The sequence below is a fragment of the Urocitellus parryii genome, chromosome 9 (assembly GCF_045843805.1).
Source record: "Urocitellus parryii isolate mUroPar1 chromosome 9, mUroPar1.hap1, whole genome shotgun sequence".
In the NCBI taxonomy this organism is placed as follows: domain Eukaryota; kingdom Metazoa; phylum Chordata; class Mammalia; order Rodentia; family Sciuridae; genus Urocitellus; species Urocitellus parryii.
The window spans coordinates 44,580,989-44,725,167 of NC_135539.1; the positions used below are offsets into that span (position 1 = coordinate 44,580,989).

A 144,179-nucleotide genomic window follows, 5' to 3' on the forward strand; every position below is an offset into this window, starting at 1 on the left:
CACATGGTGATTGTGGTTGGGAGAACATGTTTCCTTGGTTAGACTCCTAGAGATGGAGAGCTACTCCAGCCTCTGGTCACAGCGATTGCTCAGTCAGAGAGCATCAGGGCTCAAATTGGCAGAAAAGCCAATTTAATCTGGCCAACCAAAAACAAAGAACTCTTTTGCCTATATAACTACAAAGTACAGGGGAAAGCTAGCTTTAGGCAGGGCTCCTTGAGGAGCTCAGACGACACCATTAGGATTCAATATCCTTCGCTCCATCTCTCAGAACAGTTTCCTTTTCTCCTGGCCTGTTTTTGGCAGTTCTTGCCTCATGATGACAAGGTGGCTGCCAGCAATACCAGGCTCACATCCTACTGCCTCAGCACCTCCAACAGAAATAGGGATTCATTGTTCCCAATAGTTTCAACCACATTCCCCAATCCAAGACTCATTGGCTCTCATTGAGACATGTGTCAGTTCTTTGGCCAATCACCAGGACCAAGGGTTCTGATAGGTCAGACCACTCAGAGTGGGACCCTCTGAGGTGACCTAGCCCATGCTCTGGTTGGGGTCCAGTTTGTAGCTTTCCCAGCCTTAAGACTCACCAGGATCCAAAAGGAATAGCCCAAAAATTTGCAAAGAGGCTGATTGGTCAGTACGTGGTGACAGCTGATATTGGTGTCATTCTAACTCTGCTCAGCCTCTGTTACCCTGTACGGAATAGGTGCTCGGGACTGTTTAGCACACAGTGGGTCCTCAAGGCCTCCCTTTTGGTTGGCTGATTTTTTTTTTTTTTTAACCGATGCCACATGTGTGCCAAGTCAGTCATCTCCCGGCCAACCTGGGCAGCCCAAGGCGTGCAGACAGAGTGAGACGCAGAAGAGATTTTAATTTTGCTTTGTTTTCATAACTTAAATGAAACTACAGTCAAGGGCTCCTGGGGAAATCACTGGACTGTCCAGGGACTGGCACTAGCTTGGCTAAGAGGACGTAGTCAGGAAGACACGAGGAGGAGTCCACGAAGAGGCTGGCAGGGGAGGGCACCGGCTTCAGACCAACTGGCCCCTGCTCAGGGCAGTCAGGACGGGCCTCCCAGACTGATCGAGACCTTAGTTGAATTGCTTCACCCTCTGGACCTCAATTCCTCTCCTCTGTGCGTAGGACTTGATGATAGTTCCAATGTTCCCAGGAAGTTGCAAGGTGGAAAGATCCAGCACAGTCTGGACACACAGGAGACTGTCAATCAATGGGGATCCCCCTCCCTCTTCAGCTCTTCCTTATCTCTCAAACAGCTCAAGCTCTTTGGGGAGGGTAAATGCCACACGGCTCTGTGGTAGCAGCACAGAGCTCTAAATCATGGGCCAGAAGGGCACAGCAGTTAAGAGTCCCGGCCTTGGAGCTAGGTTACTTGGGTTCCCATCTCAGCTTACTAGCATTGTAATCTGAACTTCAGCTTCTATCTGTAGTGTAGTCATGATGATACCAGCCTTGATCTCCTAAGACTTTATAAATGAAAAAGTGGAAAGCACCCGTTGGGGGTAAAGGTCAATGGTAGAGTGTGTGCTTAGACTGCATGAGGCCCTGGGTTCCATCCCCAGCACCAAAATAAATCAGAGCTCCCAATAGATAGGAAGCTCTCAAGAAACCAGAATGCAAGCCAGCTCTTGTGTTCAAGAGGTCTCCTGCTATACTTGGTCTGGTCAGCCTCGTAGCTGCCCCGTGACAGGACCTGCCACCATGACGTGAGGTCTGCAAGGACTAGAATCTCTGGATTACCATTCCTGGCTGACCCTCACTCCACTCCTGGCCTGGAGGTGAGGAGAAACCTGACTGCAGAGGTGGCTCAGTGTACTGGGTACCATGGTTTAAATAAGCCTCCAATGTTCTGGAAATTTCATCTCCAGAAATCTTGATAATGGTAATTAGAGGTGGAGATCAATAGACGGAGATCCCTTGACTTGCAGTGATTAGAATTAGATGAGGTCACAAGGGTGGGGCCCCTAGGATGGCAGTAGTGGCTTTATTAAAAGAGGAACAGAGACCGGAGTTAGCCTGCTTGCTCTGCCTTACTGTGTAAGGCACTCCACCATGTTCTCCTGCAGCAGGAGGCCCTCACCAGATGCCGGTGCCAGGCTCTTGGACTATAAGAAACACATTTATTTTTCTTATAAATTACCCAGTTGGTGGCACTCAGTTGCAGCAACAGAAAATGGACCAGGACAGTGGACTGTGAGGTCAGACTCAAAGTAGGTCTGAATCTGTTCCACCACTTCCTGGCTCCTTTGCCCTCCAGATCCCAGTTTCCCACTAGGAATGACAATGTCCCTCTCACAGAGCTGATTTGAGGATTACAGAGGATCCCACATGCAAAGCCCTGACAAAGGAGCCAGGCCCCCCCAGAGTGGAGGCTCAGGGGAGAGTGGTTCCCTGCCCCACCTTCTGGGCTGGCGCTCTGCCCCTTCCTGGCTCTGGCACTGCCCACTGAGTTCAAAAGTGGCTGCTGCAGCTGTCGTTTCTGAAAATACATTCCCTGGCTGCTTTCTGTCTTTTCATCCAAGTCTTTCCCAAATCCTTCAACAGTCTCAAATTGGGGGTTTCAAAACACACACACACACACAAAACAAAAAACAAAACAAAACAAAAAAAAACAACTCAAACTCTGACCTCTGTGTCCCACCAAGTTGGCAAATGTCCCAGAGGATCTTGACCACTAGTCACTGAGTTAGACATTCGGTTCCCTCAGTCAAATTCACTCATATCTGACAAGATCAATAAGGGAAACAGGCAGCAATGATCAAAAGGGCCCACACTGGCTCTGGAGGCTCCTCTCGCAGCAGGATCTCACACCACACAAAAGTGCATGCAGGGGGTGTTCCATAAAAGCTCCTCTACTCACAGGCAGCCCTCATGCCCAGAGACACTAAAAAAAAATGGTTCCCATGACAACGGGCTGCAAATGTTCTATATAAATGAGTCTGTGCGCTCCTGTGTGTGTACAGAGCCACACAGAGAGGCACGGAAATAAACTCTTGGCATGATTTTTTCCTATTCCAATCACAAAATAACTCGCAAGGATTGATGGCTGGAAGGGAGAACAAAGCTTTTTGAACCAACATTTTTCCAATGGACTGGCTCTCAGTGATGCCCAACCATTTTAATGTGGGTCTGTTTTGGTTCCTGCACCTGGAATATAGTAGATTGTCAATAAATAATTGTTGAAGGAATGAATAAATGATGGATAAATGGAAGAAAAGAAAAGGAACGAGGGAGGGAGGGAGAAGAAAAGCCTGGAATATCAGGGCTGGACAGGCTCCTACTGAGTATCCAATCCCATCTTAATCCCTGTGTCTCTGTTGGAGAAACTGAGGCTCAGAAAAGAAGGATTCTTCCTCTCTTCTGCCCCAACAGAATTATTGGCAGAGGATAGTAGCATAGACCCAGGCCTAGAAATTCATGAAATACTTAATAAATATGAGTTAAATTTCTATAATAATACACATGTATTGAACAATTATTATCTGTCAGCCCTGCATTAACTACATGCAGACAGTATCTCATTTAAAATTTGCACCCACGCAAGGGATAGGTTAAAATTCCCATTGAAGCCAGGGGTGGTGGTGCATGCCTATAATCGCAACAGCTCAGGAGGCTGTGGCAAAGGGATCAGGAGTTCAAAGCCAGTCTTAGCAACTTAGCAAGGCCCTAAGCAACTTAGCAGACTCTTTCTCTAAATAAAATACAAAGGGGCTGGGGATGTGGCTCAATAGTAAAAGTGCCCTTGGGTCCAATCCCTGGCACACACACACACACAAAAAAAATGCATTTAACAGAGATGCAAACTGTTTATCCAAGAGGTGACATCACTTGACCTAAATTATAGAGTCAGTATGCAGTCGAAGGGGGAAATTAAACTCAGGACCTCTCTCTAAATCCACTGACAAAGATAATTAGCTGCCTTCTTGCAGATGTTGAGGGCTCCAGGGGTAAAATAACTCGCCTAAAACTGGAAGCTGTGGAGGAAGGACTTGAACTCACATTTTCGAACACACAGTCCAGGATTCCTTCCAGTTTCCTTCCTGCTTTCGAGAGTCAGCCATCTAACTGGGCAAAGGAAGGGGACCCCCTTCTGGCTGTCTTTGCCTCCCAGGACTCAGTTCCCCCAAGGACTCTGCTGATTCTAAGCGTCTCTTTGGGTTCTTGCGCCGCCTAGTGGTAATAGCTTAAACTTCACGAGACCTAACTAATGAACCAGCCCAAGCCCTCTTTGGAACCAGATGTTTGCCCTAATTCTCTGGAAGGAAATAGAACTGGTGCTTAGGTCCAAGTGTAGGCTCCTTGCTGTCCTGGACGGACGTGCCACACTCTCCTTTTTTCTCAGCTTCCTGACTGGCCTCCCTGACTCCATTCCAGCCTCTTCCAGTTTGTTCTCTGCATAACCAGCCAGAGAACCCAAAATGAACCATGTTATTCACTCCACTCCCTGCTGCTTATACTCCCCATAGTGTTTTCTTTTTTCTTTTTCTTTTTTTTTTTTTTTGGTGGTGGTGCTGGGGATTGAACTCAAGGCCTAGTGCATGCAAGGCAAGTGCTTTACCAACCAGCTATATCCTCAGCCACTACACTCTCTCTAGAGTCCATTTTCTGAGGATGAAGACCATCCTCCTTATGGCCTGCAGGACACAGTCAATGGTCCCCACCTCTCTCTCTCCCTGCCTCCACCCTGTCTCTCTCTGATCTTCAGCCTCCTCGTCTTCTTCCAATTGCTTGTATCTGTCCGAGCCACTTCCTAAGTCAGCCTTTACACACACAGCCCCACACCTAGCCAATTCCCTACCCTGTACCTGGAAAATTGCTAAGTTCCTGCTTGTGAAGCTGAAAGACGACTGCCTCAGAGAGATGCACTGTTTTGAACCTCTGCCTGACCCTTGCTAGGCAAGTACTCTATCCTGAGCTGCACCCCCAGCCCAAGAACGCACTTTTATATTCCCCTGCAATGCCACTCCCAGAGTGCTCTTTGGACTTGCACTTACTTATGCAATGACTGCCTTTATTGTAGTTATCAAGAACCCCATCTCACTCAATCTCACTCAATAGGGCACTCCCAGCACCAGGCACAATTCCTAGACATGTAGCTTCTCAATATTTGTTAAATGAATGAATGGATTAAAATGAAGCAAAGGAAAAACCTGATACTTAGTAAGCTCTATATGCCACAAATTACTCTAAATTATGTGTGCGTGTGTGTGTGTGTGTGTGTGTGCGCGCGTGCGCGCGCACACACACACAACTGGGGAATGAACCCAGGGGTGCTCTACCACTGACCTGCATCCCCAGAACGCCCCTCTTTTTTTGAGTCAGGGTCTCTATAAGTTGCCCAGGCTGGCTTTGAACAAGTGGTCCTTCTGCCTCAGCCTCCTGAGTCACTGGAATTACAGGCACAAGCCACTGTGCCAAAAGAAAAGCCCTTATAACCATTACCTCACATGAGCTATGACATGGCCATTATTAGCTTCATCTTACAGGTGCAGAAACAGACTCTGAAAATTTAAACTGGTGGGGCATAATGACACGTTCCTGTAGTTCTAACCAATCAGAGGATTGAGGCAGGAGGATCATTTGAGCCTGACCAGGCACTGTGGCACACGCCTGTATTCACAGCAATTTGGGAAGTTGAGGCAGGAGGATTGCAAGTTCAAAGCCAGCCTTGGCAATTTATTGAGGCCTTAAGCAATTTAGTGAGACCCTGTCTCAACATAAAACATAAAAAAGGTTGGGGATATGACTCAGTGGTTAAGCGCCCCTTGGTTCAATCCAAACCCTGGTACGAAAACAAACCAACCAACAACAACAAAAATCGTAATGCATCCATTGCTGGGCATGGTGGATCATGCATGTAATCCCAGTGTCATGAGAGGCTGAGGTAGGAGGATCAAAAGTTCAAAGCCAGCCTCAGCAATTTAACAGGTCCCTAAGCCACTTAGCAAGACCCTGTCTCAAAATAAAAAATGAAAAAAGGGCTGAGGATGTTGCTTAGTGGTTAAGTGTTCCTGGGTTCAATTCCTAGTACTTAACAAAACAAATAAATAAAAACAAAAACCTTACTATAAGGCTATTAAAAAAAAGAATGCATACAAAAACTAGTGACATCTGAATAATGTCTGTATTCTGCTTAACAGTATTATACTGGTACAGTTTTTTGAGGTGATTATATCCGGTTTTGACATTGGCTATATTTATGCAGGATAGGTAAAGGGTACATAGGAATCTTTATGCAAGTTTCTGCAACTTCCTGTGAGTCTATAATTATTTTATTTTTTTAAATTTGTTTATTGGTGCATTATAATCATACATAATAGTGGGATTCATTGTTACACGTTCATACATGCACACTATAATTATTTTAAAATAAGGATTCTTTAAAATGAAAGCACAATTTTTCTGTATCCTGATTGTGGTTACATGATTCTATACACGTCTCAAAACTCATTAAACTGTACATACAAAAAGTCAATATTATCATACATAAATTTCTAAAAATGTGGTCAAACAAAGACTTCTTCAGATTAACAAAAGCTGAGAGAATTCATTACTACCAGACCTGTACTCTATGAAATCTTCTTTTAAAAAAGTTTTTAATTGTAGATGGACACAATACCTTTGTTTTATTTATTTTTATGTGGTGCTGAGGATTGAACCCAGTGCCTTACTCAAGCCACTAGGACACCTCTACCTTAAAAATTCATAAACCAAAAGCACACTGCATTTCCAGAGGGATTTCAGAGGTCACTGTCACCGTCAGGACTTGAAAGACGCAGGAGTGGTGATTCCCACCACATCCCATTCCCCCCATCTGTTTGGTCTGTGCAGAGGGCTCAGGGGGATGAGTGTGGGTTATTATAAGGTCAGTGACTCTATTGCAGCCACCATCTAGATACGGTGTCATGATCTGGTCCCACGGTCCCAAACCATCATGTGACACACTCACACCCATCATAAGCCACCATGTGACATGCTCACCTCCATCCCACACCATCAAATGACACACTCCAATCCCCAATTCTGGCACGCAGCTACTGATCTGCAACTTGCCTTCCTTCCCCTTCCCTGTCCATCATGGCCATCACAAGGGACTTTCTTAGATCTGGAAAGGACAGCAAGACACCTTCACTGTCCTGCCTCAGGAGTGTGTCAACTCTCTAGGCCAACATCCCAACTTAGTTCACAGAGATCTCGATGACCTTCCTCTTCCACGAGGTACCACCTGGCCCATTACATGGACGTCGTCACACTGAAGTGGTGACTGTCCTACACTCGGTGATCCATGTGCATGTGAGGGTTAGGGGGAGGAAGTCCAGCTGGAATTCAGAGCCTTCTATCTCAGCAAAATATCTAGGGGTCCAGCAGTGTGGGTATGCTGAGATACCCTTCTACAGTTGCTCCATCTGGTACCCCTACATCCAAGAAAGCAGCATGGTGCCTAGTGGGCACCTCTGCACTTGAAAGATATTGTATTCTTCATTTGGATGTGTTGCTCTGACCCATTTACTGGGTGATCAAAAAAAAACCTGCGCGCGCGCGCGCTCTCTCTCTCTCTCTCTCTATATATATATATATATATATATATATATATTTCAGTACCAGGGATTGAAACTAGGGGTGATCTACCACTGAGCCACATCTCCAGCACATTTTTATTTATTTTGAGACAGTCTTGCTAAATTACTAAAGCTGGCCATGAACTTGTGATGCTTCTGCCTCAGCCTCTTCAGGTGTGTACCATCAGGCCTTGTTGAAAAACTGCTAGCTTTTTTTTTTTTTTTTTTTAGTACTGAGGATTAAACTCAGGGGCACTCAACCGCCGGGCCCCATCCCCAGCCCTATTTTGTATTTTATTTAGAGACAGGGTTTCACTGAGTGGCTTAGTGCCTTGCTTTTGCTGAGGTTGGCTTTGAACTCACAATCCTCCTGCCTCAGCCTCCCATGATACTGTGATTACTGGCGTGTACCCCTGTGTCTGGCCAAACTTATATGTCACTTTTTCTATATAGCAGGAAGAGAATGTAGAATGTTGGCAATTTTGAGGGCATATAAATGATTATTTGGTTAATGAATAGTTCCAGAATTGTGTGTGTGTGTGTGTGTGTGTGTGTGTGTGTGTGTGTACATGTGCTGGGGATGGAACCCAGTAGGTCTGACTACTGGGCTACATCCTCTTTAGAATCTGAATGAGCCCCAGGGACAAATACTATCTTGTAAGGGACATCTGTCCAGGGGCAGTGACCTCCAGCCTTCTTTCCTGAGATAGATAAGGGGATTTCAAGGTGGGGGTGGAGGAGGCCCCAATCCCTTTTGCAGCCTCCTCTTCGCATAGATCAGGGAACTCCGGGGGCTCCCGGTGCTTGGCTGGGCAGAAGCCACCAGCTTTCTCCTAGGTCATGATCCCGACACACCCCAAACCCCACTGTGTTTTGGAGGCACCTTCTCTGAGCCCAGCAAGCCCCAGAGGTAAGCCCTCCTGCAGGACTGTTTCTGTGACTCTTGCAGAAAGCCACGCCTCATCCTGGGGCGGACGTCACATCTGGGATGTGACCATGCCTGGGCCACCCTGGCCATCAGCTGCCCTGGGTGACAGGTGTGTGCTGTTGGTGGCTTCTTTTCCTTCTGTTCAGAGGCTGACCACAGCTGATATGACATCTGACACTAGAGCCCTGCGTCTTGCTGAGGTGGACATTAGGGTCTTGATTGATGTTGCCTAATGCAGACTGCAGAGTGGCCAGGGGGCTCTGCACTCTCCAGGTGCTTTGAGCAGAGGAGCACCCCAAAGAGGAAACCCATGACCTCCACAAGAGGCTTTGCAGAGATCCAGGAAATCCAACGGTCTTCCTCTTTGCTCAACCCTTTCAAATCTCCCTCTGCAAGCTTTGGTTTTGACCGACCTCTAGACTCCTGCATCCAGCCACCACTCATCGATCCACTCTCAACCATGCAGACTGCCTCAAATAGTCATTTGCCTACACTCATAAAAATCAGTCTGTCTCCTTGTGTTTTAGAATTAAAATGTGGCCACTCCCTGGATCCTGAATTTGACCTTAATATAAACTACAATTTGGGACCACATGTTCCTCCAGCAGGACACTCAAGAGAACGCGGCATTCTGATTTTGAGGATGCCGATCACTTGGTTCACAATTTACATTTGTTGGAAAAAATCTGCAAGTTTGTGCATTCCCATTACCACTTAATATGAGTGTTAAGTTCAGGTTTACTCCATTCTGTGTACCCTATTCACCCAAAGGGGAAAACCTCTCCCGTAATGGCGACAATTTATTTTGAAGGTTACAGGGACTGTGATTTACCACTTCAACTGCATTTTTTCTGAAGCTTCTCTCTCCAACAAATCCATTTCAGTCAAAACAGCCATCAGCAGTTATGCAGTAAATGAGGGCAGAGGCAAGACGTGAACCCAGGACTTCTGAACCCAGGACTTCCGTCTCCAGAGCCCATGTGCTGATTCCCTAGAACATTTCAATTCTTTTTTCCTTTTGGAGATGTACTGAGGACTAAATCCTGGGGTGCCACATTAAGCCACATCCCCAATCCTTTTTACTTTTATATTTTTGAGACAGGGGCTCACCAAGTTGCTGAGGCTAGCCTCGAACTTGCGATACTCCTGCCTCAGCCTCCTGAGTGGCTGGGATTACAGGCGTGTGCCACATCAGACTAGAGCACTTCTAATAGTGAGAAGATGTGCTTCCTGCCATGGAGAGGCCCATCTGTGTCCCATCTCACTCCTGATTAGTCAATGACATAACCTTCTGCTGTTCAGCTATGTATAACCAAGGACGGATTGGCGCTGCCGTCCTGGCTCCCGCTGCCTCACGCCAGCCCTGTGATCCTTCATTTTTCACAGAACCCGCAGCCAAGCCTAGGCCAGGCCCGGCCCCAGGCACTGCCCAGTGTGTCCGTTCCCAAGCAGGTCCCAACAGAACGAACGGGCAGATGTTCACTACTGGAAAACACGAAAACAGCAGACAGATGTAGCTCCACTCGCAAGGCCCTGGGGTCATTCCAGCCCCCCCCCCCCCAGTTTAAAAATAAATAAAAGCAGAAGAGAGCAAATGCCAAGGAGCTTGCATTGTTCAGCCTGGAAATGGAAACTAGGACCAGGGGTGTGGCCTAGGGGCAGAGTTCCCACCCAGCAGGTGTGAGGCCTTGGATCTGAGCCCCAGCCCTTCAAAAGGAAACCAACATTGACACAGACAAATTAGAATAGAACCAGCAAATAGCAGAGGAGGGCTCTGGGCTGCAGGTGTAGCTCAGGTCCAGACCTGCCTCGCATGCAGGAGGGCGGGATCCATCTCCAGCACCTCCCCCTGCTGGCCCACAAGGTGGTGCAGGTTGAGTCTGAGTATTTCTAACCATTGGAAGTGAGTGGGGGAGGGAGGGACTGGCCTCCAATGATCAGCAATGAGCTTGCGTTCTGTAAGAGCACCCTTAGCCTTGGGTGGCAAGGCAGCAGGGTCCCTGGGCCCAGAGTTAGAAGTCCACCTGGACTGGGGGCAGAGACCTGGACTCTGCACTCGGGTCACCCAGATTGCTTTGAACCCTGGGCTTCTTCAGAGAAATTGACTACAGATGTGTCCTGGGGTGTTCCCAGCCTTGGAGAGGATGGAGAGTCAGGCTCCTGATGACCTGGTGACCCAGTGAGCTCCTAGCACGTGCCAAGTCCTTTCCATACAGTTTTCAAATCTCCATGCCAGACTGGACCAACTAGTCATACTTTGCTCAGAGACACTGGTGTTCACAAGAGAAGCCATGTGCCCAGTGAGACCCAGACTAAGAGCTCTGGGTGGTACGGGCAGGAAGATTGTCAGCGGTCCCCTGGTATCCACAGGATATTAATTTTTTTTTTCTTTTTTGGTACTGGGGATTGAACCCAGGGAGTCTCTACCACTGAGCCACATCCCTAGCCCTTTTGCTTTTATTGGGAGACTGGGTCTGACTAATTGCTGAGGCTGTCCTTGAACTTGAGATACTCCTGTGTCGGCCTCCTGGGTCACTGGGATTACAGGCGTGTGCCACCACACTCAGCCCTCCTTTTATCTTTTAATTTTGAGCCTGATATAAGAGGTTGAGCCTGGTATAAGGGACTGAGCCGGGCACTTTACCACTGAGCTACAGCCCTGCTCCGAGGAATAGAATACGCAGGAGGATGTCAACCTGGGCCCTGGGGAGGAGCCTAACACACTGGCAGGCTGGGCTTCCTGCCCCGTGGGAGCCACTGTCATGTAGGAAGCTCAGCCCTCCTGAGACCACCAGGCTGAGAAGGAGGCCCTGGTGGGCATCAGGCCACATACAGAAGAGGACCAGAGGGCGCTGAGGTACATACCAGCCACTCAGGAGGCTGAGGCAGGAGGAACACAGGTTGGAGGTCAGCCTTAGCAACTTAGCAAAACCCTGTCTCAAAAAATAAATAAATAAACAAGGACTGGGGATGCAGCTCAGTCATAAAGCACCCCTGAGTTCACCTCATACCAAAAAGAGACCTCCTGAGGGGAGGTCCTACTCGTGGGAGCAGAGACGTTGTTCCTGATGTGCCTCTCAAATTCCCGAGCCAGGAACACTGAGCAACGGTTCCAGATCTACACGGCCCAGCTCAGGTGTGTCCTATGGCCCTGGACAGCTGGAACATCCCAAGTCCTAATCTAAGCCAAAGTCCCATCTTGGCCTCAAAGAACTGGTGGGGCTGGGCGGTGTCTAGGAGGTACAGATGCAGAGTGCTCACCCAGCCCTGCGAGGCCCTGGGCTTTGGTCCCAGTTCTACAAAAATCCATAAAACAAAACCAGGCGCCAGGTGGATCTTAACAACTGGATCCCACACTTCCTGCTGAGAAGCCTCCAATCCCTCTAGGTGTTTCCGTTACTCTTGGAACAAATCCGAGCCCTTTCCCATGGCCTCTGAGGCCTTGCAAAGAGACCTGTCACCTCTCAATGCACCGCCCAGGGACAAAAGTAGCTCCAGAATATGCCAGGCCTTTCTTGCCCGGGGCTCCTCTCCTTCCCTCCAGCCTTGCCTGGAGAGGGCGGGTCAATTACCAGGCTGAGATGACTTCCTAGGTCCACTAGGGCCTCCTGCCTGACCCTGGGCTTTTCTTTTTTCTGTCCTAGTTCCTGAGCCGGTTTTGACCACCTCTGGTCCCAGCTCTGGGAACACGGCAGGTGCCGAAATCCAGGTGCCTGGGCCTCAGCAGATGCTCGCTGAGGGAATGCAGCTGCGCTGATAGGGATTCTTGGTGTGCTCCTGACAGGCAGGGGCTGGTGTGGGTGGAGGGGAGACAAGGTAAAGGGTATTTCCAGGGGATCCGCTCAGCAAACTGGCTTAAGAAGATTGTTAACAAATATGAGCTGGGGTCTGAAGCCAGAGAGCAGCTTTGACCACCAGCCCTCGGAAGGCCGATTTTTCATGTCTGAAGCCGCAGAGGGTGAAAGGAGATTTGGGAGCAAGAAATGGGGGCCAAAGCATGGATACCTATCATCATGGCTGCCACCACCTAGAGTCTTTCAGTGTCAGGGTTCTTCCTACAGGGGCATTTCCCAGGCAACGCTGAGCCCCAGACAGCACCAGGGCCCTTTATCCTAAAAAAGCATCGTCTAAGGAACAATGACATTTTAAAGAATGTTAGATAACAGTCAGGCATGGTGGTACATGCCTGTAATCCTAGAAACTGGGGAGGGTGAAGCAGGAGGATTGCAAGTTGGAGGCCGGCCTCAACACTTGAATTTAGCAAGACCAGAGCAACATGTTAAGACCTTGTTTAAAAATAAAAAATAAAAAGGACTGGGGATAAAGCTCAGTGGTAAAGGGCTTCTGAGTTAAATCCTCCATACAAATAAAAGTGGGTCAGATAACAGTTTTAAGTGGTGGCTCTTTTGGACTAATTTATGCTCTAGGCCCTAACACACTAGACTGAAAATCAAAATGTAGTAACCCATACTATACTCAAACAAAAATTAAGCTTATATAGGATCTTTGTAGGAATCAGGATAGAAAGAAGACAAAACTTGAATTCCCAAAGAGTCTGTTTCAATGGCATGACACTTTTTTTTTTTTTTTTAAGATGGACACAACACAATGCCTTTATTTATTTATTTATTTATTTATTTTATGTGGTGCTGAGAATCGAACCCCGGTCCTACTGGTGCAAAGCGGGCGCTCTACCTCTGAGACACAATCCTAGCCCCACATGACAAGTTTTAATCCTTATCTTTTTTGTGCAATCAAAAATTTAATAAGAGGGATGTGGATGTTGCTTTGTGGAACAGTGCTTGCCTGGCATGCATGAAACGGTGGGTTCAATCCCTGCTTAAAAAAGAAAAATTACTAGCAAAAATACTATTTTTTTAAATGTGTACTGTAGATGGATCCCAGCGGTGCTTTACCACTGAGCCACATCCCCAGATCTTTTTATTTATAATTTATTTATTAAAATAAATGACACAGGCTTTGTGCCACCTGAGTCTTTTGTTTTAATATTTATTTTTTAGTTTTTTGGCGGACACAACATCTTTGTTTGTATGTGGTGCTGAGGATCAAACCGCACCCATGCCAGGGGAGCGCGCTACCACTTAAGCCACATCCCCAGCCCTCTTTTTATTTTTTATTTTGAGACAGGGTCTCACTAACTTGCCCAGGCTGGCCTTGAACCTGCTATCCTCCTGCCTCAGCCTCCCAAATTGCTGGGATTATAGGCTTGTGCCACTGTGCCAGAGCAGCAAACTACTCTTTTTACTATTTACTTATTTTAACTAGATTAACTTCTTGCTTCATTAAGCCCCATAGGATGGAAGAAAACTAAGTCCAGTATTTAAAATGTTTCTCTTGATTCTAGATGTAAAGATAATTTAAAATTAAAAAGAATTTCTGAAAAATCAGTCTGTTTAGAATCATAAAAAATTGAACACATGTATATGGAACACATTTAAATGAGCATGTAAATAATTAAATTATTATTAAGTTTAATTTTTTTTTTCTTTTGGGTACTAGGGATTGAACTCAGGGGCACTCGACCACTGAGCCACATCCCCAGTCCTGTTTTGTATTTTATTAGAGACAGGGTCTTACTGAGTTGTTTAGTGCTAAATTGCTGAGGCTGGCTCTGAACTTGCGTTCTTCCAGAATGCTAGGCAAGCATTCTAGAACTGAGCCACACCCCGGGTCCACCTCCCTGTCTGTACCTATGTTTTGGGGACTGTGATTGGCCCTCTCCCAGCCCATTTCTTGAGGAGAATTCCCATTTTAAGCTGCCCTCCTTTGTGAATGGTGGTCAGAGAATAGGGGAAAATTTTTTATTTCTCATTTATTTCTGGATTTCTCTTTTTCTTTCTTTTTTTTGGTGATTCTGGGGGTTGAATCCAGCACCTTCATCATGCTAGGCAGGCGCTCTACTGCTGAGCTGCACCCCGTGCCCCATGGTACCTTGGTTTATAAAAGAACGAAATTTCGGTACTGCCAAATGTGTTTATCTTCTTTATGTTTTTCTTTTTGTGGTTTTTAAAAGGTGGCTTTGCTGGTATGAGGTTGTGGCTCAGTGGTACAGTGCTTGCCTAGCTCATGTGAGGCTCTGGGTTCCATCCTCAGCACCACATGAAAGAAATAAAGGGGAACTGGGGTTGTGGCTCAGGGGTGGGGCACTCGCCTAGCATGTGCAAGGCCCGGGTTCAATTCTCAGCACCATATAAAAATAAAAAAATTAAAAATAAAGGTATTTTAATTAAAAAAAGAAAAAGAAATACAGGTATTGTGTGTCCAATTACAGTAAAAATAAATGCTAAAAAAAGGTGGCTTTGCTAATCCAAAGTTATAAACAGATTGTTATATTTTATCTAATACATTTATAATTTTAGTCTGTTTAGGTTTCTAATGCATAGAGAACTTACTGATGTACACAGTAGGAAGGAATTCCATCTAAATTCAGTTTTTCTCAAATGGATCCCCCAACACCATTTATTAAATGGTTCATTTCTCCACTCACGAAGTGCTTCCTCTATCTTACACTAATTCCTATATATGTGCAGGGTTGTCTCTGGCTTCTGGTCTATTCCAGTTTGGTACCTGTTCCTAACCTATAGCAGCTCTCATTTACCATTGCTTTATAAATATTTACATATGGAATATAGCTCCTTCATTGTTTCAATTTTTTTTTTTTTTCAGAATTGTCCTGATTGTGCTTTTTCCCTTTCATGTGAAGCAGCTCGTCAAATTCTATGCAAAATGATCTTGGGGTTTTGGCTGAGAGTACGCTGAAATCACACATGAATTTGGGGAGAGCTGGCATTGAATATTACATTGGACTTTTCCGCCCACCAGCAGGGTGCTCAAGGGCATTCTCTGATGGTCTTTGGTAAAGTTTCTCAGTTTTCTCTTCTGAGGTTTTCCAAGTTCTGGTTGGGCTCTTCAGTGGACCAAACTCTTTACAAGTTTAAAGTCTGTCCTAACCCCCTGCTCCCTCACCCTTTCAGAGGCCTCTGCAGGCCCTTCTGCTTACACGATTGTTACAGATTGCTTACTTTTTCCAGCTGTTCCCAAGTTACATCCTGTGTGTTTCCACATGTGTCGGGTGAAGTCTGAAGGGCCAGGCTGGGGTTTCAAGTCCTGTTTGGGGGGAGAACAAGGTTGGGCGAGGATCTAGGAAGATGAGGACGGCAAGGGGCCCTGGGACCCCAGCCCAGGGAGGAAGGAGCCTGTCCTTAGTCCCTGGGAGGTGGCCTGTCTGGAGGGAGGGCATCTGCAGGCCCAGGGCTGGGGGAAGGGTGGCTAAAAGCTCCCTTCTTGGGAAAAGGGTGGGCAGCAGCCAGCTCCTCCATCCTGTGCCTTCATATGTGTGTGTGTGTGTGTGTGTGTGTGTGTGTACACGCGCATGCGTGTTCTGCACACGTGGCATCCCTGGGGCATTGTTTCTAGCGGCTTCTCACGTTTTCCAAGCAAGCGGCCTGGGTTCAGAACCCAGCTCAGCCACTTCCTGCCCTGCAACCCAGTGTCCCTGAATGACACCTCCTCTGAGCATCAGGGCTGAGAAATTCTCTGTCCCACAGACTGTGAGCTCCAGGGGAGGCGGGTGAGAACTCTTGCACATGGCTGCACTCCAATAGGCACATGACTCATGGCGGGTCTAAACAGAATTCACGCATCCATCCTGCTGGGGAGGGGTGTGCCCTCTGTGCAGAGAACATTCCAGCCTGAAGGACAAAAGGGACCCAGAGCCTCAGTGGGAAAGGGCTTGGCCTGTTTGGGCTCCAGAAAGAAGCTGGAGGCCTGGGGTGTGGCTCTGTGGGGCGCTTGCAGCCTGAGGCCTGGTTAACCCCAGCACTGCCCCAGACAAAACAAACAGGACACAACAGGGTCAAACACAAGAGGTAGGAGCCAGTGACAGAGAGGGGCCTGCTCTTTTAACAGGCTGCTCTCCTGAGGACAAGAGGTGGAGGGGAGGGGGCTCTCCCAGCTGCCCCGAAGAGAGACACTGGGGCCTATTGGCCTCGCAGGCCCCTTCACACCTCATGGGGACAATCTGAGCTCAAAGCATATCACTCTCTCTGGCATCCTCAGTCGCCCATGCCTGATGGTTACCAAGACAGAAGAAGAGAGTACATTGTAGGTCTTATAGCCAGAGAAACGACCTACTCCTTTTAAAGACAGGTAGAGTCAGGCCGGGCTTGGTGACCCACACCCGTAACCCCAGAGACTTGGGAGGCCAACACCTCAATCTGTCGTGTAGGCCACTGTGTTTGTGGTACCCAGTTACAACAGTCCTAGTAAACTAATACCCTCTGGAAGGAGAGGAAAGCCTGTGTGAGCCCCCCCATGCAGACCTGAAGCTTCCTAGAGGAGGTGATGGTGAGTGGGGCACTGAAGGATGGTAGGAGTTCACCAGGTGGGGAAGTCAGAACATTCCAGGCAGCAGGAAGAACACATGTAAAAGCCAGGGGAGGCTGTTTTTTGGACCTCTTTGAATTTCCTGCCTGCCCTGCCCAAGCATCTGAGATCCAGAAACTCTTTTGCTCTGAGATAATGGAAAGATGACATTGACCAGGGAGCCCCTTGGGCCCAGGCCATGAGATGCATCATTCTCACGGGTAAGGGGTGCACACAAGCCTGCCCATGAAGCCCGGCTGGCTGGGGGGGTGCCGGCTAGGTGGGTGCAGGCAGGAAGAAGCTCCAGCTGTTCCTCAGGGTCCAAAGCCTCTTCCTAGTGAGGCTAGGGTGGGCCGCTCTGGGCTGGCTGGGGCTTTCTTGTGGTTCCAAAGGATGCACAGCACCCTGGAAGGACACTCACACACAAGTGGCTCTCGATACAAGTACTTAATTTAAATTACAATAGTGCCACACAAAACTACAGTAGCACGAAACATAATACAAAAAATAGATTCCCACCTCCAAACCCCACACCCATGTGCCCACAGAGAAGCAAGCCCGAGGCTCCCCTGGTCTTGGGAGTGCAGCTGCCCATCTCCCCTTGGCCTTGACACTGTGGAGGGGCAATGGGAGTGGGGACGCTGCCTCTGCGTGGGCCTGGACTTCTCCCCCTGCCCCCGCACATCCTGACGGGGAGTGCCATCTCCATTCCCTCTGGCTAGACTCCAGCCCAAGACACTTGTGTCTGTCTGGTAGTGCTGACAGTTTCCTGGACCACCCTTCCCTGGGGAAGGCAGGAGGGTGGGGCAGCGAAGGAAAAGGCCCACCTCCCAGGTGGCTGGCTCTAGATCCTTCCCTGGTTCCTCCTTCTCTTTCTCCCAAAGAGCTCCCAGGCCTTGAACTTGTGAGGAAGAGGGGCCTCGCCTGGAGCCCACTCACAAGCCTCCTGCTGACCTGAGCTGTCTGTGCCTCTTGGACAAGGCTTCCTCGGTAAGGGGCGCGCCATGGGGCAGGGCCTGGTCTCTCACAGGAGCTTCTGTGCAGCTGCAGTCGGGCCCACCTACCTGGTGGAGCCTGAGCATCTGCTGTTGGCAGGAGCTGTGGCCTCTAGGAAGGGGTGACCTTCTTGGTCTCTTGACTCCACGGGCCAGACTACGCTGAGGAACCCTTCCCTTAGCCTAAGGAGGGGAGCCTGTCCAGCTGCAGGGGCCGTCCTGATCTAAACCAGGAGGCCTTGATGGCTGGAGCCCAGGGTGAGGGCAGTGGCATCTACCTTCTACTACCCAGAGCCACAGCCCTGCAGGCCAGAGCTCCTGGGGGCTGAGGGGTGGCCCTGTGAGCATCAGGAGTGGGAGTATGGCCTTGGGTTCCAATCAGGACACTTGGGGGCTCCACTGAGGAGGCCAGGGGCCGCTGGGGCAGGGGTCATCTCCTCAGCACGGCCCAGGCCGCAGCCTCAGATAAGGCACTAGAGAACTGGTCTGGAAGCTGACCAGGCTGGGGGATGAGGATGGAGCTCAGGGGAGGATCTGGACCCTTCTGCAGACAAGAATGGCAGTCTCTTTCCTCCTTCCCTTGGGGGAGAGGGATCCTGCAAGGCAGAACCAAGAATGGCTGGGGTGGGGGGTTGCTACAGAGAAGCAACAGGTCCCACGGGGTGACCCGAAGAGGAAGGGCCAAAAGAGAAGGTCTAAGGGCAGCTGCATGCATCTGGTGCTGGAGGGCCCTGTGCTCCAGATCCAGGGCGCTTGGGTGTCCTCAGACTATGCTGGGGACCCTGACCTGGCTTCATCTGCCATAGCCATCAGTCCCCTGCTGTGACTGTGGGGATGAGATCTTCCTTGCTGGGGTTTCCATGGTTGAACTCTGGGGGCAGGGGCAGCAAGCTGAGAGCAGCTGGCCATGAACTGGGCCTCTGCCTGGCTCCCACATTTTCTGTCTGTGGGTGGCCATGCAGTAGTCACCACAGTCAGAGGATTTGCTTAGTGGCCTGGGGCAGGTGTGTGTGTGTGTGTCCCTGCCTCAGCCCAGCCTTGCAGTGAGGGGGTAAATCAGTGGGGCTTCCTTATCCACAGGTTATTTAGGAAAAAAAAGAAAACATAATAAATATAACAATCCTTCCCGCAAAAAAAAGTGTTTTAAATGCATTTTTCCCTGAAGATTTCCAGTGTATTCCACAATGTTTAAAAAATAGTTTCCCCAAAAAACATATCTTAAAGCATTTGACACAGTGGTAATTGTGGTCTATGTGGTGCTGGATGTGGGCGAGGGGGCTGTGTCCCCCGGCCCTTGTCGCTGTGGGGCCCAGGCCTGGTGAGCCACCAGCCTGATACCCGAATGCCCGCTGGAGCTGGTGCACGCTGGGACGCCGGGGAGCAACTCGGGTATGTGGAGGACCCCACCTGGCCCAGTGCTGGCTGCAAACCCTCCAGTTCGGGGAAGGGGCCCTGGGCGGCCAAGGGCTGGAAGGAGGGGCAGACTCGGCAGCCTCCCCTCGGGGCTCATCCTTAGCCCCTTCCTCTCCTCCGTCTTGGCTCTCTGTGCTCTGCCCTTTACCAGACTTCACATTTGTGATGAGGGTTCATGGGTGACCCAAGGGGGCAGTGGAAGTGTTCTGAGAACTCTTTGGAATTGGAGAGGGAGCCCATGACCCTGAAGCAGGAGGGGCTGTGGGGGTCGGTGATGATGCCTTCGTGGGAGCTCTCGGGCATACGGACAGAGTACCAGACCTTTGAGGGAACAAGGGGGAGAAGCTGGGGTCACTGTGCAGGGGTGGAATGAGCCCTCGCCTGGTGCTCACACCCCAAGGAGTCAGGAAGGCCCGTGGGTGGGTCGGAGGGGAGGCTGGTGTGCGCCTGTGCCCCTCTCTGACGCAGGTGTCACCGAGCTGTGTCTCTTCAGCCAGAGCCGGGTCTCTGTCTGATGCCAACGTACCAGGCTGGGATTCTGCCCAAACTCTACAAATCTTGGATTTAGTCCAGATCTCATCTTTACTGGGCAGGACACTCTTTCGTGAAGCAGCTCTGGGAATCAACTGAAGGCCAACTCAAGTGCCGACCTGGTGGGTCTTGATTTCTTTCTCCCCCGGTTCTGGGGACTGAACCCAGGGCTGCTCTCTCACTGAGCTACATCCCAACCCTTTTCATTTTCTATTTTGAGACAGGGTCTTGCTAAGTTGCTAAGGCTGACCTCGAACTTGTGATCCTCCTGTCTCAGCTTCCCAAGGAGCTGGGATTACAGGCGTGCATTACCATGTCTGGCTATGTTAAGAAGTTTCTAGAACCCCAGAACCAGGAGGGGCCTACTCCACCACATACAGGATACTAGTATTCTTTCTTGGCCCTTTCTTGAATCTCTCTAATGACAGGAAGCTCACCTCCTCACAGGGTAATGACCTGAAGATGGTCTGATGAGTTAGGGAGCTGGTGATCGGAGGGGACCTGTACCTGTTCCCCTAAAGAACTCACCTGTGCAAACCCCAGGAAGAAGAGCTGGTCATTGGTGAGACCCAGCGTGGGCAAGGTCTGCTCCTCCCCATTCTTCTTTACCCAGTTCTGGTAAGCCTGGGAGGAGAGAAGGCCAGAGGTTGAGGGCAGCCAAGACATAGGGGCGAGGGGCTAGTGTGCAGGCCGGGGCTGGTTTCTGGGGTCTGGGCCTCGGCTCAGCCTGGAGGATCCCTCTTCTTTCTCTGCTCCCTCCCTAAAGGGGAGTGCAATCAACCCCAAGGCCTAAAACGCCATACAATGCCAATGGCTCTCTAATGTGCACTTTGGCGCCAGCCTCTTCCCTGATCTGGATATTCAACTGCCTTAGCTGGACACCCAAGGTCACATCCAACTCAGCATGGCACAGAGGAATAAGTCACACACACACGTACCCTCACCAAACCTGCCACCATACGATGGCACCACCACCTTCCTAGTTACTCAGGCTCAAATCCCAGAGTGCCCCCCAACTCTTCCAGCCAAGCCAAACACCCCAAATCTGACCCTCCTCACCCTTCCCCCTGTTCCACACGGCCTCTTGCCTGGATAACCACACAACAGCTTCCAACGGGTCGCCCTGACTCAGAGGAACGGAGGACACAAGCCTGGTCCCCTCCTCATGTGGCAAACTGTCTAGGGCGGGTGTTGGCAGACCTCCTCTGTGAGGGCCGGAGTAGATGTTCCAGCTTTGGGGCTACCGGTCCCTGTTGAACTATCCTCCTCTGTATTCAGAGTGCAAAAGTAGCCACAGGCAACCTGTGGACACAGTGTGGCCAGGTCCCCCAAACCTACAGGGACAGGCTGGGGCTGGATTTGCCCACGGGCTGTGGGCTTGCAGACCTGCCTTAAAGAAGGATTTAGATAATGTCTCCTGTTTGACCCTGTAGTGGCTCCCACTGTCACCAGAATAGAACCAAGCTCCTTTCTCAGTGACAGAGGCCCTTGCTTCCCACTCCTTCCACCACCCCCTGCCCCTGGCCCTTTTTCCTTGGTGAGTTGCCAGGCTGCCTCTCAGGCCGGGACCTGTGTCTGAGTCACTTGCTTTCACCTCTGGCCACCTGAGGGTGTAGGTCAGGGGCTCAGAGCCAAGCCAATGAGCTCAGATGGTAGCCACTTACTCTAGACTAGGATCAGAACCCAGAACTGGCTCTGTGCTCAGTGTCCTCCTGGGCCCTGCTGCCCTACCTGGCAGTGGGTTCCCCCTCAAAGGTAAGAAGGGGCCGGCTCTGCAGGTGGACCCCACCCTGGCTCTCTCCCGGGTCTCTCAGGCAGGTGGTCTCTGAGCACAGGGCCTTGGGCACCCGGCTCAGGCTCTGCATCCACAGTCAGTGCTCATGTCCTCCCCACCCCCACCGACAGATGAGGAAACTGAGGCACAGCACTCCTGCAGTTTGCCAGGCGTCTCTACGCTGACCTACTGATGAGGCATCTGGACAGATGTGGACCTGGACAGGTGCACAGGGGGAGCAGACCCACCCGATAGGCCGCCTTGAGGCCCCCATTGTCTGCGATGTTCTCCCCAAGGGTGTGGCGGCCGTTCACGGGCTCCCCATTCACGCTGTAGCTGCTATACTGCTCCACCATGGACTCCCTCTGCTGCTTGAGGAGTTCTTCCACCAGGGCTGGAGGTTCCTGTCCTTGTCATACTCCCGCCCTGTGGTCGGAGCGCAGGAGTGGCACCGTGGGACCTGTCCCTGCTATCGCTCTTCTCTCCCAGTGACAAGTGGGTTCCTCTGTCTGACCCCCACCCTCCAGCCTGCACAGGGACAGGATGCCCATCAGAGGGCCAGAGGACGGGCCAGACCGAGTGGGAGAGGGTGGGGGAAAGTGGCCAGGCAGGCGGGCGAGCGGCTGTACAAAGGCTCGAGGCGTGGGGTGGATCTCCACTGGCCAAGGGCCTCGGATCCCAAGGAATGGAGGCCAGCAAGGGGCCAGTGGAGTTGACAGAATCAGGAGCACATGACAGGCCTGGTCTCCAGGGTCTCTGCCACTTCCTTCTTGTCCCCAAGCAGGGGGCAGTTGAGGAAGACCCTGGACATTAGCTGCTGAGGAGGGTGTGACTTCCACGTCTCTGATTCCCACTGAGCACCGAGCACCCAGCACCCTCTAGAAGGTGCTAGCTATAGTCTTCACATGATCCTCTCCACCCCCACCTGGATCTGTTGCACCCATTTTGCAGATAAGGAGGCTTGGGGAATGACCTACCTTGCCGAGTTGTGAGCATTTGGCAAGCAGCTGAGCCAGGGTTTAGACTCTGGTCCTTCTCTCCAAAGCTAAGTCCCAGGGAGCAGAGGCAGCGGGGCTAAGAAGCTGATGGGCTCTGTCTGGAGGGACCCCAAGGAACCTGTACCTTGATCATCAAAAGCGTGAGTCAGCTCATGGCCCACGACGACACCAATGCCACCAAAGTTTAAGGCCCTGGAGGGAGAAACGCAAAGTGAGAGCAAGGCCTCTGGCTCCTACCCTGTCATGTGGCCCTCACTTCTTGGGCCTGAGATTTAGCAGAGTCTCTCGGGGCTCTGTGGGACACAGCCCTAGAGACAGTGGGAGGCTGGGCAGTCTAAGGGAGCCAGCTGTGCCCTGTGGGTGACATGCTCGTGCTGGACACTCTAGAGGATCACTGTCCCCTCCCACAGACTAGCAGTTAAGCTTTAAAGCAAACGGAGCCTGGGAATGGGCCAGCACCTCTTCCCAAGCTCCACACGGTCATCCCAGGAGTCCAGCTTCTAGTACACTGCCCTCACCCACCAACTCCCTGGCTGTGACTGCTCTAAGCCACCGGCACAGCAGTATTTCCCACATGGGGCTCTTGACTGCACAACTGTGCCACGTTCCCCGGTTGCAGGAGCTTTCGGCCCCAGAGACCCCTGGAGGGAAGGCAGGAGACAGGGGCTGCTGCCCTCTGCACCCACGACGCTGCAATCCTAGGCCACCTGGCCACCGGGGCGCAGATGGCTCAGTAAGATGGCTGTCAGGGTCAGCTGCAGACACAGGGCTGGCTGAGGGGCAGGGGACCCATCGGGGCACCAGCACCAGAGATGGCCTACTTGGGCGAGGAGCGGGTGTAGAAGGGTGCCTGCAGGATCCCAGCCAGAAACACGATCTCATTCTTGGTGGGCGAGTAGTAAGCATTCACCATGGGCGGGGTCATGCTCCACCTGCAAGCAACAGGTGCAAGAGAGCCCAGGCGGTGGGCGGAGTGGAACTCCAGTGGGTTCTCCTTGACCCGGGCCCAAGTCAGCACAAGGACATCGGGCAGCACTGTTTCTGAGGGGGAAACTAGAAAACACCTGAATGTCTATAAATCAGAGATGTCACCTCAGAGGGTGCCACACCAAGGCACTCACAGACAGCAAGAGGGACCATCAGATATTGAATTGAGGTTATTTTTGAGGCTTGAAATGTGTCTAGAAACTGTTCTAAGGTGTGGTCTGTGGACAGTCCCCAAGATCCTCTGGTTTATGATGTCAAAACTATCTTCATCATAACATTGAGACACTTTGCCTCTGCCACTTGTTGAGATGTGCATCAAGGTACAAAAGCAACCGTGGATGACACTGCTGCCGCCTGGGCAGGGAGCCAGGCAAGTCCTAGCAGCCACCTCTCCTTCCCCAGAAGGTGCTCCAACCAAAACAAACCAGCCAGTCATTTTCATTGACAACACCCAGGAAAAAGTAGCCTAACTATTAATTCCATTAAATCTCGGCCCCCAAGTACCAGTCTTTAATATCCCGTGTGACCAATGGGGAAATACCCACGTGGTGCTTCAGGCCTCTCTCATCCTCTTCGGATGACTGACCAGCCATGGAATTTTGGACTTGGGCAACTAGGCAGACATGTTCTTGAAAATGAAAAGGGAAGCTTAGCACCTCAGGGTAAATAATTCACATTTTGTCATTTATTACCAATGATAAAAATGTGAGGTTTCAAAAAAAACTAAAGTTTTAAAGAAAAATTAAAATTTTGGAAAACTTGTATTGACCATCATGAATTTGATAGTACTTTAAGACTTTTCTCAGGAGGTCAACTATGATGTTAACTAATGTGAAAAAAAATTTTTTTTGGCTGCAGTATATGAAAGTGGAAAATCTGTAAATCTTAGTGGAACCACAATTTTTTTTCTTTTCTGTTTTTTTTTTTTTCATACTGGGGACTGAACCCAGGGTGTGTAACCAATGAGCCACATCCTCAGCCCTTTTTAATATAGTATTTAGAGACAGGGTCTTGCTGAGTTGCTTAGGGCCTTGCTAAGTTGCTGAGGCTGGCTTTGGACTCATGATCCCTCTGACTCAGCCTCCTTAGCTGCTGTGATTGCAGGCATGTGCTACCATGCCTGGCAAAACGCTATTTTCCAAAGGACCAATGCATGAGGCCATGATTATGTAAAAAATCCAAAAAGTGCAAGACAGATCAATGATTTTAGTGTACAGGGTATGAAAAGTTCATGGATAAGTTTTCAGATTTTTCATATTGTATTTTTTGGGGGGCGCAAGGAGGCTAATGGGGATTGAACTCAGGGCACATGACCACTGAGCCCCAGCCCAGCTCTATATTGTATTGTATTTAGAGACAGGGTCTCACTGAGTTGCTTAGTACCTCACTTTTGCTGAGGCTGGCTTTGAACTTCTGCCCATGCCTCCTGAGCCACTGGGATTACAGGTGTGCACCACCACGACTGGTTCAGATTTTCCACACTGCATTAATCTTTCCTTCCTTGGGGACTGAACCCAGGGGTGCTCTATCACTGGGCTTCATCCCTTGCCCTTATTTTTCACTTTGCTAAATTGCCTAGGTTGGCCTTGAACTTTGGCTCCTTCTGCCTCAGCCACCTGCGTAGCTTGGGTTGTAGATGAATACTGCTGTGTCTGGCTAGAAGACAAGTTTAAGTGAAAAATTTTAATCTAAAATTTAAAAAGCCAGGTAAATTGGCAGTAGTGTCTGTGCCATATTCTGAAGGTGAAGGCCCACCTACCTTCTTGTTTATTAGGGGGACCCTGGTTGACAATGGAAAACTTGGAGGAAAAGGATGTTTGAACCTCCATTGCCCACAAGAGGGCGCCAGAGGCAAAGAGGACTCGTTCTGACTTTTGGTAAGATTTATCCTGTTTCAGGAGTGGAGGGACTAGTACTGGGCTGACTACATCTAAATTTCCTGGGGAGACCATTTTAAAAAGAAGGGTCTTTCTCCAGATTATTCTGACTTAAGATCTGGGGTAGAAGTTAGGCTATGGCCAGGTGCAGTGGTGCCCAACTGTAATCCCAGCAATTTGGGAGGTAGAGGCAGGAGGATCACATGTTCAAGGCCAGCTTCAGCAACCTAGTGAGGCTCTCAGCAACTTAGTCAAACCCTGTCTTAAGATAAAAAATAAAAAAGGGCTGGGAATTTAGCCCAGTGATAAAGCACTCCTGGGTTCAATCCCCAGGAACTCCCTACCCCCGCTGCAAAAGCCCCCACAACCAAACACCACCATAACAACAACAACAAAAAAACTTCAGGAGGCAACCCCCACACCCTCACCCACATTTTTGGCAGTGCTGGGGAGGGAACCCAGGGTCTCAAGTACTAGGCTGTACTCTACCACTGAGCTACACCCTCATCCTAGGGAAATATCTTTGAAACTGCTCCCTAAGGGACACTGATGCACAGTGGGATTTGCAGTGTTTTCATGTGCTTGGTTATCAGCGCCCATCTAGAACCTTCCCCAGCTCTCAGGGAGACAGTGGGAGAAACCACCGCTCCTGTTTGTGAGGAGTTATGGGACATTCACCCATGCGGAGGGCCTCCTCTCAGGGCCTGGCTCTCCCCAGTTCCCACACTGGATTGCTTCAATGACCCCACAACCAGTTCCCTTCCCTTCTACTTCGAAGATAATGAAATGAAGGCTCTGAATGCGAAGGCCATGAAGCTGGGATGTGGCGCCAGGCCTCCTCGGCCTCAGAGGCCAGGTTCACTCTGCCAACAGGCTGGGTACTGCGGCACACAGACTGGGGCCAGGATGGGCTCTACTCTGGCTTTTTTTGCAGAGGGTTCTGGGGATTGAACTCAGGGGCACTCGACCACTGGGCCACATCCCCAGTCCTCTTTTGTATTTTATTTAGAAACAGGGTCTCACTGAGTTGCTTAGCGCCTCGCCGTTGCTGAGGCTGGCTTTGAACTTGCGATCCCCTTGCCTCAGCCTCTTGAGCTGCTGGGATTACAGACATGTGCCACCGCACCCAGTGGCTTTTGATTTCTTAATTTGAAAAGAGGGCCAATGTGACAGTCACACCTGGCACCTGACAGTGGGTGGGGAAGGCAAGCTCAGCGGGGTGCATCCCCATGGTGGGGAACCAAGGCCTTCCTGGCTGGGCCTGGGGGACTCACTCGTCTCTGTTGGGGGCTTTCCTGAGCTGGTCAGCGGTGACCCTCCATGAGAAGTTGAAAAATCGCATGGCGTTCTCGAAGTAGAGGTCTGGAACTGCCGTGTATTGAAGAAAGAAGCAGAGACACAGGATGAGAGCACGCCCAGAGGAAACTCAGAAACTCAGACCCCTTGAGGTGAAGGGATGGGTCGGCAGGACCAGGGCCAGAGTGTGGGCTGGAGCTGCAGGCTCCACCCCTCCGGAGGCCTCTAACCTGCTGGGCCCAGCAACAACTGTCTCCTTCAGGCGCCTGACAGTGTCACAGTGCTGCAGGATGCCCCGGCAGTGGTTCCCTTGGGCAAGAAGTATCTCCATCACTGTCCTGCAGGACTGTGACGATGGGTGTGTTCTCCCTGTGTTCTATACCCACACTGGCCAATATGGTAGACTATGGTGACAGGTGGCTACCGAGCACCTCAAATGTGCTAGTGTAATTAAATTTTAATTAACTTAAGTTTTGATGAATTAAATAGCCCCCCATGGCTGGTAGCTAACAAATTGGACAGCACAGATTTAATGAACCATGCTGGAGTCTAGCTCTGAAATGTCAGGGGACAGGTGTTATCACACCCCCACCCCTGGGCAAGGCCTCTCAGCTCCTGACAGGTGCAAAGCCCTCCCCCAGGTCCACTCCAGATCTTTACGGTGTACCCAAGGGCTGCTATAAAACACTGGGCCCTTAGGGGCAGGTCCCTGTCCTGTGGGCCCTTCCTGAGCTATCTCCAGGAGACTCTGGGTCTCGCATCATGATGACCCTGGGGTGTCTGAAATTATTCTTAAGAAACATGGCTGCGGAATGAGTCTCCTATTCTCAGAAGTAATTTTAATAGTCTTAGGTTTTAAATAGAACCATGATGAGAGGTTATTATAATTTCAAAAATGCCTGAATTTCAGAAATTTCACTCATGAGAAGATAGGAAACTATTATTTGGGGCAAAATCACAACCCACTTAAAGGGGTGATGTGCCGAAGGTTCTGGCAGCAAGCAGGGAGGTAGCAATACCCCTCCACCTCAGCGGAGCGTCACCGTGCATTTGGGATGGCTGCCTCCTCGTTCCCATTCCCATCTCAAGGTCAAAATTTGAGGTCCGAGTTTTCTCTGAGGAGGTCGGGGTACAACCCTGAAGACAGGTGGCCGCTCTGGGGCAGGAGCGGGGGTGTGAGGGGCTTCACTTTCTACCCACCCCATGGTGTTTTAGGGCCGCGATGCTGGCCAGCTGACCCCAGCCCTGTGGGCTCTGGGCTCAGGGTCAGGTGGTGCTGCACCTTTTAGGATCTGCTTCCCCAAGACCTTTTTTTTTTTTTAAATTTTTTAGTTGTAGATGGACATAATATCTTTATTTTTTTTATTTATTTAATGTGGTTCTGAGGATCGAACCCAGGCCTCACGTGTGTGAGGCAAGCACTCTGCCACTGAGCCAGCCCCAGCCCCCCTGCCCCCCATTTTATGTAGTGCTTGGGTTGAACCAGTTGGAGTCATGATGCGAGGCCAGCGTTCTCCCACTGAGCTAATCCCCTGATGGCTGTCATGATGCCAGGTCAGCCTCCCTGCCTCCAGAAGCCCTGGGTGTCCCGCCCACCTTGGCCCCTCCCCAAGTGGGCACTTGGGATGGCAGGGCGTAAACCACTCACGTCGTTGAACACTTTGTCCAGTTCCTTGGGGTCCATAATGAAGTTGGGGTAGCCTATCACATTGTAGATGGCGTCCGCCTAGATGGGAGGGACACAGAACTGAGCACCCGCGATGCTGGCCAGCTGGCCCCAGCTCTGTGGGCTCTGGGCTCAGGGTCAGGTCAAGGGGCGGGGGATCAGGCACCTCCCCACTTAGGACTTTCACATCTCTTTTTGGAAACATTCCCTCCTTGCCTAACTTATCTTTTTTAAAAAAATATTTATTTTTTAGTTATAGGTGGATACAGTATCTTTTTTTTCTTTACTTTTATGTGGTGCTGAGGATCGAACCCAGTGCCTGACACAGGTGAGGCAAGTGCTCTACCGCTGAGCCACCACCCCAGCCCCCAGTTAATCTTTTGGGTTTCTGATTAAATGTTGCTTCCCCAAGGGAAGCTGCTATGGTCCAAATGTGTCCCCAAAGTTCAAGTGTTGGAACCTTTGGCAGGTGATGAGGTTCTGAGGCTCCGTCCCCCACCACTGGGGAACTGGGAGCTGTGGAGGGAGTGGGCACCACAGTGGCTTGGTCCACCTCTCTTGCGCGTGCTCTCCTGCCTGTCCACCTTCGGCCAAAAGATGTGTGACACTGGGCTTCAGGCTGTCCCCCCAGCCTGCTAGACTGGTCACAAGGCAGGACAGCATCCATGCGTGCCCAGGGGACAGGCTGGCCTCTCCTAGCCCTGCACTCTCTCTGCTGCTCTCGCCCGGTGCAGGAAGCCTGGGTGCCCGAGCTCCCGGGCATCCTCACCTTCTCCTTGGCTGACATCCATCCACTTCAGCATGCTCAGGCTCTCCTCAAAGGCCTTCTTGATCTCCAGGATTATCTTGCTGGCCTGAGGAGACAGATGTTGCACCCTCAGCTCTGGGCACTGGCCCCCTGGATGCAACCAGTGGCCCAGGCATCATTTCAAAAGGTTAAAGACAGCAGCACAAAGTATTTATTACAAAGGAGGAATGAATATGTCATGCAGCATCGATGAGCTGGGAAAAAATTATATGAAGTGGAAGAAGCCCAATGTGAAAGTTTACGTGCGGTACGGTTCCGCTGTGAGAGCTATGCACAGCAGGCAAGCAGCAGGAATGGAACTCAAGTGGGGGTGCCTGGCTGGGGAGGGAGGCAGAGGACAGGAGTGACTGCTGATGGGCACAGGGGTGATGAGAATCAAGTTGATTGTGATTCCTGCACAAGTGAGAACATCCTAAAACCTCTGAAATGACGTGTGCACACTTTCAATTCCCGAGTTGTACGTGAGGTGAATCACATCTCAAAAAAACTGTTTCTAAAGTGCCTGGGTATAATGTGGCTGAAGACCACTCAGCCTGCTCACAGAGAGGAAGTGGGGGAGAGCAGAGGGCGGCTTGGTGGGAGGCCTGTGTGCTCAACAGCTGGCTGGGCTGGAGGGTGTGGCAGCTCTGGTTTTAAAGGACATATAAATGGCAATAGCAAAGGTGAGACTTTCAAAAGTAGAACATGTCTCAGATTTCAAATAAAAACGTTGGCTTCTAACCCACCCACCTGACTCTCGAGGACTCAGAAGACGCGCCCGTCCACCTGACTCTCGCTGACGCAGAAGACGCGGCCGCCAGGGCTCAGGCACACGTGTGAGCCACCGCAGAAGGTGAAGGAGCAGCGCGAGGAGCTCAATGGTGCGCACGAGGGACAGCCTCCTGCCGCGCTCACGTCCCCCAGAGGCCGCCCACCGCGCATGGCTCTGCGGGGAGGCCGGGGTTCTCAGCCCTTGCACCCCGCCGCAGCCCAAGGCGCTTCCGGCCCCGCCCGCAAGCCCCGTCGCTCCCGCGCAGCCAAAGGCGCTTCCAGCCCGGCCCCGCGCGCTTCCGGCCCCGCCACCCGCCCACCTGACTCTCGCCGCGCCGCCGCCCGCCACCTGACTCTCGCCGCGCCGCCGCCTGCCCACCTGACTCCCCGACGCAGAAGACGCGGCCGCCGCGGCTCAGGAACACGTGCGCGCCGCCGGGGCCGCGCCTCAGGAACACGTGCGCACCGCCGGGCCGCCGCCCCGCAGAAGGTGAAGGAGAAGCGCGACCCGCGCAGCAGCTGCACCATGGTGCGCACGAGGGACAGCCTCCTGCCGCGCTCAGGTCCCCCAGAGGCCGCCCACCGCGCATGGCTCTGCGGGGAGGCCGGGGTTCTCGGCCCGCGTGCCCCGCCGCTCCCGCGCAGCCTAAGGCGCTTCCGGCCCCGCCCCGCGCGCTTCCGGCCCCGCCACCCGCCCACCTGACTCTCGCCGCACCGCCGCCCGCCACCTGACTCTCGCCCCGCTGCCACCCGCCCACCTGACTCTCGCCGCGCCGCCGCCGCCCGCCACCTGACTCTCGCCGCGCCGCCGCCCGCCACCTGACTCTTGCTGCGCCGCCGCCTGCCCACCTGACTCCCCGACGCAGAAGACGTGGCCGCCAGGGCTCAGGAACACGTGCGTGCCGCCGCACCGCAGAAGTTGAAGTAGCAGCGGAACGCGCGCAGCCGCTGCACCGAGGTGCGCAGGAGGAACAGCCTCCTGCCGCGCTCAGGTCCCCCATAGGCCGCCCACCGCGCATGGCTCTGCGGGGAGGCCAGGGTTCTCGGCCCGCGCGCCCCGCCGCTCCCGCGCAGCCGAAAGCGCTTCCGGCCCCGCCCCGCGCGCTTCCGGCCCCGCCACCCGCCCACCTGACTCTCGCCACACCGCCGCCCGCCACCTGACTCTCGCCCCGCTGCCACCCGCTCACCTGACTTTCGCCGCGCCGCCGCCTGCCCACCTGACTCCCCGACGCAGAAGACGCGGCCGCCGGGGCTCAGGAACACGTGCGCGCCGCCGCACCGCAGAAGGTGAAGGAGCAGCGGAACGCGCGCAGCCGCTGCACCATGGTGCGCAGGAGGAACAGCCTCCTGCCGCGCTCAGGTCCCCCAGAGGCCGCCCACCGCGCATGGCGCTGCGGGGAGGCCGGGGTTCTCGGCCCGCGCGCCCCGCCGCTCCCGCGCAGCCGAAGGCGCTTCCGGCCCCGCCCCGCGCGCTTCCGCCCCTGACTCTCGCCACTCCGCCGCTCGCCCACCTGACTCTCGCCGCTGCAGAAGACTCGCCCGCCCACCTGACTCGCCGTCGCAGAAGACGTGACGGCCAAGCCGCAGAAGGTGAAGGAGCAGCGCGACCGGGCACAGCCACGGTCCCGCCCACAGGTACAGGTAGCACACGTGATGAGCATGGCCGGCGCCCGCTGCTGGGGAGGCCCGACCGCCCCGCCCGCCGCGCTCCGCCCCGCCCGCCGCGCTCCGCCCCGCCCGCCGCGCTCCGCCCCGCCCGCCGCGCTCCGCCCCGCCCGCCGCGCTCCGCCCCGCCCGCCGCGCTCCGCCCCGCCCGCCGCGCTCCGCCCCGCCCGCCGCGCTCCGCCCCGCCCGCCGCGCTCCGCCCCCGCCCCGCCCGCCGCGCTCCGCCCCCGCCCCGCCCGCCGCGCTCCGCCCCCGCCCCGCCCGCCGCGCTCCGCCCCCGCCCGCCGTCCGGAAGAGGCCCGCCGAAGACATGCTGTGGGGGGGGAGAGCGCGGGCACCGGGAAGGGACACCGCGCTGGGCAAGCGAGGCCGCGGAGGCCTCTAGGGCGGGTACCTGAGTGCCGTGATGCAGGGAGAAGCTCCCATGTGGGAGGTGTGCAGGGGTCGGGGAGGTCAGGACCCGGAAGGTGTTGGGGTAAAGAGACTGCAGCCGGAGTGGGTCTGGGAATTGGGGAGGGCTGGCCAGCGCAGAAGGTGGGGTGGAAAGGAGGCTGTTCCAGCGATGTGGGATGACAGGCTTCTGGGAGGCTGAAGCTGCACCCGCAGAGGGATCCAGGAGGTGGTGGAGGCCATACCGTGGGTAGAGGGACAACGCAATGGAAGGGCCAGGTAGAGGCCCTGGAGGTTGGAGTAATAGAAAAGGGAGGTATTCTGGGGAGGGGAAGTGTGATAGCTAGATGGTTGGGGGGTTGTTATATTCCCAGTGGATGCTGGACCCTATGAAGCAAAGGCCAGTCTCCCTTAGGGATGGAGATAGAAAAGGAAGGTGCTCAACACATATTGCTCACAAATAGCCAAAATTTGCTAATCAGTACCATACCAGGAATCAAAGAGCTAACACAACCTCCACCCAATCCAGCTAGGGAAATGAGTGAGGCAGTTTTTATTAGATTATGTTAATCCTTCATGCATGCAAAAAGGGATATAGGGTAGATTACATGATCTGACATAATGTAATAATTTTCTCTTTTTAAAATAAGGGCAGAGAACAGAAGTTGAAGACCAGTCAGCACCAAAAAGGCTGTACAAGGTGCTCTTGCCACATGTGGGTCACCAATGTGTGACCAGCAGAAAGAGGAAATATCACTTATGATTCACAGTGTTCTTGTCCCATGAGGAATCATAATTATTACCATTACTGACAGGTTTCTCCTGTGGAACCTCACTTCCTCAAAGGCAGTCTGTCACCAGTATCCTGGACACTTTTGAAGTACAGCAAAGATCTTGATTTGTTTGCTATCTTGGCCCTCAGAAGGTGGTATAATGCAGTGAAAACAATTACGTCCACCCACTCCTAAATCTTTACTTAACTAACCTGACCATTTGTCCATCTACTTTAACACAGCAGTGTAGAATACACACTCTCAGAACCCCAGAGTTCTGGTCACATGATGTAGTAGTTCTCTCCATTGCACATAGCAATAATAGGTTTAAAAACAGAGTCCAGAAAGAAATAGCTGGGCTCAAAAACAAAATAAGCATTGCTGTGGACCAGAAGTAGAAGTCAGAGTGTTGAGCAGAGGAATGAAGCACATCCTGCACCTCCCTATGGGACATCACTGGAGAAGGAAATGAATGAGTACCTCAAGGAGGGACTCAGCCCCTTCATGATAACCCAGGCTGTAGGTCAGAAATTAGTGGTAAAAAGAGGTTTACCAGACATTGTTTCCTGTTTGTTTGTTTTAACCAGTTTTACTGTGGTAGGAGGAAAAAGTGTTTTCCCTGTGTTATATTTCTTCTTGGACTTTTCTACTAAAGAAGGAATTACAAAACAGCTAAATATTTATCATCAAGTTTAATGAAAATCTATAAAATTCTGTATTGATGATCATGTTATTTTAAACATACAATTGATAATATCTGAGACATAATACATGCTTTACTAAGGCTCAAAGTAAAAGATTTAATGACTTATTTTTAATTTTTATTGCCTTTTTTATTTCTTTTTACCTTGTCATGGGGCTGATTAAGACATATTTTATGAGGATATGTGATATTATATATCATACATACTATAATAATAATGTGTCACCCCTTACCCATTAGCAGTGGCTTCCATTTCTCCTTTCTCCCATTCCCTGTCAATCACTGATCTACTTTCTATTTCTGTGGGATTCTCTGTGCTGGGCATTTCATGTAACTGGAAACATACAATATGTGGTCTCTGTGTTGGGCTCTTTCACTTGGCAGTTGTCAGGCTGCATCTGTGCTGTATCATGTGTCAGTGCTTCATTCGTTTCTTTTCATTTTGTTTTGGTACCAGGGATTGAACCCAGGGGCACTTAACATCTGAGCTTCATCCTCAGTCCTTATTTACTTTTTATTTTGAGACAGAGTCTAAGTTGCTTAGGGCCTCAGTAAGTTGCCGAGTCTGGCCTTGACCTTGTAATCCTCCTGTCTGAGCCTCCCTTCCCCCATAAAAGCAAAGGTGTTGAGTAATTTTCCATTGTGTGGATATACCAGATTTTACTTATCCATATGTTTAGCTCTTATAAACAATACCCCCAGGATCATTTGTATGCAAGTTTTTGTGTGGACACATGTCTTCACTTCCTTTGGTAATGTACTTTCCAGTGGGATTGCCTGATCACATGGTAACTGTTTAATCAAGGAACTGCCAAACTGTTCACCACGGCAGCTGCCCTCTTGACATTCCCACCAGCACTGGGAATTCCAGCTTTCCTTATCCTTTTTTTTAAAAAAATTTTTAATTTTTATTTTTCAGTTTTTGGCGGACACAACATCTTTGTTTATATGTGGTGCTGAGGATCGAACCTGGGCCGCACGCATGCCAGGTGAGTGCGCTACCTCTTGAGCCACTTCCCCAGCCCTCCTTATCCTTAATAAGACTTTCATCACCTACATTTCTGGTGATAGCTGTCCTTGTGGGTATGACTTGGATTTGATTTGTTTTTCCCTAATAACGCATGATGTTGAGCATCTTTCATGGGCTTCTAGGTCATTTGGGTATCTTCTTTGGTATAATGTGTATTATAATCCTTTGTCCGTTTTCTAACAGGTATTTGCCCTCTCATTTTGAGTCATAACAATTCTTTACATATTTTGGATACTAGACCCTTACCAGACATATGGTTGGCAAATATTTCCTCTCATTCTGTGGTTGGACAAAACTTCTTTTGGGTGAATGTTAATTTAATGATAACTGGATAGCATATACATTTTTGATTAAAAAAACAGGGCTGGGGTTGGGGCTCAGTGGTAAAGTGCTCATCTTGCACATGTGAAGCACTGGGTTCGATCCTCAGCACCACATAAAAATAAATAAATAAAATAAAGGTATTGTGTCCATCTACAAGTAAAAAACAAACACTAAAACAAAAAGCCAGGATTTCTCATAGCCTCCATGGTCCCTTTGCACATCCCTGGGCTGGGCTGCTTGCTCTGACCGGGGAGTGCCTGAGCTAGAATAGGTGGTTACCCTCTATCTAGTATTCTGACCATGTTACATAGTTTCCAATAGTAAATAACTGTTTGTATCTTCCCATTGTCATCAATGTATGTTGCTCGGTATTTCTGTTGCCAAAAGTCTCACCCATTCACCAGAGTGATTAGGGTTGCACTGGTTTGGATGAGCCGTAGCCCCATGTGATTTACTATGCTCATTTTGCTTTAATAGTAGGATCTGGCCACAATGGTAGTAAATGTGAAAATTTATAGCCAATATATATCCGTATATTAGTAAAAATTTGGATATTTATAGTATATGGTACAATTGTAATATTAATGTAATACAATTATAGTCATAGCATTAATTTAAAAGTAGCATTCAGCCCTGATTCAACAAATTCTTGGGATTCTTTCAGAAAAATCTTGGCTGATGTCAGAAATTAGCAAAAACACATAGTTCTTGTGTTATTAACAGTGGGCCAGAAATGTGAAGGCCTGGGATGGGAAGGGCTGTGTTGCATTTGTGGAACTGATAGTGTCCCAGGTGGCCTGAAGACAAAGGAGAGGGAGAGGTAATCTGGCACTAGACCTTGTAGGCTACGTCAAGGTTATTGGCTTTTAAAAGTGTTGAGAAAAAAGTAAAGGATTTTGTAGTAAGGGGAGACAGCACCATTAGTACAATGGGGAGAATGGATTTGAGGGGGATGCAGTATGGAAGTGGGTTGGGAGTCTGTTGTAGGACTACAGGTCAGAGATGATGATGGCTTGGAGCAGGGTAATGGTAGTGGAAGTGGAAAAGTGGAAGGATTCAAGGTACTTTAGAGAGAAAGTTGACAGACGTTGTCTGTGGTTTGGTGTAGGGATTTGAAGGAGAAGGCAATGATTAGAATTGGTGTAAGGTTTTTGTCTTAATGGTTTCCGAGTCCATTCATGACATTGGTCAGTCACTGGAAGATGAATACATTTATTGGAGGTAGAATTTGATTTCAAATTAAATTGAAGTGCATGTGACACATCCATGTTAGTATATCATATAGCAGTGAGTTTTGTGGGTGTGGAACTCATGTTTGGGATAGTTGACCTAGATGATTTGAAGTTGTAGATATGGGTGAGATTGCTTTGGGAAGAAGGTCTCCATTTGAATTGCACAATGGAATTATTTGAGCTCTGAAGAAAGATTACCCAAAGATGCTAGGGTGTAGCTGATCTAGGGTCAAGTTTGGGCATTGGGCTTTTAGAATCTCCTCTGATAGTACTAATGTGTAAACAAGTTTGAGACCTGCTGGCCTTTAGCAGGTCTGAGACTAGAAGAGGAATCAGGATTGACCCTTGAGTAACACAAATAATCAGTCAAGAGAAGGACAAACCTATCTAGGAGACTATTAAGAAGTGGCTGGGGATGTAGGTAGGAAACTAAGTGTGGTGTCATAGAAGTGAGAGAGTCGCCAGGGGAGTCTGTGGCTGCTGAGAAGCCAGTTAGTTCAATGGAATTTGGGTTTAGCAAAATGAACATCATTTACTAGTAGATCTGTTAGTAGGAGTCTTGGAACAGAAGGTGGTTGGAGTGAGTTGAATAAAGTGAGAAGAAATGGAGACAGCTAGCGTAGGTAACTTGTAAACTTGCTGGGGGAGAGACTGCAGCTTAAGAGGTGTGCCATTAGATTAAGATATTTTGGGCTGCACAAAACAAACTGAGGCAAATGGTGTAAATGGTGAAAAAAACAATCTCATTCACAAGTTCAAAAAGAAGGTCTTTCTAAGATTATTGAACAGTGTAATCAGAGACCTGTTTTCTTCCAGCCTTAGAGTGTCACTTGGTCAGCGGGCTGTCCCTTCAGGATGGCAGAGTGGCCATTGTGGCTCAGACATCAAACCAGATAATGGTCTCCAACAGGAAAAAAAAGAGTTTTTCTTTGTAGGTGTTTTTTTTAAGATCTTAATACATGTTTTCAGAGACCAAACAATTGAAAACACCCACATCATAGACCCAGTACCTAAGAAGTCCCCCTTGTTTCTCCTTCCAGTCACTACCCAAGTCCTTCCCCTGTATTACTACTGTTCTGACTTCCAGAGGTTAGTTTTGCCTGTCTTTGTGCAATTATAAATTAATTGCATACTATGTGCTCTTCTGTGTTTGGCTTTCAGCATTCTTTTTGAGATCCATATTGTTGCATGTAGTTGTAAAGTGTTCATCTATTGCATGAATATACCATGTTTTATCCATTCTATTGTCGATGGGCATTTTGGTAGTTTCTAGTAGTTTCTAGTATTTGGCTTTTACAAATAGTGTTGTAAATGTATGTATCCATTTTTGTTAAAGTGTATAATCGAGGACTTGAATTGCTGGGACAAAAGGTATGCTTGTATTTAGCCTTAATGCATAGTTTTCTATGTGGTTTAATCACTTTATGGTCTTACTGGCAACATGTGAATTTCAGTTCCATGTCCTCACCAGCACTTATCATTTTGCATCTTTCATTTTAGATATTTTGGTGGGAGTATATAGCACTGTAATTTTTATTTGCATTTCTATAATTCAAGTAAGGATATTTAAGTTGAGTATTTTTCCATATGCTTATTGACTATTTGGATATTCTCATGGTATTTTGCTCGATTTTTATTTTTCCTAGGTTGAAAGTCTTATTCATTTGTGGGAGTTTTTTGTATTGTTTTGTATTCTGGATGAGTCCTTGGTCAGACTTGTGTTGCAGATGTCTTCTCAGTACGTCTTCATTCTTGATGTTTTCACTGAGAAGTTATTAATTTTATTATAGTAGATTCTATTTATTATTTCCTTTATTGTAAGTGCTTTTTGTTTGTAGTCTTTGCTTACTCCAAAGCCACCAAGGTGTACTCTGTTTCTTCTACAATTTTAACTTTGATAATTAGATCTGCAAGCCTTCTGAAGTTTATTTTTGTATTTCATGTGAGGTAGGGTTCAAAATTCATATGAATGTCCAATTGACCCAGCACCATTTCTTTAAAAAAGTATTATTTTCTCCAAGCACTGCAGTGTCACTTTGTCATAAATCAGGTGATTGTGTCAAATCCATTCCTGGTTTCTCTCTTGTTTTCTGTTGGTTAAGTTGTCTTACATACTTTTCAATTTTTTTTTCTTTTTTGTATATAGGTGCTGGGAATGCTGCCCAAGCTGGTTGCTCCTTCCAGCTCCAAAATCTTGATTTCCAAAGTGTAGGGCACGTCATGACTTAGTGAATATTATTGCCTTAAAGTATTTTTTAAAAATTTGTTTCTTATAATGAATTACTTTTATTCACAAAATACTGTTTAGTACTTTATTAGTAAAATATAACAGAAGTTGAATACTTCGCTGGGGTACCAAAATCTCTTAAGCAAAAATATTTATCTCTAGTTAATTTTTAAAAATCACTTGCCTATTCATAACATTCTACTAATTCATTAGTTTTATTTCTTGAGGTGTTAACATTTTTATTTATTTTTCATGATAGGGGCCTGATCTAACATTTCAATTAATTCATTTTCAAACAATATTTTTCCTTACCTATTATTTAATTTAAGCATATTTTTGAGGAAAAAAATAAATTTATCTTTTTGGAACAGGGTCATTATCGTTATTGTGCTGCTCTTTCTATGCTGGGGGAATATGACTGGGCCCTGGAAGCAAACATAAAAGCTCAAAAACTCTGTAAAAATGACCCTGAGGGAATCAAGGATCTAATTCATCAGCATGTAAAGTTACAAAAACACATAGAAGACCGACAAGGTATTTCACCTAAGATTCTTTTGGTTACAGTTGAATTCCCTTTAAAGTTTCAAAGGTGGGTTTCTTAGATTAACAGAGGATCATAAATCAGTTCTCAGATGATTTGTGCTTATTTTGTTATGTTATCTTCAAGTTACTTATGTTTTCTATATCTTTCAGTGTAGAGTTAGTAATATGTTCCATTAGGTTATTATACATGATTTGTATTTTTTATTTGAAACAGCCAGTAACCAAATTATTATTTATTCTTCTATAGAAAAATATTCTTTTCAGAAATTTTGAATAAAATAAATGCTTTTGAAAGGAAATTGTGTAAAACTTTTCATCATTTAAGTTATTTCTAAAAGAAAAGGCCCTTCAATAGAGTTGCTTAATTTGTTTGCACCAAGTTTGCAAATAATTCTATAGCATGTTGAACATCTATAATCAGAAATTGGCTGTGCAGGCTAGGACTTGTAAATTTCCATTCTTCAACCTTGTTTTCTGTACTTAGTCATTTTTCTTTCTCAGTGCTTGAAAAAATTTCTTTGCACTTTGAGTATCTAGGTCTTTCCTTTTTTTTTTCTTCTTTGGATATTCAGTGTCTATGGAGCTGAGCTGAGCAGTTTTGTAACTAGCGGATGTTGTCATCCAGCTGTTAACAAGATTCTTAGATTGTGAGCTCCTTGAAGACAGGTACCCTCTCTGATTCAAATCAATGTATTGCTGTCATCTTGTCAGTAATCACATGCAGTGGGATGTCACACATGGTGTACAACAGTTTGTTGACATCATTCTTAAATTACTGACATCTAGGATTGTAAAATTGTTTTGATTTATTTTTCAACTTTCTAAAGTTGTTTGATGTTCTTAACTCAGCTTAAAGGAAATTCGAAAATGTTTTGAAGTCTGTGTTGCCAATCCATTGATTACTCTGTGTGTGTGTGTGTGTGTGATTGACTTTTATAGGTCGAACACCAAATAAGAATCCAATTAAAGCTTTTTATGAAAGCAGGTGAGTTAATATCAGATCAGTAGCTACTACTTGGAATGACTTTGCCCTGTGAACTTAAGAATCACTTGTGTTTGTCATTTTAAAAACTTAATCGCAACTATAGTAAATTTAGGGAAGGAAGAATAAGAGGGTTCTTTTCTTTTTTTGGTGTGTGTGTTTGCACACAAAATATCAGGTGATCTGTGAGTTGTCAGATTTATTTTATTGAACAACTTGGATGATTAGTAGCCTAATTTAGTGAGAAAAGAGGAGTGGAATGTTAATTTGAAGTTATTGTGCTTGACGGGGAGCAGTTGGTCATGGGGTCCTGGCAGTAGAGGGCTGATACACAGCCTTTGCCTCTTGCCCTTCCTCTCTGTCCTGGAAACGTTGCCCCAGCCTCTTGATACTTTTCAAAGAGTACAAATCGATTTAGGAATGCTTATAAGAAAATAAATAGACAGGATTCTACATTTGCTTATTTGGCAACTTAAATAGATTAAGCCTTTCTCCCTTGATAAGCACACAGGATAGTGAAGCTGTTAATATGTGAAACATGAAGATTTATTTACTTTAATATTAGAACCCAGAATACTAGCCTTGAACTGGTTTTAAATACTACTTATGTATAAAGACTTACCTGAGAGGTAGAGGATCTTTTCAAAACAGTGGTACCTTGCTTTCAAGGAAGAAAATCTATAATTGCTGCAACCTGTTTCTTTGAAGGATAACTTTTAAAAATGCTTATTAATTAGTAGGAATAAAGGGGTCATTCCTTTTATCCCATTTTAGGGCCTATATACCGAGGAATTTATCAGCACCTGCTTTTAGTACTTCACTTAACTTTGTGGAGACGGAAAGAGATCTCAAAAAAACTAACTACAAGATGGCAAACGGTGGTAATCAGAATCTAAAGGTAAGGTCAGTTAAAAACTTAAAATTATTTCAGCTATTAATAGTAACATGTTGGTGATAGTGGAAACCAACTATTTTGGTGGTAAAAACTCTTACTTGTTGAGATCAAGGAAATTATTCTTTTTTTAGATTTTGTTTTGTTTTGTTTTTGGTACCAGGGAATGAACCCAAGGGTGCTTAACCACTGAACCACATCCGCAGTGCAATTATTCCTCATATTACTACAACCAATTATACCTCATACAACTACATAAAAATAATATATTTAAAGTCACAGAATTTCTTCTGAAATCACACTTACATATCTTTTTTTTTTTTTTTAAACCAGGGATTGAACCTAGAGATGCTTACCCACTGAGTTAAGCACATCCCCAGCCTTTTTATTTATTTATTTGTTTTTATTTTGGGCCTTTCTAAGTTGCTGAGGCTGGCTTTGAACTTGGAATCCTCCTGTCTTGGCCTCCTGAGTCGCTGGGATTATAGGAATGTACTGTCAAGCCTGACTATATTTACAGATATTAAAATTATTTTTTTCTAGATATAATTTTGCCATTTAGTCCATTTTTATACCCTTCTTTTAGGTCACCCAGCCAGTCTCAGGAATGAGTGACAATGGGGTCTGTTGGCCAAGTCACTTCTACCCCTCCCTGTGTTTTGGATTTGTCTTTTTCTCCCTTTTCTGATTTGTAATCTGTTTGTGACCTGGCACTGTAGCAGCTCACCAGCCAACTTGTGCTAAGCTGGGGTGCCTAGGAGGCACTCCTTCCCCACCTCTGCCAAGGTGCTCAGCAGCAATCTTGGTCTGATGGTTTTTTTCAGAGCACCACACTAAGGCTTCTAGCCTGCCTCTGAGGTCAGGTGACCCAGATAAATGTGTCTGAGTTTTCCTCTACCTGTGATATATCTCCAACACTCAGCAGCTATCACTAAGTCACATTATATTTCTCTTCAAGATTTGAGGAAAGAAAAGATTATGATGTTTTGTCATTGGGAGGGTGATGGGCATTGAAAGAAACTTTCTTAATATACCGTTAAGTCCTTTTGTTGGTAATATTGAAAATCTCCAAGAGGCTGTATTAATTTAGGGAGAAGAGCACAGGAATAATGTGGTAATATTCAGTTTAGTCATTGTTGAATAGACATCATTCTAGGCATCAGAGATAGAATTGTCATTCAAGAATTTGTCATTTGTCTTGATCTCTGGTCACTAGTTATCATTTTGTATGCTTGCTTATACTTTTAGACTTAGTAACTAGATGCATATTTTAGGCGCTTGAGTGAATTCTATCATATTCTACTACAAATTCTATTACATGGCCAGTGAATTCTTATTTTTTTAACAGTACATTATAAGTATACATCATAGTGGAATCCATTGTTACAGTCTCATGCATGCATATAACAATTTGGTCCATTTCATTCCCCAGTACTTCCTCTCCCTTCACCCTGGTCCCTTCTCCACTACTCTGTTGGTCTCTCTTCTATTTTCATGAGACCGGTCCTCTTTTTTTCTTTATTTTTTCTCTAGCTCCCAAGTGTGAGAGAACATATGACCCATGACTTTCTCAGTCTGGCTTCTTTCTCTTAACATGATGTGCTCAGGTTCCATACATTTTCCTGCAAATGGCATAGTTTTGTTCTTTTTTATAGTTGAGTATAACTCCATTGTGTGTATGTATCACATTATCTTGATCAGTTCATCCATTGATGACCACCTAGACTGGTTCCATAGTTTTGACTATTGTGAACTATGCTGCTACAAACATGGATATGCATGATCACTATAGTATGTTGACTTTAGTTCTTTTGGATAAATGCTGAGGATTGGTATAACTGAAATGGCTATATTATTTTTACAGTCTCACTAGTTTTATTTTCATGGGCAGGTGGTAGATGAAGCTTTGAAGGTAGATGATTGTGACTGTCATCTTGAATTTTTACCACCACCAAGTGAGTATTTTTTCTTATATAAATTGTTGCTGAGTTGTCGTAGTATTACCTAAACTTTATGCCCTAAAATTTGTACAAGCCTCATTTATATTTGCTCTTGTTCTCATTTTAATTTATAATGCTTCTGTATAAGTCAGCTTTCCATCACTATAATGAAATATTTGGCAAACGCTAGCTGTGACGTAAAGAGAATTATATTTTGGCTCATAGTTCTGGAGATGTGACGATATGGTGCCTGTATTGGCTCAGTGCTGGTAAGGCAGTGGATTGCAATGGCAGGGAAAATGTGGTGGAGCAAACTGCTCATATCCTGAGCCAGGAAGCAGAGAGAGAAGACAAGACCAGGCTCCCACATTCCTCTTCAAAGGCATTTCTCCAGCGATTTAACCAACTTCCTTCAAGATTCTACAGCACTTCTTAATATTGCCACTCTAGCGACTAAGCCTTTGCACGTGGACTTTTGGGGAACACTCAGCATAAACATAGCAGTTTTTATTGTTAAGAAAACATTGAGTATTTGAAATCAATGCTCGGTCTTTTCATTTAATTTTGGAACTTCAATAAGAAGAATGGAAAGGAACACTTAAGCACATAGCATTTCTTGATCTGTCCTTAATCACTTTTAGGCCACCTTTGTTTCTTGTTATTGAAAGTTTTCATTATTATCTCCCTTTCCTTAATCTCAGGAGCCTTTCTTTCTTTTTTTTTTTCTTTTTTACATTTTTCCCCCTAATCAATCTCCCTCTGAAATTTTTAATACCATACGTACTGCTTGTCTGTTTACATACAATATGTTCATCTGTGCTTTATATATAAAAAGAACTAGGCTTTTTCGTCTCCCAACAGCTTAATTTTTTCACTGTATTTGGGGTAATACTCAACTCCTGTTGAGAATGGATGTCTGTTGTCAGGTGTGGTGTAATCTCACCTGTAATCTCAGCATCTTGGAAGGCCGAGGAAGGAGGATTGCAAGTTCAAAGACAGCCTAAGCAATTTAGCAAGGCAATCAACTTGGTGAGATGCTGTCTCTAAATTTAAAAAACTTTAAAAGGGTTGGGGATGTGGCTCACTGGTTAAGTACCCCTGAGTTCAGTCCCTGGCACCAAAAAAAAAAAAAAAAGAATGGATACTTTAGTCCTTTGGAACTACTGTAGCAAAAATACTATAAACTGGGTAGCTTTAAACAACAAACATTCAATTCTCACATTTCTGTAGGCTGGGAAATCCAATATTGTGGTGCCAGCAGTTTTGGTATCTGGTGAGGCCTCTTTTCCTGGTTAATGGATGACCTTTTTTTGGATAATGGGAATTGAACCCAGGGACTTACTATTGAGCGTGATCCCCAGCCTTTGTTATTTTTTTATTTTGAGAAAGGGTCTTGCTAAGTTGCTGAGGCTGACATTGAACTTGGGATCCTCCTGCTTTAGTCTCCAGAGTTGCTAGGATTACAGGGTGTACTACTGTGCCCAACAGTAGATGGCTAACTTTTTGCTGTGTCCTCACATGATAGAAGGATGGGGGCATCTCCTGGGACCTCTTCTTATAAGGGCACTAATTCCTGTACGAGGTCTTTACTTTATGACCTAATCACCTCCTCAAAGTTCTACCTCCTAAAACCATTGGGGATTAGATTTCCAACATAACAAATCTTGGGGCAACACATTCAGCCCATAAGAATGCTTTAGGCTAATTCCTGCTTAGTTTTAATTTTGAGGAAAATCTTTCTCACGTGGATTACATGCTTCTCTGTTTTTTAAAACAAGAGTTTAAGGAAATAGACTTTTTTTAATGATTCTAAAGGTTGTTATACCCAATAGTTGTTTATCTCAAGCTTTCATATAGAGTACCTTTCAGGGTTATTGAAGTGGATTGTTGGTCTCCAGTTAGTGATACCCTGTTGCTCTCTTTACTTTCTCTCGTTTGTTTTCTTTTGAATGGCTTTGTTTCTATCCATTTTTATCTTTTACTACCTACATTCTGTCTTCTCTGGGGTCTAATTCCACATGTTGAACCCCTGAACATTTGCAGTTGGTTAGCAATTAGTGTGCTTACAGTGAGTGGGAACTTAGGTGTTTGTCTTACCTATTGTGATTCCAACACCATGTGAAACATCTTTGAGGATTAAGCTTTTTTTTTTTTTTAGAAGGTAGTTTTTAATTCATTAATATTTCTTAGGCCATTATTAGCAGACAACACATTTAAATAACTTATTTAAATACTATCTACTCATCAGTATCCACGTTCAGTAAAAGAACTTGAAATCCCAGGATTAGGGTTAAATAGTTTTGCCCAACCTCACAAAGCAGAAATCACACTAAGACTCCTGTACCTTTCCTTTCTGAGGCTACTGAAGCCAGCTTGGGCTCCACCCTTCTTATTTCATTGACCTTGATCGGCTCTGTGCTGTCCCCACAAACCTAGCACATATTCTCTGTCCTTCCGCCATGCTCACTCTTCCATGTAGCTTTGAATGTGTCACTCCCCTGCTACACAGAGGCTTGATTCCTGCCAGTGTGATAAAGGCTAGCCTGATGACTCATGGGTATCTGAAGCAAAGGGTTTGCGAACACTCACACCAGCCTGCCTTTGCAGTCATTTTCTAGCCTTCTATCTTGCTAGAGCTCTTAAGATTGTGCAGGTTTACTTAGTATTTATAAATGAACTCTACTCTTGGGTTCCAACCAGTCTGTCCAAATCATTCATCTTAAGACCAAAGAAAGGCTGCATCCTCACCAACCCTTTCCCCAACCACTCTGCCTTAGGTGGGTGATTTCTTCCTTCTGTAGTTAGGAGAGAAGTTACTGGCTGTGGAATTAATGTGTCAATATTGGCATAGTCTTGTCTTTTCTTCATTACTAAAACGATGTGTCCTTTCTTTCCATCTGATTGTAAAATGCCTGAGAATAGGAGCCCTTGCCTATATCTCTCTGTATCTGCTGCAAATCTAAATAACTATTATCATCATTATAATTTATCTTTGTAATAATTTTACATCATACATAGAATACCATCATCAGTGCCTGCCTTCCTTTCTGGCTTACCTGTTTGTAATTATGCTCTCATATAGTATTGCTTCTTTGGCTTTCTTATTCCAATTTACATATGTTTTTATTGTTTTGCTCTCAGGCTTGTGGATTTTTATGTATGGATCTCAGGAACAAATGCTTTTGTATTCACAGGTCAGCCTCCAAAACATAAATGAAAACAAAAATCCGGAAACAATGAATCAGAGAAATTCAGGTATTTTTTTTCCTCTAATTTTATAGGGACATTTTATTGAAATTACATTGGATTTAGAGAGTAATTTGGGGAAATCAGTGTCTTAGTAATATTTCTATTTAGGAACTCACATGTGACTGTCCATTTACTCTGTATTTTTCTTTATATAAACAGGACTGTTTTATTTTAAGATGATTTAAAACATGCTTTTCTCTTTAAGTTCTAGTTCACAGTTGACTTTACCAGTTGATTTGAAAAACATCTTGGAGAAACAGTTTCCTAAATCTTCCAGAGCTGCACACCAGGTAATAGAAATAGCTTTTCCAGTAGAAATAGCAAAGCTCTGGTCATGAATTAATATATGCTTGCTAAGAAACCGGACTATCATTAATTTAAATACTAATTCAAAAATTGTTACCCAGAGATTTAACCAGTGGTTAGAACTGTAGAATTTCTTGCCAAAGATTTAATAATAGTAATACTAACTTTAAATATTTTTCAAAGATTTGGATAATTTAAAAAGATTTAAACATATGCAGTTTCATTATGCCTACTTTAACAATAAACTTGGTAAATTCTTTTTATGTTATTTAGTGAGGAAAATTTATATCATGGAATAGGATAATTGCTTCAAAATTTATGGGTCATTTAAAATTCAATTAATTATTAGGTCTATAACATCTTACAAAGGACTGAAACAGATTTCTAATTATTTGAATAAAAGCAGTTTTAGAATTTGTTAACAGTTGGGAGATTTTTTAATTATATGTTTTTATATTTTTACTGACTCTAAAAACCCTGAAGGACTTTTTAAAAAGCCTGTGAAGGTAAAAAGATTATTTATGATAGTTGTTTGTGAACCCATTGTTTATTCAATGCGTTTTTATTGGGCCCCTCCCAGATGTTGCAGACAGAGGGAGTCTGCATTGACAGTGTCCAACCTGGTCTGATGAAACTTACAGTACAGATATCCTATGTTAAGTTATGTTAAGGGAAATAATTTCCAAGGCTATGTGGATCCGTTCCTAGAATAAGAAAGGAGATTAAAACAGCATATTTGGGCTGGGGTGGAAGCTCAATGGAAGAGTGCTTGCCTAGCATGTGTGAGGCACTAGGTTCAATTCTCAGCACCACATATAAATAAATAAAATAAAGATCCATCGACAACTAAAAATATTTTTTAAAAATATTTTTTAAAAAGGTGAATAACTAGTGATTGACAGGACAGCACTTCATGGTCTGTAATCTCAAATTCACATCTTAAAACAAATGTGGCTCTCATGTGTGTTTTAAATACTATAGTGGATAACCAGGTTAATATGAGAATTGTTCTTTTCCATCATATTTTGGGGGAAAGTTGTCCTATATTTTGGTTCATTGGCTAGAAACCATCAGGAATCTTTTGTTAATCTGTGACTAAACTCTACAGTTTACCTTTTGAGTCTTTATTGTTAGGAACAGTGAGGAGTATATTGTTTAGATCAGTATTTTCTGTTCTCTGAATGGTGTACACATGTATGGCAAGGATGACGAGACTTTATCTTAATGTCTTACCTCTGTCATCTTTGTGGAACTTTTGTAACTTAAGGCTATTGCCATGTAACTAAAATCTGAATTCACATTATAATGTTTGTGTACATATGTTTTCAACTTGCAAAAAGTTTATCACTTTATTTGAGTATATTATGTCAATTTTGTTTTTATTTTTTATGTTTTTCCTTTTATTTAATATTGTACTCTGTCAATAATTTTTTTCTGGTTATATTTAAGTGCATGTGAAGTAGGAGTAGTTAACGATTGAAATATGTATTTCTTGCTTAAAATTAATGTTTGTTTCAGCACAGGATGACAGTTGTTAAAATCTGATTGTTTGAGTACATAGGTCCTGTATTATTATGTGTCTAATTGTTGTAGTCCCAGACAATTTACTTATTTAGTGATGTTTAGTCTTCTTCTTACATTGTTAAAACTCCAAAATATTATTGGTATAGACTGAAAAAGTAAGCAAAGCTTTGCACTGTATAGAATAAAATGAATCAAACTTTTCTCTCATGGGCAGTGGCAGAGGAATGAAGATAATGAGGCAGTGCTGTGCTGAGAAAGGAATATGATGAATAAAGCATAGTTTGAGTATTTATTTAAATACTTATTATCATTTATAAAGTGTTAATGCGAATTTAACATCATAAGTTTTAAACTAAAAAGCTGTAGATTTGCACTAGTGAAATAAAATTTCTTTTTCTTTTTTTTCTTTTTGCAGGATTTTGCTAATATAATGAAAATGCTAAGAAGCTTAATTCAAGATGGTTACATAGCCTTATTGGAGCAGCGTTGCCGAAGTGCTGCGCAGGCCTTTACAGAGTTGCTAAATGGTTTAGAACCTCAAAAAATAAAGGTAAAATTGCCAAATCATAGCTTGTTTATCAATACCAGTGCACCTCAGATGAATTTAGAAAAAATCAAGGCTTTAACTCGAATTTATATACCTTATACCTGGGCTGGGAGCAGGTGAATCTCCTCCAGGTTGTGGGGCACAGGTGATGATCCCAATTCAGAGTTTGTGATTACATTCAATGTATGATCCATGCTTATGTTCTCTTTTTGACCATTGTTGGGGTTATCAGAACCTTCTGGCCTTTCCTTTTATGAAAAGGAGTCTTTTAATAAAGCAAGAATTTGGACTCGCTTTTAGGTTGCATTTTTTTATCCAGCAAGAAGGAATTAACTAGATAAATGAGTAGCTTAAGCAAGATTGTGAAAGCAGATATCTTACTTAATCTGTTACTAACACATGCAAAAACACATGATTTTAATTAAAAATTATTCTAATTTATTATGAACTATGCCTTAAACAACTGACACATCGATTCTGTGTTTTATTTTTTTAAATTTTTTTTTAGTTGTAGTTGGACACAATACCTTTATTTTATTTATTTATTTTATGTGGTGCTGAGGATGGAAGCCAGGGCCTCGCTCATGCTAGGCGAGCACTCTACCGCTGAGCCACAACCCCAGCACTGATTTTGTGTTTTAAATACTTGATATGAATATAACAGTTTTGTATTTGCAAAATATATTTTCTAATTCTATTTGATCATTAATTCAATCATACTGATGAATGATGTTATTACACTTGTTTAGTGATGTTATTACACTGTTGTGGCTAGAAGGTTAATGTGATGTAAACTGGCAGATTTATGTTTAGATTTTTAACTAAAGCCTTTTTATTGACAGCAATTGAACCTGGCCATGATTAAATATGTATTAGTAGTATATGGACTTGCCATTTCTCTGCTTTAAATAGGACAGCCTGAGGTAAGATTGTAACACAGAGAACAAACAATTAAAATAGGATATTGGTTTTGTAAGATATATAAAAACTGTTTTTCCATTTTGGCTCATTTCCTTCTGTGTACTTTCTTGAAAGGCTGAAATAGCTAAATTTAAATAGTTTGTGCTTTTTTTTCTTTTTTTTTAAAGAAAACTTTGTATTCCTATTAGAAAAAAGTAATGCTTGCAGTACTGGGCTTCTACATCTTACTTACATAAAAAATAAAGAGTCTAATGTATCATGGTAGGCAAATTGCAAAAACATAAAGTTGAAGGAAAAGAGCAGGTTGGAGAACACAAACATTGTGATAACACTAGTGTATAATTTAGTATAGAACAATACTAAATATTGTTTATGGATATCTCTGCATTTTGTAAAACTGAAAAAAAATCATGGACTACCCGTTTATCATATTTAAGATAATGACAACATTTATTGATAAAAGAGGGAATGGGCCTGAGGAAGTTAGAAAGGAGATCTCAACTTTGTGTTATGCTGTTTTATTAGAAAACTGAAGTAAACATGATCATGCTTAATAGCTCTTAGTTCTGGGTGATGAGTAGTTTGGTGTTTGGTTAATTCTTAAGTGGAGGATTCAGGTAATAGCATACGGTCTGCATGTAGGTGTGAGCTCTAGTGGTCCCCATTACTCATGCTCTTCTTTAACTTTCCTGGGATGCTTACTTACCTGTGCTTTTCAGTGTTATAACATTGTTTGAGGTTCTCTAGAATGATTTCAAGTATTATAACATATCCTTTCTGCCAACTTGGATGCTAAACTTCCCTGTTAAAATGAAAGTTCAACTCTAAATTGCTACCTAGTTAAGATCAAACTTGACGTTTATGTTTTACTCACTTCTGAGAATCTACAGTGCCTGAGGTTCATTTTCCTTGTTCTTGATGTGACAGATGGAATGCCTTCTATTAATTCCTGTCTAATTCTGTTTTATAATATATCAATGGAAACAGGACTTCATGATTTTAATTCTATCTTGACAGAATAATAAATTTCATGCTTTCCCTTATTGGAATTGAAGAAATAGTTTCTTATACTCATGATTTACTATAAAATAGACAAATTTTTTTAAAAAAGTATGAATATGGTAGAATTTATGCATTTAAAAGATTTTCATCAGCATAGACCCTTAAGGAAGTCATGTGTTGACCACAGTCCAGCCCTTGTTTCAGACATTCTTGGGATGCCTCTAAAGGGCTATTTTTTTTGGGGGGGGGCTATTTTTAAGATAGCTTTTGTCTAAGAGAGCAGTACTTAATAGGATGTAGATTACAATGCGTGTGCATGTGTGTATTTGTATTTGTGTGTTTTTTATCATGAATTTACATCTTATAGTATTAGCCAGCATGGGCCATCACTTTGTGTGTACAAAGAAACGTTTATATAGTTGGCTGTCTTATATTTTTGGCAAGGTTGGATTTGTTGAATTCCTGGGTTTCCATATGTTCATCTGATTAGCTACAGGAAATTTGTATAACTTCTAAGAAAATGAAATGCAGAGAATATAATTTTTCCATAAGAATTTTTTAATATACAGTTTTTTTAATATTACACGAAAGAAATCAACTTTGGGGTGAAGTCTGTTTTAACATTTTTCTTCTTGCATAAGTGATTATTGTTCTCACCTTTATTAAAGGAATTATCTGAAGCTGAAAAACCAGTTTAAAAGGATTATTGAACACTACCCCAATGAGGGACTTGATTGCTTGGCCTATTGTGAAATTGGAAAAAGTATATTTAAAAAAAACCAGGTTAGTAGAAATGACATTAATTTCCAGGCTGATAAATTTGAAGTCTTAATGTGATGATGATCCTTTTTCTGGAATTATTTTGTTACCTTATGTGTGGCACACTATTATGATTGTGATTTACTTTGAGGAGCTGACATCTTAGTATCGATATTAAGTATTAAAGCAAGATCAATCAGTGCAATTCTTGATGCTTCTTAATTTTGTAATTCATAAGAAAGTCAGTAATAGAGTATTTAACATGAAGAATTTAATATCCATTTGTACATTTCATGTATAAATGGTGACTGAATTGATATAAATTAGTACTTTAAAATATGGTTTATACATTTTGATGTTAAGCACCTATTTCCAAAACAATTGTATGAAAGTGTTTTAAATAAAAGGTACATGTTAACATGATGTTAAATACATCATAAGTTAAGCATAAAAACCTTTCTGAATTTCTATTATAGTAGAAATCCTTATTCCAAGTTCAAAATACAACTTTTCTCTAAATGTTTTATTGCTCTTAGTCTTGTCTCCCCAGATTGCCTGTATGACCCTTACAGAACAGGATTGTGTCTTGGGCTTTAAAAAAAGAAATCTGTGTTTCCAACCACTTGCATTCAATATACATAGGTTACAGTATAAAGAAATAATTGTTCACTGATTGAAATATCTCTTATAATTTTTAATTTTCCTCATATTTTCATCTAACTTTTTAGGGAAAGTTTTTTATGAGATTCTTGGGAACCCAATCTTAGAGTGTGCCTGGAACCTCTTTGTAGATTTTTAAAGATTAAAGAAAATTCTTTTACTTCATGAAGTTAATTTTGAATTGGTCTGTAAGGATCAAGTAGTTACAAGGGAAATAGGATTTAGCAATCACCTTTATAGTAATAGCAAATGAAATTAATTTCAAAGTGTAGTGTAAATTGTTAGGACATACTTGTTTAATGCAACGGTGATATGCTGGTATTCACAAGGTCCAGGAAAGAAACATAAATGTGTAAAATCATGGAAATGTGGTAAACTGAAAAGTCTTTGCCATGTTGAAAGGCATTTACATTTTAATTCCTAAGTAATATGATGTGGGTAAAAGTCTAATAGCTGCTTTTTGGCATTGTAATGTACCATTTGTATCCTGCTATTGATAATTGTCTTATGGTGGATGGTAGTCTAGCTTTTCTACATATAAATCTTTTTTTTTTTCAATTTTTTGTCAGTGAGTTATTGGCTTTTTTTTAAACTTTATTTTTATTTGTTTACTTTTATATGGTGCTGAGGATCGAACCTAGTGCCTCACGTGTGCAAGGCAAGCACTCTACTACCACTGAGCTACAACCCCAGCCCTACATATGAATCTTTACATATGTATAGGCAAAAATAAGTTTTTAAATTAGAAAATAGTTTCAAAATTGGAGAAAGCAGGGAATCTCTTTTTTTAGTCTAAAGAGAATAAAGCCCTCATTAACTTCATCATCTAATACTTCAGTATCTTTTTTTTTATTGTTGATTCCTAGGAATTGATGACTCTGGTATCTCTCTCTGTCTTTCCTTTTCAGCCTCTACACATACTTCATATGTGTGCAAATGTTTTCTTTTTTTTATTGGTTATTCACAACATTACAAAGCTCTTCACATATCATATTTCATACATTAGAATCAAGTGGGTTATGAACTCCTATTTTTACCCCAAATACAGATTGCAGAATCACATTGGTTACACATCCACATTTTTTTACATACTGCCATATTAGTGACTGTTGTATTCTGCTACCTTTCCTATCCTCTACTATCCCCCCTCCCCTCCCATCTTCTCTCTCTACCCCATCTACTGTAATTCATTTACCTCCATGTTTATTATCCCATTCCCCTCACAACCTCTTATTTTTTGAATGGAACAAAGTTGCATTTTAAAAGGAATAGAACGCACCTTACCATGATAAAGCCAAAGGCCAGGACACAGTTATATTTAGTTTATATTACTGTAATAGCAAGCAGCAATAAACCTTAGTTTTATTTAAAGGAAATTTAGTGTTCATTGAATACTTCCATCTGATGTTTTATTGAAGGTACTCCTACCAAGAAGCTCTAGGTCTTGTGAACTCTTGTAGTAAATGAAAATATCACATCACATCTTTTTCTTTTTTTTTTCCTAATTCTGATTTTAGATTCCTAGAAGCTCTCAATCACTTTGAGAAAGCAAAAACCTTGATTTATCGTCTTCCAGGAGTGTTAACTTGGCCCACCAGTAATATGATTATTGAAGAGTCTTAGCCAGAGAAAATAAAGGTAACAGTTTGTTTTTGAGAATGTTCCCTGCTAGCTATATTAAGTGATGCAGGTGTTGAAAGACAGACAGTAGTACTCTCCTCACAGTCCCTGACATGCATTCTCCCTTGAAAGAGAAACAATGACTTTTAATGCACGTTTCCTAGGTACTAGTGACACACCTTCCATTCATCATTACATTTTCCTTACAGCAGCCTTGAGAATTGTGTAGTATGATCATTTCCATTTTATAGTTTAGATAGGTGAAGTGATGAGCTCATGGTTAAGCATCAAGGAAGTGGTAGAGCTGGAACTTGAGTTCAGGCATTCTGACATTAGTGCATGTGTTATTAAGCAGGATGCTGTACTGGTTGTACTTAGAGGAAGGTACAGTATTACTGTTTTATTATATTAATGTCATTATTGAGATGGTACCTGAGTTTATGAATTGAATTATGAATTTAGTGTCATTTCTGGAGCCATATGGATGCTTTACCAATTCTAGAAAAACTAATAAATTTTGTCTCATATACCAGAACTTGCTTTTGTATGAAGCTTTTAAAAGTACAGGGGCCAACTTTTACAACTTAATAGTAAAAAGAGAAATAATCGAATTTACAAGTATATAATAGACATATCTGCAAAGAAAATAGTGATAACCCATTAGTACAATATTGTTAACCATTAAGGAAATGCAAATAAAAACACAGTGAGATACTGGTTCACACTCTGAGGATATGCATAGATATTAAGTGTTGGCAAGGGGATGGAAATATTATAACATTCATACTTTGCTGGTTGTAATGTAAAATGGTGCAGCTGCTTTGGGACAACAAGACTGGCAATTCCTCAAATAGTTAAACATAGGGTTACCATGTGACACAGCATTTCCACTACTAGATTTGTACAAAAAAAGGAAAACATGTTCTCCCCAAAACTTGTACATGAATGTTTATAGCAGCACAATTCATAATAGCCCCAAAGGGGGAACAACCCAAGTATCCACTGATGAATAGATAAACAATAAGTACTGATATATGATACAACATGCATGAATCTTGCGAACACTGTACGAAATAAAAGAAGCCAGACACAAAGGTCACATGCTGTATGATTCTGTATATATGAAATATCCAGAGTAGGCAAATCTGTATACAGAGACAGAAAATAGATTGTCTAGGTCTGGGCATTAGGGGAAAAAGATGAGGAACTGCTAATGGTATTGAGTTCCTTGTTGGACGATGAAAATATCTAAATTTAGATTGGTGATGGTTGTACAACATTTTGGATATATTAAAAGCCACTGAACTGTACTCTTATGTAAGTTTTATTATATTTATATCAACAAAGCTGTTACAGAAAAATAAAGCACAGAGATTATTAGATTTTCCTCTCATTATACCATATTGGGATGGAGATATACAAGTTATTGACAACAAAATCCAGTACTGAAAGCATGGTGTTAGTCTCTTGGGGGCTTCTAATTCTCTAGAGCATTAACAAATACATGTGACAGAGATAGGTGAATGGGAGTGTTAGGATTTTAGATCAAGTTACATTGAGAAAGAGATGAATCATAGGATTTTCAGGCTTGCCGTAAGGCTTATTTTATCTTAATTGTTCGATTTCTCTTAATTCTTTCCTTTTTTTTTTTTTCCTGCTTTCTGGGCAGTTCCTCCAAGACCTATTCTGAAACAGAAATGTTCTAGGTAAGATTTTTAACAATCAATCAGTAGTTTTTATATTGTCTCTTAGTATATAACTCTGTTAAATGCAGATTTCTAAATTGTGCTATTTTTTAAAATTGGCTGTGTAAACATATATAAATAAGTATTTTAAAAATTATTTTTATGGATATTTAAAACAGAACTAGCTTTAGAATGATTAAATACTGAAAATTTGAAAAAGTCACTATTTAGTGGTTGAACTTGTAAGTAAAATTATAACATTTCATGTTATGAAATTACTTATCAACAGATTTGGCATTTAACAAAAATTATATAGTTAGCTTTTGGCTTTCAATTTCAAAAGCATTTTTGCTTTTTTATTTTTCTCCACTTTAAACATTTTGAACCAATGACTATTTCTTACCTTGAAATACTTAGTGTATTGTCAAAATTATTCACCTCTGTATCTTTCTGTTCAGATCAAATAATTCCAATCCTTTTTTTCTTTTCTTTTCGGTCTTGCTTCTTGTTTTTCATCCTAAAAAGTGATTTTTTTCTTATAATTTGTGACCAAGAAAAACCAAAAGAAAAGATGTATAGAATTATTTGTTGAAAAGGAATCAGTGTAACCAAATCAACCAAATTCCCATGTTGTTATTGGGGTGAAAATAATATTTTATTATGGGATCTTGCTTGCAGAGTACATGTACTATTCTTATTTACCCTACACAGTAATTTATATACATTATGTACATGGAAATAACATCTATACAAATTATACATAGCTTTCTTAATTAAAAGTCACAGCCTATTGCTTGGAGAATGTTTTCTATAGTAGGCAACAGAAAGTAGTTCATTGAGCAATTAACAAAGGTAAATTATCACTAATTGTAAATGTTTATCAGCCTAGAGAAGCTAAGACTGAAAGAAGACAGAAAATTGAAAAGAAAGATCCAAAAACAAGAAGCAAAAAAATTAGCACAAGAAAGAATGGAAGAGGACTTAAGAGAAAGTAATCCACCCCAAAACGAAGAACAGAAAGGTATGCAGAAGTCCAAACATGATAAGAATAGTATGCATTTGCTTAAACGTACAAATACAGAATTATAAGGCTCATATTATTATTTAATTGAAGTATAGATTTCAATTAGTATTTTCATATTATCACTAAAATATAGAATTCAGTTAGCGCGGCGCTCCTACAGCCCTGAGTCCAGGGTCCTCTGCGGCTCACAGGAAAGGCTGAGCACGCACAGCGTGGGGCGGAGCCTCTTGCAGCCAGATGGAGGGCCCAGTGCCAGGCTTCTTAGTAGCCTTCCAGGCAAAGGGCCCACCAGAGGCGATGAGGACACGGGTGCTGGAGCAGGACTTATGGCAGTGCAGCCTGAGTGGGCTGCAGGAGAAGGGCTGCCCAGACGCGCAACCTGGTGCACACCAGCTTTTCGCAAGCCAGGTCTCAAAGGAGGTTTTCCCGGGCGGGGCTTCCCCTCCACTGGTAGGGGGTGGGTGGAGCTCGGTGCAGGGCACTTCTCGGTAGCAGGGCGGTGGTCGAGGTGGGGCGCTAAGCCGGGCACTCCAGCTGTGCGGGTGGCGCCCCTTGACACTTATAGTTTTGCCAGTTGCTTTCACATAGTATTAAATAATTTGAAATCGGTTTGGGGAAATGGAATTTTTCTTACATTCTGAATCAAAAAGCCCTAAATTAATTTTGAATTCATAATCTGAGTTTCATGATCTTATTTTTTTGATGGTAATCCTGATGGAATAGATATAGGAATACAAACAGGAATTGTGTCCTTGATGATAAAGAGATTAATGTCTTTATGGAAGGAAAGGTCACCCTTATGTAGAAAGCACTTAGTAAGTGCTTTGTACTATATGGGTCCATAAAAGAAGTGTTAGGTATGACCCTTGAGTATCAGGAGATCATTTCTCCAGTGTGTGTCTTACCTCTCTCTTAAAGCCAATAATAAGATACAATCAGATTCCTTTGGTCCAGTCTCTAACCAGGTCATATACCACACCCTGTCATTCAGTCCCATTGTCTCATGATTAGTCTTTGGGGAAGCTCAAAGGATCTGGTCAAAGGCATGGTCAGTGTTGGGAGAGAAATTCCATTTATGTGTTTAAGATTTCTTTTTTTTTTTTTTTTTAGAGGAAGAGAGAGAATTTATTTTTAATATTTATTTTTTAGTTATCGGCGGACACAACATTGTTGTTTGTATGTGGTGCTGAGGATCGAACCCCATGCCAGGCAAGCGCGCTACTGCTTAAGCCACATCCCCAGCCCCGTGTTTAAGATTTTATTTTTCATATTTAGAGAGCAAATAATGTTTGAAACATCTAAAATTAGTTAATCTCCTTGGAGGCCTCAGAGTAGATTATCTAGGAGCTGAAGCAGTCCTGGACATTAGCCTTTTTCATACACTGTCATACGTGCCATCATGTTGTAGCTATAGCTGTGCCATATTTTCATTTAATGTTTCCTTCCAGCTTTCCACGAGGTTGTTACCACATATTGCCTGCAGATGGCAGCAATAGTTTAGGAATATGTCCCAAACAACTAAATGCAGCTTAAAATATCATCTTTGGTGAAGAAGGGCTGCACTAGCCACTATTAACTCAAGAGAAAGATAATTCTCTTTTTTTTTAACTTTTTTTAGTGATGACAAAGCAACTTTATCATTATTATTATTTATTTATTTTTTTTTGGAGAGAGAGAGAATTATTTATTTTTTAGTTTTCGGCGAGCACAACATCTTTGTTTGTATGTGGTGCTGAGGATCGAACCCGGGCCGCACGCATGCCAGGCGAGCATGCTACTGCTTGAGCCACATCCCCAGCCCAAGAAAGATAATTCTTATGGAACACAAACACATTTTCAAATGAGATGACTGCCTCGATAATTAGCATACAGTGGATAAAAACGTTGTGGAGCCTGGCACAGTAGTGCATGCCTACAGTCCCAGCTACTCAGGAGGCTGAGGCAGGAGGATGGCTTGAGCTCAGGAGTTCAAGGCCGGCCTTGCAAACACTGTGAGACCCTGTCTCTGTCCCAGGAGTAATGACCTCAGATTCTGGAATATGGGATGGAATCCTCACTGTTTTATCTTCTAGTGGTGCAACTTCAAATAAATCCCTTAATCTAGCTGTTTCCATTTCAGCATCTGCAAAATGAGGATAGTGCTAGCAAGGACACAGGGTTGTTGTGAGGGTTAAAAGAGTCAACACATGTAAAGTGCCATGAGCAGTGCTTGGCAGTAGTAAAGTAGAAGTGTAGCTCTTATTATTGGGTATTACTTAGCCTTTCTCCGTATTCAGTCATTAGTATTTCTTTATTCCAACTTTGATTTTATGGGAAGACTTCAATGAGAATGTTCCTGCCTGGCTTGTCTTACATCCAGCCGGGAGTTAGTAGTCCTTGTGGAAAGGAACCCTTCATTCAGTTCTTGGAACAAGCCCTTTTAGGCCTGTTTTAGCAATGAGCTCCAACAACCGTGGCTAGAGTGTGTTCTGTACAGTTTCCACATTTATCAAAGAGAAGCCTGTAGTTTGCTTCTTAGTACTCTAAATTCCTGAACCCAAAGTGCTCTTTTGGCCTTTTCCTGCACCATTGGAGAAAGAGCAGAGAGTTGTTGCATTGAGTGTTCTTGTCTTGAACTGATTTTATGACATCTTCTTTGATCAGTGTGGAAACCAGTACAGGAAGACACTCTCAGGTTTTCTCCACTCAGAGGCTCTAATCATAGCTAGCGTCAGGTCTTCCTACCTTGTTGAAGCTGCAAGTATGGTCATGTGTGTTTCTTACTGCCCACTGCAGACCTCTCATTGTTTTAAGATACATTTTTAGTTGTAGATGGGCACTGTTTTAGTCAGCTTTTTCACCTCTGTGACCAGAACCAACTGTGGAGGAGGAATGTTTATTGGAGGGCTCATGGTTTCAGAGGTCTTAGTCCATAGAAGGCCGACTCCATTCCTTGGAGCTCCAGGGGAGGCAGCATCATGGCAGGAGTGTGTGACTGAGGGTAGCAGCTCACATCATGATCAGAAAGCAGAGAGAGAGAGACTCCACTGTCCAGATACAAAATATATACCCCTTAGCCATGTGCCTGATGAACCCGTTCCTCCAGCCACACCCACCTGCCCCAGTTACCACTCAGTTAATCCCATTAGGGATTCATTCACTGATTAGGTTAAAGCCATATCCCAGTCATTTCTCCTCCAAACCTTCTTGCATTGTCTCACATGTGAGCTTTTGGAGGACACCACATCTAAACCATAACAGATGATACCTTTATTTTATTTATTTTTATGTGGTGATGAGGAAGGAACCCAGTGCCTCACGTGTTCTATCACTTGTGTTCTATCACTGAGCTACAACTGCAGCCCCCAGACCTCTTATTTTTGGAGCTGTTTTCTGAAAGAACTTGTGTCCTTATTTACAGACTGTTTGAAGCAAAATCCAATCAAGGTTTTCAAACAAATATTAAATGTCTTCACGCAATTAACTTAAGCATCCTTTTCTTCTGCTTACCTCTCATTCTGTTATATTTGATAATTAAATTTTCCCAGTTCATGCAATGGAAGGTGAGGTAGCACTTTTGACCACTGTAGGGTGGTCAAACCTGAAGTCTGGGGCAGAAATGTCAGTTTGAAGGATGAAACCAGTCAGTTGGACTGATTTCTGATTTTCACTAGGACCTAGTCCTGCCTTGTGTATTTTCTAGTTCCCTATTTGTGTGTTGCTCATCATGTTCCTTTTTTTTATGGTTTTCAGGTGGAGTTGGCATGAACTTAAAAGCAGCAGATACTGTTATTTTTTTTTACAGTGATTTTAATCCTCAAAATGACTTGCGGGCAGCTGCCAGAGCTCACCAAATTGGCCAGAACAAGTGAGTGAGTTAGACATTGGCACCTTTCTGCTCTGTTGGCTTGCAGCTGTGGATTGGGGAGGAAGGTGGACCGTGTAGTCCTGACAACAGTGCCACGTTGGAGTTAGAGACCACTGGGTTTGAACCCCGTTGTGCTACTGGCTTGTAGAGTCATGTTGGGGGATCAGTGGTCACATGATCAGTTCAGACTCACTTTGTTGAAAAGAACAGTTAAATTCCAAAATGATTAGAAGAAACTTAGAATTTATTTAGTTCATGTTTCTCACGTTAGATCCTAATTCAGTTTAAAAATGAAGTTAAAGCCAGTGGGTGCACATGCCTGTAATCATTATCAGCATGGGAGACAAGCAGGAAGATCAAGTTTAAAGCCAACCTTGCAACTTACCTAAACCCTGTCTCAAAACTTTTTTTTTTTTTTTTTTAAGGCTAGGATTATAACTTCATGGTAAAGCTCCCCTGGGTTGGGTTCCCAGTACCACAAAGAGGAAACAAAGTTGTGTTCAGCTACCCTTTGACTTGAGGTAACATGCCTGCCAGGGGTTATCCTGGCTACAGATGAAGGCCCAATAGTGGTCACTTCGTCTTCCTTCCTCTTCCTCTTTTGGGGAAAAGTTCAGGAAGAATTTGAGGCCAGATTTCTCTAACAAATGCTCAGGTCCCAATGAGCAGTGTCTTTTTCCTTTTTCCCTCAATGTGGCATTTGGTTCTGCTTCCTTTTGGGTGTATTTTCCTGGCATGCTTTTTTCCCCAGCTTTGCAGACTCCTAACACTGCTCTCATTTGACTCCAGTACAGGGCTGGGAAAGTGATCCGGCTGATTGGCCGAGACACTGTGGAAGAAATAGTTTATAGGAAAGCAGCCTCCAAACTGCAGCTCACCAACACAATCATAGAAAGAGACCATTTTACTCTGGGAGCCCAGAAACCTTTGGCTGATCCTGACCTCCAGGTAAAATGTATTCTTTTTAGAGTCTCATGATTTATAACTAGTACTCTCTGTGGATGAGAATGCAAATAAAAAGGACCAGCATTAACCACCCATTGTTGCAAATTACCCATTTTTTCATTGGCCTAATTCTTACCCTCTCAGTACCTAACTACATGCAAGGTGCCATACAAGCTAAAAATGAGGGTGGCATTTAAAGGCAGAGAAAATAGAATAAAGAAAATGAGCTTTGAACCATCTAACTTGGATTGAAATTCACATCTTATCCCTTATTGGATGTATGACTTTGAGCATGTAACTGAACATCATGGATCTAATCTCTTCATGGCTTCTAAAGATGAGTGTGCCACGAGTTACCTCAGAGAGAATTTGTTTAAGTTCTTTTTTTTTCTTTAAATCAGTGATGATTAGTTTCATACCTCCTCCTTAATCCCAGACCCTTTGAGTAGTGACTTACAGTACTCATTCCATACTCAGAGATGAGTGAACAAGATTAGGAATTCAAAATTATGCCATAGGATATAGGGATGAAAGCACTAGAGTTAATTTGTTGAAGAAGGAAAAATTAGATGGGAGTCAAATGCTGGCTTAGAATATCCTAGAGAGCTCTCTTTTGGTAAGAGGTTTGGAGTTATTCCTTAGCAGCAGCCTTTGAGATAAAATTGAACCTATATTATAATATACCCCAGGTCGTTTTGAGGGATTAGATGCAGAGAGATCAACCCCTAGTATCTAGTATGATTCAGGCATGAAGAGAGTAATAAATGTCTGAGAAAAGGTAGTAGCTGTGGGAAGATCTGCTGTAGGAAACTGCAGAGAAATGACAGGAGTTGGTTCTTGTTTTGAGGCAGGCAGTGAGAGAGAGCAAGTTCAAAGATGGCTTTAAGCCTGAAAGATGAGAGTAGAAAGTAGGAAGATAGGGATAGAAATTAGAAGGATGAAGATAATGTAGGCTTTAGTCAACAGAGTTTGTAGTAAAAATCAATATACATTATTGTTAGAAGGAGACTCAGAAAAGAAAGGAATTAGAAAAGTTTGCAAGAAAAACCAGGCTTTAAAAGGATCAGCTTATCAAACAAAAAATTCAAGAGGTATGTGAAAGGGAAAAAATTACACAGTATTACAAGCAGAATCATCAAATTTACAACTAGCCCAAGCATGAGTTTAAAAATGGCAGTTTTCTCACATCTGTATCTTTACACATCAGCATTGCAGACAGGGAAGGTGCTGTTTTTGTTAGGGAGTCACTGACCTGCAGGAAAGGTTCACAGATTTGGGGGTACTAGAACCTGAAAGAAGAACTCTAGGTTTTGTTTGTTTGCTTGATGTTTGTATATCTTAGAGAGTAACTGGAGTCTTTGGCCTTTTGTGTTTTGAGTCTTCTGCATGCTCATCTGTCATGGTGGCTGGGCAGGCTGTGCATTTTATTTTCACACTATTGAAGAGGCAATTTCAAATGGAAGGTGAAAGCTTGAGAGGTGCATGTACACTGTAGGTGTCTAAATACACTTCTTCACAGGACCTTGGGAGAGGAGCTCATCATGGGCTGTTGTGAAGGCACAGGTGTCAGGAGTTAGAGGAGACAAATTCTCAGATGCTCGATGCTTCCCCAGTGGAGGGAGCTCCAGGCATTCAGTCAGGGGTTTCTCTATGACATTGGCTGCTAGCACATCATTGTGAAATGCACAGGCACAAACTCTGCCATGGGACCAGATCCTGGGGCCAGTACAAACTATGGGCTGGTGGAGAGGACCTCGGTGGGACTTCCTGCACAAGCCATGGCAAGAAATCACACTCTGGTTCTGTCTTGATTCTTTCCTCCCCACCAGACTGTGAGTTATTTATGGTTGCCAGGAACAAGGGTGATAACTCACTGCCTTGTCTCAAAATACAGCAGGACATTTTTTTAAGTTATTAAAAGAATCTAATAGTAAAAGACGTGGTTCTGGTTTGATAAATCTAAGCAGTATAGAGCAGTGAAGTCCTGAAAAAGGAGAGCAGGTTCCTTGTCTTAGAAGGAGAACACAACAGAAACAGAGAACAGATAAAGATGCGGTGAACACTTATTGAATGCTTACTGTGTGCTAAGCATTGTGTGACGTGCACTTTTTCCAGTTGTTTCAGAAGAAGAATAACAAAAAAATGAGATAGACGTTGTCTTTACCTCCATCTTAAGAAATTTTCCAAACATCAGATTCATGACTCTAATCCGAGCACTCTTTAACTTCCAACTACATGCTCTTAGTTACTATAATAAAGTGGTTTTCATTTAAAAAATGGGTAGTTCCTTAAAGACACGTTGTGAGTGAGCAGTAGCGAGGGAAGCCAGGAGACATAGTCCAAGGAGTGGACGAGTGAAGGGTCCCAGTATGGACTGAGCCTCATCATAAATACTTGGCTTTCTTCTGTTTTGGGTACTAAATGCCAAAGCCATTTGGCTTGGTTATATATATATACACATACATATATATATATGTACACCAAGGTTAAATATAAATATAACAGGTATGGTTTTGCTTAGTTTTTGTCATAGTTTTCATCTTGGATATTTTCAAGCTAAAGTTTCCAAGTTACAGAATAGGCAATATAGAGATAACTAACCAAATCTAAAAGGGCAAAATGAAAATGAAGTCCCATGATGTGGATCCCAATTGGTTCAGAATTCCTAAGAGATAGTACTTAGGGAGGTGGAGAGTTGCAAGTAGCAAATGAAAGCCAGGTAACACTAAGATTCTGGTTCCTGTAGCCGTAGGAAGTAGGCTGAGTATATCCCCTAGGGGGAGCAAGAGGGCAGGATGGGGAGTGCCGCAGGACTATCCAGGGAGATTGAAATTGAGAAAGGGCTTTTGGGTCTGGTGATCAGGGTGGTTATGGTTTTGCCAAAGTGGGTCCCATAAAGCACTGTAGTAGCAAAGCGGCTTGGCAAGGACAGGTGGCAGCTCATGGTGAGATGAGGTATTCAGTGGCACCTTTTCTTTATAAGAGTTTGGCAGTGGGAGAGGTAAGAAGGTAGCCAACAGGGTCTCTGACTTCTCTGGGGACTGCTGGAAGTGCCTGCAAAAATTGCTGGTGAGAAGTGCTATAGAAGATGCTGGGAATCATTTTATCTGCCCCCACTCCTCAAAAAAATTGGAGGCCAAAAAATTTTTTTGGTATTGTAAATAATTGTCAAAGTCAACATCTCTGATCATCATTTATCACCTCTCTGCTTATTCCTCATCCAACTCCAAAACAGCCTGGCAGGTGTCATTTGTGATGGAAGAGAAGAAAGTCCATCAGGGAAAGAATTACCTGGTGTCATTTAGACACTTAGCAAGTCACACATCCTCATCTGTGTTTTCATGAGAACTAATTGGATCTCTCATTTTCTTCATTCAAGTTGAGTGACATACTGAAATTTGGCTTGGATAAACTGCTGTCTTCTGAGGGGAGCATCCTGGAGGACGTAGACCTGGAGTCCATCCTGGGAGAGACAGAGAACAGCCAGTGGGCCTCTGATGCCCTGCCTGCAGCTGGAGGAGGGATCAGAGAGCGGGAGGAAGGAAGTGAGTTGGGGTTAGGTGAGCCAGTGACTCCATCACCTCAAGCTAGGGTGTGAGTGAGATGCGTCCCCACGGGTAGTCCTGTGTCCTGCTCCGGCACCTCTCTTTCCTACCCAGCCCTATAGTCATCTGTTGACATTCTTAAGGCTTCCTGGTCCAAGAACTGCCAGAGTAATCCTTGTTCCCTTGAAGCTGGACTTTGAATCCAAGTGATGATATTAATGTTTATGGTCCTGTCAGTCTCAAGGATTAAATTTGAACCTTTTCTCTCTTGACGCAGACTTCTTCTCTGGAGTTTATTTGGTAAACCTGCTATCTTTATGATGGTGCTTTGCACAGTGATTCCTCTTCTCAATAGTAGAATGTTTTTTAAATTGCAAATGATATTTATGGACATTTATTGTGTTCATCAACAGTGCTGACTATGTCATGTGCTTTAGGTCTTTTAAGACCCATGAGGTGGGGGGCTGGGGTGGTGGGTCAGCGGTAGAGCACTCACCTCACACGTTCAAGGGCCTGGGTTCAATCCTCAGCACCACATAAAAACAGAAGTAAAAATAAAGGCATTGTGTCCAACTTCAACTAAAAAAATACATATTAAAAAAAAAGACCCATGAGGTGTAGGAGATCATTTTGTCTTCCTTTTTCTTTTATCCCAAATTTGGTGTCTCTCTCTCTCTCTCTCTCTCTATATATATATATATATATATATATATATATATATATATTTAGTTGTAGATAGACAGCATGCCCTTATTTTATTTTTTTAATGTGGTGGCTAAGGATCGAGCCCAGTGCCTCACACATGCTGAGCAAGCACTCTGCCACTGAACTACAGCCCTAGCCCCACTATTTATCTTTTTGTCCGTTTTCTGTTCTGAAATATTTGAATTTCAGACTTGAAAGGGGTTTTGTTTTGTTTTGGTTTTTTCCTCATGATTATTTTTAAAATGACTGTTCTCCTGTATCAGCAATAGGGAGTCAATCTGGGCTGGTGTGAGAGGGTTTTACTGACCTTTTTTAGAATTTTTTATTCATATATGACAGCAGAATGCATTGTAATTCTTATTATACATATAGAGCACAATTTTTCATATCTCTGATTGTATACACAGTATATTCACACCCAGTTCCTGTATTCATACCTGTACTTTGGATAATAATTATCACATTCCACCATCATTAATAACCTCATGCCTCCTCCCTTCCCCTCCAACCCCTCTGCCCTATCTAGAGCTTGTTGTTCCTCCCATCTCCCACTCTCTATCCCACTATGAATCAGCCTCCTTATATCAAAGAAAACATTCAGCATTTGGTTTTTTGGGATTGGCTAACTTAGCATTATCTTTTCTAATTCCATCCATTTACCTACAAATGCTATGATTTTATTTTCTTTTATTGCTGAATAATATTCCATTGTATGTGTGTGTGTACACACACACACACCACAGTTTTTAATCCATTCATCTATTGAAGGGCATCTAGGTTGGTCCCACAGTTTAGCTATTGTGAATTGTGCTGCTGTAAACATTGATGCAGCTGTGTCCTGTAGTATGCTGTTTTTAAGTCCTTTGGGTATAGATTGAGGAGAGGGACAGCTGGGTCAGATGGTGGTTCCACTCCCAATTTTCCAAGTAATCTCCATACTGCTTTCCATATTGGCTGCACCAATTTGCAGTCCTATCAGCAGTGTATGAGTGTGCCTTTTTCTCCCACATCCTCGCCAACACTTATTGTGGTTTGTATCCATAATAGCTGCCATTCTGATGAGTGAGATGAAATCTTAGAGTGGTTTTGATTTGCATTTCTCTAATTGCTAGTAATGATGAACATTTTTTCATGTATTTGTTGACTGATTGTATATTATTTTCTGAGAAGTGTCTGTTCAGGTCCTTGGCCTATTTATTGATTGGGTTATTTGTTTTTTTTTTTTTTTTTTTTTTGGTGTTTAGCTTTTGAGGTTCTTTATATACCTAGAGATTAGTGCTATATCTGATGTGTGAGGGGTAAAGATTTGCTCCCAAGATGTAGGCTTGCTATTCACCTCACAGATTTGCTTCTTTTGCAGAGAAGAAAGAAACTTTTTAGTTTGAGTCCATCCCATTTATTGATTCTTGATTTTAATTCTGGCACCAAAAGAGTCTTATTAAGGAAGTTGGAGCCTAATCCCACATGATGGAGATTAGGGTCTACTTTTTCTTCTATTAAACGCAGAGTCTCTGGTTTTATTCCCAGGTCCTTGATCCATTTTGAGTTGAGTTTTGTGCATGGTGAGAGATAGGGATTTAATTTCATTTTGTTGCATATGGATTTCCAGTTCTCCCAGCACCATTTGTTGAAGATGCTATCTTTTCTCTAGTGCATGTTTTTGGTACCTTTGTCTAACATAAGATAATTGTAGTTTTGTGGGTTAGTCTCTGTATCCTCTCTCTGTTCTGTACCATTGGTCTACCAGTCTGTTTTGGTGCCAATACCATGCTGTTTTTGTTACTGTTGCTCTGTAGTATAGTTTAAGGTCTGGTATAGTGATGCCACCTGCTTCACTCTTCCTGATAAGGATTGCTTTAGCTATTCTGGGTCTCTTATTTTTCCAGATGAATTTCATGATTGTTTTTCTATTTCTATGAGGAATGTCATTGGGATTTTGATTGGAATTGCATTAAATCTGTATAGCGCTTTTGGAAGTGTGGTCATTTTGATAATATTAATTCTGCCTATCCAAGAGCAAGGTAAATCTTTCTATCTTCTAAGGTCTTTTTTTGATTTCTTTCTTTAAGGTTCTGTAATTTTCATTATATAGATCTTTCACCCTTACTGAGCTTCTTAATTCAAGAGTTCTTTCTAGCCTGGCACAGTGGTGCACACCTGTAATCCTGGTGACTCCAGAAGCTGAGGATCATGAGTTCAAAGCCAGCCTCAGCAAAAGCGAGGCACTCAGTGAGAACCTGTCTCTATTAAATACAAAATAGGGCTGAGGTGGCTCAGTGGTTCATGCCTCTGAGTTCAATTCCCAGTACTAAAAAATAAATATTTAAAAATCTCTCTCCTCTCTCCTCTCCTCTCCCCTCCCTCCCTCTCTCTCTCTCTCTCTCTCTCTCTTAAAAAAAGACACAACTGATGTGACTATGTGTACAAGCAGAGATATGAAAAATTGTGTACCATATGTGTAATATGAATTATAATGCATTATCCGGTCATATATAACAAGTTAGGATTAAAAATAAATAAATTTTTTAAAAAGATAAAAAAAGTGGGAAAATCAGAAAGTAATATCGTTCCATGCTGTACATATCACTTCCCTTTCTCAAGTACAATCTGGCACAAAATGTGTTGAGAAGAGATTCCCCTCCAAAAAAACAAATCCACTGGGGCTGGGGATATAGCTTAGTTGGAAGAGTACTTGCCTCACACGCACAAGGCTCTGGGTTCAATCCCCAGCACCACCAGAAAAAAAAATCTGATATTATATCCAATGGCATGAACAAGATTTAAAAAGCCACATAACCATAATGAGAGCACAAAGCACACAAAAGGCTTTCTAGATTCCAATCTAGAAAAAAAACAAACATATCCCAAGGGAGGAGAACAATGTTCTTGAAATTACTTTTCTCTAAGGAGTATCTTAGTATGGTGATGAATGACCTTTTTTCCCCCCAGCACTGAGGATTGAACTGAGGAGTGCTCTACCACTGAGCTACATCTGCAGTCATTTAATGTTTGTTTTGTTTTTGTTTTCCTTGAGACAAGAGTCTCACCAAGTTGCCCAGGCTCTCCTCAAACTTACCATTCTCCTACTTCTCAACCTCCTGAGTAGCTAGGATTATAGGCATGTACTATTGTACTGGCTACAAATTATATGTTTTTAAATCAGGAAATTGTCATTTAGAGAATATTATTCCCATGAGTCCTTTCTATATAAATTATTATAGAGCAAGCTTCACACAACCAATTGAAGAGACATTATCGTTAATAGATTATCCTATATTGTAGTTAATTGTATGGAAAAGAAACAATGTAGCAAAAATGAAATCATAAAAACAAAGACATTTCACATAGTAATGTAGATTAAAATGTCATCCAACTATAAATTCCCTCAAAATGCATGGACCAAGATCCTACCCAAGATTGAGACTTGAGGAAGGACTGACTGTATCCTTTAAAGGCACAAACTCGTTTTTTTTTCTCTTTGGTACCCTGTGCCACACTGTAAAGAAGCCCAGGCTATCTTGCTAGAGGGAGAGTCCATTTGAAGAAAGCCCCTGACATTTGAAAGACCACATGGAAAGGGAGACTACATAAAGCCAACAGTCAGCACCTTAGTTCCGGACATACAAAGCCATCTCAGACCTTGTAGTCTAAATCAGGCGTTTGCTGTATAGGTGAGCCTAGGTGACACTGGAGCAGAACCTTGGTTAAAGTCTTGACTTACAAAATTATGAGAAATAAAATGGTTGTTTGTTTGGTAGTGGGGATTGAATTCAGAGGCTCTCGGCCACTGAGCCACATCCCGAGCCCTATTTTGTGTTTTATTTAGAGACAGGGTGTCACTGAGTTGCTTAGTGCCTCGCCATTACTGAGGCTGGCTTTGAACTCTCGATCCTCCTACCTCAGCCTCCTGAGCCACTGGAATTACAGGTGTGCACCACCACTCCTGGCAAATGGTTATTTTTTAAAGCCACTAAATTTTGGAATTTTAAAAAATATAGCAATAGATAACTAAAACACTGTTTATTGATGATTTGCAGGGCTTTTATTTAATGACCAGTTTTATTAAAGAATACCCCATTTATTTCTACTGTGATCAGCAAACAAACTGATATTCAATATTTAAAATTTTTTGAAACTGATTAGTTTGCCAAGAATATAACCTATCTTGCAAATTTTCATGAGGACTAGAAAAGAATATATATTCTGGAGTTGTTGGGCATTGTCAGTCAATGTCAATAAGGTTAAGGTGGTTGATAGTTTTGTTCAGACTCTTGTGTATCATTAGTGATTTTTTATACTGTTACTATCAGTTGTTAAAAGGCTGTTAAAAATTCAAAGTATGGATTTATCTCTTCAGTTTTGTCAGCTTTCATATATTTGGGGCATATAAATGTTTGGTTGTATGGTGTCATGTTTCTGTGTTCTTAAAAAACACATTATGGTATTATGAAATGTCTTTCTTATCTCTTATAAAACTCTTTATCTTGAATTTAAATTCATCTGATGTTAGTATAGCCTCTGCATTCTTCTTGTCTTACTATTAATGATGTATTTTTATTTAATGTAATTAAATAAAATTACATTAAATAAAAATTAAATTTTATTTAATTTATCCACTAGCTTTTAGCTGTATTGCTTTACATTATTGTTTTAGCAATGTTTCCAGGAATTATGAAATGCATTCTTTAATTTATCACAGTTTTCATAGTTTAAATTGTGATACTTTCTCACATTTCCCCAAGTCTTTTGTGCTTTGTCGTCATACATATTACAGCTGTATACCCTATGTTTTTTACCTTAGTCATGTTTCCAAGAAATTAAAAGAATAAATATGTATACATATTGCCTTTTATATTTACCTACATTTTACTATTTCTAGTACTTTTCATTTCTGTTTATGGTGCATTGTCTTTAAAAATATCTACCCCAAATTCTCCACATTCCTGTATCATGTTGCTTCTCTCATTATGAAGTAATATCTATTTTCCCACCCACTGAGTCTGGGCTGGTCTTTTGTCTTGTTTTAATGAACAAAATATATTTTTGGTGAAAGTGATTCCATGCCAATCCTAGACATAACACCCTGGGAAGGTGTATACATTCTACTATTATCCTCTAGAAATCTAATCAACAAATAAAAAATTTTAGAATGACTGAATGACTAAAAGCATTTGAAGAGATAAGCCTGACCCAACCAGTTGAGCTAGCAGACATGTAAACGAAGCTATTTTGTCAGTTCTACCTTTGGTTAAACAATTCCTGCTAAAGGAAACCACGTAAGCAGTAATAAATACCTAGAGCAAAGGACCCATCAGGTTATGTAAAGCCAAATCATAGAATAAGGAGAAATAACAAAGAATTTTTATATTAAACCATTAAGTTTATTACACAGTGAACTAAAGCACACAGTGCATCTGTTTCTACCTGATGGATCATCTCCTTTTATCCTGAAGAGGTTCTTTTAGCATTAATAGTAGAGATCTATTGGTATTGAATTTTCTTTTTATTTATTTGAAAAAGTCTATTCTGCTTTCAGTTTTGAAGAGTATTTATTTATCCTGGATTAGCAGTTTTTTTCTTCTAGCACCTTAAACCTTTCCATTAACTTTAACCTCTCATTTCTGATAAGAAGTCAGCTATCATTTTAGTCATTTTTACCAATGTAAAACACACCACTTTTTTCTAATTGCCTTCAAGACCTTTTTCCTCCTAATTGATTATTTACAGTTGACTCTGATGCATCTAGGTGTGATTTGCTTTGTAACTAACCTTAGTATTCACTGAGTTTCCTAAATCTGTTAACATCTTTTTTGTTAATTTGGGATAATTTTAGCCATCATTGTCTTAAATATTTTTTTCTGTACAATTTATGCGTCTATTCTTCTAGAAATCTAATTATATGTATGTTAGGTCACTTTGTACTGATAGTAACCAAGTCTCTATTTTTTTCTTTCTGATTTTTAGACCAGATAATTTTTATTGGTCTATCTCCAAGTTAACTTTTTGCTGTTTTTGCACTATACAATCTGATGATAGATTTGTTTCATGAATTTTTCATTTCAAATACTATACTTTTTATTTCTTTTAAAAGAATTTTTTCATTTATATGTTGACACCCATATCTACTTATTCATTATGATTAAGCTTTTCTTTAACTCCTTGAAATTAGTTATTAAAACTATTTAAATTTTTTTTCGGCTAATCCTAACTTCTGGGTCAGCTCATGGAACTTTTTTTATATGTGATATTTTCTCTTGTGGTTCTCATTTTTCTATCTTCTTTGCATTCTGGCAAAATTTAATGATATTCTACATGCCTATAATCCCAGCAACTCAGGAGGCTAAGGCGGGAGGATCAAAGCTAGCCTCTGCAACTAAGGGATGCACTTAGCAACTCAGTGAGACCCTGTATCTAAATAAAATGCAAAAAAGTGCTGAGGTTGTGGCTCAATGGTTAAGCACCCCTGGGTTCAATCCCTGGTACCAAAAAATTTTTTTTTAATTATATTCTGGTCATTTATAGATGATACATCATAGGAAGTCTGGATTATGTTGTCTTCCTATAAAGGATATTCTGTTTTATTTGTCATGCAGGCTAATTACTGGTGAATTGTTTTGATCATATTAGATTTGGTATTACTATTATTATTATTATTTGGTTCCAGAGATTGAACTCAGGGTACTCAATTACTGAGCCACATCCCCAGACCTATTTTGTATTTTATTGAGAGACAGGGTCTTGCTGAGCTGCTTTAGCACCTCGATTTACTAAGGCTGGCTTTGAGCTCGTGATCCTCTTGCTTCATGCACCTGAGTCACTGGGATTATAGGCATATTCCACCGCGCCTCACTAGGTTTGGTATTTTTCTTTATTTCCATATTTCATGGTGCATTATACTTGTACATAATGGTGGGATTTGTTGTTATGTTTGCATGCATATGTACAATACAGTGATAAAACTTAGCCAATATCGTTCTCGAGTATTTCTCTTTTACCTGCTTTCCTCTCTCCCCTGATCCCTTTCCTCTACTGATCTCCCTTTGATTGTCGTCAGATTCCTTTCACACACACACACCTTTCTTTTTCTTTTTCCTTTCTGGCTGCCACATACATTTTCAGCATGAATCAATTTTGGTTTCAAATTTAGGTCTACCTTTTTCCCTTTACTCTTTTGTGTGTGGTTCTTTTTGCTAAGGCTTATTTCTGAACTCTTAATTAAGTACCTGATATATTAGTGAAGCTGCTGCAACCTGACTCTGCTGGAAACCTAATTTCTTCCAACATTGCCATTTAGCATCATCTTCAGTCTCCTTTATAGCAGTCAAACTCTGCTAAGCCTTAAAGAGTCTCATCTGGTACATTCATATGAAAAATGAATTTCCTCCAGGCTTTTAGTATTCTCTCTCTAACACACACACATAATCACATTGCACCCACCATAAATAGCTCAGACATTCTTGTCCACAAAATTCCAACCACTATGATAATCTTGCACTTTGATAATTTTCTCCTTAACTCAGTATGACCTCCATCTTACTTGAGCTTCATCTCCCTAATTGTGTTTTGTGCACCAGGCCTACAGTCATGTCTGAAATTAATACCTGAAAATGTTTAGTTTTCCTAGTTTTATATACTTTTGTGTCAGGAAAACAAATCCAGTACAGTAGATCTATAACAGTTTCAAGTAAAAGTACTAAATTACTTATATCCTTGCCCATCAATAGTGGTAGAGGCACTTAGGTGAACTTACATAGAAACTGCAACATCTTACATACTCAACAACAATTTCATTGCCCATGGAACCCAAAATTAATTGAAAGAGTAAACCCCAAAATGGATATCTGAAAAATAAACTGGTCAAAATTAGTAAGGCAATCAGACTTAAATAATCATATATTTTACCAATAGCACTAGCTTAAAAGTATGGGTCTACAATAACTAGAAAAATACAAGTTAATGGCTAGAGTCATAAAAGTTTCTATTATGATAGGCAGTCTCTTATGATGCTTTAATATTATATGATAGTTGTGAAATGATTACAAACTAATAATGAACATAATCTATTTGCAGATTACAATATTCTTCCCTGTATTATCTACAAAGTTTAGATACACCTCAAAATGCCCTGGAAAAGAAATTTCTTAAGTCTCATCAAAATGAACTGCCAGGTTTTTTTCCTACATTTGACATGACACAGTGCCAAGATTTCTAGTCCTGAATACACACTTTCTATAGGGAAGGGACATTTATCTTGGCAATTAATAGATCATTTATCTCATTTCATACAGCCAATTTTAGTCGTAAGAAAAGAAATGTTTATGTATTTATTCTGCTGACTTTAATCTATAATCTAATCAGGGATCAACAAACTTTTCCTGAAAAGAGACTGATAATAAATATATTAGACTTTGTAGGCAAGTCTTCATTGCCACTCAAGTGCCAATGTAGCACAAAAACAGCCTAGACTGTGGGTAAATAATATAAGCTTCTGTATTCTAATAAAACTTTGTTTACAAACGCAAGTGTTATTGTTGGACACCGTGAAAGAAAGAAAGAAAGAAGGGAGGGAGGGAGAGAGAAGGTGGGGGGAAAGAATGAAAGAAAGAAAGAAAGAAAGAGAAAAAAGGAATAAAGAGAACAATTTAAAAAAAAACAGTGTCAGGCTGACAGGTATGATTTGCTCATCACTGTTCCAGAGTATTAATGTTTATGCTCACAATAGATGTTTGGCTAGGCTGTATACGTACATACATACATATATACATGAAAGCAATTTTGTTCTTTTGTTTGCTTTCTTTTATTTTTTCCATTTTTTTGTTGATACATTATAGTCGTAAATCATGGCAGTATTTGTCGTAACATATTTCCACATGCACAATATAACACTATAGTTTGGCCAATATCATTCCACAGTATTTTCCATTCGTTCCTCCCTCTCCTGGTCCCTTTCCTACACTCTACTGATCTCCTTTTGATTTTCACTTTTCTTTTCCTTTTTCCTCTCTTGTTTCCACATCCGAGAGAAAACATATGCTCCCTTGATTTTATGAGTTTAGCTTATTTTGTGTAACAGAATGTTCTAAAGTTTCATCCGTTTTCCAGCAAATGACATAATTCACATTTATGGCTGAATAAAGCTCCATTGTGTGTATATGCCACATTTTCTTTATTTATTCATCCTTGATAAGCACCTAGTTTGGTTCCAAAGTTTGGCAACTGTGAATTGTGCTGCTATAAACATGGGTATGCATGTACTACTCTAGTATTATGACTTTAATTCTTTAGGATAAACATTGAGTAGTTGTATACCTGGGTTATATGGTGGTTTCCTGCCTAGTCATTTGAGGAACCTCCATACTGATTTCAATAGTGGTTATATTCATTTACAATCCTATCAACAGAGAAAAAAGTGTCCCTTCTCCACATTCTCTCTAGCATTTATTATTGTTCATATTCTTTTTTTAAGTAGTTGGACACAATACCTTTATTTTTATTTATTTATTTTTAATGTGGTGCTGAGGATCGAACCCAGGGCCTTGCACGTGCTAGACAAGCAATCTGCTGTTGAGCCACAACCCCAGCCCCATATCATTCATATTTTTGATGGCTGCTATTCTGACTAGAGTGAGATGAAAGCTCACTGTAGTTTTGATTTGCATTTCCCTAATTGCTATTGATGTTGAACATTTTCATAGATTTGTTGTCCATTTTTATTTCTTCTTTTGAGAAGTATCTGTTTAATTCATTTGCCCAATTAAGCTAGGATATTTGAGGTTTTGGTGTTAAGTTTTTTAAAGTTTCTTATATAGTCTGGATATTAATCCTGTGTCAAAAGAGTAGTTAGCAGGGCTGGGGATGTGGCTCAAGCGGTAGCACGCTCGCCTTGCATGCATGCAGTCCAGGTTCGATCCTCAGTACCACATTACAAACAAAGATGTTGTGTCCACCGAAAACTAAAAAATAAATATTAAAAAATTCTCTCTCGCTTTCTTTAAAAAAAGAAAAAAAGAGTAGTTAGCAAATATATTTTCTCCCATTCCATAGGTTCTTTCTTCATGTTACCAATTGTTTCCTTTGTGTGCAGAAGCTTTTTAATTTGATGCCATTCTGTTTATTAACTTTTGTCATTATTTTCTGAGCTTTAGGAGTTCTAATAAGAAAGTCATTGCCTGTACCTATATGCTGGAGTCTCAAACCTATATTTTCTTCCAAGGATTTGCATAGTTTCTGGTCTAATTCCTGGGCTTTTGATCTCTTTCAAGTTTGTACAGGGTCTAGTCTTATTTGTCTACATATGGGTAATCAATTTTTCTGGCACCATTTGTTTAAAGCCTGTCTTTTCTCCCAATGTGTTTTTGGCATCTTTGTCAAGAATCAGATGACTGTTAACTGTGTTGGATCTTTTTCCGTGTCTTCTCTTCTTTCCCATTGGTCTATGTATCTGGTTTTATGACAGAGCCATGCAGTGGTTATTTCAATAGCTTTGTAGTATAATTTGAAGTCAGGTATTGTGATGATGCCTCCAGCTTGCTTTATTGACTTAGAATTGTTTTGGCTATTCTGAATATTTCATTCTTCCAAATGGATTTCAGGACTGTTTTTTCTACTTCTGGAAAAATGATATTTATTATTATTATTATTATTATTATTTTAAATTTATATGACAACAGAATGCATTACAATTCATATTACATATATAGAGCACAATTTTTCATATCTCTTGTTGTATACAAAGTATATTCACACCAATTTGTGGGTATTTTGATGGGAATTGCATCAAATCTGTATGTTGCTCATAAAACCAATTTCAAACATATACAATCATATTAGTAGTGATTTTAGTGTCCAAAAAGAGATCTACTAAACAGTAATTACTGGGCTGGTTTGGTGACTTGTAGTCCTAACTACTCAGAAGGCCAAGCCAGGAGGATTGCTTGAGTCCAGGAGTTGGAGATCAGGTTAGGCGACATAGCAAGACCCCCATCTTAAAAATAATAATAATTACTGATGTCAAAACACATCTCAAACATTATGATAGTCACTAACTCTTCATTGTTTTCCTTGAAACTCTAATATACAATTAGTGAATGTCAATTTAGGACTAATTGTGCTGTTTTATAGAGGAGAAAGCTGATTATAATAATAAATGAAATCAGCTATCATGAACTGATTTGTGTTTATTTAATTACAATTATCATGCTGATGACTCTAATATGTAAAGTCTCCACCTATAGTTCCCTAGGTGCTAATTTTAAAAACGTGAGTTTTCACTAAAAATAAGAAAAGAAACCCCTCCATATGCATTTCAATAATTCAAATTGTATCATAATTTGACTATTAACACAATGCAACTAGTTCAGATTTAAATTCAAGATTACACAGTGCAAAAGAGGGAATAGTCTTGGAAAGGAAAGTAGAAAAATGTAAGATCCCTCTTAGAGGTCAGAAAAAATAAATTCAAAAATGTGATTTTTTTAAAGGTAGTGTTAACTTGAAGTGGAAAACAAAAAGCAAAAAAACCTTTGAAGCAAATTCAGTTGTGTTTACAAGGGCCTTTGAGTTTCTTTGATGTTTTAGTGATTCTGGTTTTTAAAATGTTGATTTGTGGAGGATGGGCACAGGGGATTGAATCTAGGTGCTTAACCACTGATCCACATCACCAGCCCTTTTTTACATTTTTTTTATTTTGAGATAGGAAATCCATAAATTACTTAAGGCCTTGCTAAATTGCTGATGGTGACTTTGAACTCAAGATCCTCCTGCCTCAGCCTCCAGAGCCACTGGGATTACAGTGTGCATCATGAAGCCCAGCCTTAAATGTTGATTTTATAATCCTTTCTTTTTAGCTGATAAGAGAAATTACAAAATACAGAATACTTGCAAACTACAAAATATAGGATACTTACAACTAAAGGTGCTTTGTTAAATGATCAGAGTTTAACTAACATTTCAAGCAGTGACTCTCAAACTGGGAGAGTGATACTAGTCTTTTCAAGAGAAGTTTAGAAATGCCTGGGGGCATTTTGTTGTTGTTTCACCATGACTGAGGAAACTACTAACATTTTTTGGCCAGGCCCATAGATAGTATATAACCTTCAGCTAGTAGGAATAGTCCAAACCAAAGTACCAATAGAGTTCTATCAAGAAACCCTGGTGCAAAGAAGTAATCTACCAAGGAAAACACAGTTGCAGTTAAGTAAGAGAACAGAGCAGGTGCCGGGTGCAGTGCTTCATGCCTGTAATCCCAGTGCCTCTGGAGGCTGAGGCAGGAGGATCGTGAGTTCAAAGCCAGCCTCAGCAAAAGTAAGGCCCTAAACAATTCAGTGAGACCTTATCTCTAAATAAAATACAAAATAGGGCTGGAGATGTGATTCAGTGGTCTAGAGCCCTTGAGTTCAATCCCTGTTACCAAAGAAAAATAGACCACCCAAGTGATTTGTTTGTACCAGTAGGTCTACCTAAAACGAAAAGGGATTTTATGCAGTCAAATTTTTTTATTATCCATTTAAATATAATTCTTTATTTCTTTATGTTTGTCAAGAAGTAAATATATTTAAGATAACAACAAAAATAATAAAAGAATGACAAGTGTAGGAACCTAATGATGACTTACACTTTTTGATTACAGACTTGACATTCATCTGAAATGACAATGCAATCCCTAGCTACTGCAACAGAAATCCTAACCTCTGAGTGAAAAAAAAGAGGGATGTTGAGATACCTTCAATCATCTTTTCTCACTTCTGAGTAAGTACCAAGAGAGGTTGGCCAAAAATATTTTAAAACCTAAAACATACTATTAAACTTGGCTTTTCTTTAAAATAAGTGCAAGTATATGATATGGCCTAGTGTTAATTTACAATCCCTACTTTCTTATGCTTTGACTGTCTTTAAATGTGCCCAGTTTGAACTGAGATGTGCCATAAGTCAGATATCAAAGACTTATTATGAAGAATGTAAAATAACAGTTATATTTTTATTATGATTACAAGTTAAAAGGATGTCATTTTGAATATATTGAATTATGTAAAATGTATTATTAAATGAAGCTCATCTGTCTTACTTTTTAAAATATGACTTCTAGAAAATTTAATTTACATGTAGAGTTAATATTATATTTCTATTGGTGGTTCTAAGGGATCAGTGAGAAATAAGAGAAAGATCATGTTCAGATTCTCTATTTCATCATTTGCGTTTGATGTCATTCACTGATCCTCCTTATGTATTCCAAACCATTTCAAATTTCATTTGGATTTGGGTAAGACTGAGCTTTCATGCTAATCACAGAGAATTTACTTTCCCATATATATTTGTTCAGTGTCCCCCACTGAGTATAGTCTTCATAATAGTGTTTATGGTCCTGTTTCTAATTTTATACTGCATGCATCAGTTAAAATGCTGAAGATTCAGGAGGGTTTTCTTTGCTTCAGTGTATGCTCTGGTAGACTATATGTTATCCCGAAGAACATATTTTCTCCTCCACTCTCCCTGTCTCCTCCAAGAGGTGCTTGTGATCTTCCAAGCACACTTTTGGAGGATGTTATCAGCCTTACTTTGTTTCAGTGAGAAGAGAACAGTTTCCAGAGTATGCACTATCTAAAAATGTCTTCTTAGTGATGAAAGCATTTATTGCCAAGACTTTTGTTGCTTTGTCAATTGTCTATATTGGCTGTAACTGCCAGGATTTTGCTGTTTAATTATTTAAACCACATAAATGGGCAATCTTTCATATATTATCTCATTTTCTTCTTAAAAAGTGAATTATAAAATTTTAACTTTGACCCCATATTTGTATAGATGAAATATCTGAGACTCAGAAAAGTTAATGATTTCCCTATAGTCACACAATTAGACTTCTGACTCTTACTACAATCTTTTTGGCTATATTCCTTACTTCTGCTGCTGTTCTAGTAAGGAAGTAATTTATATTTCTGAAAACTAAATGTATAAAGCCCAACAGTGCACTGTGGAAATTGAGATGTGCAGGCCACAAGTCCCCAACATCTGTTCTGCATTTATTTCAACACACCAAATATTTGACCTCCGTGAAAAGAATGCCAAGGTAAATTAGGCAGAACCAGAAACAGGAACTCATATATATGCCATATATTAGTGGCAATTTCAGATGTTTGAGTTTCTTTCTTTGTACAGTTGAAAGTGGAATAATATTTCAGGGCTAGACAAACAGTAGATGCTGGCAGAAGACCTTGCCTTGTATATGACTCACTTCCATTAGTACAGTACACTTCAACATGACTTTTTAATTGTGGGGAGTGCCTCAGCCCTACTGGTCATGCCCAGCCTAAACCTCCATCTTCCCTGGATTTAAGGGCAAGATACTTGTTTAAATTCCACTTAAGTTATATGATCCCTTTACTTAAAGTCTAATATTTTCTGCATTTTTATTCTATTAAGTCTAAATCCTTATGCTTGATTTTCAAGGAATTTCATAATCTGACCTAAGCACACAAATATGTCATCCTTTATAGAATCCTTTCCTCTTAGCAAAATGAGGTGTCCTTACTGTCCTTTAAACATACTTCTTTCTGCTGAGTCTTTCTTATGCTGTTTAATTCACTTGCCTTTTATTCTCTTTTTAGAATCTGAATCCTATGTACTTATCCAGGTCTAGCTCAAATCCCAAGACTCATCTCTTACTTTTAACTCTTTAGTGTTTACAATTTGTACCAAAATACATTTTAGCATTTATTTTGTGGCAGGGTAGTGCCCTTTCCACCCCCCCCCCCCCCCCACTACACTAACTTTTACCAAGGAGGAAACTGGTGTTACCAAGAAAGACCTGTTTATTTTTTTAGGAGTTCCCACTCTCGGGATTATAATGAGGATCTAGAGTCACCTCCACCCTTGGAGATAGATCCCAGATTGGGGTCCTTCAGCACAGGTGTAAAGGTTGATCCATTGCCTAAACCTCTTACACTGGCACAGAAGATGATGTACACACACACACACATACACACACGCGCCAAAACTCGAAGGAAGGAAGGGAGGGAGGGAGGGAGACCCTTTGAAATCCATTGAGAAATGATACTGTTCTGGTCAACCTGACAGAAAATGGGTATTTGTTGTCATTTTCTGACTTACCATATTGTGACCAAGCATAGTGCTTTTATTTTTATTATTTTTTTTTACTAAGACCTTTACTAGGATTCACCTGGTTTATAACTTTCTACCTTTAAATATAACTGAATCTGCTGGAAGGTGGTGGCAGAGTCTGTAATCCCAGATATTCAGGAGGCTGAGGCTGGAGGATCACAAGTTTGAGGTAAATGTGGGGAACTGAGCCAGACTCTGTTTCAAAATAAAAACTAAACTGGTGGCACACACCTGTAATCCCATCAGCTCAGAATGGTGAAACAGGAGAATTGGGATTTCAAAGCCAACCTTAGCAACTTAACGAGGCCCTGAGTAACTCAGTGGGACCTATCTCTAAATAAAATACAAAAGAGGGCTGGGGATGTGGCTCAGTGGTTGAGTTCCCAAGAGTTCCATCTCTGATAGCAAAAAAAAAAAATTAATAATAAATGAATAAATAAAATGGGCTGGGGAGTAGCTCAGCAGTAGAGCACCCCTGGATATTTGTACTAGGGAGTACAAAAAAAAAAGAATTTTCAATGCATATTACTTTTTGTCTAGTTTATTTCATTCAGAATCTCCCTGTTTTTGCTATTATCAATAGTTCTTTATTCTTGCTAAGTATGTTTCCAAAATTTATTATCTATTTTCCTATTGATATACATTGGGGATTTTTTTTAAGTAAACCAGGTTATATTTATACAGTGGAAAATTATTAAGCAATGAAAATAAGAAGTACATTCACATTCAACAACTTGGATAAATCTTATAAAAATACATATGGAGCTAAAAAAAGCCACATACCAAAGATCACATGTGTATGATTACACTGTATAAAGTAACAAAACAGGCAAAACTAATCCTTGTTATTAGAAGTTAAAATAGTGCCTAACTCTGGGGGAGCGGAGGGAATAATTGGGGGAGCAATAAGAAAGGGCTCATGAAGGTGCATTTGATGTCCAGTTTCTTGACCTGGGTTAGGGTTCAGTGGATATGTTTACTTTGTGATAATTCATTGTGCTATACGTGATTTTCTTTTGTCTGTTATATTTAATAAAAGAGAAGCTCTATTAACAGTAAAAAAAATCAGTCTCTACATTCATGTAAAAGTTAGTAATCAAATGCCTACTATATGGTTAATATGAGTATAAGGGTTCTGAGGCATGTAAGACAGACATGTTCCCACAGTCCAACATTGGGGATTTTTTGACTATTACAAATAAAACCACCATGAATAGTTGTGCACAAGTCTCAGTGTGGATGTATGCTTTTATTTCTCTGGAGTAAATATCTCGACAGATGTGATTTTAAAGCAACTGCCAAACAGTTTTCTAACAGTTTGTGCCATTGTTTGTACTACATGTTATAGTCTGCAGTTCTAAGAGAGATACCATAGTCTTCATCTTTGTCAACATTTGTTATGATCAGTCTTAAATTTTGTCCATCCTACTGTATGTGTAATAACATTGCAGTTTTGATTTACATTTCAACTTACGTTGGATATCCTTTCATGTGCACATTCACCATATTTGTATCTACTTTGGTGAAGAAAAAAAATCTTCTGCCCATCTTTTCAAATTGGGTGATTTTTCTTATTAATAAGTTGTAAGAATCATTTGTATATCCTAGATATCATTCCCTTGAGAGAGAGATGTTTTGCCAATACTGTGTCCTAGTCTGTCAGCTTACCTTTCCATTTCCATAACAATGAATATAGAATAGACAAAGTTTGTTGTTGTTGTTTTTGGTACTGGGGATTGAACTCAGGGGCATACCACCACTGAGCCACATCCCCAGTCCTATTTAGTATTTTATTTAGAGACAGGGTCTCACTGAGTTGCTTAGTGCCTCACTTTTGCTGAGGCTGTCTTTGAACTTGCAATCCCCCTGTCTCAGCCTCTTGAGCAACTGGTATTACAGGTATGTACCACCACGCCCAGCATGAGACAAAGTTTTTAAGTCTGATTTATTTCTGAGAGGAGAGAGAAAAAAGAGAGCATGAGGCAGAGAGAGCTAGTTAATTTTAAAAGTCTCTGCCAAGCAGCTTTTTATATTTTCTTCCAGAAGTTGTATAGGTTTAGCTGTTACATTTAGGTCTGTAGTCTATTCCTACCAGTAGTGTGTGAGGGCTCCTATTGATCCACATCCTTGCCAACTTATTATTATCTTCTTGATTATAACCATCTTAATAGATGTGAAGTAGTATCTCACTGAGGTTGTACATTTCCCTAATGGTGCTGGGTATCCTTTCATTTGCTTATTTGCTTTTGCATATTTTCTTTGGAAAAATGTCTATTCTAATTTCTTGCCATTTTTTTTCATATTGAACAATAAGAATTGCTTGTATATTCTAGGTAGTTATATTCTAACTACATGAATTGTAAATATTTTCTTCTATGATTGTGTTTTCACTTTCTTCGATGGTAGCCTTTAAAAGTTTTAAATTTGATGAAGTTCATTACTTTATTATTTTTTTCTTTTGGTGCTTGGGCCTTTGGTGTCTTAACTACAAAGTCATTGTCTACTCCAAGATTTACCTATGCTTTCTTACATTTAGTTTTGGTTCATATATATATATATATATATATATATATATATATATGTGTGTGTGTGTGTGTGTTGTCCATTTTGAGTTCTTACATTTATGTCTGTGGTCCATTTTCAGGTAATTTTTATGTGGGGTAGGGTTTAACTTAATTCTTTTGCATTAAAGACTACATCATTTTGAAATATATTTTCATTTGGAATGCAATTCTAGGATGTCAGTGTTTTTTTCTTTCAGAACTTGAAAATGTTGATGTACTGTTTTCTGCATGGTTCTTGAATGAATTTTGACATTTTACTTTCACTCCTTTGTACATAATGGTGTCTGTTTTCTGTAGATGCTTTTCAATTTTTTTCTTAGCACTTGTTTTAAGCATTTAGTGTATATTTGTGTCATCTTTATCATTTTTCTTATTCATTGAGCTTTTTGAATCTGAGTGTTCATCAGATATAGAACATTTTTATTTATTATTTATTCAAATGTGTTTTTCTCACCTCTTTTAGGAACTACCATAACATACATATATATATATATGTTGGACTGGTTGAAGCTGTGCATACTGATGCTCTGTTCAGTTCAGTCTCTTTCTCCATGTTTGATTTTGGAGTCTTTATCATTGCATATTCAGTTTGCTGATATTGACTTCTTCAATGTCGAATTTGCTGTTAATCTCATTCAGTGTAATTTTCACCTTAGCCATTGTTTTATCTGATTTTATCTAATTTTATCTGTTTTATCTAATTCAGACATTTTTATATCTTCTTTTTCTCCTTTACATGCTTATTCTTTTCCATAGCATCTTGAACATATGGTATACAACTGTATTAATGTCCTTGTATAATAACTCTATCACAGTGTAATTAATGATCATTTCTATTAATTTTCTTTTCAACATGGGTTATATTTTCCTACCTCTTTGCATGCCTCATACATTTTTATTGGATTCCAAACATTGTGAATTTACCTTGTTGAGTACTGGATATTTTGTATTCGTTTAAATATTCTTGAGCTGTGTATAGCTTTTTTTTCTAAACTATCTTGGAAGCATTTTTATCTTTTTAAGATTCTGCTAGACTGGAGTTACCTTCAATCTTGGGCTAATTTTTCCCTTTTACTGACTATGTTACTTGATGCCCTTTTATTATAGATTTTCCATTCTAGCTGGTGATTACAAAAATTGATCTCCATGCCAACAATCACCACCACCTTCCATTCTGTTCTTTTCTGAAGGTTCTTTCTCTGGCCTTACATGTGTGCCCATTGTTACATAGCCACAGACTTCAGGGGAACCGTCCATAGATGTCTATAGAGAGCTAGTGCATGTACACACTCTCCCTCCCTCTGCAATTCCCTACTCTCCCCTTTATTCTGCTCTGGGACTTCTAGCTGCATCTGTCTCTTCAGACTTTAAAATCCATCTCTTCAACTCAGGAGATTTTCTATTTGAGTTTCCCTTCTCTGGATGTGGCCTGAAAAAATTCTTTCCAGGGAGTAAATTGGGATAATCCTAGCACTCATCTCTCATGCTTAACTTTATCTTAGAGGTCACTCTTACGCTGCTTATTATCTAATATCTGAGAACTGTTGTTTGTATTTTGTCCACTTTTTTCCAATGTTTTATATGTGAGGGTAAATCTGTTGCCCCTCTTGGAGAGATTTAGTCTTCCATAAATGTTTAACACTATTTTCTGACTCATCATTTACAATAGATGAGGTTCTTCCTGGTAACAGCATCGTTAGGCCTACTGAATGCTCCTAGGCAAGTGCCTTCACAAGTTTCCAATGGTATATGTTATTATGCTGCCAATTATTTGTTTCAGATATGTTTTTCTTGTCTCATTTAGATTGTACTCTGACATTAGGAACCCTTCATATCTTAGAATTTTATGTCCCCTCCACCCAAACTGGTCACATTTACCTTTAACCATTACTCAACGCTTACCCCGTAAGATTTCCCTTTGAGGTATTAAAGAATAATGCACTTGAGATTATTTATCTCCATGCCAACAATCACCACCACATTCTATCCTGTTCCTTTTCTGAAGGTTTTTAATATAACCTTATATTAAACATCATGTTAAACATCAATGCCACATATTTAAATGCTATGAGTAAAAGTGAATGCTGATTCATCCACTAATTGTATGTATCCTGATAGAAAGAACTACCACTACCTTATTGTGGCCAGTTGAGAAATTTTCTTCTCATTATCCACCAGACTAGTTAATATGTCTTTAAGGCAATAAGTTTAAAAAATAATACTGATAAATCAAAGTATTGAAAACTCTACAAAATAAGAAGCTAGTTCTTCAGTAACTGGAAGCACTGACTATGCATATAAAAGTATATCTGATTATGAGTCAAAGTAAATATCAAGAAGATAATATGCAATTAGATCATTTTGCTATTCTGATTTTTCCACCAATGAATTATCATTAATTTCTATTCTACAATAAGAAAAATTCTACAACATACCATATTCTATAATAAGAAAAATAAGAAAAAATTAAAGCTAGTTTTAAAAGATCTACTTAAATATTCCAGTATCATGTAACCAAACAACTACTCTCCACACAAGTATGTTTTCATTCAACAACAAACACATTCAGGGGTACATTCCTGGAGTTGAGGATGCATGCTGCTGAGAGGTGGACCTTAAATGCCTTGTTCTCATAGCTTATTTCCTCTCAGTACTATTTATATATGGGGGCTTAATAGTTAATATAGGTGTTTAGGTTAATAGTGTAGTATATTTATAATATCATTGGAACCATGAGTTTACCCAACAAATCATTTGTTAACTCTCTCATACATTCTAGGCATTTCCCTAGTCACTGATGTAACAGTAGTGAACAAAACAACTAATTTCCTGCTCCTGTTGGAAATTGTGTTTGAGGTTGGCTCAGAGCAGTGAAGTAGATAAACAAATGTAAGGAAAGTGGTAAGAGAAGTCTAAAGTGGAAAGGCAAGTCTGAAGAGAAAGAAAGGCAGGGTAATGGGCTTGATAGTCATGGCAAGAGGCTCTATTTTGTGTAGGATGGCCAGGGAAGGCCTTTATCACATGAAATGCCACTGTTACAGAGACATGATAAAGTGAAGGGGTAGTTAGCTAGTCAGATGATTTGGGGAGTTAAGGTTGAGGCAAAGTTACAAGTGTAAATGCTCTGAAGCAGGGGTGGGCTTGGTGTATTTAAATGGAACTAACAGACAAGAGAAGAATGTTAGGAAATGGGGAGAAAAGGATGAGGGGAGTCACATTGAATAAAAGCAGTCCATAATAAGCCAGGGCAGTCCATAATAAAGTCATGGCTTTTTTTCCTGATACCAGAGATTGAACCCCCAGGGGCACTTAAACACTGAGCAACACCCACAGTCCTTTTTAAAATACTTTATTTAGAGATAACTCTCACTGAGTTGCTTAGGGACTCACTGCATTTCTGAGGCTGGCTTTGAACTCAGGATCCTCCTGACAGCCTCCTGAGCTGCTGGGATTACAGATGAATACAACCAGGCCTGGCTAAAGTCATTGCCTTTTATTTGGAAATGGGAAGCTATAGGAAGATTTTGAGCAGAGAGACACAATCAAATTTATATTTAAGAATATCACTCTAGTTGCCATCAGTACAATAGATATTGGGGGAAATGAGGGCAGAAGCAAGGACAGAAGAAGGCTAAGGGAATCATTCAGGTGACTTATGATGTGGGTTTGGCCTGTATATTGGCTTAGCAGATGCAGAGGAGTGGTCAGATTGGGGGCATGTTTCAAATGCTTATTTGGAAAATGGGAATTAAATTGTCATTCTTATTTCTGAGATAGGGAAGACTGAAAGGAGCAGATTTTGAGAGAAAAATGAGTTCAGTTTTTTCAACATGTTGTTAGAGATGCCTACTAGATACATTTTATAATAAATACATGGTAGAAAAGAAATGAAGAATGACTCAGATAGACAGTTTCTCTCTATGATCCACTGGTTCTCCAGAAAGCGCAGAAGTACACTGTACCAACCGGGACCTCTCATGGCCCCTGTAGACAAATGTTTGTGCACACCTTTTTTCCATCGTTTTCTTTATTTAACATTATGAGCATGGTGGACTACATTCTTTTCTCTAAGTTTTAAAGATTCAGTTAATTTGGGGAAACAACTGATGGGTTCATTGTTGGAGGTTGATGAATAATCTTAGCAGAGACTATAGTAACAAGCCCTTGGTCACAGACAGATGAGAATGGCTCCACCAAGGATGGGAGCATTGCAGACACTCTTCCTTGGGCTGGCTAGCTTGTGCCTTCCCCCTCTTAACTGTACATGTCAGTAATTCAGCTATATTATGATTTAAATCAGATTTTGCTCCTCTTGTCAGAAAGTACAACAATTGCTTGTTGATAGGTTGTGATGAAAAGGAGTCTACTCCTTGGGCTTGAAACTTAGCTCCATTACTCACTGGATGTGTGACTGCCTCAATTTACTCTAAAATAAGGATTTGAATAGGACCTACTACTACTGTAAGGTACTATTGTTATGAAGATTAAATGAATTGATATGTATAAAACCTTCAGAATAACAACTGGACATAAAGCGTTCAAGAAACGTTAGCTAGTAGCTTTCTTCTCTGACAATCGGTTTTGTCAGTTGGTTCCCACTAAGTTGTGGACTTTTTCCAACCAGGACCAGATATCTTGTCTTTTGATTTTCATCCACTCCAACACCATTCTAGGGCCTTGTCCAGCGTCTGGCATGAATGGTAGCACAAAATGAGAGTTAAAAATATGCTTTTGAATTAAATAATTTCTTCCCTTATGGATAAAGATAAGAATCTCAAGATCTTAGCTGGAAGACTAATGTCCATCTCTCTGCCCCCACCTGTCCCCGCCTTAAAAAAAAGCAGGCCACTGTCTCCAGTTTACACCCTTACTCACAGTTCCATTCACCTTCCCCTTTCCTAATCAGAGGGATCTTGGGGTGGGGCTTCAAGGATCCTCAAGGAGTTTGAAGGGGAGGGAGCCTGGAACACTAGACTAGCTGTGACAAGTCATGGGTGGGATTTGGTAGTTCAGAAAAGGAGGTACCAGACCAGGAATGGGGGATGGGAGTGATGGTGGAGTGGAGTGGGCTAGTTCAGGATGGACCAGAAAGGAGACATTGAGGAAAGCCAGAAAGGACCGGTTGGCGGAGTGGGGGGGGGTGGGTGGGTGATGACTTGTGAGGGCATAGAAGCAAAGGCAGGTGATTGGACGAGAAGGAGAGTTCTAGTTGCCAAGGCAGCGACTAGAGGAGAAGGTCTTCAGTTGAGGAGAAGGTCTTGACTAGAGAAGGACAGAGCTCTGGCTCTGTGAGTTCTCCAGTAGAGTCTGTGCATCTACCCCCAGATATCCCTGCTGACGTGTCACCCAGGAAAGGCTTAAGCCTTCCCGGGCGCCACCCCTCCCCGCCTTGCTACCCACCACCCCTCCCTGCCTCGCTACCCACCCGCCCCCTGAGCCCCCTCCAGCGCCGCCTGCCTCAGCCTACTCCACCGCATCACGGGCTCACTGAGGTGACCACAACATGGCTGCGGTGCCTGGGCTGCTCTTCTGGCTGTTCGTGCTCTGTCCCACCTGGCGAGTGCCGGGCCACCCGGACCCAAGCACCGGCAGGCGCTGCTCGAAGCACAAACTCTGTGCAGACTACGAATTCACCAGTGAGTGAGCAGGCGGGTGGGCGGCCCGGGGTCTCTGCGGTGGCTCTTTGGGGCTGCATGGGGCTCCGATCCCCTGGTCCCCAGCCCTGCGGTCTGGGCTAGGGGTTCGAAGGACAACGGGTGGGGTGCAGGAGTGACAGAGCCTCGGGACCCTGTGTGTGTCCCCTCCGGCTCTGCCGGCGCCCTCCTACTTGTTGCCAGCGTTTTATTTTTCTCTACTGACTGAGGTGGGGGTTGGGAAAAACTCAGAGCGCATTGAAAGTGCATTCTCAGAAAACACTATGGATGGTAGGAACAATTTTTGGCTCAGAAGAACCATCCTCATGCAGATGGTCAAACAGATAATGCTCAGGGTGAACAAACTTCATTTGAACTTTTTGAAGAAATACTACCAGATAAATTGAAAGTGCCAGAAAGTGAAAGCAACAAAACCAGCAACATTTCTCAGGTCTCAAACGAACAGGAGAAGACTGATGCTTATAAACTTTTGAAAAAAGAAATGACATTCGACTTGAAAACCAAATTTGGCTCTACTGCTGATGCACTTGTGTCTGATGGTGAGACGACCAGACTGGTGACTTCATTAGAAGATGATTTTGATGATGAGGAATTGAATGCTGATTATTATGCATTTGATAAGGAAGAAGAGGAGAATGAGGAAAGCTTTGGGGAGCCCCCGTTACTAACCTTTATAAATGAAGAAGACATGAAATTCACAGTGGAGTTTGGAGTGGAGAAATATTCAATAGGTGAAGAGCAGAATTCAAATGGAGAAGATAAGGCTGAGGTAACTCTGCCCCCGGGCATCAAGGATGATGATAAAAATATACTGACAACCTTGGAGGATACTTTATTTATTGGCACAGGTGGTGATGAGAAAACAGATATGATGGATTTGGAGAATTCTTATTCAGAAGAAGAAAAAGAAGATGAGGAAGATTTAGTCCCAGATAGAAAAAAGAAGAAACCACAAGCAGCAACAGATTATATTTATCCTGAAAGTGCAGAATATGGTCTTTTTGTGGAAACCTCTAAGACAGATAATGATGAAGAGCCAAAAGTGGACATCGAACTTCATATTAAAGGAAAAGAGACAGATGTTCAGGAGATGTTTAGGTTCCACCACAAAGTGATGTCAATGACCTCTATAGGTAAAATCTTCCCAAATGTCATTTAATGTGTCTCAGGTGCTGAGATGCTGAGGCAATGGGGCAGACTTCACCAGCAGTCAAATTCATAGACCAATAGTGAATGGAGGGCCTGGGGTTATAGCTCAGTGGTAGAGCACTTGTCAAACATGTGAGGCGCTGGGTTTGATTCTCAGCACTGCATACAAATAAATAAAATAAAGGTCCATCAAAAACTAAAAAAAAGGGCTGGGGATGTGGCTCAAGCTGTAGCGCGCTCGCCTGGCAAGCGTGCGGCCCGGGTTCGATCCTCAACACCACATACAAACAAAGATGTTGTGTCCGCCGAAAACTAAAAAATAAATATGAAAAAAATTCTCTCTCTCTCTCTCTCTCTCTCTCTCTCTCTCTCTCTCTCTCTCTCTCTCCTCTCTCAAAAAAAAAAAAACTAAAATAAAAAATTAGGCAAAAGCTTAAAAGAATAGTAGTGAATGGAATCTCAGGGTTGAGAAAGACCTTAGAAGCAACTGGTCCAACTTCTTAATAACTGCATGTTGGACTCCTGCTGTTTAATCAAACGTACCCCAGGCTCATGTAACTCATACTGAAATTCCACCCCTACAAGCTCTCAGTTCTAACTGGAATTCTACCTCATTCACAGAGCCTCAGTGCAGGTCTGTACCCAATTCCCTTTAGTCTCTCTGGGTATTACTGTGTTCTTTTTAAATAGCTGTCATCTGTTCATTCAATGAATAATTGTTGAGTATCTCTGCCAGGTGCCAGATGCTGTGTTAAGCCTTGGCTCATTCCACCTGCAAATCTGCAAACCAAGACTCCCTCTTTCAGCTTTCCTAAAATTTTAAACACAAAGTTTCACCAGCACTAGATCCATGTTTGTTGAATGTGACCCTGTCTATATATCTCTGGTTTTAAAATTTCTCCTTGAATAAATATTGTTCTGGTAGCAGTTGTATGGCCATGGAAGTAGTGGAGAGTAGACTGGAGAATGTTCATTTTATAATTGAAGGGTCTGACAGCTCTAATTAGGATTTTGAAGTTTTCTTCTCTGTGTTAATTGTCTTTAGGAGAGCCACATATTCCAGGCACTGTGACTCATATATTTAGTGAAACACTCAATGAATATTGAAACTGAAGAGAGACAATTCTTATACTATAGCATAAAATAAAGTAACCATTTCCCCTTTCAATTTTAGAGCTACTTATAACAGAAGGTACTCCTGTTGATGCTGCTGATACAGAAAACCAACTAGAGATAAAGGTAGAAGAGCCAGCAGATGCCACCCTTTTGGACAGCATACTTTTCTTGTTACATTCATTCTTGCTTTATTTGTCTAAGATGGTAAGTTTGACATAGTTTCTTCAATTAGATTGTTGATTATTTATTAGTTTGTAAGTGGCTTCTGGTCATGAAGTGAAGAACTTAAAATGTCTTTATGAAAATGACTCCTGACCCTTTGAGTAGATAGCTCCAGAAACAAAAGCCATAGGGGTGTGGCTTTAATGGCTACTTGGTTTAGCACATGAGGAAGATTTGCTGTCTACCAAGGCTGGTCATTTGCACACCTGTAAAAACTTGGTTCTTCCCCTCAGAACCTTTCTTTCTGGCAGGGAGATAACAGCATTCACTTGAAACACAGTAAGATAATGGCAGAAAGAGAGGTATTTATTTGATGGTAGAACATTATTGTCCATAAATGCATTTATTATGGTTGGAAGGGTGATCAATAAGGTCATAAAGTAGTTGAAATGTGTTTGAAGCACAGGCAAAGGGCAAACAGGAGTCTGACATGTGGTTTGTTGTTGATTAGATAGGCTGGGTTGGAGGATGGTGGGGGAAGCTGGTAGTCAGAAGAAATGTGATCAGAGAAATGGAAACATGAAGAAAAGGATATTTGGGTAGGGCTGGAGAATGTGAATAGTTGGTGTTGTAAAGTGTGAAGTTGGAAGGGGATGGTCTGTTGGAGAGGCCAGCAAATCTTAAAGGAAGTCATGAGCCAAAGTCGCATTAGACCATTAATAGTGGGGATCCTTAGAAAGTTTTAAGAATGAAAGGAATTAGGTTAGATCTGTTTCTTAGAGTCACTTAAGGCTGATCTTTCTAAAGAAAATCATGATCCAAACAAGACATTTAATCTGTCTAGAAGCTTATCTAAGCATTTTAGGGCTTACCTCCCCCCCATTGGTATTTGTTGATATTGGACTTTTAGAATTTAATTATAGGAATGAGAAAGCTTTTAGAGGTTGGAGGATAAGATGGTCCTAGGGCCATTGTGACAGTAATCCTCCTAAACTGAAGTTGTTTCCTGTAGATTGTGTTATTTCAAGGCTTGAGTAAGAAAGATGATGATGTTGTTTTCCTTGTAAAATGTATAAATTTTGTAGCCAGGTAGATCTGGTTTCAAATCCCAAGGTTATCATTTAGAAGTTTGGGCAAATAACTAAACTTTTGAAAAAAGTTTTCCTCATCTGAAAAATGTAGATAATGCTTACTCCAATCATAAGAATTTAATGATTTGACAAGGTAAAGTGTCTGGTGAGGTGTCTGGCATTTTGAAGGGTTTTACCCCCACGTACCCCCTAATTCTCATGTAGGCAGTCAGAAGGTGGTATAAAGACAATGAATATACCTGGGGAGGAAAGACCACCAGGGTGGAAAAGATGTGGTGGGGAGAAACAAATCATTTTTCAGTTGGCTCCATGTTTGTTCATGATGGTGGCAGCCACCTGAGTAAGAGGTATGTAGAAGCCAGGCAGTTAGAATAGTGATATTTCCAGTGATTAAAGCAGTCTTCCACAGTCATAATTTGATTATCAGAATGACTCAGCATCACTTGGAAAGTTAACAGCCTCACGATATGGGAAGGATTACTTTATTCATATTTTTAGGTATGCACAGAGCCCTCCTAGTTCTAGGTCGGGGGACACGAATGTGGTGCAGGTATGGTCAGTGATTGTACGGTGATAGGTAAGACATAGATGTGAGTGGTAAAGAAGAGGCACAATGTTAGGAGACTGATTTGAAAGGAGGTTTCAAAAAGGCATTTTGATGGCCCAGTATGTACAGGACATTGTGCGAGGACTAAAAGAGTCTAACAGGTGTAAGGCATGATTGTGATTTTTGAAAGCCTTAAGAAAAGGACTTAACAAATATATGCAAAAATTATGAACAAGTCAATGTAAAATCTTAAACAAGTAGTATGATATCTGATAGGACTGGAGAGTAATAGGCTCTGATGTGTTTGGGAGATGTGCACCAATCAGATTCATTGATCAATGGAATCTTAGTAGAATCTTAGTGTTAGAAGAAACCTTGGAAGTCTGCTAGTCTAGTTTCTCATTCATTGCTGTAATTTTCTTTACTGTGGCCCTGACGAGTAGTTATGAGGCCTGTACACCAGTATTTCCTAGCATGAGTCACTCTCTTACAAGGCTATATGTTCTTCTGTTGTCTAGTTCATCCTTGTATTGACTCCAAATTTTCCTTCACATGATTTTCTCTATAAAATTGAATTCTTTTCTACATAGAAATCCTTTAAATATTTGAAGTTATATCTTAATTTAAAAATTATTTTTAGTATTTTTATCATGGAAACTTTCAAATAAGAGCAGAGAGAATAGTAGGGGACTATAGGTAACCATAACATACTGTCCATTTCAGAATACTAGAAGAAAAGATTGTGAAAGTTTTACCATAGAGAAATGATGTTTGAGGAGGTAGATATATATTTAACCTGATTTAAACGTTACATAGTGTATACATGCATCAAAATGTCATGTTACCTACTTCAATAATTGTAGTGTTTGTTTCTATGTACTAGTTAAAGAATAAATTTAATTAGAAAAGCTTTAAAGAAAAGCATAGAGAATAGTATAATGAACCCACGGGCCATCACCCAACTTAACAGTAATTCCTTGATAGCCAATATCAGTGAGGTTTTTTTTTAATTTGTTCTAATTGGTTATACATGACAGCAGAATGCATTTCAATTCATTGAATATAAATGGAACAAAACTTTTCCTAGTTGTACACAACACATGTGTAGTCCTACATGTACCTCGGGTAATCAGGTTCATCTCATTCTACCATCTTTCCTATCCCTATGCCCCCTCACCTGTCCTACCTCCCCTCTGCCCAGTCAAAGTTCCTCCATTCTTCCATGCCCCTTGCCACCCACCTCACCCCCATTATGGGTCAGCATCCACTTTCAGAGAGAACATACAGCTTTTGGTTTTTGGGATTGGCTTACTTCCCTTAACCTGATATTCCCATTCACCCACAGATGCCATAATTTTTTCTCTTTTAATGCTATAAGTAATATTCCATTTCATATATGTACCACAGTTTCTTTATCCATTCATCTGTTGAAGGGTTGGTTCCACAAAACTCTGGAATGCTTCACAAATGTGGGTGTCATCCTTGCTCAGGGACCATGCTAATTTTTTCTGTATTGTTCCAATTTTAGAATATGTGCTGCCAAAGCAAGCACACTCTGAGTTTTAACAAATGTAGATACCCATATAAAAACTACCATAATCAAGATATAGAACAGTTTTTTCACTAGAAAAGGGGTTTCCTTGGGATCCTTCCCAGTGAGTTCCTTCACCACCTGTTTCAGGCAACCACTGATAAGTTTTTTTTTAAAACTATAGATTCATTTTTCCTACAGTACTATTTCATATATATGCCACTATAAGTGGACTCATATCTAGGAGTGCAATTGCCTCCTACGTTTAATGTATGTTTTTATCTTGTGTGATACTGTCAAGCCATGCTAAAAATGACTACAATCATTTTATACTTCCACCAGCAATTTAGGAGACTTCCACTTGACTTCATCTTCACTAGCACTTGGGCCATTCTAGTGGGTATCTCTTTGTGAGTTTATTTCCTGATAATTAATGATACTGAGTGAACTTTTTTTTCTTTTGAGATAGGGTCTCACTAACTTGCTTAGGTCCTTGATAAGTTGCCAGCCTCAAACTTGGGATCCTCCTGCTTCAACCTTCTTTTTTTTTTTTTTTTTTGTTTTAAAGAGAGAGTGAGAGAGGAGAGAGAGAGAGAGAGAGAGAGAGAATTTTTAATATTTATTTTTTAGTTCTCGGCGGACACAACATCTTTGGTATGTGGTGCTGAGGATCGAACCCGGGCCGCACGCATGCCAGGCGAGCGCGCTACCGCTTGAGCCACATCCCCAGCCCCTGCCTCAACCTTCTGAGTTGCTGGGATTACAGACATATGCCATGATGCCTGGATCAAAACTTCTTCATGAGCTTGTTGACCATACTGTTTTTGTATGTCAACTCTCTCTGGCTAGCTGGAATCCAGACTTCTCTCAGCTCAGTGCCAACTGTGGGATTGGTTAGCTTATAGTTGTTCTTGGCCCTCACAGGTACTGCTTAGAATGTAGCCCCAAACTGAAGACCACCTCCATGCAGATTTCTGGAACTCTTTTTCTTGTGGCTCCCATCTTTCTGGTAGTTTTCTCTACATATTTTTGGCTGCTTAATCTCCTGGAACTCTGGTCTCTCTCTGCACAGTGAGACTGTTATGCCCCATTTGGGTTCTCCTTCCCAAACTGAGGTCTAGAGGGTGTCTCCAGGTAGAATGCTCACCTATTTGTTCTCCTGCTCTTAGGGGTGACAGTTGCATGTCCCTTGTGGCTTTCTATCTGAAAAATAGCTCTTTAAAAATATATTTTGACTGGGCATGGTGGCACATGCCTTAATACTAGCAGCTCGGGAGGCTGAGACAGGAGGATCACGAGTTCAAAGCCAAAAGTGAGGTGCTAAGTAACTCAGTGAGACCCTGTCTCTAAATAAAATACACAATGGGGTTGAGACTAGGGATGTGGCTCAGTGATAAGTGCTCCTGAGTTCAATCCCTGGTACCAAATATATATATATGTAACTTTTTGCAATAATTGAAAAAATATGTTTGTGGGACTTCTAGGATATATTATAGTTTTGGTGAATAAATGACATCCCCTGGTACAACAATTTAACCTGTTTTCTCTATTGCTTTTTTTTTTTTTTTTTTGGTGGTGCTGGGGATTGAACCTCGGGCTCCATGCATTCTAGGCAAGTGCTGAGCTAACAACCTCAGCCTCTGTCTGTTGCTTTATATTTCTTGCAAATTGGTAGTCAGGTTTAGGTTCAATTCAGAATAGTAAGGTATTCTTCTAGCATTATCAAATGATACACAAAGGGGCTTGAAATCTTTTTAACTTTTATTTGTCAATATGATTATCATGCATTTAAAAATATTTGGTGTGTTTAATCCAATTAGGAATAGTAATTGTTCTTACCTGATGCTCCATTCCCCCCCCCCCTTTTGCCTTGTAGAAGCCTCTTTATCTTGGCTCCTGGGACCCTTTGCCACCACCTAGTGGTCATTGTTACCTATTTCCCTTGCTTTTGAAGTATGAGATGTTCCACGTTCATCTTAAACATTTCCTGTCCAGACCTTGAAGGAACTATTTCTCTAAAATAACTTTGGTTCCTTTCAATAAGAAGTCATATTTAGAGGCTACATTCCAAGTACTAGGATTGCTTATTGCTCAAATTGACTGTCATTTGTAGGCCTTTTTAGTGAACAAAGCTCAGAAATATGTGGGGGTTTTTCATCATGTCATTTAGATAATTCCCATGAAAATTCAGGATGCTAGAGATTTTACTTCACTTCATCTATCTTAGATTTGTGTTTTCTTTCTCTGATGTTGGAGTTCCAGTTTTCAATGACATCAATATAATTGTTTACAGTATTGTGCCACTTAATGACATTTTGGTCATTAGTGCATAATAATGGAGCTAAAAAATTCTTGTCACCTAGTATTTTTAATATCTTTTCTGTGTTTGATATGTTTAGATATATAAACATTTACAATGTTACAATTGTCTACAGTATTCAGTATAATAATATCTTATAGGTTTTTATCCTCAAAGCAATAATATACCATATATGAATACCTAAGTGTGGAAATGGCTATATTTTCTAGGTTTGTATAAGTATACTCAATGATGTTTGCACACTGAAATTGCCTACGATGTGTTTTTCAGAATTTATTCCCATCATTAAGCAACATACGACTATATTTATATTATTTAAAATACTTTCAGAAATGTATTCCTGAAATGAAATTCTCTTGTCTTTAAGCTATATCCCACTAAGGTGTGTTTGAAATAACTCATTTCTGTGGTTTGTCACCAAGTTGATATCACAGGTTGTTTCATTTTTGCTTTCAATATTTAGGTATTACTTTTTAAGATTTTTTAATTTATTTTACAATTATTTAAATATTTAGAAGAGCCAAAGTTAATTTGTAAAAATAAGTTGTTTCTGTTTTTTTGTACTGGTGATTGAACCCAGGGCTCCTATCCACTGAGCCACATACCTTGCCTTTTTATATTTATTTAGAGATAGTTCTCACTAAGTTGCATAGGGACTTGCTAAGTTGCTGAGGCTAGCTTTGAACTTGTGATTCTCCTGCCTGATTTTGAAAGAACTCTAGCTTTTGTCCCAGTTCTGTCTATCCTGATGTTACTCTCTTTTATAGTTAACTTTAAAAATTTATTTCATTATGTATTCTGCTATTAAAAAAAATAAGCAAATGAGAAAAGGGATATGTAACTCAGTGGTAGAGCACTTGCCTACCATATAAGAGGCCATGTGTTCAATCCCCAGCACCATAAAAAGAAAAAAGAAAAGCAAATGATTTTTACATCTAGCTATGATAGGTTTATATAGGTACTGGCTTCACCTTCCCAACTGAAACAACTAAAATAAATATGAAAAAAAACCCACAAACATAAAATTTGAAGATCAAGCAACATTGAAGATCAAGCAACAAAGAATGGTTCTGGAAACATAAGGAACAAATGCTATGAGCTCTATAGTTGTCCCAGCTTTTACTATGTTAAGAGATTCCCAAGCCATGACAAAGAAGGGGAAGTTGGGCAGAACCAGAGGATACCATGAATTGAGAGATGGTGCTGAGATTCCAGGAAAACCAAAGTGACTAGAATTCACAGGGTGGAGTAACAAAAGAAGGTTTCTACATTGAGAGACAATTCTGGAAATTTGTGAAAGGCTCCCTGAGTGTTCAGCAGAGTATTGATCAGCACATAAGTGTGATGAAACTGCTTAGCAAGTCAGAGAAACAATCTTAAGTGATTAGAAGGAATAGGTCCTAACACAGGGACCAGAATAGCACCTGGAAAAAACTATCTAAGGAAGTTGGGTAGAATAATCAGAAGGGTGTTACCTCGGACTGACTATTACAATTTATGTCATACCTAACAAATATTCAGACCCAAGAGACTCAAATTGTTTCCAGTAATTTAACTGTATACAAAATATTAAGAACAGTAATTCGTAATGTATGGCATCGAATCAAAGCTTACCAGGCATGCAAAGAAGCAAGAAAAATACAATCCACAATGATGAGGAGAAGAATCATCCAATCAAAGCCAACTGAGAACTGGCGGAGATGTTAGAATGAGGTAATGGCATTTTTTTAAAGTTATCACTATTATATTTCGTGTGTTAAAAAGGTAAAAAGAGATATAGAAGATATATTTTAAGAAAATCAGACTTCTAGAGTTGAAAATATATGATAAATACAGTGGATGGGATTAATGCCAGAATAAGCATTGCAATGAAATTGTTAGTGAACTTGAAGACATAGCAAGAGAAGTACCCCGAATGAAACACAGAATATAGTGGAGTCATACCTTTAATATATTTGAAGAGCAATAATGTTGGCCGATAATATCGTGCCCAGTGAAATATCTTTCTAAAATGAAGACTTGTACTTACATACAAGCTGAAAGAATTCACCCTACACTTGCACCAAGACAGCAGATGGAAATAATGGAATAAAGGAGTAAAGAAAATGGTTACTGTGTGCATAAATGTTTAAAATAATTTTTCTTATTTGAACATTTTAAAAAGTCATTGACTGTTTAAAGACAAATATCAGTGTAGTATGGGACTTAGAAAACATGTAAAGTAAAATACATGACAACAGTATAAATCTCAGAAGGGTAGTAACTATTGTAACGTTCTTATTGAATATGTGAAGTAATATAGTATCATCTGAAGGTAGATTGTGACAAATTAAAGATGTATATTCTAAACTCTGAAGCACTAAGATTAGAAAACAGTTATAGCCAATAGAGGAATAATAAGCCAATAGAGGAATCACTAAAAATACCGATAGTGGTATTTCTGCAAAAGAAGACAGAAAGAAAGAAAAGAAAAAGAACAAAGAACAGAAGGAACAAATAGAAGATTATATTAAGATTACACCTATGTACAGCAGTAATCCAGGGACAGGTAAGCGTCTTTCCTTCTGGAGTCCTTTCATTTGGACTCTTCCGCTTGGCTCTCCTTGAGCTGTCCCCCGCTGGGCTCTGCAGTTGGTTCTTTCCGCTCCCAGCCCCGCCCCTCGGCATCCTCCATCTGCTCACTGCAGTCCACCCAGTGGCTTTCTCTGATGACGCATTTTACTGCTTTGGGCAAAAAGCGCCTGTGGAGGAAGGCAAAGTTCACTCCCAGTACCCGCCCCCTGCGCTGGGTCCTCCCAAAGTAGGAAACAGTGAAAGACAGGGTCCTGTGCTGTTCTGCAGGGAAGCATCACTTCTGCTCACCTGTCCCTACACCATGGACTCACAGTACCTGCCACTGTGCTTCCCCGGGGGACCCAGAGCTCCTGGGACCCCTGTCGATGCTCTACGCAGCCCTCATAGCCAAGCTACTGGAGGTGATGGTCCCATTCCCAGGGAGGGACCCCAGCTCTGGCAGGCGGGTGGCTGAGTTCTGGCAGAGTGGGTGCACTGACTGTCATGGCGACGGAGAAATGGAGTGTGTCAGGCCCAAGGCAGGCAGGATGTGACTGTATTGTTAAGCGAGGCCAGTGAGAGTGGACTTGAGCTTTCCCCACTTGCACTTTTTTTTTTTTTTGACAGAATAGAGGTGACAACCTCATGGTATGTTCCAAAATGCAGCCAACAATCCAAACAGCTAACGTCACTACAGGTCTTTTCCCTACGGAGACTGCTGGGGAATTGGGCCCAGATGACAGTTATCTGGTATTACCTGTAGAGGGCGGTGAAAACAGGGAAGAGTAGGCAGGTGTTTACTACACTGCCTTTGAGCAACCATTTAAAATTAGGCTTTGAATTTTATAGAAGGATGTTAAATTCAGAGAAGTTTATCTAAGCCAGTTTTCAAGAGTTGTCTGAAATTACATGTCACTTATCTGTTTATATAAGAGTGGAATGGAAGTAAGATATAAAATCTTATACATATATCATCATTGTTTTTATTTGTTGCCATAAAATTAATTAGTTCTTTCATATATTTAAGTTTTTGTCTTAAATGAATTTTTTAAATTCTAAAAACCAGGTTATCAGAGAAAAGAATGATCCAGAGGGATTCTAGCCAGGTGTTAGACAATGTGATGATATAGGGCCTGTTACAAACTGGAAATGTATGCTCAATTTAAAGTATTTAGATTCGGGCTGGGGTTGTGGTTCAGTGGTAGAGCGCTTGCCTAGCATACATGAGGCACTGGGTTCAATCCTCAGCACCATATAAAAAACAAAACAATGTGTCCACCCTAAAACTAAAGATACATAAATATTTTTAAAAAAGTATTTAGATTCATTATACTTGAAAACACTGCAAGAGAACAAAAAATATGAGACTGCCAGTATCCTCTCTCTTGAAGACGCTATTGGAAAATATTGAGGAGGTGGATTTCTGATGAGGAGGTTGGTTTAGAATTGCCATGATTCTTTGTGACTGTTTTGTTATAAATTTAAGGTTTCCCATTTTTTCTAATTTGTCTGTTTCAGCTGTTTACTACATTGCCTGATGATACTCAACCTGGGCCTGATTTTTATGGACTACCATGGAAGCCTGTAGTTTTCACTGTTTTCTTTGGGATTGTATCCTTTGTCATTTTCTTTTGGAGAACTGTTCTTGTTGTGAGTAAATTGACTTACTTATACCTTAGCACATAAGCACAAGGATTATTTTATATAGTCACTGGCCCCCCTTTTTTTTTCTTTTTCAGTTGCTAAAACACAAATTAGTGGTTTAAGTTAAACTAACCTTAGAAAATAATTTAGTGTGGGTGCAGTTGGTAGAACTGGTAATTCTTACAGCCATCCTAACCAGTAGTTTCATATGTATCAGAAGTCTTAAAAGTGGGATAAAAGATGGGATAGGTTAGATAAATATCCTTTTATGTAGCATATATGTCTAGTAATCTATCTTAAAGAAATAACTATGTTTTGAAGATTTTGGTAATGTTTTTCAATGGAATAGTGTATTAGATTGAAGACTTAGCACAACATAATTCATTTAGGGGTTATTGTATGTTTGATTAATGGAATAGTAGGCAGATTTATTTATTTCAAAGCTTTGAGGTACAGAAAATGCTCACAATTAAATGTGAAGTGGGAAAAAAAGCAGAAACTAAGATTTAAATGTTGATGAACTGTATGTTAATATAAACACATATAAAAAGGGGGAAATGCTGCAAAGAAATACAGTAAAATGAGAAAAAGGAGATGAGATAATTTTTCCAGTCTTTTATATAAATTTTTCCCAGATTTTATGATTTGATCATATGTTCAGAAAATACCTTTTTATTTGGAAGTATAGATTATGTGTTGTCCAAAAATCCATTAAATGTTTTGTTCATTAAGTTTTTTTTTCCTGAGCAGAATTAGTCTATCTCTGTGTATGTGTGTACATATATGTATAAGTGTGTGTGTGTGTGTGTGTGTGTGTGTGTGTGTATATAGGCTTATACATACTTATGTTTGTACTGTAGGTTATTCTGTTTCATAGTTATTTAACATAATTGGAAGAAAATTATTTTAGGTAAATGGACTGTGCATATGAAAATCCTAACATTTAAAGAGGCTAAAAGCATTGGATACAAATCTTTTCAAATCTGAGTGTTCTTTTTCTGATTTCTTAATTATTTCAGACATATGATTGTTACGATAAGTTTCCTCTCCTTGTACAATTGAGTGTAAAATCTCTTAAAAAGTATTCCCTTCTTAAATAGAAGAATCGTTTGCCTGGATTCCTGTGAGGAATTTTCTAATCTCATTGAACTTTGTCTCAGCTAAAAGGAAAAAGGAAATAGAAGGATAAAGAGAAGGGAAAAACATGAAACCATTTTATATTTCTCCCTCTTGTTTCTTTCATTTCAAGAACCGCGGTACCTGTTTCTCTTTTCACTAGGTTATGTGGGATCTGGTTCCTAGCTTGTTGCTCCTCAGTTTCAGCATTTGACTTTGGAACTTTAGTCCCTACCTTAGATGACTGCTTTTATGCTACTTCCCATTTTCCTCTGTTGTCATTTTGAGTAAAAGTTTAGCAAGGCTATGACATTAAAGAAATGTTCATTTATTTCTGTGTTGGAGTTTTCTGAATGCAATTTCCTATTACAAAAATCCCATGGATGATCGATGGACACATCTGAGTATCCCATCACCATTTATAACATTTGAAAGGACAAGTAATATGCTAAGTTACAAAGAAATTTAGTGATGTTTTTAAAAATATTTCTGTTTAGGTTTTATTATCAGGCAGTTTATTGCTGTCTTTTGGAAATGATTGTTTTTGTCCTTTCCAGAATATGTTAATTGTCATTTCTCTTGTTGCTTGTGCATTTTCTTCTAGCAGTCTTCCCTTTCAGATTTCTTGCTATATATATATAGTGGTTTGCAGAAATAAGATGTTGTAGCCTCTTAGTTTCTAAATTCAGCCAATAGCCAAATTTAAATTGGAGTTCTAAGATGTTTTCTGGTGAGTGAAAGTGGCATATCTTAGTACAAAGATTATGCCTTTAATATTGTTTCCTCAGATTCCTTTTGAATAGTCATTGTTTCTAGACTTTATCCTGGTTATTTAGAATTGTCAAGTAAATGATTTTGAGGACACACACACATACACACACACACACACACATATACACACACACATTTTTACTGTGAAATAAGGTACATATCTTAGTGTTTTTATGTCAGAGGCTATTTATGAAATATCACTACCAATCAAATTTAAAAGGCTTGTTAACCTTTACTTATTTTTAATCCTATAAATTATTATCCTGAACCAGAATGTTATTAAATTCTCACTTGGTTATGATTCTGACTGTTGTTTTAGGAATGCTGTTTCTATTGAGCAGATGTTTGACATCAAATTTAATCTTTTTTCTCTCTTCTAGGTAAAAGATAGAGTATATCAAGGTAAATTTTTAGGTTTCTTAAACTTCTAATAACCCTTTGTATTGGTGTTTGATGTGTGTTTTATGTATGTTAGAAGTAGATAGGGTGACTTTTAATGTCTATTATCTTTTTTACCTCCTGAAAATTTTACTATTCCTAGGTTGCTAGCATGGATAATAGAGTAGATGATGATGGTTCCAACTCTGAGATAGGAGATAAAGAGGAGAAACAAATTGTGGATAGGGAGATGATGATAAGTTTTAATTTGGGGCAGATTAACTTTGAATATTGATGTAATGCAGATGTGTTACATTTGAAGAATATTTCTATGCTAATGATTTAGTCATGCATGAAGTAATTGAGTAGATAATTTAAAGAATGGCAATGTGAATCAGTATGTTTTCATTTCTGTTTTTCTTTGCAAAGAATGAAATGATTCCATTTTCTGAAAAGAGAGTGTTTTGAGAAGGGAGGAATATCAAGCTACAACACTTTACTGTATTTCCCATGTGTCAAATAAGCTTAAATTGAAATATCATTTTGGATGGGAGGGGTACCTGCGATTGAACTCTGGGGCACTCTACTGAGCCACATCCCCAACCCCCTATATTTAGAGACCAAGTCTCACTTAGTTGCTTAGTGTCTCGCTCTTGCTGAGGCTGGCTTTGAACTTGGGATCCTTCTAGCTCAGCCTCCTGAGCCACTGGGATTACAGGTGTGCACCACTGCGCCCAGCAAAATATCATTGTTCTTATATTTTTCTTAAATTTTAATAATTTTTATACTCTTATTGCTAATAAGCATAGATTGCTTTTTAAAAGCATAATAGTTATGCTAAGAAGTATTTCCTCATAGTACCATATAACATGTCTTTGCTTTTAGTAGATTGAGTAATTGAATTTCATTTAGTGATTGTAATAATCTTGTGTATTTCCCCCTTTTAGTCAATGAACAGCAAATTTCCAAAAAGGTGAACAATTTCATGAAAGAAAATGAGGAACTAATGCAGAAATTGTCAAATTATGAACAGAAGGTATAATTATTCTTTTTCTTTCTCCCTTGGTTCTAGCTTGAAACATTTCTACCTGTTTTAATTTAAAATCGTATTTTAAAATTTTTGTTTCATTATTTCCTACAAATCATCCAAATTCTAAGCAGTCATATGTATTAAGTACTGCTTTCTTCTGGAAAGGGTCACTTGTCTGGAAGTAACTTGTATAGTAGCATTATAATTTGTGTATCTTAATTCTGAATGCTTTATTTACATAGATGAAGGAATCAAAGAAACAGCAGGTCCAAGAGACCATGAAACAAAATATGATTCTTTCTGATGAAGTAACTAAATATAAGGTAAAAATCCCTTCTTTGGGGGGAATTACATTCTAAACTCAAAAGTAAATGTAATGAGTGAGTGATCTTGACACCTTTTTTTTCCAGGATGAAATGAAGCTTCTTGAAAAAGCTAATGAACTTCTGGATGAGAGAGCTAAAAGTCTTCATGTTATGTTAGAATCTGAGAGAGAACAGAATGCTAAGAATCAGGACTTGGTATGAGTTTTGCTGCTAAGTGTTACTGCAATTTGGCTTTTGAAATATTTTGTAAAATTGGTTAAGTTGAACTTAGTCCAGCTGTTAACTAAAGTAAGATTAGGAGTCAAGGAAGTTGAACACACTTCTGCCCATTTTGTGGAACTTTTAAGTACTGATACAACAAATTATTTTTATGGGCCTAGGAAATATTTTTATTCTCAACCTTGGATAATTTTCATATTGCTTTGCTCTGCCCTTGGAAACATGCAGAACAACTAAAAAACTATTGTCCAGTTGAATAGTATTTGTTTACTTTTTACTTGAAAGTGTAATGAATTAATGAATTTTCTGCACTTAAAAAAATTTTACTTACATATTTCATTTTCAATTTCTATAAGTTTCTGTAATTACATAAAAGTTGCAAAAGATAGTAGAGTGTGTTCTGAAATATCCTACCCCCAAGTAAGCTTGATCACCTAGCTGAGGTAGTATTTATCAGATTTCTCCACTGTAAAAATTCTTTCCAATCCTTGTCATATTGCATTCTTTGGAAGTTACCATGCACAGCCCACAGTTAAAGTATGAAGAGTTACAAGCTCAGGATGCAGCTCATGGAAGAGCACTTGCCTAGCATGCATGACGCCCAGGATTCAATCCCAGGCATTGCAAACAAAGATTGCAGAGTTATGTCCACTTCCTTAAGGAGCGAGTATCTTTATAATTTTTTTTGGAATTCTTCTGTATGTGAGATTAGTCTATTCTTCCTTAAATTTTATCATTTTTTACTTCAGATAAGAAAATTTTAAAAATGATCTTGGGAAATTTTTTTCTCTATCACTCGAAAAAAATTACTAATTTGAACTGGTTTACTTGAAACAGTAATTAATTAGTTAATTTTCTATGCTTTAAAACATTTTATTTACTTATTGCATTATGGTTTTCTATACTTTGTCCTTTTTTTCTGGTTATCTCATAAACAGTAATGTTGTGGATGCCATGAAATATTTATGACTTCATTTTCCCTCATCTCTTTCATTTCTTGATTTTTTGCTTAGTCCAAGCTGGATCCCCTGCATTTACCTGAAATGTAATGGGATGGCTTGACAAATATTTTGTTGTGTTTATCTTTTTTAGTATATATATATATGTGTGTGTACACACACACACACACACACACACACACACACATATGTATCAGTATTTCTACTGAAATCCTAATGCATATTTTGTGTTCTGTTTTTACCTGGCAGATAATGGAAAATAAGAAATCTATAGAGAAGCTTAAAGATGTCATTTCAGTGAATACTTCTGAGCTTTCAGAGGTAAAGCTGCCAACTCTTGCTAACGGATATTAATACTACATCTTAGTTTTGTTGCGAACCAAAAATTTGAGGTGTGCTAAAATGTGCAAAAAATAAGAACTATATGATGTCTGGTTTGGGAAAGTATAACTTTGTTTTTTCTTTGGAACTAATTCACTAACTGTAGTGTTTTGCATTAGCTTCAAATTATCCTCAATGAAACTAAGCTTCGTGAAGAGAAGGTGAAGTTGGAATGCTGTCAGCTTCAGAAAGAAAATACCATGCTTAAGAAGGAGAAAGAGCAGGTAAAGAAAATTTGATGTCATACATAATGTAAACTAGAGAAGTGAATCTTTCTTGGATCTGTTTCTGAGGTAAGGAATATTCATGTAGGACCTTTTCTAGATATGCAAAGTTTAAACAATGCTCTCCAAATTGAGTGCATATATATGTTCTCCATCTGTTTTGGATTTTTGGATTATTGCTTTTCTTATCAAATATCAATCAGTTATTAACTTGCATAGCCTCAAAGAAACTTTTTAAAACAGAAAATTAAGTATTTTATGATCCTGTTTTGAGTAGTTACTGATTCACCGGCCAAGGGAAGATTACATGATAAGGAATCTAAATTTAGGAGACAGTCATATGTGCCCAGCCATTCCTGCTGGAGGTAAATTATTTGAATTGACAGCAATTTTCTGGGGAATGCAATAAAACAGGGTCAACTTCCTGATAGCTCTGATGTTCTTACTGCAGCTGTGAGAGTTGGGGCCACTCTGCCCTCTTCCTTAACCAAGGTCTCAACCCCCTCGTTTGAGGCAGGCCACCGAGGCGTATGGCTCTCTATTTCTTTGTCTAAGTCTTGTAGTCCTAATGTATCCAGTGCAGAAACCCCTACCTAACCCATAGGAATTCATGTGTTTTGACTTTTCAGTTGCAGCAGGAAGTCAAAGACTGGAGTACATCACATGCTGAGCTCAGTGAACAAATCAAATCATTTGAGAAGTCCCAGAAAGATTTACAAGTAGCTCTTAGTTACGAAGATGATACTAATAAAGTAAGTTTATACTCCAAATACATGTTTCATCTCATGAATTCTCCTGAAATCTTCTGAATTAAAATCGAAAGTCTTCCAACCTTTTGCTTCTTTTCTAGGCTTTGACTAATTATATCACACTGTTGAATCGGTTACAATGTGAATCTAAATCTGAGGATCAAAATAGAGAAGATGAGTCAGATGAATTAACCAATGGAGAGAGAGCAGGTAAGATCAGTCTCAGGGAGGTTGAATCCTTTTTTGCTTTCCTGTCTTTAAGTATACAGATGCCACTTTTCAGCTGGATGAATTTCTTCTTAAGCTTCAGGGTTGTAGACACATATCACTGGATCTATAGATATGTCTGTTGCATTGGCAGGGGTGGGTTGCTGGGGTATAATGTACCAATAGGCATGTGAAGAACACTGACTTTTTCTATCCCATTGAAAACTAGTAAGTACACTGCAGCTACAATAGTCACATCCTATACCTCTAAGTATTGAACATTGTACAGTAAGAGAAATTTATTTCTTAACTTATGCAGATGATACTTGATTTTGATACTCATCATCTCTATGGCTCTGTGGTTTTAAGGTCCACAGTCAGTCTTAAGAGTCCAGAGGCAGTTGGAACCATAAACTAAGGCTGTGAGAACAGAGGCTAGAGACTATCAGAAAGCTAGAGAGGGAGTGTAACAGTGTTTACTGATGAGGAAAATATTTCCAGATGTTTTCTCCCAAGTTGGATATTGCTTACATAGCAAGTATTTCAAACCACACCTGGTAGTAGATTCAGGGAGAAAATATAGGATTGAATCTTTCTAAATAAGACACTTACTTGCCCAGGTGAAGATAGGTCTGAGAGAGAAGAAAAGCTTTTATCTTACAAGAATAGCAGAGATAACATTTTAGTTGTGCAAACTAGAAATTCACCTTTTTTTGGTTTCTAAGACAGACATAGTACTTCTATTTATTTTTATGCTGAAGATCAAACTCAGTGCCTCACACATGCTAGGTGAGCACTCTACCACTGAGCCACAACCCCAACCTGAAATTCACCTCTCTCTCTCTTTTTTTAAATCTAAGCTTGCAATTCTCTTAAAAGTCATTAGTCTAATCAGTTTAATTATTTAATTGATTTTTTTTTTCTTCCGGTGTTTGAACACGATCATTCTTTAGTTTGGGGAAGTTAGGAGAATATAGAGTTAAAAGTAAGGAAAGAAAAAGCTAAAGTCTTTTGTTTTTTAGGTGATCGGAACGAGAAGATCAAAGATCAAATTAAGCAGATGATGGATGTCTCTCGGGTATAGTTCTTTGTAAGAGTCCCATAGTGCCTGTGAATTCTTCCTGTGCCTCACTTTTAAGAATACCTCTCTTTTCTGCAATTTTTAGACACAAACTACAATATCAGTAGTTGAAGAGGATCTAAAACTTTCACAACTTGAGCTAAGAGCCTTGAAGTCCACAAAATGTAATCTAGAAGGTGGGTTCTTCTTGAGAAGAAATTGCCATGTTGGAAAGACTTAAAATTTTATTGGAAAGATAAAGCTTCTTGCTTTCATGCTTCTTACTTTTCTTGGCACTACTCCCTCAAACAAGTTCTTAAGTCCTTGTACACATATAGAGATAAGCTGTTTTATCCTTTACAGACCAAATAAAGAAATTAGAAAGTGACTGCAATTCACTACGGTCTTCTAAAGTTGGACTGGAAGAGGAATGCAAAACTCTTAGGCAGAAAGTGGAGATTTTAAATGAACTCTACCAGCAAAATGAGATGGCATTACAAAAGTAAGATTTTCATTGTTTGTTATTGTTATCACTGTGTGAACTAACAGATAATTTTATCTTTTCTTAAGATTATTTACAATTTCTTCTAGTTGTAATAAGTAGAGATTTGTCTTTTTTCCTTTGTGTTTTGTTTCCTATAATTTGCATTTTTCTTTCCATCATCAGTCTTAAGAGTCCTGAGGTAGTTGGAACCATAAACTAAGGCTGTGAGGACATCGTAATCAATTGTCAAATTCATATGAAGGCAGGAAGTGGTAAACTGGTATTAACAGTCACTGATGTGGAAATACCTCTCAAAGATCTAGACCCTTTCTATGATCCCACTACTTATTTTAATTACCTTTCATTGTGATCAGTTATGTAATTCTAATGTTTTGAACTTGTATCTCTAACTCTGGACCTTTAAAAATACTGAGTGATTTGGAATGACATGTTTTAGTAGAATAAAAACTTCAAAAAGGAATAATATTTACTTATTGATGGTACAAGTTTTGGACTTGAATATCTCAGATGTTCACACTAAAAATTGAACTGTGGCAAGGACCTTAGGAGTTATGATTACAGAAGTACTTGTTTGTAGTATATATTTATATATTAATCTTCTCAGTGTGGAGCTAGTTATTTTTTGAAAGTTCATTTGAAGTTTTTAATCCACAAAAATACTTGAATTCTCTAAAAATAGTTTTTTTTTGTGTCAGATTTTATTTATTTGCACCTGATTTTACTCTTCAGCATTTATATGTATATATTCTTTTATATAATATATATATAATTAATATATAATATATATATAATATATAATATATATAATATATATTATTTTATATAATATATATATTCTTTTATATAATATATTCTTATTAATTTTCTCTATAGCCGCTTGAGTGGACTTTCTAAAATATAGGTCTGTCCATGTCAATATGTGCCTGTGGTTTATGAAGAATTTGCTTTCTATTTGATGACCTGTTCTTTTTTTTCTTCCTTGTATCTTTTTTTTTTTTTTTTTTAAAGAGAGAGTGAGAGAGAGAGAGAATTTTTAATATTTATTTTTTAGTTCTCGGCGGACACAACATCTTTGTTGGTATGTGGTGCTGAGGATCGAACCCGGGCCGCACGCATGCCAGGCGAGCGCGCTACCGCTGAGCCACATCTCCAGCCCCCCTTGTATCTTTTTAATAGTTTAAATATTTTTAATTATTTTCCTCATCCCCTGTATAAGCTTGATGTAATCCTAAATTATAATGGAATTATAATTATAATTATAATTTTATTCATCTTCTCATAATTTAAAGGCCATGGTATATATTCTGGATTTAATAAAAACCTGACATAGATTAATAGGTTTATTATTTTTTTATGGGCTTTAAGTAGCTCCTGAATCAGATAACTGTTGTGGCATTGTATGTTAGTACTTCATATACTGTGAACTCCACAAAACATTCATTCAATTTATACACATATTTAAAGTTTCTGTAGTTCTGCATTCTACACTGTTGGTTTCTTATTTGAAATTATTTTCATTCTATTTGAACATTGTCCTTTAATGATAGATTTGATTAGTGTATCAAAGTAGTACAAGGATAAATAGAGAATAGTATTTTATCCACTAAATATTGCTACCTTTATAATCTGTATTAGGTTGACATGAACTTCATGATTAGAGTTAAAACCAGTTTCCATTTTTTAAAGGTTCTTTCTTTTGGCTACTGAATTTTGACTGTTAGTTAGTTTTAGCAATTTAAAAATATCCAATTAATTACCATCTGTTTTAAATTTTTTCTTTAAGGAATCCATTATCATTGTTGTTTGGTCTTATCCCTCCCCTAGTTCCTGTAGTCATTTCTCTGTTTTTTTAACAGTTGTATTGGGAAGTGCCTAGGTGTAGTTTTCCCCACCCCACCCACTTTTTCTCTTGCAGTTATGTTGCTTGGGACCATTAAACATTTCTTGAATTTTCGAGTCTTTTTCTAAATGTTGATTTTACCTCATTCTCTCTTCTGATTATAATAATGCATATTAGAATTTGATTTCCCATGCCTCCTACATTCTGGATTTACTTCTTCTGGATATTTTCTTCTGACCTATCTTAAAAGTGCTAGGATTTATTTTACTTCCCAAATCTGCTGCTAAAATCATTCATTGAGTTTAGGATTTTAAAAAGTTCAGGGTTTAAAATATTATTTTAGTTGTAGAGGGACATAATATTTTATTTTATTTTTTATAGGATTTTTTAAGAGAGAAAGAGAGAATTTTAATATTTATTTTTTAGTTTTTGGTGGACACAACATCTTTGTTTGTATGTGGTACTGAGGATTGAACCCGGGCTGCACGCATGCCAGGCGAGCGCACTACCGCTTGAGCCACATCCCCAGCCCAACACAATATTTTATTTATTTTATGTGGTGTTGAGGACTGATCCCAGTGCCCCACACATGTGGGGCACGTGCTTCACCACTGAGCCACAACCCCAGTCCTATTTCAGTACTACAGCTCAAACCCAGGACATTGAGCCATGTGCTCTACTATTGAGCTACCTCCCCAGACTCCTTGCTCTTTCTCATAAGGGACTAGTGTCTTACTGCTTTCCAAGCTATCTTTAATCTCATCATTCTGCCTCTGCCTCCTGAGTATCTTCGACTGTAGGTAGGTCACCACACCCAACCTTTTCTTGGTTTTATAGTTTCTAATCCTTTGACAAAATTCATAATCTTTTTTTTTCCTCTTTTGTGGTGGTGGGTTTGAACTCAGAGTCTTGTGCATGCAAGGCAGCACTCTACCAACTAAGCTATATTCCCAGCCCTGAAATTCATAATCTTGACTTTACTTTTTTGACTGTATAAAGCACAGTGATTTTAAAACATGTGCAGATAACCCCATTAGGTGGTTTCCTTTTCTGTGGTATTTTTTCTCACAGAATTTTGTCTTATGGAGTGCCTGGTCAGTTTTGATTGGCTAACATTGTTGTGATAATTATAGATGAAATTTGAGGACTAAGATGAAGTTATCTTCTTATAGAAAAGTGTTGAGGTTACTTGAGTAAGATTGTCACTTTAAACTTAGTCAGCAATTAAGATAATTCAAAAATGACTTGTCTTTTCAATGTTTCAGTATTATTCCTTTTGGATTTTTTGCCTGTTCATCACTTAAGTGTGCAGTATTTTCTAATCTAAACTCAAAGGCTAGGGCTTTTATTAAGGGTCCCTTTATTTGTAGCCCCAAACACTTCTTTTTTTCCTCTAAGCCCAAGAATTGGATGAAGGCTTAGTTCAGACTCATTATATCTTTGTGTTATCTTCAATATGTGGGTAAACCTAGGAGAAAAGTACCTTAAAGTGCCAACCTTACTTGTAATTCTGAGATTCCTTTTTCTAATGGATCTTGGCCACATCCATATATCTCCACTGCCTTTTTAGCTTGGATCCCTTCAAACACAATTTTATATTCTTATAAAGATATTTTGATTTTTCTTAGTGCTCCTCAGACTAACTCTTTGATAATTGGAAACAAAATTCTCTCTGTCCTTCAAGATTTAGTTTTCTCCATATTCCTTCTTAAGCCAGTGGGGAAAATTATTATATTCCTTTAGGCATCATTTATACCTGAAACAGTGAACTCTTTTATTCTTTAGCATCTTACAAGGTAACTAGTATATTATAGCCACTCATAAAATACTTGCTGAAGAATTAAATGAGAAGCTATATAAGAATATATAATCCCCTTTTTCTATTTGGTATCAATAATCCTTTTTTACTATAGTTCTTCTGATTTATGGAAAATTAAGTTTCAAGTTAATTATCTTTTGAATTGGAACTATGGCTAAAGAGGGTAGTACAAGGATAGCAGAAAATAGTATTTTTTAAATCATTAAATGTGTCTACCTTTGTCTCAGTAGATGAACATCTTGAGTTTCATGATCAGAGTTAAAACTTGTCAGTAGATAATACTCTGATTGTGGGTCAGTTTGGCTTCTTTTTCTGGTTGACAGACATTATCAAAACTCAGATTGGTCTTTTTGCTTAATTACAATTCTTTTGAAATAGATATCTAAAGTGTGAAAAATGTTCTGTGGTAAATTGCATAGCTAAAAGACATATTCTAGAAGATTTTTTCTTTGACTGACTATATCTTTATTATGGTACCAGTCTTGGATTGAGAAGAGTTCCCCCATGACAAAGATATACTTAGTGTCCTACCCATGGCAGAAACGAGAAAAGAATTATCCCCTGCTTTATCCTAATATGTTTAATTATGTTAGGTTGATCAGTCCTGATCTTCCACATTGAAGTAAAGTGAGTTTTTATTATCTTACACACAGGAGACTTGCCCTTGGGGCACATATTGTTTTCACATTTATTTTATTTACTGGTAAGTAGAGAATTAAGAGGAGAAGTTAGAAAATGTAAGTGATTTGCCAGAGTTTGATTTACGAAATTGCAGGTTTGAATTTCTATTTTATGTGCCTAAGCATTTTATAGAATTGTGGGAAGTGATATTCACAAAGAGAAACTTTGGATTTGATAACTGGCTTTATTTTAGGAAACTAAGCCAAGAAGAATATGAGAGACTAGAAAAAGAGCAGCGGCTGTCAGATGCAGATGAAAAGGTGGTTTCCTCTGTACAGGAAGTTAAAAATTACAAGTGAGTTCAGTTTCTAAAGGAGGGTGTCAATGTCTAATGAACTAGTGTTAGCTTTCTTTTTAATCTTTTTTTACATTATGTAGATAGAAGAAAATAGCATGTAAGTATAAATAACGAGAGGATATGAATAAATTCAATTCACACAGGAGAAAAAATAAATTTCAACTTAACAAATGAAAAATGTTAACAAAAATTTACTTATACCTAATGGGCAAGACCATAGGGAACTTGGTCAATGCAACAAGTTCTGGGGGATTTGTATGTTGTAGTAATTCTTTAAGAAATCAGTTTGCTGTGTGATTTATCAAGACCCACAAAAATGTGGCATTTGCTAGACCTTGGAAATCTTCTATGGATATAATTTGAAAAAAAGAAAAAAAGTTTTAAGGAGGAAGATATTTCTAGCAGAATTACTTGAGAACACACTGATGAACAGTTAAGGAAATTATAATTTATCATTCAGAATCTCTAGCAATTAAATGATAAAGAAGTTATTAGTATTAGGTTTTTATCTATTTATTTATTTATTTATTTATTTTTGGTGCTTTACTACTAAGCTACATCCTTAGACATTTTTTTTTACTTTGAGACAGGGTCTCAGTTGCATAGGTTCCAACTTAATTGCTGAGACTGACCTCGAACTTATGATCCTCCTGCCTCAGCTTCCCAATCATTGGGATTACTGGCATGTGGCATTGCACCTGGCCTGTAGTATTAGTTTTGATCACACTGGATTCATATAACTATAGAAATGTTTTTCTTATGTATGATAAAGTCTTTAAAAGTACAGTTGATGGAATAAAGGGAAAATGGTCAGAATGTTTCAAATGTTATTCAATTGTTGTAATTCTTAGGCGGAGAATTGAAGAGATGGAAGAAGAATTACAGAAAACGGAGCGCTCATTTAAAAACCAGGTAGTAATTAATATTGTCCTGTAGTTGCAGAATTCTTTGATATCTAATACAGACAATTATAGGCTATTATAATGAGTCCCTAAAAACATATTTTTTAATGTGTTGTCTTTTTCAGATTGCTATGCATGAGAAGAAAGCTCATGATAATTGGGTAAGATTTTTTCCCCCTTTTCTTTATTTTGTGCATAGCCTACCGCAACTGAATTTGAATATTTTCTCTTTAAAAGCTCAAAGCTCGTTCTGCAGAAAGAGCTGTAGCTGAAGAGAAAAGGGAAGCTGCTAATTTGAGACAGAAGTATGTGATTTTGATATCTTACTATATGTTTTATAGTGTTTTAAGGTTATGCTAGACATTATCTATGAAGGAATAGATTGCTGTTTCATAATTCAGCCCATTCTTTCTCAATATTCAAGACTATTGGAAATGACCCAAAAGATGGCAGTGCGGCAAGATGAACCCGTGATTGTAAAACCTATGCCGGGAAGACCAAATTTACAAAATCCTCCTCGGAGAGGTAGGGGGCACTTTGTAAAAGGAGCTATTTTATTTCTTGGTGCAGAATGTATGTAAATTACTTTTTACTTCTGTGTGTAATGGTTATGAAATAATCTGAATGATTTGCTAAAGCGGGAGGCGAGGGTTGGTGTCAGTGAGAAAGCTGCCTTAAAGTAGTAACATGGCATTGTTGTCTTTAGGTCCACTGAGCCATAATGGCTCTTTTGGTCCATCCCCTGTGAGTGGTGGAGAATGTTCCCCTCCAGTGACAGCAGAGCCAGCTGAGAGACCTCCTTCTGCTACTCTTAATCAAAAAGATATGCCTAGAAACGGATTTGGTGAGCATTCACATGTTGCTTTATAGTAAACTACTTCAAGGTTTTGGGTTTTTTTTTCCCTTTTGAATATTCTAATGAAAACATAGAATTTGGGCCTGTACAATATATAGAAGATAATTTCTTACTTTATCTTAGTGAATGTTTTCTGTAAAATCTGTTCTAGAAAACATTTTTTTTTTCCTGGAGGTCCCTGTATTGTTTTTTTCTTTTAAATTTTACACTGTGAAGTGTAAACCTTTATCTTTAAATTAAATCTCTATGGTGTTCCTTTCCCAAATATTATAAAAGTAGCCTTAAACTTTATGTAGCATACATATTTCCAACATGAAATACTGAGTCTTATTTCCAATTCTAAATAGGACTGTAGTCTTGGTAAGATTGGAAGTCAGGTTATACAGACTAAAGAAAAGCCAGCCTACACATACTTCATGTCTATAGCTTAAAGTTTAGGACCAGTACTTATTAATCTGCTGTTCTATCAACCCAAGGCAGTTCTTTATTTTACTTAAGTCTCTTCATAAATTGTGATTTACATATTGGGCAACCCATTTTTTAAAAAAAAATATTTTTAATTGTAGATGGACATGATATCTTTCTTTATTTTTTAAATGTGTGCTGAGAATCAAACCCAGTGCCTCACACATGCTAGGCAAACACTCTACAACTGAGCTATGACCCCAACCCCTGGGCAACCCATTTTTCATGTTGCTTTCTAGTTATTGTTGAATCCTGACCTGTCCACCAGTGATTTATTTCTTCTGAAAAATACATACAAGGGCTCTGGTCTTTCTTTCCCAAGGGTCAATGGATGGAGCTTTACCTCGTACTGGTCTTCTGAGGCATCTGGGAAACCCGTTGCCTCTGGTAAAGGGACCAAGTAACTTCAAAGAATCTGTAATTGTGGATGGATGATTTTTATTCTTTTCATGTTAGGATTAAGTCTGAATCCATTCTTTGATCTCTAACAGACCCAGGATGTGGTCCAGCTCACATGAACAGCAGCTCCAGAAGTTCTTCTCCAGCTAAGGTGACGAATGAGGGCGAGGTAAGTTCTGTAGTTACTGTGAATCATGTGGTCATGCAGGAACATGTAGCTTTCCTACAGTACTTGCTCTTTGCTTTATCCTTCTTTGTGTTCTATTTGTACTATCCCATTTGTTTCTTAAAAAGCAAACTGTTCCCCAAGAACCTGAGACCCCCTCAGTCTCCACAATTACTTCTTTGACTGAGCATCCAGTAGGAGTAAGTATTTAGAGGTTGAGACCTGAATTGGGTTTTATTCTGTGCATTTCTGGGAAGGATATTCAGAGCATGACACTAACTTGTTTGCTTTAAACTGCATGCAATATTGAGCTTACTTTTCTCATTAACTTGGGAATGTTGCTTAAGTGTGTACAACTATAATGAACTATAGAATGTGAAAAGTTATCACTCTAACTTTATATGGTATTTTGTGTTGAATGTTCTAAGGCAAAGTAAATTCATTATAAATTACATAATTCATCATTTTTATTTTTGTTTGGAAGAATGTTATTTAAGAATTCCTTCATTTGTGCAAACCCTATTTTGAGTGATTTGAATTAGATTGGTATCAGATTTTCTGAAAGTGAAATACTGTTTCAGTGAAACAATGATCATCTGAAATGACCTCTTGAGCCAGTCCCAAGAAATGGTCTCATTTGTTCACATAAGTGTATTCTCTTGTAACTGTGTTGCTATTATATCCGGTAGGTCTTCTGCAGCTCTATAATAAAATAAATTTTTAATTGTTTAGTTTCAAACCCACTACTCATAGGAAATGATAAATCAATATCTCAAATGGTGTACAGTAAAGGAAAGTAAATATTAAAGCCTTGTCTTCCTAATTTGTGTATATAGCACTGTGATGGAAAATACTTCTCAAGTTACAGTGTATATATATTCCAGGAATATACATCTCTAGAGAAATCTAAGGGCACCTTAGATAAGACCCCAAATCCCTTTGTAGTAGAAGATTTAAAAGAGAGCAAAGACCCATTGTTAGAGAGGAGTAGAGGTGGGAAAAGCATGGCTTGGAGGCAAACCTGGGATTGAGTTCCTTTAATATGCAGTGTGGCCTTCAACAAATTATGATATTCCGTTTGCTTTTGTTCCCTCTTATTTAAAATAAGACAGTCTACTTAAAGATCTCAGAGGTTGAATAATATATGAAAGACTTACTGAAGATACTCTGAATAGTAGCTATTATTACATGGGTAGAGAATGGATTTTTCATTTTATTCTGTTCATTCTTAATATGGAAGTAATGAGCTATTGTGATGAAAGGGAAGTGATGGGGAGGGGGGGACTCCCTTTGAAATAGATTGTAGTGAATACAGCATGACATACTGGTCAGAAATCACCTCTGTTAATAACCTCTGCCAGTCCTCTTGCCTTTCCCTTTCCTGTGCAGATATAATCAGTAACAAACTGCTCCCTCTTGTGGCATCCTTCCAACTTCTGTAAGCTGTCGGTGGGAATACACAGGAGGGGTGGGTAGTTTTGTTGCACTGATGGTGTTCTCTGGACAGGTGCCTGTTTTGGGTTTTAGCTTTTATCGGTGTTGGTACTTTGTCTTAATACATAGGAATTTTAAAACTTTTAACTGCTTTCAAATCTTAAATTGCAGGTTCATATGGCTATGAAAGGGCCCCCTCCTTTCTCAGGGGTACCCTTCATGGGACCCCCGATGGGACGGCCTCCACCACCTCCCATTTGGTATGGACCGCCACGTCAGCTTGGTGGGCCTTTTGGGCCTCGGCCAATTCCTCCACCGTTTGGTATGATGATCTGAACAGTAGTGATTGACTTATAAATCACATTCATCTTTCATTTCTATTGCTTGCTAAAACAGTTGGTTGCTATCTCAGGTCTTAACAATGAAAGGATAAAGCTGAGTACATTTTAACTTTTCCTCCAGTTTTCTGGGACATATGGGACACTACATAATCTTATACTGAGATAGGCAATAGCTATCTCTCATAGACAAGGATAAGGGGCTATATACAGAAAAGCCAGAAATATTACTTCTGCAGATGTTTGTTGAAAATCTGTTGATATGCACTGCAATAGATGGAAAGGTGGATGAGACACATGCCATAACTTAAAATTTTGTCACAGATATGAAAATCCTATAACATAAAGTTTGTAATCACCCATAATGGAAGCATAAGCAGTAGGTTATAGAATATAGAAAAGTCAAACCCTCCTTACCTTGAGAAAAGTCAGAGGGAAGTGTTAAAGAGGAAGATTTAACAGTGACCTAATAAATATTGCTGATTTAATTAGGTGGCTTTGGAAGGCCTTTTTCAGGAGGGCATGCACCTTGATTCTGATGGCATGTGTAAAGTCCATGCTGAAATACTTCATGAATTTTTAATGGATACAGTAATTATAGTGGAATTTCCTTTTATCAATATTTCTTTGATGTAGTAAAGTTCTTATTTCATGATCTATCATCTTGTCATGGTAATATAGTACTTCCAAATATAAATGGAGCTCTTGTGAGATAGAAATAATTCTGCAATTATATAGTAGGGAAAGAAAAAAGACAAGCCTGGAGCTAGGTAGAGCCATGTTTAAATCCTTAATATGTTGCTTCATGGCTGGTTGGTCAAAGGCTATAACTAAACTTGTTCCATCTCAGTTTGCCTCATCTGGCAAGTCAGGATGTTCACCAGTTGATGTTCTAGGCTTGGGAGAAATTAAAGACTATATTAACATACTTGAAATCACCCTAGTTCAGAAATTTCTGGGTATTTACATAACTTCCTTTTTATTTTCCAGGTCCTGGTATGCGTCCACCAATAGGCTTCAGAGAATATGCACCAGGTGTTCCACCTGGAAAATGGGATTTGCCTTTTGACCCTCGTGATTTTTTTCCAGGACCCGCACCAGCACCATTTAGACCTTTAGGCTCATTTGGCCCAAGAGAGTACTTCATTCCTGGTGCCCCATTACCACCTCCAACTCATGGTCCCCAAGACTATGGGCCACCACCTGCTGCAAAAGACTTAATGCCTTCAGGCTTTAAAGATGAACCTCCACCTACACCTAATTCTCAGATTAGTGAGGGCTGTTCACAGGCCTTAAAACAGGGCCCATAAAATTAACCTTTGACACTTAGTCAGAAAATGGACTATAAACTATTCATCAAGTTAAAGGATTATTGGCTTCAAAATATAAAAGTTTATTTTAAATGGTTTATGTTTTTAGAATGAAGCTGCCTTGGTGCAGTATACATTTTGAGCCAAAATATTTTCCCCCTAAATATCCCCCACTTAAGCTAGAGTATCCTTCCAATTTTAAAATGTGCAATAAGGAATACATTTGTTTTAGTTAATGTAGCATATACAATTGCTAAATGATTTAGAATGTCATAATTATGGACATTTCCTGTGGAAATGCTTTAAGAACATGTATTTCCATTATCCTATTTTTAGTGTATTCCAGTTGATAACAGAGAAATGGTGTTTTATAAGCTTGATTTTTTTTCTCTTTCAATATCTGGTCGCAGAGACTGTTACACTAAAAATTTTTACTCAAAGATCATAAACTTCATTTTCCTTCTTGCTGAAGTTCTTTGTTGTAATAGTTCATAAAAAATGTTTATTAATATTTCCCAAGTGTCTGTTGATTCATTGGATCGTCATGAGACTTTGTGCCATTGGGGAAGCATGTCAACTCACTCTCAGAACTGAAGATGGTGACTTGTCAGCATATTCCCTGTTGCTCACTGTTAAGGAGGCTGGACCTTGGTCAACTGTGGACTTCTACAAAGGATTTCTTTTACTTGTGAGAAGTCTTGTGGCTCTATTTTTGTAGCACATTCATGTACTTTTTTCTAACCACTGTCCATGTGAGAATGGTTTTCTGAGAATGAGTTTACATTGGTAGCAAGAGTTGTTTGACCTGGAGTTCTACTGCTTTTGCCATTATTGCATTATAACAGTAAAATATAAGGTGGTATGTTGTGTCTATAAAAAATTAGGAAATTTCTTTTTAAAAATGTACACAACACACTCTTCTCTTTCCCATACCTTGCCACTGATTTTCAAGGAATATGATAAAAAAAATTAGAAAAGTATAATCCTCTAAGAATGAATGAAACTCTAAGGCTTATAATGTCTTTAATCAGCAACTATGGGCTGAATTAAATTCTTTTTTTTGATAGATACTCAAATATATTTTATTTAAAAATCAATTAAAGCAAGTCCTGAATCTGTAACTACTGTCTTTAAAACAATGTTTCTAAGAACTAGCTCTCCAGAACTGTAATTTTAATTACGGCAATTTTAACAGTACATTTTAAAGAGGTTTAAGATTTAAATAAAATTATAAAAGCCTGGTACTTTTGCTTACTGCTAGACCAGATTCTTCCATTCTTTTAAATTCTAGAAAGTAATAGGATTGTTGAAACCTAGAACATAACATACCATTGTTCTTTTTATGTCCCCTAAGTATTCTCAAAATAGGGGCAAAAGCTTCAGTGTGAAACAAAATCTCTAAACTACTGAAGATAACTCAGAATCAAAAAGAATTTGAGTCCTTTAGGAAGAATTCAATCTACATAACCTCCATTTAATATTAGAAGCAGCAGCTGTGTGTAAGAGGAAAACCATATAATAGCTTATGCCATTTTTAACCATGTAAAATAAAATTTAAGTCACAAACACATTTTGAATGTATCTTTCAACCTCTACAGGACACAAGGCAATGCTGAAGTTACTATAACTCCTAATTTTAAAATAGCATTTAAATAAAGGTGATGATGTCAGCTAGGAAGATAGATTTTCAAGGAAAGGCAGATTTATTATTTTATTCAAAGCAACAGTAGTTTTCCCTCTAAAGCCTTTTTTTGTATTTATTCTATTAGTAAGTTATAATGCGTTCTATGTAGTTTATCTGAGCAGTTCTGAACCCACCCATAGTTGCCTCTCCTTACATCCATCTGATTGTACCACTTCTGTAGCAAAGCCCAAGGTAGCTGCCCACATACAGGTTGTGTAGAGAATACTGTCCCTTGATTCAATTATACTTTTGTATCAAAAGTTTTAGAAGTCCTCTCCAGCAAATTGTGTTTGAATTTAGTTACTAAAATCATTTCATTTGTGAAGCAGTAGTGTTTCAACCTGAAAGTATTACTGCTATAGTTGTAATTATTGTCCAGTGACTCATCCCCTCCCACACTAGAAAGTAAATTTAAACAACTAATTTGTGAGATACAGATTGCTTTGTGTTAATTGCTTCAAGATAAAATCACCTTTTTTGGGGGGGGAGGTTTGGTCATTCATATCTTAATTAAAGCTAAGCTGATGACAATGTTCAATTTAAGTTTGTTTAATGCTGATGAAACAGACATTCATACAAAGCATCCTTTTTTTCCATATAACCCCATTCTTTGGTGGCAGCTGGGGTTGTGGCTCAGTGGTAGAGTACTTGCCTAGCACAGGCAAGGCCCTGGGTTTAATCCTCAGGGCCACATAAATAAATAGAGGTTAAAAAAGCATTCTTATGTGAAGGATGCTAAATGTTTCTTCATATAAATTATCACTTTGAGGGGCTGGGGTTGCATGTGAGGCACTGGGTTTGATCCTCAGCACCACATATAAATATAAAGGTACTATGTCCATCTACAACCAAAAAAAAAGGTTTTTTTTTAAATTATCACTTTGATATACATGTTTTATAGTATGAGAAAACAGAAAGAACAATGTATCAGTTTTGCTACATTTTAATAGTAGATTTTAAGGGAGCAACATCAAACATCAGTAACATCAAACAAAAAGGTACTGAGTATTCCACAGGGTACAGAGTGCTGCCAAGCACCTTGGAAAGTTTACATGACATGGAGAAGATGAGGCCCTTCTCTTGAGAAGTTTACAGTCTGGAAATTTTGACTACTCAGAGTTTCAGTTGAGTGAACATTTTATTAAGGCAAATTCTTCATTTCCTAGAACTACTGTAGACTGAACTATTTTTGTACTTGTGAAATTAACCCAATCCAGATGAAAGAAAAGACTAAATTTGGTTGATAATTCTTTCAGGCTCATATAGTTTTGTTAACATTCATCTAGTAAACAAAACTGACCTAACAGACAACTGAAAAATTAAAGACTAGATCTCTTGAAGTGCAAGGGCTAAAATAACTATTATTCGTTTTAAAAAGCAAACGGATGGTATCATTAGGTTTTACACTAGTTTAAAAATAGGCCAAGTATTGCATTCCCTTCATGCATTGTTCATTTAAAATAGTGAATATTAAAATACGTGGGTTCTACATGTAACCCACAAAAAAGCTCCTCACAAATCTTTATGTTCTGTGTATCAAATATCCACCTTGTGTACTATGAAAGTTTTATTTATGTCTCAAGTTAAAAGTAATGTAAATAGTGAAATTATAATAGGTTAATGACCTGCATATTTTCATATGAATGTCAATATATCTAAATAGGAAATAAATGGCAGTCATATCTACCTATATTAAAAAAATAGAATATCTTTCCAGATTTTGCATACTCATCACTTTATAAAGACAAGGTATGCAGGTTTTAAGGTTTCACAATCAGTTGTCAGAAAAACAGCAGTTGTTCCTGCAGTATCTCATTAGCATCTCAATTATTTTTAGATGACATGATTTAGAAGACGTAAACCACCCAAAAATTTGTAATTATTCTGAGAGAGATGGTTTTAATGTTAACCCTAGAATCATTAATGTTAACCCTAGAAACAATAGCAATGTGATGTAGAACAACTAATCAACATGACTAAAAATGTGCTCACTTTCAGAAAAACAATCTGGTCATCTGGAAAAAAATCACAGCTACAATCTGGGGAACACTCCCATATAAGATATTGATCTGATTAAGGCACACTATTTCTAAGTAGAACTATCAGATGAGGGTGAATTTAGGCCAGCTCTAAGGAACAGCCTATAAGACAGATCATAACTGATCCAATCTCCTTTCAAAGCAATCTGGTACTATCCTACCCACTTCAATTCAAAAGTTTGAAGTTAATTCAAATCAAAATATTATCAAAATGACCATACTACCAAAAGCACTATATAGATTTAATGCAATTCCAATCAGAATCTCAATGGCATTCCTCATAGAAATAGAAAAAGCAATCATGAAATTCATCTGGAAAAATAAGAGACCAAGAATAGCTAAAGAAATCCTTAGCAGGAAGAGTGAAGTAGGTGGTATCGCTATATGAGACCTTAAACTATACTACAGAGCAACAGTAACAAAAACAGCATGGTATTGGCACTAAAACAGACTGGTAGACCAATGGTACAAAATAGAGGACACAGAGACTAACCCACAAAATTACAATTATCTTATTTTAGACAAAGGTGCCAAAAACATGCACTGGAGTAAAGATAGCATTTTCAACAAATGGTGCTGGGAAAACTGGAAATCTATATGCAACAAAATGAAATTAAACTCATAACTCTCACCATGCACAAAACTTAACTCAAAATGGATCAAGGACCTAGGAATTAAGCCAGAGACTCTGCATCTAACAGAAGAAAAAAGTAGGCCCTAATCTTCATCATGTGTGTTAGGCCCCAACTTACTTAATAAGACTCCTATGGCACAAGAATTAAAACCAGGAAGCAATTAATGGGATGGATTCAAACTAAAAAGTTTTTTCTCAGCAAAAGAAACAATCCGTGAGGTGAACAGGGAGCCTACATCCTGGGAGAAAATCTTTACCCCTCACACATCAGATAGAGCACTACTCTCTAGGGTTTATAAAGAACTCAAAAAGCTAAGCCCTGACAAAAAACAAGTAACCCAATCAAAAAATGGGTCAAGGACTTGAACAAACACTTCTCAGAAGAGGATATACAATCAATCAACAAATATATGAAAAAATTTTCAACATCTCTAGCAATCAGAGAAATGTAAATCAAAACTAAGATACAACTATAGTCAGAATGGCAGCTATTATGAAGACAAACAACAATAAGTGTTGGCAAGGATGTGGGGAAAAAGGCACACTCATACATTGCTGGTGGGACTGCAAATTGGTGCAGCCAATCTGGAAAGCAGTATGGAGATTCTTTGGTAATCTGGGAATGGAACCACCATTTGACTGAGCTATTCCTCTCCTTGGACTATACCCAAAGGACTTAAAAACAACATACTACAGGGACACAGCCACATCAATGTTTATAGCAGCACAATTCACAATAGCTAAACTGGAGCCAACCTACATGCCCTTCAGTGGATGAATGGATTTTTAAAAATGTGATATATTACACTCAATGAACTTTTTTAAAAGAGAATAAAATCATGGCATTTACAGGTAAATGGATGGAGTTGGAGAAGATAATGCTAAGTGAAGTTAGCCAATCCCCAAAAAACAAATGCCAAATGTTTTCTCTGATATAAGGAGGCTGACTCATAATAGGGTAGGGAGGAGGAACATGGGATGAATAGTTGGATTCTAGATAGGGAAGAGGGGAGTGAGGGAAAGGGAGGAGGCAGGGGATTAGCCTCCTAATGAATGTGGAATGAATGTGATTGATGGACATCATTATCCAAAGTACATGTCTGAAGACACAAATTGGGTGTCAACCTACTTTATATACAGAGATATGAAAAATTGTGGTATATATGTGTAATAAGAATTGTAATGCAAAAAAGCAAGTACATGTATAACGTGAATTGGCATGAACATACTTTATACAAAGATATAAAAAATTGTGCTCTATATGTGTAATAAAAATTGTAATAGACTCCATTGTCGTGTATTTAAAAAAAATAAAATCAGTAAAAGAAAAAGAAGGGAATGGGGAGTGGGTAGGGAAAAACTGTGGAATAAACCCAAACTAACTTTCCAATGCACATATGTGAATATACTATAATGAAACTCATCATTTTGAATATCTATAAGATACTAATTTTAAAAAATGTAAATAGATCAGTAAAGTGGATGAAAGGGAACAGTGGGAGGGAGGATGGGGAGGGTGAAGGGACTGAATTGGAGCAAATTATATTCCATGCATTTATAATTAGTCCAAATAAATCTAATGTCAAGAATACCTATTATGAACAAATGAAAAAAAAGAATAATGACTTCACTGTTTTTATAAAATGCATTCTCATAAACAATTCAATTGAGAGAAATGAAAAAAGTAAAAGAGAATGTACAATTTAACATCTCACCAACCATAACAATTATTAAGTCACTCTTCCATCTTTTTCCCTAATTTCAAGATTGTTCCAGTTTCCTTTTCCTTTTGATATTCTTTTATTTCTTTCAACAAAGGTTTATTTTCTACATAAAATTGTTATATTTCTTTTGTTGAATTTATAATAAGGTCCTTGATATTATTTAATACTACTATAAATATTATAATAGTTCATTTTTTAAGCAACTATTACTTGTTAGAATTGATTTGTCTGTACAGATTTTATATCCAGGAACCACATCATCTTATTAATGAGTTATGAATAGTTTTTTTGCATATTCTCTATATATTCATAAATATGCAAATAAAGAACATCCCCCCTTTTATATTTCAGTTTTCTTGTCCTAGTGCAGTAGCTAGGGCTTCCAAAACAATGCTGATGAAAAGAAGTAATAGACACTCTTGTTTTGTTCAAATTCATCATTAAACAATTTTGGGCTGTAAATGTCATGTAGCCATGTTTTATCAAGTTAAGGATGTTTTTCTGTCCTTTGCCAAGAATTGTTTAAAATCAAGGCTGTATTTCAAACTTAACTGAAAACTTTTTCTGCATTGTTGACAACATTATGAAATCTTTCCCCTTAATCTGCTAATGTGAACTATCTTGATAAATTCTGCTAATAATATATTTTGAAAAATCACTCATTAGTTCATGGAGATTTTCTGAATTATTTTCTACAGTATCCTATGTATCATAGTTTATTCAGCCAATCTTCATATGGCAATTACGTTATTTCTAACTTTTTATCATTATAAAAAACACCTCAACAGAGAATCTGGTGTATATGCAAGTGTTTCCCCCTCTTTTTCCTGTATTTTACGGGTGCATCTTCAGAGTAAATTCTCAGGAATGGGATTGCTAAGGAAAAAAGTATGTACTTATATGTAAGAGAATGCTCAATTCCCCTCCAAAGGAACTGCACCATTTTTCTATTCCCACAAGTGATTAATAAGTACCTATTTCCCCTAAGACTCACCAACAGTAGCTTTAATTTATGTTTTTTATTAAAAATAAAGTTGAGTATCTTTTTATATGTTTAATGGGTATTTTTAAATGTGTGTGTGTGTATGTGTGTGTGTGTGTGTGTGTGTGTGCACGCGTGCGCACTAGCTCATGTTGTCTGTTCCTCTCATGTATTCTGCTTTGGTTATTACAATTAAAATTTTTCTTTATATATTAAGAATGTTGGGTTGGGATGTAGCTCAGTGGCAAAGTGTCTGCCTTGCATTTGCAAAATCCTGGATTCGACCTCCAGTTCCCAAAAAGACAAAAAAAGAACCCACCCCACCCCACCCCAAAAAACCCCCAAGAATGTTACCTCTTTTATGTCTTACCTCTTTACTACTTTTTTTGACAGTCAAAAGATGATTGCTTTACAACTTTCAAAGTCTTTTTGATGTTAACATTATTTTTTCCAAGTTGATATTAAACTTGTTGTTACTTTGGGGTAAGTCAATTTTATAACCTGTCATCATCTAGATCTTTCAGTTGAAATGGTAGGGCTGATGCTACATTCCTTACCAACAATCTTTTTGCCTGAGACTACACAGTAAGGTTTAATGTAATCATTATGCTTCAAATAAATTAATATGGAGGCAATAATTTCAAGTCTGAATTTCTTTTTTAATTCAAGGTAGAATGTCAAACCTTGTGCTTCATGATGAAGGAAGCTGACTGTAATTAAGATCATAGATTACATAGAAAGGTGCCTATTTAAGGTGTTTCAGAATGGTCTATGATGTGCTCTCTCTCTGCATGGTCAACTCCTATATACTCAGTGAGTCCTAAATCTGTCTAGATTTATTGAACTCCCTCAGCCCTTCTTTTTGCCAACCTATGACATTGGTTCACATCTCTAATCATAATCATGTGCTTTTGGCTCTGTCTTGCTGACTACACAATAAGCATTCTGAAAGGTGTGGGAACTGTTCCTTTTGTAGTATGCACAAGGATTAAACAGATCTTTGTTGAAGAAATATTTTATTGAATGAATGACTGAATTTCCAGTTCTAGAGGTTATCATTCTCTAGTAAAAAATGGATAGAAAAATCTATATCAATGAGTGAAGAAAAAATAAACATAAAAGAAGATCAAATACTAAAATAATACCGTACCATCTATAGCTCCCAGATGAGATGAAAAAGGGTGCATGTTTCTGCATCAAAGATAAAACCATGATAGTTGTAAATTGAGCCAATGCATTAAAAGGAAGATTTCTAAGTGAAGAATTAACATATCCAATTACATAGTGTAATATGAGAACAAGTCAACTACATTCATAAAATTCTAAGACTAACAAGGATAAGAAAGAAATCCCTACACACAATCCAGTGTAACCTGTGCTATTCCAGCTAGATCATCTGCTCTCAGATCTAGAGCAAAGATCAGAAGAAATGTTCTTCCACATGGAATTGCTATGTAAATAAGAAATAGCTAACACTTGTGAGTATTTGTGATGTGCCACATACTATCCTAATCCTCTCATCTAATCCTCACAACAATAGTTTAGTTCTATTTTTCAGAGGTGAAAAGTGAGGCATAGAAAAACAAATTATCAATAATCACACAGCAGTTTGGATACAGAGTCCATGCTTTTAACCATCATGTCCCATTTTAACATCTTTATTTTAATTGTCCCTAAAGCCTTAAAAGGAACTGCAGGAGAACCTCCCCATCTCAAGCTTCTGCAAAGTTCCTTTTGCCATGTAACATAACAGTCACAGGTTCCCAGGATTAGAATATAGACATTTTTGTGAGGCCACTATTTATGCTTCATACTTTTAAATATGGAAAACTCTAAATGGCTACTGCTGTCCAAACCAAGTTTTCAATAACATCCCAGGGATGTTATTGAGCTGTCACTAAGAACTCCAAGTAAGGGAGTGATTAAAAAAGAGTAACATTTGAACTTTGTACACTGGGCAATGCACATTCACAGGAATGGACAGAGACTGAGTAGCCCAGATAGCAATATGATAGGTCTTTAACACTCATATAGCAGTGAGCAGTAGGACTGTGTTCATTTGGTTAATTCCACTTTCAGTTTTTACTGCAAGACAAAGGAAGACATTGGTAGCTGGTGAGCCCCAAGTTGTACTGAACACAGAAAGCACGTCTTTTTCAGACTTATCTGCCCCAACCACCTCTTATGCACCAACCAGAGCAGGCATGCTCTCACTGGTGTCAAAAAGAGCTGGAAGGAATTACTCAATTCAGTGTGATTTTTCTGCGAGAGTAAGATTCTAAGCCTAAACCTAAAGACAACTCTGATAAAGTAATGACAATGAATTAGAAGGTTTGGAACCATTTCACCACACTACTGTAATAGGGGACACCAAAAAGTCCATCTTGTTGATGGAAACTGTTTATTAAAAGGTGGTACTTGGGTAAAAACTCAAGTTGCTCTATTTCATTGTGCTTCATCTGTGGAAAACAATTTATGAAGGTAGCTATGGATCCCCCAAATGGCTGTTTGTTAAACACAGACAAGTTCACTCAAGAATGTTTTAAAAACTGTGTAAAAGCGTCTGTGTAAAAACCTCTGCCTCTGCTGGGCACCCCGCAGCACTGACACAGACCAAGCAATGAAGCACCACTCTACCTGCAACAGGTACAGAAAAACAATGGGAGAGCATCTGAAGCCCCCCCACCCCCCGCCCATCGCCCACAACTTCTTTGTTCCAAGAGGATGCTGAGAAAAATGAAGGTCTGAGTATCAAGTAGGATGGCCTCACATTCAGTAGTCTCTGTGTAGCCATAGAGATCATGGAGAATCAGACAATGAAAGGACCACCAGCCTGAGGATGAGTCTGAAGTGACATGGATATGAAGGTCAGAGGGATCCTTAAGACCCTGTTCTCACATGCAGAAGAGGAAGTCATTTTTTTCTTTCAACTTTTTATTTTTGCTTTTTAAAAATTTCTATTGTTTATATCTCATATCATACCATAAGGACAATTTCTAGTCCAAAATTGGAAATGGCATGACAGTCTTTGTTCCAAAATAGTACATTATTGAGTAGGTCAGAACATAAAAGAGGAAAATTACCAAAGATTATATTTTTTAAAAACATTGATTTGAGTTTGCTTATTGAATAATTTCATTTGCTTGGATTTTTACACGATATTGTACAAATGTTTGTCACAGGCATTTACTTCAATAAGAGGTGAGTCAGTCTTCATTTTGCCTTGGTGCTTGGTGAATTAAATGTCATGAATAAGGAGTACAAAATTTTTTGTCCATACTTTTAGGACAGAGATGAACCTGATATCTAAAATGTAAACTAAGCATTATCATATGTATGTGATTATATATATCTTCTTTGTTTTAGATTTATCATACTTGTAATTAAATTCAGATGTCTGATACTACCAATTCAAAGTCTGTCACACACTTTTTTTTAAGTGCACATTTCTTTGTGATTTTAAAATGCAATAAAAATGATATATATAAAATAATGTTTTCTATTATTTTGGGATAATTTTAACATAATTTAAAATAATGGTATTGACAAATCATTATTTGGCCATAACATTTTGTAGATGGCACAAAACATGAAATGGGTCTTAAAAATCTAACTAGAGAAAAATTTTGAAATTTGCACTGCACATCTGCAATTTGTACACACATACAAATTGTGTGAAAATATGAAAACACATGCACAATTTCTTTTGGTTGGTAACTGATTAGTAGTTGAGAAACTGGTCCAACCTTTCAAGATAAAGAGTAAAATCATAAGAAGTTTGTTCACTTTGAAATTATATTAAAAGTTTGATAAAAATCTTAGGGGTCATTAGCATTCAAATAATAATATTTCTAGGTCTGTGAAAAATTATACCTGATTAAAGTTGTTTGTATATAAGTTATATGAATATATTCTTGTTTTTATTTTCTTTATTGACTGGTACTAGAAATATGTATTTTTCTGTGTTCAGAAATATGTGATTTGGATAATGGCTGAATTCTTAAGTGTCACCATCATATCTGGAAAAAAATAATAAATACTCTCACAAAACCTAAGATGAATCAGTGGGTATATGCTTCATACACAGATGCCATTTAGCATGCAAGGAAGAGTTACTACAGGTGTTGGGTTAAAAATTTGAGTGGCCAGAGGACTTTCAAGAAAAAGCAGGCCAGATGTTGCTTAGAGCCTTGATGAAGAGCCTACTCAATAGACATTTCCTATGAACCAATATCTGCAAAGCTCTGGAGAAAACCTTTTGACTTCAAGTGACAAGATTCATGGATTAAAAAAAAAAAAAAACTGAGCCAGACATAGTGGTGCATGCCTGTAATCCCAGGAACTTGGCAAGTTAAGGCAGGAGAGGCCAGCCTGGGCAACTTAGCAAAACCCTGTTTCAAAATAAAAAAAAAATAAGTCAAAGAGCTGGGGATGTAGCTAGGTGGTAGAGCACCCCCGACTTCAATCCCCAGTACTATAAACAAACAAGAAACAAATTATAAAAAAGAAATCTTAAAATGTTTCCAAAACTGCTTGAGAGTAATAGAATATTAACAAGCCTTAAAACTATTGAAAAACAGCTAGGAGAACTACCAGATAACATTGAATGGTATTTTCCTTTCCTTTCAATGTAAGTACATGACTGGATGAGGGACTTTGGCTCTGACTGTTCGGCTCAGTCTGAGAATTTGAGACTTTGAGAGAAAGTAAGTGCACGGAGAGCCAGAGTCTAACTGCATACTTTGGTGGTATTTACTGCTTAACCCTAAATATATTCTGAAATTCTGTGAAATAAGGATGCCCTAATATTCATGGAACAGCAATGAATATTTTGTTGCAGTTTTCAACTTTCTATATGCATGGGTAAGAAAACACTGCACTTTAGCTGAAAATGAAATCCATATTTGCTTAACTCTCAAGTTCAACTCAGAATTGAATATTTATGCAGGAAAGAAACAAGTACAGGTTTGATATTAAAGAAGTAAGATTCACTCTTCATTTTGAGTTTCAAAAAACATTTTTGTACATATCTAAGACTATATAAAAGATGAATAACCAATACAAATCTAGAATAATGTTGAGATTGCTAGGCTTATGTTTAGGTCACTCAGAAATGTTTTTTTTTAATTTTGTCTAAAATTGTGTCATGGCTATTTGTGCATGTGGTACTAGGAAACGAATGTAGGGCTTCACACAGGTGAGGCAAGCACCCTACCACTGAGCTACATCCCTAGTTCTTTCTATTTTGAGACAAAGTCTCTCTAAGTTGCCCCCACTGGCCTCAAACTTGCAATCCTCCTGCCTCAATTTCTTAAGTAGCTAGGATTATAAGCATATAATCCTGGCCAGCTATTTTTTTTAAATTTGTATTACTTTGGTTTATCATTTAGAAGCTTTAATATTCAACATGATAAATAAGTTTTCAGGTAATAAATAATAGGTTATAAATTTATATCCTCTATTTAAATGAAATCTACTGAGATTACCTTAAGAAAATTAAACTACTATTTGTACTTAAGCCAGTTAGTGTTTAAAGCAGTACACAAAAGTTACTGTTTGTCTTATGAGAATTGAAGGCTTTGAAAATGATATTAATGTCAAAGAAAGGTTTAACAATTTTTTATTCTTTTCAAGAAAGGTTGGATAAAAATCCATTTTTAATTTTAAATGGGAATAAACTACTCTTGGTCATACCATAGTCATATATTATACTTCATCTCATTAGTTTAACAGTAGTAGTGTTTAGCATGTGTGTTTGTCAAAACTCATAAAGCTGCACACTAAAAAAGATGCCTTTTATATATGTAAGGGACACCTTAATAAATATTTTTTAAAAAGATCATAATAAGCTAGATGCTATGGCACAAGCCTGGAATCCAGGTGACTTGGGAGGCTAAGGAAGGAGGATCCCAAGTTTAAGACTAATCTCAGCAACTCAGTGAGGCCCTCAGCAACTAAGTGAAATCCTGTCTCAAAATAAAAAATAAAAAGGGCTGAGGATGTGGCTCACTGGTAAAGTACCCCTGTGTTAAATCCTCAGTACCAAAAAAAAGTACAACAAACTTACAATTATATAAATTACGTGAAATAAAGGTAATAAAAATGTTATAATTCTTAGAAGCACCCTGCCATGATAATATAGACACAACAGCCTTATCACAACTGAAATCTTGGATGTCCACAGTATAACAATTTTTCCCATTCTATAATTAAGTTAAAGGTTAAATTGTCCTTCAATGACATTTTCAATTTTATAATGACACAGGCCCTCGAAAATATGATCGCAAATCAAATATTGCTAATTGAACTATATGTACTCTTTCTTACTTTGAGGAAAATAATTCAGGGAATAGAAGGGTTTAGTGAGCTTTCTGTATCTCTGAAATAAAATACCAAAATGCTATATCAAAATACAAAAATCTAATTACTTTGGGCTTAATCTTTCATAGCAAATAGACTTAAGTTACAGAGTTTCTTTTCAACTCAGCAACCTGAAACCCATAAAGACCTTAATCTGTCCATTTCATGACTTACATCATCTGCTTCAAGGTTCTTGTTTGCTACAGAAGTATAGCTAGTGAACAAATAATCAAACCAGAAATTTATAGAACTGGAATCTATTTCAAGTACAGCATGTGGTTTGAAAAGGAAATAAAAAATACAGAAAAATTTTAGCAAATTTATTTACCTCATCATCTCAGCAATCTTGAAATTTCCTACAAATATGACAAGTAAAATATAACTCTTTCTTCATAAGGACAAACAGATTGGAAATAATTACCTTGTATCAAAGAAACACTAACAATAACATTTTATAGTGACTGTAATTTTTCCAATAATCCTATGGTGTAGGACTGTTAACACCATTTGGAAGTGATAATGAAAATACAGTAGCCACCACTACCCCAGCAAATGAAAAGTATCATGCCAAATGCTTTGTATGTGGTGCCTTAATTTTCATTGTAACCCTATGAATTAGGCATTGTCAACATCTCCTTTTATAAAGAATTAAGTACAGTCACTTAACTACTGATTGGCAGATGTTAGACTCAAAAGCGCAGGTATCTTGTTTGTCTAAGCCTACACTGTTTATATTTCAAACGTCTTCTACCAAAGAGTATTTAAATTACTGAATTATGACTTTAATTATGAAGTTTTCTGGATGATATATATATTATACTTAATTATACCATAAAGCATAAAAAATGCATCACAATAGTACAGTGTTATTTCCACACTTCCAAAAAATGAACTAGTTCATCAGAAGTAAAAACTGTGCACTGTATAAGAACAGAAGAAAGTATAGAAGTGGAAGAGGCAAAAAATTTACTCAGGGTGCTTGACTAGGGTATTTTACAACCTTGTCAAGATCTTCCACAAATAAAAAGGACTTGCTATGTATTCTTTATTTCCCTGTTAAGGGCAACTGTTTAGTATCTGTTCCTCCAGGTCCAGGTTTCACAATCATATATGATTATTTAAAGAACAGCTAGATATATAAAGAAAAGAATTAACATAGCAAACAGTTACTCTAGAAAGCCTACTTACAATGTTGGTCCATGGCTAGCATCTGGGAACCTGGATTTCAGCAGGATTCCCATCATGCCCTGTTAAGAAGATCACTGTGCCTAAACCGTCCATGCAAACAATATGGTTTGTGCTGAACACTTGCTTTCTTCCTGGAGTCTTTAGTTTTGGTTCATGCTAACCCCAATAAGTGTCTTTTGTACTGAATCTCTACAGTGTTTCCCCAATAGACAATTTTTTCATTTCACAGGTGTGAAAGAATGTTGAGAGAATCAAGTACATATTTGACTCTGCTAGGAGAGGACTCTTAGAAGTTTGGTTTCCTCTGGAATTTGCCTGTGTGCCTTTACACTTTGCTGATTTTGTTCTTGTGTTTTCTTGTTGTAATGACTCAGAATACAACTGTGAGTACAGCTATATGCTGAGTCCTGTGGGTCTTCCTAGCCAATCACTAAACACTGGATGTTTTGAGGATCCCTGACACAAATAGTAAGATACTTTCACAATAAACCGATAGCTACCGCTAACAAAATGGCCATGATAATTTGCTTAAGATTGGCAAACCTGGAGATGTTTTACCCGCCACTAACAAGTACAAAAGTAAGTTCCAAACACCTGACCTTGAATTATATAATGTACATTTTTTGTACCCACTAGGCACTATAGCAGGAAAAGAATCAGAAGACCCTGCTCCAGCACCACCTTCTTCTTCATCTTCTTCAAATTCCAAATGCTCTTCCTCACCAGGGGCTGAAATTCTCCTATATAAAAAAGGACAGAAAAATTAGTGAGCTACCCCACTTAATACACCAGCTAACCCTCATAGCCACTAACTTCCCAGATAAGATGCTGATTATTAGGTTAATGTTGATATAAATGTCAATGTCAATCATCTCATTGCTACCAATGGTATCAGCCATATCACCAATACCAAATTTGATAGGGAAAAAAAATCCAGAAATATTTGAAAAACAGGCATGAAATAGATAATAAAATCAGAAGACAAAATATGGATGCTTATTTATTTACCTTAATGGGACAGGCTGAACATCAAATGGAAATTCTTTATTATATGTGAGAATATACTTTAGGACTAGAATAAATACATAGACCAACATTAGTCTTATATCTTAGTCTTACATGTTATGTAAGACTTATATATTAGTTGGTCTTATATGTTATATCTTAAATTGATACTTTTAATCATATTTTATAGTGTATTAACCACACGTTAATATATGTATTTTAAATTCCGAGCTTCACTATCATTTCAAGACTCTGCAATTGACTACTGAGTGTCATAGCAAAATAAAAATGTCCATAGTGGACTGCAGGTACCAGTATTTTCAGAGTACTGTAAGATCTCCAAGGAAAGTCTCAGAGCCCTCATAGAAAATGAACCATAAAATAGTTCTCCAATGTACAAGGTCCTAGGTGATATGAGGTACCAGTGAAAGAGAATACCTCTTCTCCTGAAGTATTTTAATTAAAAGATTGATACTGAAGATGACTAATTAAAGAGAAATAGATAATCACATCTTATTCTTTAACCTCAGTAGATTTCCCTCAATACTTATCACACTGGTAAGGTTTGTAGCAGCAAGGTTACAATTCTAATATTCCTTTTATGATGAAATTTATTGTATATGTGTACACACATATATACATGCATATATATGTGTGTGTATACACACACACACACACACACAGCAGACTTTCTCCTCAGGGAAGTCATCAAACAACATAATGCTATCACCTCTTGTGTCCTGGTTGATTACTTTCTGGCATGTAAGCCTACAGACAGATGTTATACAATTCTATCTGTATCTGGAAAAGTATTTTATGAAATTTATTGTTTCATTCCCCAATTTATGGGTTCCTAGTGACTATCTGCAATTATTTCAAGGTGAATATTTAGCATTATTAATTGTGCAACCCATGGTTTTTACTCTAATTACTCAGACTTTGAAATTACAAACACAGTCAATAAAAATTGTCAATAAAGTAAAAAAATAAAAATAAAAATAAAATAAAATAAATACATACATGAAGACTTTGACCAGAGACACTGAGGAACATGGCTTGAGGGCATCTCAGGGTTAGGAAGACCACACTTGTCTCAGGCCCAAGGGTAAAAGTAAGATTCCTTTGAGGAGAGACCAGAGGGGCCCTTGAAGTGGTCTCACCTGCCAGCCACTCAGGCTCTCAGAGGCTGCTGTAGCCATGGTCTCTGGGTGGCAGCGGACCTCGGCAGCGACCATGTGGTGCTGGTTTTGCAGGAAGGCAGGATGCTGGAGCCAGAGGGTCATGAAGGCTTCCACCAAAATGTCCAAGAAAGCCCCGGGAGGCCAGGGAAATCGCAGCAGGGTCAGGGTTCCTGCAGCTGTCCCTGAAAGGACTCCTCGTGGAGATGTGAGGAGGAAGCCTCAGTCCCCCAGGATGAAGAAGTGCCAGTGCAGGCACCATGCTGAGAAAGGCTGCAGGGACCAAGCCCAGGCCAGCCAACAGGGGGGCAACTGCAAAGCCCCAGGCAGAGCTGCACAAGTCCCCGTGTGTCCAGCTGCTAGACATGCAGCTACAGCACTTACCTGTCCAGCTGGATTTCAGTCTTGCTGTGGTCCCATCCCTTCCTTCCATGCCCCTCTCTCTTCACATGGGAATGTCTACTCTGTGCTTTTGTATATTGGCTGTGTGGAACTTGCTTTTGAATTTTACAGGAGCTCACCCTGGGAGTTTGTCTCGGTTTTCAAAGGCCATCTTATGCTTGGACTTTTGGGCAATGCTAAAACTGTTAAGACCCTGGGAACTCTTGAAAATGGACTAAATGTGTCTTGCACTGTATGATCAGCATGAGCTTTGGGGGGCCAGGGATGAAATGTTATGGTTTGGACATGTGTCCTCCAAAAGGTCGTGTGTAACACAACGCAAGAAAGCTTAGACGAGAAATGGTTGGGTCATGACAACCTTGACCAATCAGCAAATTAGACCTTGGTAGGAATTAAGTGAGTAGTAACTGTGGGCAGGTGGGGTGTGGCTGGAAGAGGCAGACCCCTGGGGGCATGCGAACCTGTGGGTTGTACACTTTGTCCTGCTGAGCAGACTCTCCCTCTGCTCCTGGGAGCCCTGGCTTAAGCTGCTTCCCTCTAGGACACCAGGATGTTCTGCCTCACTCGACACCAAAGATGGAGTTGGACATCTACAGACCAAGTCCTCTGAAATCATGAGCCCCAAATAATTTTCCTCCTCAAAGATTGTTCTTGTCCGGTCTTTTGGTCATAGCATCGAAAATAAGCAGACTAACACATTATGAAAGTGGTTCTAAGAGGAAAGTGTATGGCATCAAATGCCTACATTAAAAACAAAACAAAACAAACAAACCAAAACCCCACAAAGTACCTACATAAATAATCTAATGTTACAATTCAAAGCCCTAGAAAAACAAGAACAAACGGCTGAGGGAAAGTGCGGAACTATGGGTGGAGGTGGGACTGACCGCTGAGGGACAGAGGGAAACTATGGGTGGATGTGGGGGCTGGCCGCTGAGGGACAGCGGGGAACTATGGGTGGAGGTGGGGGTGACGGCTGAGGGACAGTGGGGAACTATGTACGGAGTTGGGCTGACCACTGAGGGACAGCGGGGAACTAAGGGTGGAGGTGGGGTGACGGCTGAGGGACAGCGGGGAACTATGAGCGGAGGTGAGGCTGACCGCTGAGGGACAGCGGGGAACTATGGGTGGAGTTGGGGGCTGGCAGCTGAGGGACAGGGGGAACTTTAGGTGGAGATGGGGCTGATCGCTGAGGGACATCGGGGAACTATAGGTGGAGTTGGTGCTGACCGCTGAGGGACAGCGGGGAACTATGGGTGGAGGTGGGAGCTGAGCACCCAGGGGCAGCGGGGAACTATGGGTGGAGGCGGGGATGACAGCTGAGGGACAGTGGGGAACTATAGGTGGAGGTGGGGGCTGACCGCTGAAGGACAGCTGGGAACTGTACGTGAAGGTGGGGCTGAATGCTGAGGGACAGCAGGGAACTATGTGTGGAGGTGGGGGCTGAGAACCAAGGGACAGCGGGGAACTATGGGTGGAGGTGGGCTGACCACTGAAAAACAGTGGGAAACTATGGGTGGAGGTGAGACTGACCGCTGAGGGACAGCAGGGAACTATGGGTGTAGGTGGGGCTGGCCTCTGAGGGACAGCGAGGAACTATGCGTGGAGGTGGGGGCTGAGCACCGAGGGGCAGCGTGGAACTATGGCTGGAGGTGGGGCTGACCGCTGAGGGACAGCGGGGAAATATTGGTTGCGGTGAGGCTGACCGCTGAGCAACAGCAGGGAACTATGTGTGGAGGTGGGTGCTGACCACCGAGGCACAGTGGGGAACTATGGGTGGAGGTGGGGCTGACCGCTGAGGGACAGTGGGAAACTATGGGTGGAGGTGAGGCTGACCGCTGAGGGACAGCAGGGTACTATGGGTGGAGGTGGGTGCTGGCCGCTGAGGGACAGCGGGGAACTATGGATGGAGATGGGGTGACAGCTGAGAAACAGCGGGGAACTATGGGTGGAGGTGGGGCTGACAGCTGAGGGACAGCAGGGAACTATGGGTGCAGGTGAGGCTGACCGCTGAGGGACAGCGGGGAACTATGGGTGGAGGTCGGGGCTGGCGGCTGAGGGACAGCGGGGAACATTAGGTGGAGGTGGGGCTGATAGCTTAGGGACAGTGGGGAACTATGGGTGCAGGTGAGGCTGACCACTGAGGAACAGCGGGGAACTATGGGTGGAGGTGGGGCTGACCGCTGAGGGACAGCAGGGAAATATGGTTGGAGGTAGAGCTGAACGTTGAGGGACACCGGGGAACTATGGGTGGCGCGGGGGGCTGGCAGCTGAGGGACAGCGGGGAACTATGGGTGGAGTTGGCGCTGACGACTGAGGGACAGCGGGGAAATATGGGTGGAGGTGGGGCTGACCGCTGAGTGACAGCTGGGAACTATGGGTGGATGTGAGGCTGACCGCTGAGGGTGAGCGGGGTACTAGGGGTGGAGGTGGGGGCTGGAAGCTGAGGGACAGTGGGGAACTATGGGTGGAGGTGGGGCTGACCGCTGAGGGACAGCGGGGAACTATGAGGGGAGATGAGGCTGACCGCTGAGGGACAGCGGGGAACTATGGGTGGAGTTGGGGGCTGGCAGCTGAGGGAAAGCGGGGAACTTTATGTGGAGATGGGGCTGATCGCTGAGGGACAGCGGGGAACTATAGGTGGAGTTGGGGCTGACCGCTGAGGGACAGGGGGGAACTATGGGTGGAGGTGTGTCTGACCACTGAGGGACAGCGGGGAACTATGTGTGGAGGTGGGGGCTGGCCGCTGAGGGACAGCGGGGAAATATTGGTTGCGGTGAGGCTGACTGCTGAGGGACAGCGGGGAAGTATGGGTGGAGGTGGGGCTGACCACCTAGGGACAGTGGGGAACTATGGGTGGAGGTTGGGCTGACCGCTGAGGGACAGGGGGAAACTATGGGTGGAGGTGAGGCTGACCGCTGAGGGACAGAGGGGAACTATGGGTGGAGGTTAGGCTGAGTAGGCTGCTGAGACGATGCGGAGAAGAGCGCACAGGACACGTCTGGCCCCTGGCAGGGACTAGCCTCCTGCCGTGCTCGGGTCCCCCAGAGGCCGCCCAGCGCGGAATGGGCGTCCACGCGCGGCACTGCGGGGAGGTCGGGGTCCTGGACCCACGTGCCGGCCCCTCCTGCCAGGCTCGGCGGGGGCTCGCGTGCAGCTGAGGGTACTTCCAGCCCCGCCCCGCGCGCCCCGCCTGTCCACCTGACTCTCGCCAATGCAGAAGATGTGGCTGCCCCGGCTCAGGCACACGGGGGCGGTGCTGGGCCGCGCCGCCGCACTGCAGAAGGTGAAGGAGCATGGTGTGCAGGATTGCGGCCAGCCGGCGCCCCCAGCGCACCCACAGGTACAGGTAGCACAGCGTGATGAGCATGGCCGGCGCCTGCGGCCCCGGAGGCTCGCCCGCCGCGCTCCGTCACGCTGGTCGGCTGGAAGAGGCGCGCCTCAGACAGGCTGCACGGGCGGGGGAGCTCGGGCACCGGGAAGGGACGCCTCGCGGGGCGAGCGAGGCCTCGGAGGCCTCTTGGGTGGGTACCTGAGTGCAGTGATGCAGGGAGAAGCCCCCACGTGGGAGGTGTGCAGGGGTCAGGGAGGTCAGGACCGGGAGGGTGTTGGGGTAAAGACACTGCAGCCGGAGGGGGTCTGGGAATTGGGGAGGGCTGGCCAGAGCAGAAGGTGGGGTGGAAAGGAGGCTGCTCCAACGATGTGGGATGGCAGGCTTATGGGAGGATGAAACTGCATCCGCGGAGGGATCCAGGAGGTGGTGGAGGCCATACGTTGAGTGGAGGGACAACACAATGGAAGGGCCAGGTAGAGACCCTGGAGTGTTGGAGTAATAGAAGAGGGAGGTGTTCTGGGGAGGGGGAGTGTGATAGCTAGGATGGCTGGGGGGTTGTTATATTCCCAGTGGATACTGGACCCTATGAAGCAAAGACCAGTCTCCCTTAGGGGTGGAGACAGATAAGGAAGGTGCTCAACACATATTGCTCACAAATAGCCAAAATTTGCTAATGGGTACCATACCAGGAATCAAAGAGCTAACACAACCTCCACCCAATCCAGCTAGGGAAATGAGTGAGGCAGTTTTTATTAGATGATGTTAATCCTTCATGCATGCAAAAAGGGATATGGGGTAGCTTACATGAACTGACCTAATGTAATAATTTTCTCTTTTTAAAATAAAGGCAGAGAACAGAAGTTGAAGACCAGTCAGCACCAAAAAGGCTGTACAAGGTGCTCTTGCCACATGTGGGTCACCAATGTGTGACCAGCAGAAAGAGGAAATATCACTTATGATTCACAGTGTCCTTGTCCGACGAGGAATCATAATTATTACTATTACTGACAGGTATCTCCTGTGGAACCTCACTTCCTCAAAGGCAGTCTGTCACCAGTATCCTGGAACTCTTTTGAAGTACAGCAAAGATCTTGAGTTTTTTGCTATCTTGGCCGTCAGAAGGTGGCATAATGCAGTGAAAACAATTAGGTCCACCCACTCCTAAATCTTTACTTAACTGAGGGTGGGTTTTTAAAGTACCCAGACCATTTGTCCATCTACTTTAACACAGCAGTGTAGAATACCCACTCTCAGAACCCCAGACTTCTGGTCACATGATGTAGTAGTTCTCTCCATTGCACATAGCAATAATAGGTTTAAAAACAGAGTCCAGAAAGAAATAGCTGGGCTCAAAAACAAAATAAGCATTGCTGTGGACCAGAAGTAGAAGTCAGAGTGATGAGCAGAGGACTGAAGCACATCCTGCACCTCCCTATGGGACATCACTGGAGAAGGAAATGAATGAATACCTCAAGGAGGGACTCAGCCCCTTCATGATAACCCAGGCTGTAGGTCAGAAATTAGTGGTAAAAAAGGGGTTTTCCAGACTTATAAATCCTAAATGTTTCACTTTCAGAAGCTTCCTTAAAGTTTGCTGGATTACAGTGGGAAAGAGGCACCTCCTCACCCTCCTAGAGATGGATAGGTTATCTACTCCTCCTGAATGTCACCAACATACCCAGTCTTTCCAAGTACTTTAAGGATCTTGCAACCTCAGCTTCCCACAGACTTATGGAAGCTGTCCAGCTCAACCTGCAGATGTTTCGAGATGTCATGGTCTCAGAACATGGGAAAATAACATTTTGGAGTCAATCCTATATATCAATTCTAGGTTATAAGGAATGGGGACTATCATGGTTCAACATGATTAAGAAGTGGGTGAGTCCCCTTTCTAACGTGATTTGAAGAGCACTAATTTTTTCTTCTTTCTTTCTTTATTTTTTTTTTTGTACTAGAAATAGCACTTGGGTCACTTTACCACTGAAAAACACCCCCCATCCCTTTATATTTTTTGAGATGATCTTGCTAAGTTGCTGAGGCACACCTCAAACTTGACATCCTTCTGCTTCAGTCTCCCAAGTTGCTGGGATTGCAGGCATGCACCACTGTACAAGGCTTGAAGAGCACTGATATTACTCACGCCTAGGGAAGCAATAGAGGAAGGAAGATATATCAGGACAGTAAGAGAGGTTAAAAGATCACACAGCAAGCTCCTCTGTTCAGGATCCCTACCTACAATGACTTTGGTTGATGTTTCAGAGGGTCAAGGTACAGTTTAGCTTAATCATCTTCAAAGGAGAAGGGAAAGGTACAAAACTAAGACCTGGAGTAGATGTACCTGATCCTAATCCTACAGGCCCTTGGGATTGAAAGTGCAGCTCTTAGACCAGCAGCATCAGCACCACCTGGGAGCTCACTAGAAATGCAGGATCCTAGGCCTCACTAGACCGAAAATCAACATCTGCATTTTAACAAAATCCCCAGGTGACACAAACAATAAGTTTGAGAAACACTGTTAAATCCACCTCCATTATATCCTATCTAGACATTTCCAAACTGTTGTAGAAGAGAAGACTACAGACTAGGAGTTTAAAAGCAAGCCTTTATGGTTTGTCAGAATACAAGTGTCATGGAAGCACACCTCAGTAACCCACCAGAATGACTGGCTTTCCTGGGAAGAGCTAGTCGGCTCTCAGGAAGGCATGCCCTAGAAATAATAATTGAGTATAAGGCAAAGTGCCAGCCAAAAGCATGTCACCACCAGAGGGAGCTGTCCAGCTGCCCCCACCTGCCCCCCCCCAGGAGATGCCAGTTCCTCCCCAGGAGACATTAATCAGTACCCCTCTGAGCTTGGAAACTACTCAGTACTCTCAACAAATGGCCAGAGTTGAGAAATTAAAATCCCAGTCCAGTAGGAAGTGCTGGGTAGATGCTGAAATTTCAATACCTGTAACTGAATATTTCATTCTTAGCAGTTACAGTCTGTCTGTAGATGAAAAAATCCATTGCTTCCATCACCATGATGGAGTGCTCAAAACAGCTTAAAATGATATTCAGAGATCACAGGGGATCAGAATAACCATCTCTTTGAAAAAGCGTCCTCCAAAACAAAATAATCTAAGTAAGTAAGTAAACTAAAATCATGAGGCTTTTGTTGGCCAAAAAAAAAAAAAAAAAGCTATACAACATGAAGAGTCTTTCTTTGAAATTTGAGTATTTTTCCAAATAGGAAATTTTTTTATTAAATGCCCCTTAAACTTCCATAAATGATCCATTATAATTATATAATGAAGCTAAGAAATGTATTGATTAATTGTATTTTATTATATTTTGGCTACTTTTCTAATGTTGTTTATTGCTCTTAGAAGTTTGATATTTATCCAAGAACTCTTGAGTTCTACACTAGAGTTGTTTCTAGGTAACACAATGATAATAGTAAACAGAAAGCAAGATGTGAATTAAAAAGATAATTTCACCCCATTTTGTATAACTATAATGCACTGATGAGAACATTAAAAATAAAAGGATGCTTTCACATTTAGTGTGCTATTCTTTCTTAATCAGAGAAATCCAAAATAGTGATTACCTTCTTGATTTCCCTTTAGTTAAAGAAAAGACATCTCCTGGTGCAACCTCAAGGTAATGCTAACTGGGAGAATCATTTGAATTTATTCACTTTAAGTCTTGATAGAACAATATGTAACATGATATTTAATTGATAAGGGAATGTCATGTTTTTAAAAGATGATCTTATAGGATCTTAAATGTTACAGTATGTGTAACATTTGTTCAGAAAAAAAAATTAAGTAAAATTTAAAAGTTTTAAGACCAAACAGGATTGACTAAAAGCAAATTTACCAGTAGTGTAAAGATATAAGAAATTATATGGTAGGAGGTGGAATTGGCATGTTTGGATAAAGATCACAAATACGTGAATCTTATAACTATGTTAAGTGAAAATAGATGAACAGGATGGTTTAAGATGAAACTTAGGATATTGTAGACAGAGCTATCACCTTCTAAGGATTTAAAGATACCAGCTATTAGAATTCCAGGACCCTCGAGATGAAAGCAAAGTGGACAGTAGAACCAGACTGTCCATCACATGAATATTTGAAAAGCCACACTGAACAAGAGATGAATTACTATGTTCCTCACTGAAATATTTTCTGTGTACCAAAGAAGCTAGGCAAAAAATATTGATCCCGCCAGATGCAGTGGCACACGCCTGTAATCCCAGTGGCATTGGAGGCTGAGACAGGAGGATCGCAAGTTCAAAGCCAGCCTCAGCAACTGTGAGGCACTAAGCAACTAAGTGAGACCCTGTCTTTAAATAAAATACCAAATAGGGCTGGGGATGTGGCTGTGTAGCCAAGTGCACCTGAGTTCAATCCCTGGTACAAAAAAAAAATGTTTAGCAAGGCCCTAAGCAACTTAGTGAGATCCTGTCTCAAAAAGGACTGGAGATGTGATTCAGTGGTAAAGTACTCCTGGGTTCAATCTCTAGTATCAAATAAATAAACAATTCTCTTTTCTAGCTCTGTCCATTGAGATGGCCTCAGAGCAACATTACTCCAAAGTGCACCCTGGTGCTCAGATCCTGGGATATCTCTAGTTTTTCCCATTAAAAGGAACTACAGGGGCTGGAGTTGTGACTGAGGGTTAGAGTGCTGGCCTAGCATGCATGAGGCACTGGGTTAGATCCTCAGCACCACATAAAAATAAAATAAAGCTATTGTGTCC

The 144,179-nt window shown here is 40.4% G+C and overlaps 2 protein-coding genes, 1 non-coding gene and 1 pseudogene across 13 annotated transcripts; 2 read left to right on the top strand and 2 right to left on the bottom strand.

Moving 5' to 3' along the window:
- Window positions 1-878: 878 nt before the first annotated feature.
- On the bottom strand, window positions 879-31,050 carry LOC144256944 (endothelin-converting enzyme 1-like). 7 transcript variants are annotated; one of them, XR_013344339.1, is made up of 9 exons: window positions 30,747-31,050; window positions 29,200-29,284; window positions 28,413-28,490; window positions 26,743-26,836; window positions 23,426-23,536; window positions 22,729-22,796; window positions 20,361-20,456; window positions 15,552-15,636; window positions 879-1,205 (listed from the first exon to the last, which is right to left on the bottom strand). XR_013344339.1 is itself a non-coding variant. In XM_077802846.1 (8 exons), exons 1-7 carry the CDS (start codon window positions 31,005-31,007, stop codon window positions 20,389-20,391), a joined length of 765 nt encoding a protein of 254 aa, XP_077658972.1. In that variant the 5' UTR covers window positions 31,008-31,050; the 3' UTR covers window positions 13,027-15,636; window positions 20,361-20,388. The 7 variants fall into 7 exon arrangements, 3 of the variants coding, with proteins under 3 accessions (XP_077658972.1, XP_077658973.1, XP_077658974.1); XR_013344341.1 differs by lacking the exon at window positions 23,426-23,536; XM_077802846.1 differs by lacking the exon at window positions 879-1,205 and having other exon boundaries at window positions 13,027-15,636.
- Window positions 31,051-31,225: 175 nt separating this feature from the next.
- LOC144256943 (transport and Golgi organization protein 1 homolog) lies at window positions 31,226-119,420 on the top strand. Of its 5 annotated transcripts, none has more exons than XM_077802845.1 (41): window positions 31,226-31,623; window positions 34,439-34,508; window positions 37,146-37,194; window positions 38,704-38,866; window positions 39,815-39,860; window positions 40,632-40,755; window positions 42,641-42,704; window positions 45,884-45,944; window positions 46,144-46,228; window positions 48,184-48,318; window positions 49,158-49,238; window positions 50,907-51,021; window positions 53,175-53,295; window positions 54,947-54,983; window positions 55,847-55,983; window positions 59,719-59,833; window positions 60,623-60,781; window positions 64,158-64,323; window positions 77,657-77,775; window positions 90,684-90,829; window positions 100,348-100,479; window positions 102,741-102,762; window positions 103,686-103,774; window positions 104,011-104,091; window positions 104,179-104,289; window positions 105,522-105,593; window positions 105,773-105,877; window positions 106,507-106,629; window positions 106,728-106,836; window positions 107,856-107,911; window positions 108,000-108,090; window positions 108,257-108,395; window positions 112,932-113,033; window positions 113,888-113,948; window positions 114,064-114,099; window positions 114,176-114,243; window positions 114,363-114,463; window positions 114,645-114,782; window positions 115,751-115,827; window positions 117,430-117,580; window positions 118,587-119,420. In XM_077802845.1, the coding sequence occupies exons 20-41, from the start codon at window positions 90,827-90,829 to the stop codon at window positions 118,904-118,906; spliced, it is 2,187 nt and encodes a 728-aa protein (XP_077658971.1). In that variant the 5' UTR covers window positions 31,226-31,623; window positions 34,439-34,508; window positions 37,146-37,194; window positions 38,704-38,866; window positions 39,815-39,860; window positions 40,632-40,755; window positions 42,641-42,704; window positions 45,884-45,944; window positions 46,144-46,228; window positions 48,184-48,318; window positions 49,158-49,238; window positions 50,907-51,021; window positions 53,175-53,295; window positions 54,947-54,983; window positions 55,847-55,983; window positions 59,719-59,833; window positions 60,623-60,781; window positions 64,158-64,323; window positions 77,657-77,775; window positions 90,684-90,826; the 3' UTR covers window positions 118,907-119,420. The 5 variants fall into 5 exon arrangements, with proteins under 5 accessions (XP_077658971.1, XP_077658966.1, XP_077658967.1 ...); XM_077802840.1 differs by lacking the exon at window positions 49,158-49,238 and adding an exon at window positions 115,953-116,024; XM_077802841.1 differs by lacking the exon at window positions 37,146-37,194 and adding an exon at window positions 115,953-116,024.
- On the top strand, window positions 88,210-89,519 carry LOC144256983 (transport and Golgi organization protein 1 homolog pseudogene; annotated as a pseudogene).
- LOC144257064 (U6 spliceosomal RNA) lies at window positions 93,871-93,977 on the bottom strand. The gene has a single exon (XR_013344375.1). It is a non-coding gene; the product is annotated as a U6 spliceosomal RNA (small nuclear RNA).
- Window positions 119,421-144,179: the final 24,759 nt, after the last annotated feature.

What these genes read in the sequence shown, in the direction of transcription:
- LOC144256944 (XM_077802846.1), bottom strand. Translation starts at nt 31,007, where the DNA reads ATGCGCGGTGGGCGGCCTATGGGGGACCTGAGCGCGGCAGGAGGCTGT. An exon ending in TGGACAAAGTGTTCAACGAC is followed by an intron (nt 26,837 to 28,412) that starts GTGAGTGGTTTA and finishes AATACACGGCAG; the next exon opens with TTCCAGACCTCTACTTCGAG. An exon ending in TCACGCTTTTGATGATCAAG is followed by an intron (nt 20,457 to 22,728) that starts GTACAGGTTCCT and finishes CTCTCCTCCCAG; the next exon opens with GCTTACCAGAACTGGGTAAA.
- LOC144256943 (XM_077802840.1), top strand. An exon ending in AACCAATGGAGAGAGAGCAG is followed by an intron (nt 106,837 to 107,855) that starts GTAAGATCAGTC and finishes TTTGTTTTTTAG; the next exon opens with GTGATCGGAACGAGAAGATC. An exon ending in GCTGCTAATTTGAGACAGAA is followed by an intron (nt 114,244 to 114,362) that starts GTATGTGATTTT and finishes TCAATATTCAAG; the next exon opens with ACTATTGGAAATGACCCAAA.